Raw genomic sequence first — 144,179 nt, 5'->3', positions numbered from 1 at the left:
TACCTATGCACTCCTATATTAAGATACATAGCATATAAAGTTACAAATAGGATCTTTCTGAAATAATACGAATTATACATCGTCCAAAGTGGGCTTTATTATGTATATATCATATTTTAGATATATATCAGATTTTCACCGCCATTGCGGCTTCGCTTATGTAATCGAAAGCGTTATTACTTACGAAATAGCAACGGCGATTCAGAAGTGTAGGCAGAACAAATAAATGGACAGATTGCGTGTATATAGGTCTAGCTCAATGAGCGAGTGAGGTGTTCTAAGCTTCGGCGAACATATTGGGTCACGTATTGGGACCAGCGCGATCGCTATCACGCGAATAGACTAGCAGAAATTGAATTGCACTTGCGGAGGCTATACGTGCTATTGAATAGTGTGTATCACCATTATCGCATTAGAAGGTATATGCTAAAGGAACAATTTAAGTAATTCAGAAGCTCTCTAACTGTTAGCTGTGATTTTATGTCTGAGGAGACGTCTCATTGTTTTAAGTTATTGAATATTTAAGGAGAGAACTTTGTGAATAGAAACAATTAAAATTACATTTTAATCTATACGTTTGATAAATCTTTGATACAAGATTATTTGCTAATCCTTGGTTAGCGAATTCCTTTGTGAACTGTAATTATCTTTAACATCTTTTGCTCAGCTAATTAATAGATTTAGTTGATGGGATCAGTGCATTAATATTTACGGAAGAAGAAAAGCTAATTGTAAGTATTGACATAATTTTTCAAAAATAATTTGAAGATCAGTCTTATAATGAGTCCTTAAGTGATTAATGGAATAAATATTTATGCACAGTGTAGGCATATCTGAGATGCAATTTTAGTCACTAGAGCTTCGCTTAAAAGGATGAAATTAAGATGCTGCTCTTTGAGTCAGAAGAGATACTGCGCCGAGAAAGAGAGCGCCGTTTCTCGAAGAACGAGCGAAACTTAAATGTCGAGAAAGAGCTAGCTCGGGGGGAGCGTAGCTGTTTGGCGTCAGACAAGGTATTAATTTTTCAGGGCGCATCAGAGATGCGATTGAAAATTAACCTGCCGCATGCACCATCGACTCTCAAAGGCAAGTATTTCGTATCGAGCGCATAAATGTGTAAAATGACTTTGAAACGCGGGGCTGAGTCAACGCCTGTTTACAAATTCTTTTGAAAGCGCGGTTAGACTGATTATTCTGCGCGAAGCAGAGCTCGAAAGAATAAATCACGGACGCGCGCGAATGCACGGCGTGCTCGGGCCCCGTATATTACGCGAATAATCACGATTGATCATCGCGGGGCGGAAGAAAACTGCGGGAGATGATATATGAACGGCGAAACGTACAGCGCGCACGTGGTTTCAATGATTCCATTTACGTGAACGATAATACGCCCAGTCTTTCCCCGTATCGAAACTCTCTTGCTTTTCCTTCTTTCTCTTTTATTTCTTCCTTCCTCCCCATCCCTTCTTTTTTTACACAATTCACTGCCATGCTCTTAGGACCGCAGTTACGAAAAGGCTGCGTGTTTTCTGGTTCTCCCTTGCTCGTGGAAGTGACAAATGAAATTTTGCGCGTCTCCATTTTTGCCGCAGAAAAAAAAGACAATCCCAAAATTACTTCTCCAACTCCATGAGAAGGATAATTTCATCGACGTGTGTTATTCCGGTCACTGCCGTTCTTCCTTCCCTTCCGATTTGCTCGGAACGCCTTGACGCCGTCTTGCGAACACTAGGCAATCTACAGGGCTGGATTGTATTATCTAGATAGAGTTCTACAAATTCGACAGGAATAGGGTATTAGCGAAACGAAGGTATTATTCAGGACGAAGAACCGTTTAAATCTAACGATTTTAGAAACACGGCACTTAAAATCTCTGTTGACTATATACATATATTGTTTTGTAGTTTATATTATCTATCTCTTTTATTTTATAATAGTAAGTGTTGTTGTAAAAATAAAAAAATAGATCGGAAAAGGTGGAAGAAGATCTTTGAAGGAGATCTGGAAGAAGATCTTTGAAGAAGATAAATAATCTGAGTTAAAACGCGCGGAAAAAAAAAAGTTTACATTTCTCCGCGCGCAAGAAACCTTAAGATAGCGATCTAACATTTTTAAACACCATTTCTCGTTAAATTTTATTTGAAATACTGCTATAAATATAATATCGTTCAATTTGAAGCAATTAAATTAATTCATTTATAACATAATACACGAAAAACAAAGACAATGATGCAAAAGCTTAATGTGGAAAGTATAAAGTATTATATTAATTACTTAAAATTATCGCATTACACGTAAAAATACGTTTAGAAAATCCCAGAATTTTGGAGTCTAATGCGTTAAAAAAGTGGCTTTTGTTTATAAAATCTTTAATTCGGCCCTGAGCACAGGACCATAGCACCCCCCGTCAAGCGTAGCCACATTCAGACGTCGTCACGTAAGGGGGATGGAGGCGGGTTGTCGGAAACAGCCGGTGGCAATAATGCGAGATGGACGTGATAGGGTGCGATCGATTTTCTCGATCTCGAGGGAACGGACTCCTTATTATTCCGACTGAGGCCGAGGCACTCTCAAGGAAGCGTTGTTATTCGATTCCGGCCGGCGTCGCTCATTCCCTCGAATCCGCAGCCGCCGCAGCCATCCCCCTTTCGCTCCTTATTTCCTTAGCCTACTTCTCGTGGCCGTAAAAATCCAATTCATCCCGAGACGCTGGACAGGAATAAGAGTATTCCGAGAATGTCGTCGACGTTGTCATCACGTTCGTACGGCATAACAAACCGCCGCGCCGCGCGTCGAATCGAATTACCCCCCGAAGAAATTCAGCGATCGAAAATCGTTGACGTTAAAAGGTATCCGGCGAGTTCACCACACGGCTATAAATCTATACAGGGTGTACGGTAAATCGTGGCACAATCGGCGAGGAAGCGCTTTCTCGTGAAAGCTTAAAATCACAAGATAAATTTTCTTTATTGACCAGAATAGAGAAAATTTGTAGAGAATATTTTGGAGAAAAATGATAATCGTGAACGTGAAAATTTTGACGTCTATTTAAATATTTTTGTTTGTGGAAGAATTTTGTGTAATAGAAGAATAGTAGATAGTATTTTTAAAAATTGTATATCACAAAGTTATAAAGAATCGCATATTATTCGTTTGTATGCACAGATTTCCCCTTTAACAAGTTCCAATCTGTCTGGGTCTGAACTTATTATTTATGTAGGAAATAGGCGTTATCGCGTTTCAAAATCATCGTCATTCAGAAACGATCCCTATAGGTCTGCCGCTCGGGAGGAGAGTTTCACGGTTCGTCGGCTTAAAGTGCCTTCACAAAAAGACCATTATAAATTCCATTAATACTTGCCGGGCATTCGGGCCGAGCCGGGAGTTTAATTATCTCGTGGGCAGCCTCCTCCGTCCGCGCGGCACTTGTAAGTAAAGGGGGACGATACGCTGAATTAAGTAAGACTCGATAAAACGATCGTCAAGAATTAACAGGTCAGCTCGCATTCCCTCGGTAGAGGTTACTTTTCAATTTACGACATATATTACCGCGGCTTTTTCGACACCGCCATACGTTAACTTAACTGTCGGTTATAAATCAGACACAGTTCTTTAGCTTTTACGGCGAAGATTTACGATTGTCAGCATTTAATCTTGGTAGTGTTAGAACCGACGCTTAATGGTACCGATCAATTAAATTAACAGTTGACTGTCAATTAATATTTAACATACCACGTTTCAATCAACCAATTTTTATATTTTTCTTTCTTTTTTTTCACGTTTTTCAACTTTTATATCTTTTCGTGGTATGTTATTTTGTTAATATGTTCGTTCATAGGCAGATGATACTCTTTAGATTTAAAATAATATAATTTAAAATATTAGGTACATATCACATATTTATTGCAATAATAATTATCAAGTATGCTAGTAGATGGACGAACCAACAACGTGATATAAATAATCAATTGTGAGGAAATCCTCGACTCTCGTTGGAAGTTCTTAAAAGCACTTCCTATTTATTAATCTAAAGAGTCTACTTTTCAAACGGTACACAAAGTCTGAAAGAGAGAAAGAGAGAGAGCTTCGTAAATATGTTTATAAAGTGAGGACTCTTTTTGCTTTACGGCATGTAGTAGCGGCTGGCGAGGTAACGATTTTCTTCCGTCGTGGATATACTTTGTTTTCTTAGGATGCAGCCTGATCAGAACAGAAGTTACGAACTACTTCATTGTAAAGTTCCCGACAAGGATAACGATCAGTTAGTAACGCCAGGACTCTCTTTTATTATAGGATTTATAAAGTAAGATGCTGTGTCAGCGAAAATGCAAAGACAAGAAAATCACTTCGTGATGTATTTTCTATCAAACTATATTTTGCGCATTTTTGTCTAAACGTGATCTTATTTTAATAAAATAGATCTTTTTCGAAAAACTTTGTCGCAGAATATAAATCCAGCGCTCTCTCAAATAGAGCGAAAAATTTAATTATTTTAATTAAAGATTGGAGTTAATTTTTCTTCCATGCAATTTGCGTTAAGCATGAGGGATTACTTCAAAACCAATAAATAATCTTGTCATAAATAATCAAAATTAAGGAATTTTTCATTATTTAAGAAAGATCTTAAATAAATGAAATTTTTTTTCTTTAATGCAAAATAAGTATCACATAGGAACTGAAACTTGAGAATTTGTTACATAATGCAACGATACATGACCAAGATGAACGTACAAAACACTTGACTTTTAGTGTGTTCAGAACAAGAGAGCACGAAGTTCTCTTGAAAGAACGTTTTATGAGACTAGTTCTTTGGGAGGTTCGATCACAATGGCATGCCATTATCAACATGCTTCAAAGGCCAATTGAGACTTTGGCTTATCGGCTATTATCAGCTTAACTCGTTTCCATTTAACTTTTGTAACATCAGTCGTCCAGTTTTCCAAGCGATCTACACGATTCATAAATTCTAATCCAATTATAAACGTAAAAAATTTCAAAAGTTCTATTCTTTAATTAACATCCAATTAACTGATTCTTTTGAAAGATAATGTCATTATATATCATTATATTACAATTTTTATAATAACTTTTAATCTACTGATTTTTATGCATAAATTGCCCAAATGTGCAACATTAAAAATGTGTATTTATTATTAATAATAGTTAAATATAGTTAAATAATATGCTAATTAGATTAAATTGTCACACGTAATTAGGAAACTAGCAATGTTGAGCTTATCTTATATTTTTAATTTTTTTGTTCTTTGCGATTCGCAGATTGTATGATACGTTATATGCTCTTCTGATTTCAGCCGAAGATTCGATTCTTATCATAATTACTTGTTCTCATTTACGTCATTTCTTTGTTTAACTGGAATTACTCCTGGATTCGAATGACGTTTCAATTATCGCAGTCGCGGATCTGTCGACGTTTTCAATGGAATGAAAAGTAAAATCGCGGGAACGGGAGCAGGTTTATAAATCCCGGCGATGCCATCTCATTGCGAGGCGTACACATTCACTCTCGCGAATACATTTCCACCGTTCTCGCAACTTCCAGCGCGAGAGGAGCGGATTAAATCCGCCGAATGTTTGGCAACGCAACACGTCCCCGCTCATCTCATAAAACACTTTTATCCAATACGTATCCAAGATTTCCATAAATTTGTGCAGTTCTCCGGCGCGTCCGTGATAAAGCATCGTACCCGGGGCGGAAATGCGCCATGAAAATATTCCGCGGTAACATCTCGGGGCTGCATCACGCATGGCCGACTCGCGGAGTTTCTGACGGATTTTGTTTTTTGCGACAAAGAAGCTGCTGCTTCCTTTGCCTTTCGATGCGACACGGTTCGTTTATCCGAAAGCGGAGGATCGCTCATGTTACTTTATGAACCCCTTTCTCTCCTCCTGAGAAAAGAATGGCCGGTCCTCTCGATTACGTGCTGTCGGCCGTATTATAGTGAAACTTTTGGAGACTCAATACAAAAAATCAGCGGAAGGATTGTAACGGACAAAGAATCGAGGATGAATTATTGCGGAAACGTTAAACGTAAAACAGCCAGTTAGTTTGAGCAAAAATTATATTTGTTCCTCGCACACATGAGATACGTCGTGTTTAATGAGCTTTCTGTTAAAGACTGTTAATGATTCATTTTAATCTCAAAAAAGAATTTATTAGCTCTCCGAAATACCTCTAAGCAATTAATATAATAACGTAAAAATGGCTTCTGTCTGTAGGAACGTTTTAATCACTTTATATCTTTTGAAAGGCACGCTTTTGCGTTTATTCTTAAAAATCTGAAAGCAATATATTAAGTGTCTCGCTCTTATTTATTGCATTATCTTACTAAACTTTTGTATTATAAGAATGAGATTATAAATAGGATTATGCACAATTAAGAATTAAGATTCTTACATAAATAAATAAGAACGGTCAGAATATATCAAAGGCATTGTTACCCTTTATGTCGACATGAATTGATTACGCTGACTCTGGGGGGGGGGGCAAAGCTTTTTCGTTCCAAATTAAAGATGACCTTTCGACTTGACAAGTTGCAAGCTGTCTTTGAAACAGCATTGAGACTCTACTAGATATATTTGCGGAAGCCAGTCTCTGGAAAGAAGCGACTTTATTTCTTGGATTTTCGCGTGCGCCAGTCGCGATTCGAGGCAAAGCGGAGTACGCAATGGAATCGGAAAAACGGGCTACCGTATAAAGGGATGGGGCGGACAACGCTAAAGGAACAAGCGAAAAGAAGTAAAGTGAGGAAGAGTTCTCTCTCGCGCGATATCACCGAGGTGTTTGGCGCTTTCGTAGCAAACAGTAAATTCTTGAGTGACGATAATTTTGCAATGCCTTATCCACCGCTTCTCGTTGTTGCCGGATAACATTAGAGCCTTGGTTCTTTGCCAAAATACATCTGCCAGCACTCACCATTTCAGAGATATGTTCATACATATACAGGATGATCCAGAAAACGTGAAAGTGTACAATAGTAATGAAATCTATAATAAATTTTAATCAATTTTGTCTCGACGCACGCTTAATAATTAATTAATAATTACTTTTTATTAAAAACTTTTATAAGTTATTCTTAAAAATGTGGATGGCTTTTTGTAGATAAAGATTACAAGATAATAAAAATAGTTATCGGACACGTATATATTTTAAAAAATAACTATATAGAGAAAACTTTCATAATTTTCTTTCTCTCTCTCTCTCTCTCTCTCTCTCTCTCTCTCTCTCTCTCTCTCTCTCTCTCTCTCTCTCTCTCTCTCTCTCTCTCTCTCATTCTCTCACTTTCCTTCCTTCTTTCCTTCCTTCCCTTTTCCTTTGTTACTCTTCTTCTTTCTCTCACTCACTCTTCGTCTTCATTGTTTTTTTACCTTTCTCTTTTACTTGTTTTCTCAACGTCTTCTTTTTTTCATTTCTCTCACTTTCTTTCTCTCGCTTAGTCTCTTGCATTTATTATTTCTATCTCCTTTTGTCTCTCTTCTTCCTTCAATCACTCTTTCCCTCTCCCTCTCGTTGTTATTCTACTACCCCCTCCCCCCCCTCTCTCTCTCTCTCTCTTCTCCTCGTACACTGTTTCTTTCTTCCATGCCCGTTTCTTTTCTTTCTCTTTGTATGCAATGTGCGACTTTGCACGGCAGAGAATCGATTGTCGGTCTATTCGGGTTCCGTTTCCGCCGTGTTGCGCGCTTCTCCTTTACGGCCACGTATATCGCGAAAGACGACGCGATTTTATTCACGGGGACCACCGTTGCGCTCGTTTTGCGGATACACATCGTCGAAATTAAATTTCCCCTCCTCCTTCCTTCATGCTGACGCTTTGCGGCCCTTGTGATACCGATTCCCTCGGATTTTTCAAAGGATGGCTTAGGTATGATACCTAGACGTCGTTTCTTGATCGCAATGTGGAGAACAAGTATGAACACGCAGCGAGTCATCCGTTTAATTTCCGTTCTTTTTCTTTTCGTCTTTCTTCCACTTTGTTTCCCTCTTTTCCTCTTTTCCTTATACCTTATTCCTCTCGGTACAAAAAAGCAATTACCCAATGAGACCATAATACTTGTGGTATGGAGCGTTTTCTCTGATATTGTTCGAGAATAAAATTTAAATTCTCATAATACCCCCTTGTTCTACCACTATAAAACACGATGAACGATTTACTCAATTTTCAGAGAAAAGTTTAACTTCTTAATAAAGAAGATATTGTCTCGCGCAAAATTAGTCCATTATTCCTTTTGCATTTCTTGGCAATTTATGAAGTTTCTTATACTTTTTGTATTTCTTAGCAGCTTATATAAAGTCTTTTAGGATTTCTAAAATAAAAAAAATACACATACATATATATATATATATATATATATATATATATATATATACATGTATCAACATTTTACGAATAAAAAATTCCTGTAATATTAATAATAATAGTTTACTAAATTTCAATTTTATGTTAGCGAAAGTCGTATGTTACATTGCATCCTGTATATTTGTTACGTGTTTATCGTATTTCCGTAATGCTGAATTTTTATTAAGAAAATAACTTTTCATATTGAATGCATCTGGAAATTCTTTAAGAACAATTCATTCAATTCCGATATGGTTGGTGTAATCGATACTGTTATCCGTATATCAGATGGATTTTCTTGTACCGAAGGCGAGGGCACGTAGATTTATAGTACGTTTTTATCGTATTTCAACTTAACTGCTACACATACATTTCGACGTCAACGCAAGTACGTTAAAGTCACGAACACGAGATTCTTCTTACCACCATTTTGCCTTGGTAGCTATTCCACAGTTTCCCGTTATTGTGCGCAGTCACTTATTTTCCCGAACGCGAAGGAACGGCCGTTGGGCAACTCGTGATTTCGTAGATTCACATTTATCACACGTCCTACAAGATGGTACATAAATCTACATCCTACGGAATTGTTTTCCGATATTACTGTTCAATGATCTCCGAAGATGATAGGGAATCACCAGCTGTTGTCATAGACGTGAAAAGACTACGGACCATAAACGGGTTTGTACATCCCTTGCCTTTTGGAAAAATAGATTATCGATTACGTTGTACCGGTTCGGCTGGCGTTGACAGCAGCGTCGCTTGAAGCGAGGGAGCCTAGCGATTTTAATGAAAAGTTTCTTTATTGGTATTTGGATCGAAAAACGTCGTGACGATGCAATCAAAACGCACCGCGGGCATTTTTATTTCGTATCGGGCACAAGATCAGAATGCCAAGCAGCCTGCCGTTTGCGGTATGGAGAAAGCGAGAGCGGAGAGAAAAATAGAATTTCATTATTGTGTAAAGCTGCACTCGGGTAAAGTCGTGCTTCCATAAAATTTCATCTCTGTTTATGCCGGCACGCTGCATTCTATTAAATTGAACCGTCATTCACGCAGCGAGTATGCGGTATACTTACATATGTGAATTGAAATTTTATCCGCCTTTAAATTTGTCTTTCTTTTGCACATCAAAAAATATGTACCCTCGGTTACTGGCCAAATGATATTCCTTCTCGGACATTATATTATTTTAATCGGCTCACATCTTACAATTAGATTTTGATGTATCTTTTTGAAATCATTCTTTATTTTCAATTCACAATTGATGATAATACGCATATAATACGCGTATAATCTAAAATTATCCAAAATTTTTGTGAAAACAACATTTTAATAATTGCTTTGAACATTTGCTTTAATAAACTGCTAAATAATTTTCATTGTTAACTGCTTTTTGCCATGTATGTATGTGTGCTCGATGTTTTAATGTGTTACGTCTTTTGTTATCATCTGTAATTTTATGCAATATAATTTGTACTACCTTTAATATATAAATGATATATAATATCGCATTACAGAGTTTCAAAATGTAACGGCGTTAATGAAATTTTAATGTTCTAAAAGGATCCACCGCAATATTCGAAATTTATCATTAAATGTGAAATTGTTCTATCACTCCTTTAATTATTCACGATGCATAAATGCATTTAATATTTGTTTTGATAAATAGCATTTTTAATCCATAATTAACGCGTGCCGAAATCGTCGTCGTAAAAAGCGTAGCGGAAAGTTCTTCCATTTGCAGATGTTGCGTCGGATTTCACCTCTTCTCTATCTACTTCACGTCCACCCTTTTCGTCACCTCGGTTGCGGCAGGAGGAAAGAGTCATATAGAGAAGCGAAGAGTGAATATCGGAATATGTGATTCGATGAAGCTCAAGCGTGGCGGCGGCAGTGGCGGCAGCGGTGGCTGCTGGCGCGAGGGTTGCATTACCATTTTGGCCGTTGGCCAAACCCAGTCTCCGAACTCCGGGAATCTCCGATAAAAGATAAGCCCTCACCTCCTGCTCGCGGTTAAATTCAGACGGCACACCCGGTAGATAAACATACCCGGGGGAAGCCAGTCCCACACCAATCCCCTACCTCCCGTCGACTTCTCCCCGGCTCGCGCCTGCTAGGGCCGCATCGGGGATTTCCGTAGATTTACAAGCCCAAATTTCCTTATCGCAATCAACCGGCTATATGTTTCTTCTGGCGGTCCTAAGAAACGAAATCGAAAGGAAGGGAGTTATTAATCTTGCAGTAATATCGCCCGTAGAACTCCGCCGAGAGCATTTTCTCTCTTCCTCGAACGTACATCAGTATAATTCGTGCGCGTTGAAAGTACTGTTCAGTGAAATCAGAACCCCGTGAAGAAACTTAAATTAAAACTTTCTCGTGAAATAATATATTGAGGTACTTCCGAAACGTATATATATTAAGGTTCATATAATAGATTTAATTCACTTTAAAATGGTATATAAAACAATTATTTCATCTATTTGCAAAAATCTTTAAATATATCACCTTTTGTGCAATTTTATTCAGCAATTATCCACTTGTGTAAGTTTTATCATTAATATTCCTCCAATAATTATTTTTCTTTGAAGACTTAAATTATTAACATTTGCTAACGTATCCTGTAAATGTTTTATCTGGTTCTTATATCACATAGAGATTAAAACAAATAATTTAGTTGTCACATTGAAGCAAATCTTTTTTTCATTGGCAGAATTCGTATTGCTTCTTCTATTAATGAGACGATGACGTGAGCAGAGTTTTTCGTACATTCAATCGATATTATCTGTCGAATATATCCACCGGTTGTCCACAAGACTATGATTAACGATGATGATGAAATTCGCACACGAAGAAGCGTAAATAAGGGCGACGTGAATTGCGGGGTTTGTAAACGAACGATTGACTTTGCTGATATCAAAGATGATGACAAGCACCCTCGAAATGTTGTAATATGATGATTCAGTAGATAATCGCAAATTGTATAAAGAAGATATAAAAAATTAGATCTATATAGATCTATATAGATTGATAGTCTATATTTACGCGTCTCGAAAATATCGAATATCTCTTCTTAGCTTGTTTGGTTAATTTATATTAAGTAAATAAAGTTTTAATTTAAGACAATTAAAAATTGGAAAACTTCATTAGATAATGATATGTTAAAAATTTTAATAAAAACACGTTTTTAGAAATGCTATTATATTTGTATATATAAATATATACATATACACTTTTTATGTACTCTGACATAAAAGTGAAATATCTAAAGTATTTGCTTCATTTCTTATTTTATATAGAAGATAGATAGAATCGGTGGACAATACTATTCTTTGCATTACCATTCATTAATATGCCTGTAATATACAACTACGGTTCCTTTGAATCGTATATGTATTCTCTATATATGTCAATGCAAAATTGAACACGAAGTAGTTAAATGCAGGTAAATGCAGGTAATGGAGGGTAAAGGTCTGACAGAGTGAAGGTAACATAGAAGACTAACTATTCATGAATACTATAACTGCGTTGAACGGTAACTACTGACACAGGCAACAACTAAACTAAACCTGAACTACTGACGAATGTTATGATCTAAGTGAAATATTTAGACGGTTTCTGGGAAATAATTGTCCGAATATATTGTAAATAATTGTGCAGTTGTGCAGAGACTATTATCCCAATTTTTGAATACTTTTTAACAATTATTTTAATATTTTTTATGTGACTCTGTTTTTGGAAAGTTTTCCAAAAAATGTTATGTATCTGAAATAATGTCAGAGAAGAATTTAGTTATTAAAAGATGTACTTGATTATATATCAAGCATCCAAAAGAAAATACGATAAAATAAAATAAATCATCTCTCAAAGCAGTTAGAAATTTCATATAATTAAACGACTTAAGTTAATTAAGTAACTCAATTAAATCACTCATATAAATATACATAATTGCTATTTCAATTACGAGCTATTATCTATATTGCATTTGAAAATGTTAACAGTTTTTTCTTGAATCTCCAGTTAATGTTTTTTTCCTGTGTTTTAAATTTCTTTTATACTTCTTAAACGTGAGCTTTTATAATATCTTATATTATTGTATGAGCACGTAAATACATACATATGTTGCATCGTGTTGTATTGTGAATCACTTCAGTGAGTTGTAACAGATAGATAGTATTGCTTTTTCGAGAAGACACAAAAAGACGAATGTTGTTACATCGTCAGTTACATAGATCTGTAAGCTGATATCAAACGGTGGATCCGAATAGTATTGCAATAGACACGAAATGAATGTCACGTGATCCTTTTATCAGCATTCCAATTGTTATGAGTTTTGCTCGTTGGACTTAAAAATAGTAATAGAATTCTTATTACATCTCTGGTTGATATATCTTTCCTTCTTCTTGAATTTCTTTTAAACGTTATTTTTGCAAACTCTTATATTATAAAGGGCTATACATATTACTACAAAAATGCTAAACATTTTAAAATATTTAAAAAGTAATTATTTTCAATGGTATATTATGTTAAAACGTGCTATGTAAAAGATCCTTAAAATCTTAAAATATGACAGAAAATATATAAAGCAGAAATTAATAAAAATTAGATTAGTAGAGCATACAAGTTAAGCATTAAATTATATATTTCTTCATTATACTATAGTGAAGGAGATATTGCGTACAATTATTTGGAGCGCACATAGTCATTTGTAAAATCCTAACATAAATATTGAATAATTTAAAACTAATAAATAAAATTCGGATTTAATTCCGACCATGCAATAGACCCCTCTCCGCCTTCTCAATTTTCAACGAGACATTATCATAAACGCATTCTATGAGAACTAACGAGAAATAACTTTTCATAATGAGGATTATTACTTGTTTCTTTCCCATCTTATTTTTATTTTTTCTTATTCCTATACCCATATCTTATTTTTTCTTGTATCTTCTTATATTAATTTTATTTTTTTAATATTTAAATGATAATTTTCCTACGGACTTTTGATGGTATTCCTACCTACCCGTGCAAATTTTTTAATAATATTTCTGCCTACTCATGTTTTTATTTCTACATCGACTGTGCTTGCAATCGCTCGAGTACAATTGACCTATGATGGACTCTATATTAGGAATCTTAAACCGCGTATAGATTGGAATTTAATCAGCTTTAATTTATAGAGGCACTGACGATGTTTTTCTATTTCAGTTTGTAATTATGTGCGATCGTATGTATATGAAAAAATATTTTATACCTATGTACTATCTTATTTATATACCTTTTGTCAAGCTTGGTCAACATTATTGACCTACCTTACATAATACCGTTAACTTTTCAGATCAAATTGGACCTACCTTTCGTCGATCTTGGCCGTTTATATTCTGGCCGTATTCAGGCCAGTAGATTGTTAGGAAAAAAAAAACTTTAATTGCCGGCTAATTATCAATACCCGATTGTTATACACGCGCATAGATTATACCACGAAATATGACTAAGAAATTAAACAAAATATTAACTCGAAAAAATTAATTTAATTGTACGAAATTAAATCAAATTAGTCAAACAATTATTTCATGTTTGTTTGCGATATGTTCGAATCTGTATCTAAACTTGAGAGGAAACTTTACCTATATACCAAAAGTTTCAAGCAAAAATAAACTCGACTATTTCTCTCAAATATCAGATGTATTTTCGATATAAACGTGCAAATAAAACTACAAACGTATAGAACTCAATAAAAATTGCGACACGCAAACCGAAAAAAAATATATAACCCGTCTTTGACATGATTACTCGAATACGAGTTCGTACACAACGCCCGCATAGGTATATCGTTATTACACGAATTTTTTTCAAAAACATATCAGATGACAAATTCAGAATAGATGATGTGAGATCCACAAAGAATGATAATAAATTTCCCTCACAGTAAATTATTATCAATCATATATTACTATCAATATAATTTTTTTGTACGATGTCTTTAAAAATTTGAACATGTTGGCATTATAATATTGTGAACATATACACATGTTTCTTCACTTCATCATTTTTTGTACTATTAAAAATTTAATTTATATAACAAAAAGAAGTCTCTGATGTAAAAATTAGTGAGACCTAAGAGCATTCAAAAAAATCAACTTTTCCGCGAAAAAGCATTTGTGGGATCTCACACCATATTTATTATGCTGTTACATATTTACAACATAAAATTAATTTGTCATACAAGATGGATGAATAAGCTAAAAAAGACTTAAATTAAAATTGGCGCTTTATTGGAATAAGTTTTGTCACTCACCGACCGATGCGCAGCAGCGGAATTATCAGCCACGTAGCTACGTTGATTCTGTAACATATAAGATTTAAAATAAAGTTAAAAAGCGTTAAAAGTGATTAATTTTTTAAAAAATAATTCTTATAAACAGTGAATTTTTTATTCATCTTTCAATTAAATATTTTTAAAATAATGATATACTTTCCAAAAGAGATCTACACAAGAATAAAATTTTATAAAATTTTAAATTATTTCTTTATCTCTAATTATTATTTTTAAATAAATAAAATCAAACTATCCAAATAAACACAAAGAAATGATTAATTTTACACAAGAGTAAAAAATATTCACCGCAAGGTTGGTCCGCTGGCGCCCGATGCCTACCCAAGGTCTTCTCCTCCTCTCAGGCCATCCAGATAGTCTGCTGCGTAGGATTCCCTCGATGCGACCCTCTCCAAGTCGTTATTTTCTGAAACATTTGAATAAATGATTAAATTAAATAAGAAATACTTTTATATATGATATAATATAAAAAAGCCAATCACAAGTCAATTACAGATCAACGTTCTATAACCCTACACATCGCCACGCGGGTACAACCTGAGGCGACTGACTCATCACGTGACAATGCGTAGGGTTGTAGAATGTCGATCTGTAACATGCAATTTTATCCAAATAACAACGTTTGAAATAACTATGTAGAACAATAATTATTGTTCACAAAAGAAATATTCTGTTCATACTTTAACAGAAACAAATCTATTTAATAGAAGAATTATATCTCTCTGAAGATAATTCCTATATGTATGAAATCTTTCAATTAGATATCTATTAAAATAATTATCCATTTTTCAAAATATTTTATCTTGGACGAATAATTGGGGCAGGAATTAAGGAAAATATATATCTTATTTAATAACTTTTTCCCTATTAAAAGATAGCCCTTTAATTTTATTTCTCATATATGCAATATATGAATTTATTGTACTAACTTTTTTTAAAGAATAAATCTGCAAAAATGCTTCATATTTTTAAAATGTCAGTATTATATTTACAAAATAACTTTATTATTATTTTTTTAAATTTATTTTAGTGAATTTTAATCTAACAAAAATCTGTTTCAAAAATCTTTACTAATATGTATAAAACTATTTATTTTTATCACGATCTAACACTTCAGATATAAATATTTTCTTTCAATTTCTATTGCGTGAATAAGAAGAAAAAAAAATTATTATATAAAATATATACTTTTATATTTTTATATTCTTTTATTCTTTATTTGAAGATTAAACCATTTTTAAAATGTTTGATACAAATAATAGTTTTATATTACCAAAACGTATTCAGGTCATTTAAATTTTATTAGTATTTTTAAAGTTAAATGACTATTGAGCTTTGTTTTCTCTCTCTGTATATGTACCTGTGCGAGTGTAGCATCAAGCACATTAGCACACTAAGCTAACAAATAATGAAAGATGAGTCCAAGATTAAATATCTATTACAATTGTTTATAGGTCATCTATTTTAAGGCAAGGAATTTATAAAAAGAGATTTATATTCATTTTTTAAGACAATTACAATAATATCAATACATGAGTATATATTTTATATAATTTTCATAGATTTGTTACGTAATTAATAAAGTTTTTTGTTACTCACCAACTGATACACAACAGTGGAGTCACCAACCACGTAGCTATGATGATTCTATAACATATAAAAACATAATATCCTAATTAAATTAGCGTTCAAAATAATCAATGATTCAAAAGATAATTTTTACATATATGGAATTCGTTAATCTTCTTTCAATTAAATATATTATTTATTAAAATAATTATGTTTGTTTAAAATTCTTTATAACAATAACTTTTATAAAATTTTGTAATAGTTTCATGTTTTAAAATATTATTTTTAAATCAAAATAAAATGATCCAAATAAACGTGAAGAAATAATTAATTTTACAAATTAGCAATAATGCTTACAGCAAAGTTGCTTCATCGACGCCCGATGCCTCTCCTAGGCCTCCTCCTTCGAGGATTGTCAAACCTCCTCCTTCATCTCTTCACAAGTTTTGTTACAATTCTTCAGGTTGCATTATAATGCACAGCAGTGAAATTGTAACGGAGTATGATGTTCATAAAACACTGATCTGTAACACATACAAATATATCCAAATAAAAATATCTAAAATAAATACATTAAAGAATAATTTTTGCATACAAGTATCATCTTATTTGTAAACTCGACAAATATTTAATAAAAGAATAATGTTTTATTAATACTACTTTCTCAAATATTAAATTGTATAAAATGTAATATAAAAAAATCTAATCCTGATATAATTTAAACTACAATATTATAAATCTGAGTCATATTGCGATAGCAGAAACATTACGAGCGTACGACATTATGGCACATTTGATATTCGCGATATGTTACAAATAAATCATGAAATGCAATGGAATGAATCTAATTGTAAGATGGCCAAATGGCTTTCCGATCATCCGCGGTAGATCTTTGGTCGAACAAATCTTCCGAAATACGCATTCGAAATATCAGTATACGAGTGCCGAATCTATATTACGCGATAATTAAATATTGCAGCAACTGATAAACGCAAGGTTAATATAGGTTTTGCTTACCAAATAAAAGAGTCGAAGCCTCGTTCTAAAAGCCGACCTGTTTCGTGTCCGCTACCATGAGTTCTGCAATTAAGAGTGAACGTAATTTAAGATGGCGAAGGGGCTTCGTCTCCCGCGCGGTCGCACTTCACGCACCGAGGCTGACGCGCGCGGCGCGCGGCGGTGCTGCGCATCTTGCCCCTGGCTTTGCGTTCATGCATTTTCGCGTTCTGCCTTTCAAATAATAAATAGCATAGGCTTGTCACTCAGAGCAATCTTTATTTTGCATTGCAATACAAATTAAATGTGCTAGATAAAATTATATTGTTATCCAAAAATACGTAAAATCGCCCTGACGATTATTCACGCGATAGATTTTTGGTCGAATAAGACTTGCGAAATGCACGTTTGTATTTTCGGTGTTCGAGAATTCGGTGTCGAATCTATACTTCACGATAGTTAAATACTGCGACAAATGATAAAATACAAGTGTAATATAGGTTTCGATTACCACATATCATCGAATCGCGACGCCACTCGCTCCAGAACCGATCCATCCCATTGATGTCCGCCGCCTTCTGCAACGTACGCGAACGTAATCAAGATATATGGCTTCGTCTCCCGCGCGGTCAACTTCGCCAGTCTTCGCCGAAAGCCGAAAGCGACGCGGCGGCGGCGGCGGCGGCGGTGCTGCGGCGCTGCGCGCCTTGCCCTTAGTTTCGCGTTCATGCATTTTCTGCCTTTCGAACGATAAACAGTATAGGTTTGCCTTTCATGACGATCTTTATTTTCCATTACAGTACAAATTAAATATGCTCAATGAAATGATAAACGAATGTCCAAAATCGTTCAGACGATTATTCGCGCGATAGATTTTCGGCCGAATAAAACTTGACAAATACGCGTTCAAATAGATTTTCAATGCTGACAATGCTCGAATATCGAATCTATACTGTACGATAGTTAAATACTGCGACAAATGATAACATACAGGTGTAACATAGGTTTCGATTACCATATGATGGAATCGCGACGCCACTCGTTCGGCGGAGCCGATCCGTCCCATGTCCGTCGCGTTCTAGAAATAAAAGGGGAATGATAATTAAGATGGCGATGCGGCTTCGTCTCCAGTGCGATCAACTTCACCCGCCGAGAGCGACGCGGCGCGGCGGCCGCGGCGGTGCTGCGGCGTTGCACGTCTTGCGCCTAAATTCGCGTTCATGCATTTTATGGGTCTGTTTCTTTAGCTGCGTTGATTGGTTGAACTTGGTGCACACTAGTGCAGTAAGTTAGAGTAAAACATAATATACATGTCTCACTCTAGCTTATTGCACCAATTTAGCTCAGTTCAGCCAGTGCAGTTAAAAGAAACATATGTACATATAGGTTTCGGTAATATTGAGTTATTTGAGGAAAACAATGATTTATTTGTAGAGAAATATTACTTTATCAATTTATCATTATATACTGCAAGTATTCTTTGAAAATTGTAGAAACTATTAACATTTTGAAAGCGTTTAAAGCCATTGCACGTATAACAAAGTTTTAGTCATAATCGTAAAGTCGTAAGAAAATAGACCAATCACAGTCGATTATTCTCCTTGAGCTTGAAGAATAATCGAGTGTGATTGGTCTATTTTCTTACGGCCTTACGACTATGACTAAAACCTTGTTACGTGCAATGGCCTTAAGAAACAAAAAAATTGAATTATTTTGTACTATATGTTATTTAAAGTTCTATAAGAAAGAAAAGGAAATTACGAATAAAATAAAAATTCGGGAACTGATCTTATTGAAAATATATAAATCTATTATACCTCTTTCTTCTAAACTCTACCATTGTCATTTGCCATTTTTATCTATTAGCGGCGATTCGACTTCACATCGCACTCGCGAAATCGTCGAGGAGAGGAAAGAAGAATAAATTGAAAGTAATAATACGGTGTGGGCCACCTTAATGCGCTGAAACGCCTTCTATATAGCTTTGATAAAGAGACTTTTCCCGTACGATTTCGCCTTTGCATTGTGATCGCGGCAATTCTGCTGCCAAGGCTCGTTACGAACCTCAAATGGTGCCAGTTCCCTCTATAAAGAACACGAAAAGTTTCCGTACGTTTAAGCGGGATTTCCATTATTGAAGCATAACACTTATTTAAATTCGCGAATATAATGCTTTATCCTTTTTCCTGTAATAGAAAGTCCTTCTTCAGGGCATGAGCGAGCCAAGAAGTAATAATCAAGGAGTATACCCCGCGAATCTGCTGATTTCTTCCATCGATAAATTATTAATTTATAGCAAATTGTCTAATTTAAGAAAATATTTAAGTTAAAAATTTTCTTAATTTTTGATATTTAAAAATTTTTAATGTAATATGATAAAATAAATAACGTTAATACGCGAAATTAACAAGCTCAATCCATCTTTTAGGCCGGTTCTACAATCAGTCGTATGTTGTAGTCGGATGTCGGAACGCAACCGATGGTCCAATGAGAGAATTTCTTGTTCGAAAACGAATTTTCCTCATTGGACCATCGGCTGCGTTCCGACATCCGACTGATTGTAGAACCGGCTTTAGAACACGTATTTCGCAAGATTCAATCGGTTAAAATATTGCGCGAACAATCGATAAAACAACAACTATATTTTCGGATATTAAAAGTATTACGAATATCTGTTTACAATTTCTACTTGCATATTTAATTTGCATTATTAAAGTATTGCGAAACAACAACGGCTATATAAAGCAAGCGTATAGCATTTATTGTAAAAATGGAAAAAATATATGTGTAATCGTGGAATTAATTAAGGGTCGCATTTCACGTAACGCGTAACCGCGTAATTAATAAGAAGCGTTTATTTTTGGTTACGCATATTCGCGCTTCTGATTGGTTACGCGGTACGCGGAAAATACGTGCCATAGAACGCCACCCTAAAGGTGCCTATAAGAGTCGTAGCGCTGCTCGTTGACGCGCGAAGTTTGCCGTGCAGGAACGCGTTCACGTTCATTTGCTGAACGCGACGGACACGGGTCACACGGGACAGATCGACTCCAGAGCGAGTGGCGTCGCGATTCGATCAAATGGTAACCGAAAACCTATAATGAACCTATATTTATCGCTTATTGTAACATTTAACCATCGCGTAAAATAGATTTGGCGTTCGTATACTGACGATTTGTTGAAACGCGCATTTCGCAATACTTTTGTTCAACCGAAGATCTATCGCACGAATAATCGATCATTATATTTTCGGATATTTATTTCATCTTGCGTATTAAACTTATATTATAATGCGAAATAACTACCACCATAAAAGGCGATCGTATATTATATGTTTCTCGGGATGAGGTAAATCTAACAATAAGTGCGTGAACGCGATAACGCGAACCGGCGAAACCAAGAACGGCCGGGGCGCGCGCACTGCCGCTAGTTCAGGACGCATGTGTAAGTGGAGGGGGTAACCGTCGTAGTCCCGCGCACAGGTACGCGTTCGAATCTGGCGACGTCAGACGTGGCGACACTCGCCGCGGTACTCTTGGCGCGTGAAGTTGCCCGCGCGGGAGACGAAGCCCCAATAGCCCCATCGCCATCTTAATTACCTTTCCCTTTCATTTCTAGAACGCGGCGGACATCGGCAGCATCGGCTCCGGATCGAGTGGCGTCGCGATTCGATCATATGGTAATCGAAACCTATATTACACCTGTATGTTATGATTTGTCGCAGTATTTAACTATCGTGCAGTATAGATTCGACATTCGAGCATTAAAAATCTATTCGAACGCGAGTCTTATTCGGCCGAAAATCTATCGCGCGAATATATAATCATCTGAACGATTTCGGACATTCGTTTATAATTTCGTTGAGCATATTTAATTTGTACTGCAATGCGAAATAAACATCGTTATGAAAGGCAAACCTATACTATTTATTGTTCGAAAGGTAGAAAATGCATGAACGCGAAACTAAGGGCAAGACGCGCATTGCCGCCGCCGCCGCCGCCGCAGCGTCGCTTTCGGCTTTCGGCGATCGGCGAAGACTGACGAAGTTGATCGCGCGGGAGACGAAGCCCCTTCCGCCATCTTAATTACGTTCGCGTTCAATTGCAGAACGCACGGTAGCGCGGTAGCGGACACGGAACGGGTCAGTTTTTGAACGAGTGTCGATTCCTTTATTCGGTAAGCAAAACATTAAGCTTGCGTTTATCAGTTGCTACAATATTTAATTATCGCGTAATATATATAGATTCGGCACTCGTACATGCTCCGGCAGGGATAGTGTCCCGCGGCATATACGTGTGTATGTCGACACACGCATACATAATCGTCCGATTTGCGCTAAAGATGCAAAATCGGAGTGTCCCCTATTAATTTTCCTCTCGCTGCTCCCTCGACTCCGCGCTTCAAGTCACACGTACGATACGCGCTTCGTGCGTGTGCGTGTGTCGACATACATATGTGCCGCGGGATACCATTCCTGCTGGTGCGTGTACACAGATAATTCATTCAAACGTATTTCAGGAGATTTGTTCGGCCGGAAGATCTACCGCGCGAATGATCGAAAAGTCATTTCACCATCTTGCAATTAGATGCATTTCATTGCATTTCTCGATTTATTTGTAATATATCGGGTATATGAAATGTGTCATAATTTCGTACGCTCGCAATGTTTCTGCTGTCGCAATATGATTAAGATTTATAATATTGTAGTTTAAATCATATCAGGATTAGATTTTTTTATATTAAATTTTATACAATTTAATATTTGAGAAAGTACTATTATTAAAACATTATTCTTTTATTAAATATTTGTCGAGTTTACAAATAAGATGATACTTGTATGCAAAAATTATTCTTTAATGTATTTATTTTAGATATTATTTTTATTTGGATATATTTGTATGTGTTACAGATCAGTGTTGTATGAACATCATACTCCGTTACAATTTCACTGCTGTGCATCGTAATGTCAATGCAGTCTGAGAAATTGTACGTAGGTTTAATAACCCGCGAGGAGAAGGAGGAGGAGGCCTAGGAGAGGCATCAGGCGTCGGTGAAACAACTTTGTTGTAAGCATTATTGCTAATTTGTGTAAAGTTAATTATTTCTTCACGTTTACTTGGATTATTTTATTTTGATTTGAAAATAATAATTTACAAAATAAAATAATTATAAAACTTTATAAAGGTTATTGTTATAAAGATTTTTAAACAAACATAATTATTTTAATAAATATTTAATTGAAAGAAGATTAAAGAATTACATATGTATAAAAATTATCTTTATCGTCACGCAAATCAGTCGTCTCCTGAGGTCGTACTCGCCTGACGATGCGTAGGGTTGTAGAACGTTGATCTGTAATTGACTTGTGATTGACTTTTTTATATTATATCATATATGAAAGTATTTCTTATTTAATTTAATCATTTATTCAAATGTTTCAGAAAATAACGACTTGGAGAGGGTCGCATCGAGGGAATCCTACGCAGCAGACTATCTGGATGGCCTGAGAGGAGGAGGAGACCTTGGGTAGGCATCGGGCGCCAGCGGACCAACCTTGCGGTAAATATTTTTCACTCTTGTGTAAAATTAATCATTTCTTTGTGTTTATTTGGATAGTTTGATTTTATTTATTTAAAAATAATAATTAGAGATAAAGAAATAATTTAAAATTTTAAAAAATTTTATTCTTGTGAAGATCTCTTTCGGAAAGTATATCATTATTTCAAAAATATTTAATTGAAAGATGAATAAAAAATTCACTGTTTATAAGAATTATTTTTTGAAAAATTAATCACTTTTAACGCTTTTTAACTTTATTTTAAATCTTATATGTTACAGATCAACGTAGCTACGTGGCTGATAATTCCGCTGCTGCACATCGGTCGGTGAGTGAAAAAACTTATTCTAATATAACGTAATATAATTCTGATTCGAGTTGAAATTGAATATATCGCAAAGAAATAATTGTTTCATTAATTGATTAATTTAATTTAATTTCGAACAATTAAATTAATTTGTTCGAGTTAACATTTTCGTTTAACTTCTTACAATTAGTCATGCATATTTCGTGGTATATAATTTGCACGCGTATACATATAACAATCGGGTATTGACAATCAGCCGGCAATTGAATTTTTCTTTCTTACAATCTGCTGGCCTGAATATGGTCAGAATATAAATGGCCAAGATTGACGAAAGATAGGTCCAATTTGGCCTGAAACGTCAATGGTTATGTAAGGTAGGTCAATAATGTTGACCAAGATTGACGAAAGGTATGTAAGATAATATATGGGTATAAAATATTCTTTCATATACATATCGATCGTACATAATTACAAACTGAAATAGAAAGACAATACCTCTATAAATAAATCCGTTTCAATCTACGCGGTTTAAGATTCCCAGGTAGCAAGCACTCGTCATTTTGACGTCAATTGACGTCAAAAGTCTCTCATTTTGACGTCTTTTGACGTCAATTGACGTCAAAATGACGAGTGCTTGCTACCTGGGTTCCCATTATTATAGAGTTTATAATATGTGGATTGTACTCGAGCGATCTAAGGATAATCGATCTAGAGATAATAATATGAGTATAGGCAGGAATACTATTAAAACTTGTGCGGGTAGGAATACTATCGGAAGTACCGGGTAGAGAAATTATAATTCAAATATTAAAAAGATAAAATCAATATGTTAGGCGCTTTTCTTCTTCACATTTTTTTTCAACGGATATATATTTTTGTATATTTCATCTCATGTCGAGAGATTATTTCCGTTATTCAAGGAAAATTCACTATATCTGTGGGATTTAAATGCGATTTGGACCCCAATGTTGAACTGTTTCCCTTCGAGTAGACTTGATCCGCAAATACAGACGCCTGACAGGCTCGCAAGTCTTCAAATTACAGTGGGAGGAATATTCTCCAATTCGATGGGATGCTCGCACCTGGTTGATGATTGATCCCTACCAAGCCATTCATTTAATAAATTAAATTACGTAGAGCTGACAGCAAAATCAATCATAAGCTTTTGGTTAGTGATCAATTTTATAACGACGTGAAAATTAAAATATATTAGGCCGTCAGAATGCCGGTTATATACATTAAATAATAAAAATAAAGTCTGCATTATAAATAAACGCGTATTGATACAAAATTAACTGCATAATTAATATTTCAAGATAATTAACGCGTAAAAATTTGCTAATCTACAATCTTATAAAATATGCATTCCATTTATTTAAAACGCATCACAATATCAGGAAAACACAAAAAACTCGGCCATTGCGTATAACATTCGTTCGCACGTATATTATCACGCTATTGACAAGCAAGATAAAAGTGTTTTCGCGTACTCGGTAAATTGAAGAATGACCGAGTCCGGCAAAATCCCATCAAAATCACGACGGCAACGTAAAATAGCAAAGCGAAATGACGTGACAGACATTTAGAGTACAAAGGTTTACATGCACCCGGCGTAAAGTGGCTGCTACACTTTATTATACACACGCCTACGTCGTAATACGGGTCGTGCGTTTCTCTCCTCTTTCGCGGTGAGAAGTCTTTCATTCCCCTCACGACATCGGGATGCCTGCACGGCTTTGTTACCCCGTCGCAAGATTAACGAGGTCTCACGCAAGGGAAGTCTGTTTGTTCGCTGTACACGGAGCTGATGGTAGTGTAACGAGACGTGTTCACCACCGTGCACATAAGATTGAGCCTTCCAAGGCGAGACGGGAAAGTAGTCGCGTGGTAAGCGCGGATGAGGCGCGTGTCGGGTCAGTCCGTGCGAGAGTTAAAGAAGTCGCGGTATAATAGCTAAGCGTCTCTTCATTCATTTTTAACATTGCGAGTGCACGACGACACTTACTTTCGGAGATGTGCTTCTATGCACGCTATGAATAATCACTCCTCGTTTCGCAACTGTCTCCATATATAAATCGAGGCAGATTAATCTTACACGCAAAATGTAAGACACAGCGACATGTGGAAAAGAATGTTACAAGACTGATACAAGTAGTACAATAATCAAGTGACTCGAAGCATGGTTACATGCTTTACGTTATGTCGTACATTTAGTACATTTCGGAAATATCCAAATTGTCGCTGTGTATTATGAAATACTGTGCGTGCTAAAGTTTCCACTTTACAATGCGGCAGTGTGCTATTTATCTCAACCGTGATATTTGTTCTCTCTTTACTTTAATGAAGAATATTTCGCAGTATTGACTAGCACGGATTATGTTAATGTAACATCGACACTCTAGATCAATAAAATTTGGGGACTTTTATATGTAACGTCAATTACGATGTTGCGAAAAAGCAGATATTTGTTGTATAAAATCATAAATGTAGGACGTACATTATAGATGTTTTGTGCATAACAACATATTTTGCAATCTACTTCAGAAAAATATTTTGTGAAAACAAATAGAATCATAATTAAATAATTAACAAACATTTTAAATTTGTGACAAAAGTTTTGTTATGAATTAAATTGAATTTAATAATAAATAAATTTACTTTAAAATTTTCAGATATCGCGTTTTCAATAAATTATGTTACTATATTGCCAAGTTAATATATGTACAAGTAATCAAGCAAGATTATTGTTCAATAAATGTTACATTTTTCAAAGAATTAGAAAAAATAAACGAATCTTATATATTCTATCTTTCTTATTATTAATAACTTTTAAAATGCTAATATCTGAAAAATAAAATATGACTTCAGATATGAAATCAATAAAAATTATTTTGTACTAAACTAATATCTTCAAAACAATTAAGAACAATTGGTGGTTTAATTAAAATTGTTTACATTACAATTATATTTCTTATCGAATTGATGAATCTAATATTAAACTATATTACACTCTGTATCTCATTAATATAGTGAATATCACCGTTCGAAATTCGCGTATAAATAACAGTTTACATTTTATTTCAATTCGCAATAACATCGCGAGAGAAACCAATATATGAGCGATATAACGCAATTGCCAACATTTACACATCATTTCTTGCTTCCTTTTACAAGTGGAACTTCAGAACGATTGACGATTGCATGTTAACGTGTCAAAAGAGAAACTATATACGTCGCAAATTGCGATGCAAAACACATCAGCGATACAAATCGCAGCGTACTTTTCCTTCATCTGAATTTCGCCTCGTGCGGGATTATTCGCGGCTCGCACACGAAGATCTATCTCTCGATCTAAAATTCGTCGCGTCTAGATGCGCCTCCGGGGTCCAGGGTGATACAGTAGTACCGCGTATGTGCCATACGTTGCATGGACCGGGGAAAAGAGAGAGAGAGAGAGAGAGAAAGGGAGAGAGAGGAGTCATGTGGACGCTCGTGTGACACTGCTGTCTCGTATCGAGAAAAATTACCATATCATGCAAATCCGGGCACGAGCCCAAAACACCTCCGGTTCGGCGCAACGGTCCCCACGGCTACGGGTACGGGCGGTGGCGGGTGGCACGTCGGATAAAAGTTGATAGAGCGTAACGCATTTGTGCTGCCAACACGCAATTCCGGCCGACCGAAACAACAGTGACGAGACGACCCTCTCTGCTTTGTGCTCTCGCGCAGTAGATCGCTCGAAAAACGGCATGCCTGACGGGATACGAGGGGACGATCGGCTCTAATGGAAGCCGTCCCGCGCGCTACATCAACGATTTTTGCGCCAATATTGATATGTCCGCTAAACGCACAGTTTATAGTCTGTATAGAGGCGGACTCGCGCACGGATTGTGTAATATGAGCCGCTGTAAACGATATGCATTTTCCTATAAGGGCGCGATATTTCCGAAACAATATGTCTCGTTTGTATTGTTCACATAATTTTCGTTTTTTATCTTTTTCTTAACTTTAAAAGCTAATAATTAGATCTTATAGACGTAGTACAAAGACGAGCATGATACTGATAAATGTCTTCTTTAGAGATCACATTTCGCATTTAACGTTTTGATTTTTACAAATTATTATTAGTCTGTATAAATTAAATAAATAATTTTTATTTATTTGAATAAATTACTGAACCAAAATTACGTTTTATTATTCTATAATTTTCAGCAGATATTATTTAAAAAAATTTGTAAGAATTATATTACAAAAAGAACAATTTTGTGTTTCTTCACGCAGAAAATGTTATTTTTTTAAATATTTTATTATTAACCAAGCAACATGCCGCATTTTCTATAAAACTTTATAGTATTTTCTAACGGTTAAATGCTTGATCGATTGTACGTCATATTGATCCGCAAATAAAACGAGAAATATTTTAATGCACATTTTGTAGAATCTGAAGATATGGGACATATAAGATACAGGCGAGATATGCGATATGGCGGGGAATAAAAATGTGTCCGGAATGCGTGTCGATTTATATAGCGTGCATCCTGCAGCGTAAACATTATCTCTACGTGGTCTCACGTGTGCCATTCCGCGACACGTACATCGATAGCATTTTCCTCGGAGCCATTATTGTTGGATCTTCGCCTCATCTCGAAGTGGCTCGTCCATTATTGAAAGAACAATAGCCTGCAGCTGCGAGAGAAGTCGGGGAAAACGTAGACGCATCGCAGAAAGACGAGCCACTCCCGGGTTGGAGCACCCTTGGTGATCGTTTCCTCGATCGCTCGTTACTTGTTCTCGACAAACGCAGCACTTATATACGTAAGATATACATCGGTTCCATAACTGATGCTTTGCCATTTACCAAGGAGTAAACATTATCTTATTGTTAGGCAATTACAAACCTGCAATCATAATACAGATCAGTGTACAATGTCAATATAATGATGTGATTATTAGTAGAAAAAAAAATATACATGCATATATAAACCCATTGATAAAAAATGAAAATAATTTAAAAAGATATGTTCTATTAGAAATAAGTATAACTCTTTACGTGATAATTATGTCCTACATAAGAAGTTATTGGAAAATTATTAACTATCCAGTAATATAAAAAGAATTATTTTTATTTGTATAAAAAAAATACAATTAGAAGAATTATAATCTCTGTCACTTATAGTAACGCGAATAGTATTTATTTTAATAATTTTCTTAAATGAATACGTGTTGTCGCAATCTAATGCGCATGATAATGGTAACTAATTACCTAGTCAATTGCACAGTCGTGTTCGCATTTACTTGGCACTTCCTCCACTCAGAGATGCTCAATGCCGTGACAGTTAATACCGCTATCGATCCCTCTGCAGCCGCGTTCGTAATCGGCCATTATCAACGTTAGTACTTCGTCCGTGAGCTTCCGGTTTCTAGTAAACTCTAGTGGATTTACAGGACGGTGGATTGCACCGACGTGTTTCCCCTGAAAATAAAAATCCAGTTTAAACCACAAGTTGTCGTGAGTGGCCACAGCCGGGGTACTTGTCGTTCAGAAAGTGGAGATCAAGTAACGATGCATTCCACCTCGTTGACGGAAATTACACCGGTCAATACACGTCGGTCCAATTACAGCGACTGGGGTACGGTAATTGGGGGAGGGATGTGGGTTGGAGGCTGAGTCGTAATCGGATTACACTTTGAGAGTACCGTAATCCACAGTTTCTCTCTGTTTCTCTCTCTCTCTCTCTCTCTCTCTCTCTCTCTCTCTCTCTCTCTCTCTCTCTCTCTCTCTCTCTCTCGCAAACAATTAAATTTCGCGGTATTGGCTATATCTCTGGCAATTCTCCAGGACACGAGCCACCTCCTTTACGCGGCCATTTGACTTTTATGACGCAGCACTCGGGAGGTAGAATCGTGGGGTTGAATTCAACGAGGTAGGATAAGCAAACCAATATTTCGCGCGACTCTATGCAGGTTACAGAAGGTCCCGAGATTACAAAGCACTGACCCAGCAATCTTTCGCTTCTACCTGTTTCTGGTGCATCGGAGTATCCAGATTACTGAGTAACAGAGAACATCTTTGAGAATAAAAGATGCAAGTAAAACTAAAAGAAGCAGGGAAAAAAAGAGAAAAAAGAAAGAGAGGAAGTAGGTTACACGGTAAAGGGTCTGAGATAACGACTGCAAAAACAATTGGATATTGTAATATTATGTATCAAATGAAGATTGAAATTACCTGCCTTTGTGAACTTTCAGTTAAATTATAAAAATCCAGTAAATTAAAGCGATATTACTTTCTACCATCATCTTTAAAAAAGTTACGAGTCTGCTATAAAAATACGCGTATGGAAAAGAATTTAACTATTCCTATAATGCACCTTTTATATGAAACATAACGTAATGAAGCGATATATTTTAAATAGATTCATTATACCCATATACTTGCAGTTGTACATAATGTTCTACAATTGATTGTATTACGAATAAATGCGCGGCGTGATACCTCGAATAAATATAGAAGTAAATGCAATCTGAATTACAAATACCGTAGAAAGAAAATTCGTTCGAGCGAGATGCTTCGTCGAATACAAAAGAACGAACACGACGAGCGCGGAATAAAATCTAAGCATCCCTCTCTCACGAGGAATTCTGTTGAGTCCTTCGGGAGCGAAAAAGAGTTGGATGTCGCTTGGCTATGACACACTAGTAAAGCGTTACTGTCGAAAGGACTAGCATGAAACCCGGGCATGTCGGGCGTATATTTCCGCATCAAAACCGGGACAGCGTCGTATCGAAAGATCGAGAGCATCGTGAAGAGAAAGAACTCTGTGTTATGTACATAGGTACGAACATCTGGTACGACTCGCGAGTTAACAACGGTCGAATAAATTCCCGGCGATATTTTCAATCCCGCACCAGGAGCTCGTCCGGGGGATCCCAAACGGAATTCTCGCAACATGAAAAGTCGCACAAATGCAACAGAAACGCTTGACGTTACATACAATGGCGGAAGGATTTACATAAGAACAGGAGCTTAAAGTATAAAACGATCTCGATCCCGATGCACGCGAGATGCAATGCTGTAACATGTGTATTATGTCTTTATTTGTGCCACTGCAGCATTGGCAGGAAAAAAAAATAAATACATGAGTATTTTTAAAAACTTTGACATATTCAGTAAAAAATTATTTAAAATTTTAAAAATAATCATCAAAAATACAGTTATTTTAATATAACTTCGAAAGTTAATATTCAAAAATAGTTTTAAAATTATTAATGATACCTTCAAAACTGATACCATCATAATTTTATTCCTCTTTAATATTTTTCATAAAACAATATATAATATTTCACTTCTCGTGTACCTTCCTAGATCTCATATTTAAAAAACGATTGCATATAGATTTACTTGAATTTAATATGGATCGAACTCAACGATTAATGAAGCATTCTGTGTAATTCTATTGCTTATGCATGGTGCTCGTGCTACGCACTATCGCTATCAAAACTCTATTATGCTCTAATTATAAGCTTATGTTTTTATGTAAATCTTCGCGTGTGATTTCTGTTACATTAAGACCATCTTCGATCGACAAGTCGACAGCTGCCGGCTCAAAGCTAGTTCTAGTAACCCGATTCATGCAGATTGCCCGAATTGAATATCGGGATTAAATCCGGCTCGACTATCTCCGTATAACGGAAGTTCCCAGGCGGTAACTTGGCTCAGAGATCTCGGCGATTCCCTCCGCGAGATAGTCCCTCGCTCGCGGATCGAATCCCGACGATCTTATCCGCGACCGACGTAGCTACGCACACTTCTCGAACCATCTCCGTAATGAGCGTTAAATCCAATTTGCTAACGCAAGTAAACTGATAATAAACTAATGGAAATGAAATAAATCTCGAGGCTTAGGTCGGCGACCGTAAACCTAATTTACGTAGTTCTTTTATTTCACGGCGCGGCTTTGATATCCTGAAAACGACTACACTCATGCAAATCCCCACTGCACTGCCCCAAAGTCTGATTGCGATTTTAATTGTCATTTCGCGCACGCACGAATCTCTCGTTTGAAAATCGATCTCGCATTTTATCTCACGTGATTTGATATATCTGAAACGAAAACTTAAATTCTTCCACTTCTGCTACCAAATGAATTTTTAGAATGTTATTACGTTAAAAAATGTAATATTTTATTTAAACACTTTTATTACTCTCTCTCTCTCTCTCTCTCTCTCTCTCTCTCTCTCTCTCTCTCTCTCTCTCTCTCTCTCTCTCTCTCTCTCTCTCTCTCTCTCTCTCTCTCTCTCTCTCTTACTTATTTAAATATTTTATTCACTACCTAAAATAAAAATATGTTATTCACTTGAAGGTATTTACCGATCAGAAGCATTTCGAATAACTGTAGCAGAATCATTTTATTCTGCAGCAGAGGGATGTACTGTTAACACTGGTTCAATGATTTCGAAAGCCGACGTCATAATGGTAAAAAGCAACGCTTTCCTTACGTATATATATCCAATGTCGCTCGACCCACTTTCCTTCGCATAACAGGCGATGCAAATTTTTGTCGCGCCGCGCGATCGCGAATGTTATTGCTTCGCGGTCTACTTCCGAAGCAAATACCGCGACATTCTTTACGAACAGGAACGAGTGCGAAAACTTCGCAAACAAGATATAAATATCGGCCATGCATAGATACCGCAACAGTATTACGGGATTTCACGGCCCTCCATCGCGATTTACTCGCCCGTCAATTTTTTACGGCTGAACAGATGTATTGAAAGCTCAAACGGTGTTTTCATTATTATTGAACCTTTCGTCTGCTACGGCACAATGGGCAATATAGATTAGAAACGGGCGATTTCTCGTTCTATATATAGAATCCAAATAAGAATCTTATTCATCTATTTTATTCATCTAAAATATGTATATTTTATGGATTCTCAATTACATCAGACTCAGAAGAGAACCAAATAAAATGCTTGATAGATTCTTATTGATTTAAGATATTTAAAATTGGAAAAATGTTGTAAATACATACATGCAGATAATTACAATTTCTGTTATTACTAATTTCATAATTAAATGATCAGATAAAGCTTATCCATATGGGTTTTAAAACAGGATGGTTCTATAAATTTCTTTTTAGAAAATTCATTTTCCCACGCGCGACAAAGAAATCACAGATCTGTGAGAAGGTATAGGGTAAAAGGGAAGAGTACGCTTTACACTCAATTAAAAATTTTTTCGGGAGCATATCGTCGTTGTTTAAATGTCCGATTATTTCGCGAAGGTGGATTATTTACTTTTATCCGAGGATGAAAGAAGGAGGATTTATCCCATCCTCTTGTCCCACCTCGTCATACTTCCTGACGTAGCGAAGTTGCGAGACGTAGTGAAGTTGGAGAAAAAGGAGGACAGATTTTAGCAGATTAGAAACTCTGCTTGCTCTTTTTCGTAATGACGTAGGGGGTTCTTCCTCGACGAGGAAACGCGATCGCGCGAGTTGGCGAACACGATGCGGGACGCGTCACCGAGTCAAGCCGAAGAGAGGATGGAGGGTTAGCGATGCATACCTCCCTTCCCCCTCCCCACATGTAACGGATGCATACGAACTCCGCGAGGTACTCGGATACGTCCCAAGTACATGCGCAATTCGCGAAACTTTCAAGTTTGGAAACTTACCAACGGGTAAATGGTGATGGTAGCTGCGACGACGTACCTTACGAAGGGGAGGACAACGCGTTTCCTAGCCCAGCTTTATATTTTAAAACTTGGCAACTATGGCTTTTAAGAATTTTCAAGAGCGCCCAGTGCAATTCCGCGCAGGACTGCCAAAAGTCTCTTGGGGGGTGCAAGTGACGTCCTCATCTGTATAAACGAACACGTAAAACGTATCAGGAATTGAAATTAATCGCCCCGAGAACGGGAATGAGGATAATATGTGTAATAAAAGAGAAAGTAAATCTAAATTGAGTATTAAAAAAGATAAAATTCTCTGCGAAGACACGTTAGAAGTCGTATATTGTTTTGCTATAAAAAAAGAGCGACATTCTTCTAAGTCAGATTGGCAAAACACAGATCTCATAAATAATTTCTAGAAGAAGTAACGTAACATTTTATAATCAGAGAATAAATTATGGCGTGATAATGGAAAGTTTAAGTTACTCAAAGAATAAACCATTGTTTGCCAAAATTTCGTTATTAATTATTAATCATGTTAAACTTCAAATTTTTTATCGATGTCCTCGCGATAGACACTGAAATCGATAGAACTATCTGGCGAGCACCAGGATGCAATAAATATATGGGCTCGCACTCAGGGGAACAAAGTTGGAAACGAAGACAATTGCATAATAAATTATTCATGCGCCTATTGTCACGAGAGCCAATCCGGCTGCGTTGACGGCCGACGCTTCACTAATGCATGGTCCATCGCGATCAACGCGCATTCAACGACATTCAAAATCGTGTACGTTTCCGGTGGCCGTTTTGGAAGTACAAGCTTTCACGAAGCGCGACAATTTGCATAAATTATGCAACCATTAACTTCGTACGTGGCCGTTCATTCAGTCTCGCTTCGTCATACTCGTCGTAAAATTTGAGAACTGGCGCAAGCTCTAACTTTATTCATTTATACACTTGCGGTTGTCATCATGTCATCAGCATTTTACGCTTCGTATTTCATTATCTTGCTTACGGATATTGTATTCTGAAGAACTACGAATTTTAACAAACGCTATAGAAACAAGCCCGAATTTAAAAAATTTATATCCTAGCTGTAAATGTATAAAATGATAAAAATAAAAAATAAAACTTCTCCAGCAAATTACAAAGAAATATATAAAAAACGTTGTGTATTAAAACTTTTTAAAAGAAATGATATATTTGTTCGATTGTTCGATATAGGGTAAAATAGTATTGACGGCATTTAGTAGAGAGGCCCTATAAATAACTCGCAATGCCAAGCCATAATTTTCCAGCGCGAGGCGAACCATAGCCGTTAATATCGACCGATAAAGCTCCCAATATGTATGCAATCAAGAGGAAGTCGATCGTTTCCAAACTATCGAAGAAGAATGTGACGGGGTGTGACAAGAAAATTGCTTTTAAACCACAGTCGCATCCGCAGCTACCTGTTGGAACTAACTGCACTTTTCTCGCCCTTGTCCCTCGGTTTCTTCGTTCATTTCTTACGGGATGTACTTGGACAAGATCGATTCCATATACTTCATGAAGGAACTCCTTCCGATTACTGTCTATGTTTTCTCATTGAGTTCTCATAACTCTTTCCGTTAAAGCGGGATTTACTACTCTACTCTGAAATAAAACGTTCGATTTAAAAGAGGAAAATAGTATCAAAGATCAAGGAATTTAAAATGATTAAACTGTACATTACAAACGTATGACCTAAAAGTCTAAAGTATTTAATAATTTAATTTAATTTTTTTTAGATAATTTTGTGGACTTGTTGACTTTTAACTTTTAATCGTTTTACGTTCATTGGTAAACCAGTTCATAAACTATAGTATAATATAAAATTGTAATCGCGTAATAGTATCAAAAATAAATCTGTTAAATGAAGCGCACTTGTGTATAAAAGATTCTTAGCTTAATATTCACCATTACACGAATACATTTCTCATCGAATATGGAACTGGGACAATGGTGATTTATCGAACTTTGGAACTAATAATTTTTCGGAACTTACGCGCGGCAAGACATACATTCATGCAAGAAAACGTGTTCCCCTTTCTTTCACGTGTAACTATAAAAGATTATCAAAATGTCGCGAACAAAATCACATTTTTCGAAGTTGATTAACATTTAATTATGTAATGCAAAGTTTCGGTTTCCGTCTGCGTAATGCAACTCCGTAATGCAGCGCGCATTAGGAGGGACATGAATTTCTTGGCTAAAGTGCAACCACATAGAGATGCAGCTAGTTTACGTTCGACGTAGCATTGCGGCCTCATTTGCCTCTAATGTGGCAAGATATTAGAGAAATGAAGCGCTTGCGGATCGTAATCCGGCCGAGCTAACCGCTGGATTGAAACGCGTATCCGTTTTCATGTCAATACTCCATGAAATGGACCTTCCACCTTCCCTTTCCTCTGCATCGTTATATCAACTTTTTAGTAACGAGTTGCCGTCTTTTCGTGTTCCTTTTACATACTCTACTTAATTTCCACTCATGAATAGAGGAATACAGATCTCTCGTCGACGAGTTTCCCGTCTTGATGATGTTATATCAGTCAAAGCGGAAACGCGAAAGGGAAAAGTAGAAAAAGAAAATGAAAAAGAAAAAAAAAGAAGGGAAGGATGATATGGACTAAAGAAAGGCGCCGCGAGAAATCGCGAATTCAATGAGACGACACGCCCTTCCTTGATCCTCCGCGAAAAGTCGTCGACTTTGAAGCAGTTAAGAGCGTCGTACTTTCCAATAAGCACTTCGACACTCTCTCTCTTTCTCTTTTTCAAAAGTCTCTCCGGAAGCTGGATATTACGATCTTCGTGCGAGAACTCTAAGAGCTTCGACTTTTGCTCGCGTCGGCGCCTTGAAAAATCGACATCGTCGAAGTGTGAGCTCCATTGTCATTATTGGTATATCGAACATACGTATATACATTGAGAAGAAAATGTCTTTGTACCGAACCGTATTTGCAAATCTCCAATAAGTTCCGATCCGACGATCTGTATTATTCTTCAAGAGTTATTTCCATTTTATGTCAAGCTCGACGATTTTTCTCTTCTTCCAAATGAAACTTTCAGAACCGCAAGAACAACAAATTAAAGAAACGAGTTATTTTATTACTCATTTTCTTAAATAGAGTCGCGAAACGATCACGAACAGATTTAAGAACACTCGATTTCACTCGAATTGATGGGAAAATAAAGAATGAAAATGAAGGAGCAGAGTGAAATTCTAAAAAATGGTTGAAAATTCAGAAGATAGATAGGATATGAGAGATGGAGGAAAATTTAAGTAATTACGATTCGATAAAGCTGAGTCTCACAAGATGAAATAACGATGGGAAAAAATCCGTGCTAAGAATGGAACGTCTTCTTTTATTTTGAATCAATACTAAATTCTTATAATGCAAAGAGCTTCTTCACAATTAATGTGACTGTTCTGAAAAGTTTCAAAATTAATTGTTGCTTTTTCGAGTCGTATATCATCCCAGGGGATTACGTGTACTTCGCATAAACTTCGCGTCACAAATCCGACATGGCACGCTACGCTAAGCAACAGAAACAAACGCCGTCGTATAAAGCGAGTACAAAAGGCATGAATAAATCACCGGGGCAGGGTTGGAAGTTTGCGGGTCGAAAGGAAACTTTTCATAGGGCGGTCGTCGATTCTAACGTGGAGGTAACTCACCGGGACAAATTCAAGGTACGCCGCGCTGGCGTTACACAATTTTTACACAAACACGACCGTAATTCCTATCCGATCGCGCGCTTGTTCGTTCCAGTAAATATATAGTGGCATTCGTGGAGGTGACTTCGTTCGCGAGTTCCTTCCGATTCCACTCGCGCTGAATGTAATTGGAAAACGTTTCATCACACGAGGAGCCGGCAACCGCACAAAAATCGTGGGAACCGGAACTTATCGAGCCCCCGTAAGATCGCTTAATGCGTACCCAGAGATGAGATATATCGGCGGCGTATCCGGTTAACTTGTGGTTTTCTTTAAAACAGTCACCGAGCAATTACCGATGGTTTCTTGACTCTGAACTAGATAAACACTAAATCGGATATAGCGTTTGCGACAATTTTTGATTCCGCGATGCAATTGGGCGAGAAGAAATTAACTACCAATGCAATATAAAACGTTATATATTTAATTAAGGTAAATTTGACAATTGACAACTAAATTAAATTATAAGTTGATTAAGTTATAAGTATATTATAGAATTGTCTATTTTTCATATTTATTTTTATCATAGATAGTTACAAGCGATCGGAAACAGAAAACCGAATTTCAAGTTCCAAAGATAACCCATGTAGAGGAAAAGCCTGTGATTTACGTTTCAATATAACTAATAGAGAAGAAAATCCTGTCACAAACGACTAGCATAATGCACATAACCCAATTTCGTGAACAAATAGACAAATCAAATCTTGATCTAACCGCATCCACTGTTATTTTGCAAATAAAATAGACAACAAGCGGAGAGGAGAAAAGTTTTGAATACAAGGCAGTTCTGCGTACCAGTTTTGCCACGGATCGGGCTTCGAGCGAGGAGAACTACCATTTTTCACACGTAAACTGTAGGTACTATGAGTGAGAGAAATGTAGATACTCTGCAGATAGTACAGCTTTTGTCCGAAAAAAATGGTGTTTCTTCGCGAGAAGCTGACCCAAAAAAAAGTTATATTTAAAACTGCCCCCGAAAAAAATGGTGTTTCGAAACTATCCTCCTCGCTTCTATAATACCCATATATTTCGCTCTGTCGGAGACAGCGTCTCTTTTAGTATGCTCGCATACAGGATCCTTATTCGATTTCCACGGGTACGGCTAATTCTTTCCCCGAAGTTTGCGGCAAATTACGCAAATGGACGGTCACAATCGAGCACACGAGTCGACTAACTCGTGCGGAGATATCCAATCGCGTCGTAGGCGGATTGCTGAAGGCTTAGACCGTTCCCGGAAATGAATGCGGAGACCCTTCGGTTCGCTATAAATCATACGCTCGGTTACCCATCATAGGCGGTAGATCCACTTTGACAAGGATTTCTCTATGATTCGCGCCAACGGAGAAGCCGTTCGAGTTTGCGCTCGTCTGGAAACTAGGCCTCGCTCTGCATTTTCCACGACAGAACCGTCGTCGCCGCTGCGGTGCGCTTGCTATTCTGATCGCGGGTTGGAAAGGACTCGAAGCCCGGTGCTCCCACTAAACGAATCTTTAGGCATAATTACCGCTAGACAAAAAATCCTAGAGAAATGCCGAGCACGTTGTCCGGCGGACCGACTGACGGACGGCAAACGTGATTTTCATTCCGGAACACGCTGACGAAAAGCGCCTTTTTTCGCGCCACCCAACCGTCGAGAAACTTTTCATGCATGAGGCGTGCCGGGTCATTAATGTGTCATACGCAATCACGACGTCTGTAAAAAATGAACTATCCAGTCGCTGTATCCATAAGCTTATGCGACGCGGTTCAAGAACGGGAAGATGCAAATTGTTAATGAGAAAATTATATCCACAAATAATCCATTAGCATATGTAATATTTTCTGTCACTATCAAAAGATATCTCAAATAAGAAATTTTTAGATAATCATGATCTATCTCCTATTTTTAGTAATCATTTAATTAGATAAAACGCATTATCTTCAGAACTTAAACTTTTTGCCCTAAACGTATCTGTTCGGCAAGCACGTATATTCTACCGTAATGCAATTGTAAGAAGCGATCGCTGTCAATGGCAAATAGTTTTTATGGACAATATATACTGCGCGCGCGTATACATGCGAGCAAAAGCACGATGGAAGCTCATCCTTTTCCAGAAAGAAAGAGAATGGATCAATTCTACTCTGTTTGTTTTTGAGCATGATGGGAATTTATGGCGGGGAGTATGCCCGACGCCAGTCCTCTCGCGCAGCAGATGGTTACAGCACGACGCCGAGATAAGACCAAGACAAATTCTCCGCGGTGCGGTGGTGGCAAGAAGAAGAAAAAAAAGAAGGATGGAGAGACGAGGTGAAACGACACGAAAATTCGTCACGAGAAAGATCGATGTGGCGTAAATGCCACCGCGCAGCGACGCTCTTGTTAGGAATCCACTTTCTTCATCCTCAGCGAAGAAAGTCTCTCGATTTTATCCGGTTAAGAAAATCTACTCCGTAATAACAGCCTGACGACGGCATTTAATAACATTGGACGAGCATAACGGTCTCAATCTTTCGACAAAAATAGATAACTAAACTGAAACAAAAGATCGTTGAGAAAATCGAACGCGATCCGCGAGAACTTGTCCTTCTACATTTTTATTATTTGCATGCGTTTATTTGTTTGCGTTAAATAATCTCGATTAAATTTTTCATGATCGATTATATTTATATTGATAATTCTTAAAATCACAATAAGTAACACTTCTTTTTGCAGAAAATTTTTACATATTTGTATTGCTACCATAGTATAAGATTACTGCATGCTTCTTCAAATACAAAAAAATTTTAATAACATATTTATAAATTGGTTGCAATTTCTGCGATTTAAATAATTTTACTATTTAGAATATTATTAATAGCATAATTTTACAAACGTTACATGATATTTTTAAAAACACACTATTTTTCAAAACCTTTTGCGCAAGTTTCTGTTATCATTTTTCTTTCATGCATAAGAAAATGTGGCGGTATACAAGTGTTTCCTTTTACAGCGTCGTTTGCGCAACTACACTTGAATAAATGAGCAAGCTTCCCGGCAATCTTTTCAACAAACAAAAGAACACATAGATATATTTATGTTTATATTAGGATTTACGTGAATTTTCTACGCACGTCCCTCTTTCCGAATATATACGCGTGCCTCGTCGCCCATACGTACCACGGGTAAAATTTTCCGAATTCGCGAGATTCCGCTCGCGACTGCACAGCGAAAGGCGCGCATAAAGTACCGCAAGCGCAACATTCTTGTGCCCTTATCGTTGCCCTAACTAATTATTCCAGCCCTCAAGCGCCCACTCTCAGCTATGCGGTGACAGTATTAAATCTAGCGATCGAAAGTCGTGGCGAGGATCGCGCGTCGGAAGGGAGAGATAATTTTTTGGGGGTGATTTCTCCCCGCGTCGGCATCGACGAGATAACTCGGTGGCGCACGTTTCCATTAGCATCGGTTAAAAGTGCTTTCCATTAGCAGCGCCGTCGGGCCACGTCGAACAAAAGGGTTTGGGTACGAAAGGCGGGCGTGCGCGATAGCGGACCGCTGAAACGAGGACGACGACGAGAGAGGGACGGGGGATGTTGGTGGCGGCCGTCGAGGTCGAAGGGCGAAAGGACCGACAGATAATGGGTCTTGCTGCGGGCACCCAGTCTAGGCCAGGCGCGCACCTACTCAAAATAATATCGCAGGACGATGGACCGTCATCAATCACGCTGCGTAATGAAAAGCCCAGTCGGCGTTAAGGGTGTGTACACGCGCGCGGACGCGCGCACACGGTTCGGGGTTGTAAATGACGCGAAGGGCGGGGGAGGTGTTAAAGCAATGCGCAACCACGACGTTTGTACGTAAGAGCGGGCGTAGCTATTAGTCCGCATCGGATTATCCTGCTATTGTCCGAAGCAATCTTGTCCCAACGTTCGCGCTGCTCCTTTCTCGCTTTCGTCCTATGCGGAAATCTAGTTTCCCTTTTCTTAAAAAAGTGTACCAACTCTTAGCTTATTAACGTGCTATTTCATGAGTTATTATTGTTATTACCGGCGCACCTGCTGCAAATCCAATACTAATTTCAAATATCTATTGTAGCTTCTCAGTCACGATTTACTCAGTAACGCGATCACTTTGCATAGCAATGTGTAGCCTGCTCGTAGTTGATTGCAGCGATTACGCAATAATTTGTGATCCATATACTCCATTATTGTTCGTATACAGAGTCATCTTTTAAAGAAGGAAACGTTGCTGAGGATTAATCCTTTGTCCTTCCTGGTTGAAACGGTTTAATTAGAAGGAGAACAGTGAACTGTTCTCCACCTGAAATAGATAGACAGAAAAGATATAGAGAGATAGAGAGATAGAGAGAGAAGGGGAAAGGTCGATGAAACAGGAGCTGGATGAACGTTTCCGGTTTTCCACTTCCCAGACAGGTTGCGTACTATATGTGACCCTACCCTGCATAGCGAACAGCTTAGTCTGCAGTGACCCGTAAAATGATCCGCCAGAATCTTAGCTGTGTTACGAGAGATAGTTCCTGCTGACGGTGTAGATCTCGCCGCAATAGAACTTGTGATTAGCTAGTTGCACAGAGAAGCTCGTCTGATAGGCATTTTACTGCGTTGCGAAGGCCTGCTTACCAGGAATGCACTTGTGATCTGTCGATCAATCGCTTCTGAGGCTTCCCTGTGAACCTGACAGGACGAACAGCTGAAGGGCCCGGATCTTATCAAACTTGCAACATAAACACTATTCCGATACCGAGACTAACGTCTTTTTGGAATGAATCCAAAGGCAATTCTCGATAGTTGACATTAATACATAGCATATCTAATTATTATCATAGACTGTTATTCATGTTTTACACGCTTTTGTTATTTTATATATTATTTCGTTATTAATTTGTATTTATTATTATAAATTAACGTACATTACTTGTTCATATTTGAACTCCTTTACTCGTATAGATATTTATATTCTTGACGCTCTTATTCGAAAAAATTCAACGCGTTATCAGCTACCGCATTTTAGATTTGGGGAATAACTCTCCCAAATTGCGCGTAGTTTGAACATTCAGAGGGGGACAAAGTTTCAACAGCCAGCAGAGATATGTTGTTTCTCAGTCATGAACGCGTTTCTGCGTGCACGTAATCGCCGATTTATATCAGAGAAATGGCCAAGGGGGACGAGTTTCACGCAACGCGCGTTTTAAACATCACCTCGTAAAATGGAACTTTCGTACTTTTTTACATGACAGTAAAGATACGCGAACGAAGTTATTAAAGTCACCGAGCTTACCTTTTCCTCGTAAAACGCGGCGGATCCTCAAGCTCCAAATGCGTCCATTTAATATTATATAAGAAAATATGTGATGGGGTAACTCCGGCGGTTTTAAGACGATTCATCATGGACGTATTTCGTGTCGGATTTTTATTTATTTCGGTATTCCAACTGCACCAAGTTTAATCGACTATAATTATATAATATTTAATGGATATTAAAATTGAGGCAGTAAAAGATCGCGAATTTGTGTTTAACTAGGTAATCTGGCAACTTGTCCAACTACTTGACAGCTCTTCATTATGGCGACGTAAAACACGCCGAAAACAATACAGATTTATGCCGCTACTTTTCCAATTATACGATCTCAAATGTCGTGCAGAATAATTAAAAATGCTAAAAAAATGATCAAAGTATGTTACTCGCACGAAATAATGTTCTAATCAAAGTCAGAGTTGTTGAATGTATAGCTGTGTTAATATTAAAGATTATAGAAGACTTTCGGATTGACGTACCCACACAAAATTAGAATTAATAAAATAATCTTGGTATCAATTTTTCCTTGAAATATCTAATTTAGGGCGACTCTTACAGTGCTACCAGGAAATCTGACGAATAATTTAATTATAATTCAAATCTACGAACAATCGGTTTTGCTAATACGTCGCTATTAAGGTGAATAAACACGCGCACGCATCGTAGTTAGATAGATAGAAATGATCTCGTGAAATCGGAGCTGCAACACACAGATCCATACATTTTAGCATTAGTAGATATAACACCATAGTGGTAGTATGTGTAAAGCGACCGCGCATTCGCATGATTAGAGTGCTTTTGTTTCAATCTCATAGTTCTCGCGAGGTAATAGCGACATGAATTCGGATCTACATAGGACGTGTTTGCGTATACCTTTAATTAGCGGTCGCGCTCGTGCAGCAGTGCGCGAGAACGAAGAATAGGCGCTGTTAGAGCTGCTTCGAAATTAGAGACGACCAGAAACGACAATTGCAGAGCGATAACGTGGCCGTGTCGATTTGTTCAAGGGCGACGAGAGAACGCCTCTTACGTTCGATGACTGTGCTCGGCAGACAATGGCTAATTGGAAACAAGTAGCACTCGAAACGTGTCGATTCGTCGGCGTGAACGCCGCGCGAATCGATGAAACGGTGTCTCGCCGTTAGCATGCCGAAAACGCAGTGTTTACGCGAGCTTGCATTGTTCGTAAACGGAACGATCGCGCGAAAAATAACGGCGGTAATCCAGCCACCGCCGATTACGTGCCCCGGTAATTAGCGGTGATTCCCGGGATAACAAAGCTTTATTTTCATCGTTGTTTATTCAGCGAGTTAAAAAGCTTCTCGAAGAGTGGGTGATACTTGGAAAAACAAACGCGTTTTCATTGCAAATATTTGTACAAGCGAAAAGACGATATCGATATCAGAAAATTAATAAAATGCTCACAGCTTGTGATTACGTTTCGCTGGGATTTTTGATTCTTGGGTAGCTGGTTCCATTTTAAGTATCGCTATGTAAAAAAGATGATAAGTTTTTTGCATGTTTAATAAAATATGGAAGATAAATAAAATACAAAACAAAATCTCTGCAGCAAAGTAAAATGATATGTAAAGAACGCATCGCGTTTAAGAGATTAATCACAGAAATTTCGAAGAAGTTGAAACACTTTTGCAAGTTATACGTTACTTTACATAATATCAAATAATTTCGGGAGCTTTCTTCTGCCTTCCACTGCGACGCAAAGTTTTTCTCACTCGTGCAATATCACTTCATTCCGCGACTATCTAAACTAAACGATAACTGGGAAGTTCAACAAATTTTGAACGAATACGCACAGTCCATGCAATCAGGCAATGATGTCACTTGGAACTCAATTACCGGAGTGCTGTGTTGCCGCAGATTGCTAAACAAATCGGCAACGAGCGACTATGGTTTTCGAAAAAGTCGTCAAATGGCGAGCGCACGGTAGAAACGGCATGAGTCGCAAAATTTGATTAAACTAACACGACTCCGCTAATGAGTTTAAGTTCCGCGCACGAACTCGACGATCGCGATATTTTCTCGTGGGTCGTCGAATGTCGTAATTAGTGATAATTACCATCGGAGTGGACACAGCAGTTCAGTATTTCATTATCGATAATAGTCGTCCCGTTTTACGACGTCGAAACGCTGCTGCCTGGCGCGAGGCTGAAAATGGGGTCGGCGAGCGAGCCGGTCAGCGCGCACGAGGGCGAAAAGTCAATCAGAAATCGGGTGTTGAGGGCCAACTCGGGATGGGAGTCGGAGGGAGAAGTTGGTCGGTGGAAATGGCGGATTAACCCGAATAATCTGTGGAATAGGCGAGAAGAGGAAAACTGGGAGAGTGCATGTCGTGCGCGTGTATACGTGCGAACGTGTGCGCTCGAGAGAGTGGGAAAGAAAGGACGGGGAATGTATGAAACGGGAGAGAAATGACGGAAAAAGGGATGGCGGGAATACATGGAGCGATAGCCTTGGACCAGGCCAGCCTGAGAGCGAGTTCGGAACGCCTTGCACGTGACGCCTGTACAATCCGCTAATTGAAGGAAAGCAATTAAAAATGTTTAATCGAACGTTCGTTTATGGCGCAGGGTACGGGAGGGATGGAGATATCCAATCGCGCTGCCGTCAATTTCTATCAGCGCCGCGTGTTGTCCGACTTATGGATTATAGTCTTCTCGTTTTACTTCTAATAGCATGAAGCTTATCGATCAAATATATTGATATCGATGCACCGATGTGTATTGTTATGCCATATTGCATAGCGTTGTTGCGTGAGATTATTATCCCCTTTTTCCCCTTTTCACTCACACGCAGTTATGTATACATTCCATAATTCCGTGTAATTCCACGTGGTATGGACAAATTGAAAGAGATTTTACGGAGAAATGTGTACCCATGATTTCTATTAACGAAATAAAAGCGGAAATCCAGCAAGATATCCCTGCCGCATGCAGTACTATTCGACTGCCTCCAGTTGGAATAATCGAATGATTCGAATGAATTCATCGCGCCGCGGCCGGTCCTGATTACCCAAACATTAATTATGTAGAATTTAATCAGTCCTCTTTGATCAAGATATAATAGACCTGTTTAGCTTTCGTCTGTATATTATACATATAAAAATATAAACAAAAGAATAATAGGTTCTTTTTTTATTAGGCAAGAGACAAGACTCTACTGATAATATATAAATCCTTTTTTTCATACTACATTTAAATTTAATACAATTTAACATTCATTATAAAACTAAGTATCTTTTCTGATAAATATGAATAATTAATAAACTATATTGTTACATTTACTCCGGCAATTTTAAACTTTTGTAAATAAATATTAATAAAAGAAAACACTGTTGTACATTATGTCAAGTATTTCATTATACTTCTTTGAACTGTGTGAAGCTCAGGTTGTAAACATCCATTAACAAAAAGTTCTCTTTATACAAACTGTGTAACGATACTGATCTTTTGTCATAGTTAAACATGACGATGCGTTTAATATGAACCTCTTATTTACCGCTTATTTTTACTTTTCATATTAGGGACATTTTTTAAGATGTGTGCTCTCTTTTTATTTATCCTAATTATCCAAGTAAATTAAACTTATTTCACACATAATAGAGAATAAAAATATTTTTTAAAATAATTTACAAAAATGTGTCCCCTTTAGTTTCGTTAAATTAGCGGGTATCATAATCTGTATATATTTTCTATGCAAAAATTATAACTATTATATGCAATAATATTTAAATTTTTGCATATACACATTAGCTGTCATTTCTATAAATATGTACTATAATTTCATGTAGGATATCACATTGCCAGTAAATTATTTTTATCGCGAATGAAATTATTGCAAAGATTTCTCTTGAAACGAAATTTTCATGAAACCTCTCGTTTTTATCTGCATTCTCACTATACTACGTTATAACCAATTAAGTTTATAACGCAGAATTAACGTATCGTTATGTGTATTAAGCGTGATGTAAGAAGCTCATAGGATATTAAAAACGAAATGAGATCTTAGAATATCATTCTCTTTCCCCTGTCTTGTCAACACGTGCATGGGGCGATGCATTTTCCATTTCCTACGAGTTTGCGTGCTCTCGTGCCATTTCCGCGAGTTTCATCTTTTTCTTGAAGGAAAACATCATGACTTCATAACGAGCTGGCAAGATGCCGCTCTTTACGCAGTCGGAGCACACCGGCAACGTAACTTAATTATGTGCCATATTGCGAGACTTCTGATGGAATAGCTAGGCAGAGTTCTTCTTCTGGAAAATTATAAATATTTTCATTGGACCATTTCCCGGTTTATCGTGAAAGAAGCCGGAGCCAAGATCGCGATTCGTCGTCATTAACGACGAGGGTGGAAAATGCGGGACTGATTATGATAGAGCGATTACATTGGGATAAGAGGCTCCTCTTCGTGTATTCGCGAAGCGTTACGCCGCATTTTATGTCCCCCGTTTTAATGACCATCGTGCTACGCTGCATAATGCAAACATCTTTTTTTTTAAGCATGCACGTGCGTCGTACATGATATTAAAATATAAATACCGCCATAAAAATTTAAACACTGGCCGTTTTAAGCAGCTCAAAACGGTAATAAATGCAATAAGTTATTTTAATGCATCTCTTAATGTTCTCGGTTTTAAAATTAAATTTTTATGCAATTTTTATACAATAAACATGTATTATGAATTTTATGTTATGTATTAGCGTCTTTATATTAATCTTATAATATGTATTTATTAATATATAAAATTTATATTATATTATATATATATATATATATATATATATATATATAATAAAACAGTGCAATATAAATTAATAAATACATCTTGCTATTAATAATATAATTAGGATTTTGTAGATTATGTTATATTACGTTTATTTTTCGGAGTTACGTAAGTGTAACTTTCCGCAACGTAACTCAATTTTTTTATACTATACCGTTAATTATGTAATGAATTAGTAAAAAGGGATTCTTCCTCATTTTCGGAAGCAGTTCATCGCGCTTTTATATAACTCAGCTTAACTGAGTATTATATAACTGAGTTATATAAAAGCGCAATGAGAGAGAAAGAGAACTGAGACTGTTTCCCAGAAACGAGGACGAATCTTCTCTTGTCGTACCGTCGTTAATAACTTTTGACCCGGTGCGTAATTAACAGCGTGTTATACCTTAACATTAAGGAGAATTTGAGCTGCGCTGCGAGAGAACGCTTGTCGTACGAACCTCAGGCAGTTGTTCGCATTGTCCGTATTGTTCGGGAAAACAATGCTAGTAGAGACGAATGGACCACGGGCGTTGTACGACGACCTGTGTGTAGAAACTGTCGGTACGATGTGGAATCCGGTGACCACTCTTGTTTTCCGGGTTTTGGATCTTGCTCCATGAGTTCGAGATGATAATCGCCTAGTTCGGACAGCTCAGCGCGCCTGCAAAGAAAGCTCAATAACACGACAAATTCTATGTAGGTAATCTAATTCATCAGAGTACGTCTGAGCGTCAAGTGAACTCGAAACGCAGTAATGCATTCAGTTTTTATTCAAGAAAACGTAGATGCAACTTACAGGCAAACAAAAGTATCTCGTTGTGGATTGCTGTTGTTTTAGGAAAGCGTGTTGTGAAAGATTATTCATCAGAATGTTTTTAAGACAAAAGATATTTTCCAAAAAATATCCTATCTTTCACAATGTTAATTTTTATCACAGCGTAGAAAAAAACAAATATTGATCATAGAATTATCAATTGTGACTGCGTTTGCATCGGAATATAATTTTAGAATATGTTGTGTGAAGAAATACACACAGAAAAGTGTTTAAAAATCTCAAAACTTTATTAGATTTCTATATACGATAAACACAATTAATTTTACACTTTAAATCCATATAACTTTAACAATCCAGATATTTACATATTACTTCAATACATATCTTACATCGCCCTATATTTGCGCTGTGCAAAAATGCAAATTAATTATGCGTATCATTCTTTATTAAAGTACCTATATGTCATTCTTTGTATACGATTACGGTAGAAACGTCCGTTTCTTTATTACTATAAATATTATTAATTTATAGTAATTTGCTTTTAATGTATGACTTTTTATTATGTTAAAATAATCTCGGACTGCAAATGGGAAGAGTATAATTCAAAATATTTCAGTGAGTGCAGTATTATTCCCGACATTCCATTACCGTTTACTGCGTTAGAATCAACATAATATAACACAAGGGCCGTGTGTAATCTTTTTCATGGACGTTAGCCGGAGTACACAAGAGGCGGATTGTACATCATGGCATTACATCAGAATAAGCTAACAGCGTTCTGACCTAAATGAGAGTCGAAAACATTAATCTACTTCGTGATAAACCGTGTTTTTGCGACTACCGGCGTACAGCCGGTCGCGGAACCTTTTTAAAAGCGAACTGTGAATTGAAAGGCGACGAAGCGTATTATTATAATGGAATACCTGAACATCAGATATACCGTCTGCGACAAGAGCACTTTACTGACGCAAAAAGATGGCAAAGCAGAGAGGACTTAAAGAGCCATTTAATTCGAGATGTTTCAACGTGAATTGCATATCGAATGCATCTTCAAGTATGTCAACGTACGTCAAATGATATTTGTTGCAAAATGTAAAAAGTTTGATAGATTACTTTAACACGTTTAATTTATAATTAATTAATATTTTGCTGAGAAAGGCACGATATCTAGGCTGCGAAATACTATTAATTTATATTCGTTTAAATAACTTTATCGATTTCGATGTAATCGTAAATTTCTGCTATATATAGATCGCAAAATGTATTAGATTAAAGCGATATTACGAAACAATTATGAAACGCATTCATTACGTTACACATCACTTAATACACTACTTGATACAGATTTTATGAGAAAATTTATGCACGTTTTGATTAGTTAGCTTAATGTTCCACGACTAACTCTTTCAACTCGTTTCTTCTATCAATTGTTCTAACCAGACTTCTTCATGTGTTAATAATAGCCATGCATACATAAATTGCAAGTTTCCGATATATAAATCGTTTATCCCGATAATTTCTCAGAATCCTTTTTCTTCGTTCTTCATTCATTTCACGAATTTTACCATTGTGCATCGATTAAATTAAAATTATTTGTTATTACTCTTAGCATTTCACTTTTGCGCTATCGAATTTTTACTTAAAAAATCTATACATTTCGCAAACTGTTTCTGCATAATTAATTACAAAGAGTTCTTACGAACGGATTCATTAATTGTTGAGGAAAACAGACTTTTACGAACAGACTTTTATCGTACCTTCATGATATAAACTATGATATCTGACAAAGAGCACTTGGGACTCTTGCAATATGCAATTCTCTTGATTTTTTTGTATATCTAACTCGCGTATAGCGCGTGCTCAAAACTCGGGTTACATCATCGGCGATTTATTCGCGAAAAATTTTTTAAAAAGCGGCGCTGAAATAAACACTAAAATAAACTGAGTTTTCCTCTTTCCGCCTCGTGCGTTATCGCGTTTGCCAGAGTTTGGACTCTTTTCAAATATACTCCAGGCACTCCGGTCACGTGTGCGTCCTATAAAAAGATTTTTTCTCCATATTTTTTACGTCATATACGCAACGTATGCACTTCTCCTCTCTCCTCTCTCTCTCTCTCTCTCTCTCTCTCTCTCTCTCTCTCTCTCTCTCTCTCTCTCTCTCTCTCTCTCTCTCTCTCCCCCTCTCCCTGGCACTAAAATCTCTAACATTCACGTATAGTCGAACGTGCCACGTATCTACTTTGCCTTATATACGATACTCGATACTGCTAGAACGCTGCAGTTTCAGACGATGCAATTTGAGAGTCAATATCGCTCCAAGTTTCTCAAGCTTAAATTAAGAATTCAATCCGATAAAATACTTATTTTTCAATCGGAATATTCGTCTAAACAACCATTTTATTTACAAAAGCGAAAATGCCATGGAAAAATATTTGCAAACGGCCTGCGAGAATATTGGAAAATCGAAGTTGGAAAGCACCGCGGAATATTGCGTATAATTATGTTGTATTTTTATCAATTTTTAACCATTCCTCGCGTAATCACCTTTTCTCGCAACTCTTTTATTTTGAATATCTCAGTACCATGTGCGTAAATTAAAACTCCGTTCAGGTAACATTCTTTTGGAATTCAAAGAACAAGTTGTTGTTTTCAATTTGCATAGTTAAAGTTTGTAGAGAAAGTTTGTAGAGAAACGCGAGAGAAACGCTTCATTTTCAATAGCTTATTACTCGAAAACCATCCATGAGTCGCCATTAAAACTGACGGCATTCTTCTACGTTTGGCCTTTAGCATCGATCACTAAACAGAAAAAGCGTTCAATGCCCGCGATGACATTCTATATAACCGACGTAAAATGAGGAACAGAGAGAACAGAGGCGAAGAGGCAAATCCATCGTGGGTACTTTAATTCGAAATTGATTTCTCCTGCCAGGACCTCCCCCTCCTTCCCAGTACCACTCTCCCTTCGACCCGGGTTCTTTCTGCCGTGTCTCGTCATCTCTAATCTTTCCGATCGATTTAAACTCAATCGTTCTCTTGCCCTTCCTCTCACCGTAAGTTTCCTTCCTTTCGGCGTTCTTCTTTGGAGAACACCTCTCTCCGTTCACCCGATTGCTCAGGTTTTTCCTTCCACCTTACTGTTTCGCAACTGCCTTTCGTGCGACTTCGATGCATCTCCCCGACCCCGACGTCCGTGCCATTTCACTCTTAAGTAATTCGCCGAACCAAAACGATCTTATTCTCGTCCATTTCCTTCAATTTCATTTCCGCTCGACAAGCGGCGACGGCGGCACAGCGATATATGACGATATCGAGTCAACGACAGAAAAGGTAAATGCAGCAACGAATAAATTCACGAGAGATGTTGTTGAATAAAATGCAACTTTCTTTCTAAATATTACTTTTATTGTATTCATTTATCGTTTCGATTTTAAACTTCTAAATGATGACAGCATAAAGAACGTGTTATCCAAAAAATAGCAAAATAAAATTATATTAAGGTAAATGCACCAATGCTTGGACACGTATAATACCTATGTCTGGACATTTTTATCATTTTAGTCCTTGAGTAAATAAGTTATAACGCGAATTAAAATCAAAGAATCAAAGATAAAAATATTTCTTTTGTATTATATTTTCATCTTTGATTTTAATTCACGTTATTCTTATTTAAAAACTAAAATGATAAAAGTGTCTAGACATAGGACTTAAGTGTCCCGGCATTGGTACATTTGTCTTATAAATGTATATTCTATACTTAAAGTGGCAACTTGAAAATACATTGCAGTAAGATATTTTAAAGCTGCATTAAATTATTTGCAACGCGACACGACTTCAATCCTCTTCATCTGTACTTTATTCGTATTATAAATTATATTCCATTTGGACAATAATAGAAGCGATAACAGACAGAAGAAGCATATACATTTATATGTAACATTAGAAAATCTGTTATATCGAGAACAAAACAGAAAATATCGTAACGAGATGAAAATACCGAACACGACAAATGGGATCCACTTCACTTTCAATTATACGAATGTTCCTGCTCATTAGTGTCGCAATGGACCTAATTAAACGTGTAAATTGGACACTAAATTGGTCGTTTTCAATTGCTTCGATGCTGCATCCCATGTGTCATTATCCACGGCAAATATAGTTTGTGAATTAGAAACGCGCAGGGGTTTAAAGGGCCTTTACTAGAATTCAACGCAAAATAGCTTAAATGTTACTGTTTAAACTCATTATGGACAACGAATTTACTAATCGCAGAGCTAGTCCATTTGATCCCAAATTAATGTGTTTATTGAAATCTAATATTGAAACGTCTGATACCATATAAATTATATGTTGATAGTGTGCGGAATAACGTAACGCGCTATTCGCGAAGAACCATTTTTCGACAGCAAAATCGACAGCTTGTCTTTAAGACAAGAAAATTGATTGAATCCGCTTTCTTAATGTACGTAACGTAATTTCTAACGTTTAATTTTCTGTGTAAGAACCGACGTTTCTCTCTCTCCTTCGACAAAATTATTGTAATAATTTATTATACGTAAAATATACAAAACCAAGTTTTCATTGCCATTCTGCATATTAATTACGCCGAATACGCGATACAAATTGAAATTTTGCACACGCTCGATAGTTCGCACCAACATTGAATATTTCGTTCATACGTATATATATATATATATACGTATTATTGTTCATTGTGACAATCACACAATTATAAGCTTAATGGATGTGAAGCTTTAAACTCATGCGGGAAACGGTCATTTGATTAAACGTTTGTTGAAAGAGAAAACAGACTGAGTATAATAAATTGAGTATACAGATATCTGTACCACCTATATTCATACGCTAATAGAGAAAGTTAAATGTTTAAATTAATAACCCTCAGAATTATGTCGCGTATATACTTTCAAAAGACCATTATTATCGAAAGATCGTTAATTAATATCCAACCAACCATTAGCATTAAATTAATAAATAACATTAAATAAGAATACTGTACGTGCGTCTATATATAAATGCGTGTTTCTTGAAATTATCATTATTCATTCAAACGTTCTGTAGCCTTGAAAAAGTTGGATTAATCTAAACTTAATCAGCAAATAAATCTGCCGCAAAAGGACGCAGCTTTCCTGGCGGAAATCCCGGCTCGCTGTCTGCTCTCATTAGAGAAATTTAACGCGACGACACGTAAAAGTCATAAATACATAGGCAAATACCGTCCGACGCGCTTTGAGATGCACGCGGTGTCGCATGAGCCGGTGCAACGGGATCGAGAAGCAATTTCCCAACCCATCATCAAGGCCTTCAGCGTGAACGAATCCTCCGACATAGTATAGCGACGCAAACATAAAGAAGGCCAATTTCCACGCGGACAGCGGGAACCTTTGGCGCGAACCGAACGGTGTAATTATCAATTAGCCGCGTGAGCGCCTATAAAGTACCGCGAACGCGTTCGCGGAATGTGAAATAATTGCTCATAAACTCGCAACACGATCGACGGGCTGAATTTAACAGTGGAGTCAGGAAGATATGAAAGAAAAACGGGGGATTTTTAGAAGGAGGCGTAATTTCTATCGCAAAAAGAGAGAGTAGTCCTTTTTCTCGCAGCTGAGAAGAAAGTTCAATGTTCGTTTGATTTCATTGCCAATGAGAGATCCTAATTCGCTAATTGATAAAAGGTGGACAGCAAAAAATATGTATGAAAGAATCAGCAGCGAAAGCGGATAAATACTTCTTTAGCGATACTGATATTGTTATCGATTCTTAAATTTGCTTTCACAATAAATGCAAAGATATTAGAAATAAAATTGATACACAAAGAGAGAGGGGGGAGGGAGGGACAGAGATATATATATACACAGTTAACCGTATTATCATTAATATTGTATAATTTAAATATTTTGTAAATTAGTGCAATCAAGCTACACGTATATCTATAAATATATTTTATATACATATAGATATACATGTAGCTTGATTGCACTAATTTACATTTTTAGAAATAATAATTAAAAATAAGTAATTTGAAATTTTATAAAAATTCAGCCTTGTAAAGATCTTTTTCGGAAAATGTACCTATAATTATTTAAATAAATATTTAATTGAATAATGAATAAGAAGTTTGATGCGTGTAAGAATTATTTAATATTAAATCATTTATTTATATGCTTCAGAAGAAAACGACGCCGAAAGTGTCGCATCGAGAGAGCTGACAACCCGAGAGGATAGCTTGAGAGGAGGAGGAGGCCTGAGAGAGGCATCGGGCGCCAGCGGAATAACTTTGCGGTAAATATTAATTTTTATTTTGTGCAAGAGTAATTTTTTGGTTTATTTTTGAGCCTTTTTATTTTATCATGACTTAGAAATAATAGTTGGAAGAAAAGGAGTAATTTAGTATTTTATAAAAATTGATTCTTGTAAATATTATTTTCGGAAAATGTGTAATTATTTAAATAAATATCCAATTAAATAATGAATAAAACGTTTGATGCTATATGAATTATCTATGTTTTAAAACATTGAGTTTTTTTAACACTGTTTTAATATGAATTCTATATTTGTTTGTTACAGAATCAACGTAGCTACGTGGCAGATATAATTCCGCTGTTGCGCATTGGGATTGGTGAGTGATTAATTAACATATCAATTGAGATAACTGGGGTAACTGGATTTTATCCAGTTAAAGTAGTAATATGACGTAAGATCTAATACATCCATATATTTATTGTTATGAAATAGAAGATTTTTTCTTAGTTAGTAATCTAGATAATTATTTTACATCCAATTAGTTTTATATCACTTAAAAATAGTTTTGAATTAATATATTATATTAAAAATAGTTTTAATAATTTGCAAAATATAAAAAGATGATATCAATTCTAATTGTGTGGGAAATTTATTATCCCTTTCGGATCTTACGTCATTCATCTGAATGAGAATCTCTGCATGCTTTTGAGATGAGATTCAGCAACGAACCGTTCGAATCGTTGAAAATACGCATATGGGCCTTAGATTCTATCGAATAGCGCGTCTAGCAATTTTCATTCATTTATTTTCAAATTAAAGTTTTATTGTTTATTTTATAAAGTTTATATTTGAAAGTTTAATATAAATTTCATAATCGTGATCAAATTTCTCCGAATCAAAACGCTGTCGACATAGAGATCTTTTGCAAATTCAGATTTGTTTTCTATTCCAATATGTATTTTAATTCTTGGATATTTTAATTACTACGAATAAACGCGTGTATTATAAAGAATACATGCGAAATTAATTCATATGCTAACAAAATTGTTATTGTTATTATTAATTGTTAACTTCGTACTTAATTGATTTAGTTAATGTGATGGCCTCTTCGCGACGCGTTCGTGTCTCGCGCATCATAAAAAAGCGTAAATTCTTACGCTTATTACCGGCAGCAGCAGGAGTATTTCTCCTTGCTGCCGATCTCTGGCTACATGAAGCCAGAATACGGCCAGGCGTTACAAAAGGTGAGTCTACTCTGGCCAGAAGAATGAAGACGAAGAGAATCAAGGTAGGTTGGTGTACCACATCAATCAAAGTAATAAAAAATACAGGTAAAGGTAAGCCTGTAAGGTTATCTGTATACGTGCGATACGTAATCAGACTAATCAGAGACGGAAAGTCGTCTCGTGTTAAATTCCCATTTCGCGTAAATAAAACTCCTAATAAAATTCCTAATAAAAGTTGCGAAATAAAACTTTTAAATGGTCCCGATTTAAAACCGATTTAAATCCCGATTTAAAATTTACGCGCGCTTGTCTAATTTTGGGTAATCGCGGTCATAAGTTTAGGTATACTAGATAGATAGAGATACGGGTAGGTAGGAATACGGTTAAAAATTAAAATAAAAATCGGGTAGGTATAAGGAAAACGAGTAAGTAAGGGTACGGGTAGGTAGGGTTATGGGGGTGTAATTTTCGACAATAAAAAGAAACTTTATTAATATTATAATTGTAAGAAACTTAAGTAATAAGTAAGCATACGAATAGGTAGGAGTAAAGCGGGAGTGTATAATATGATTCAATAATAAACAAAAATTAATTTTTTTAATAATTTTAAGTAATTTAAATTGATTTGTGTAAAACTGTAATAACATAACGTTCAGAATTATGTACAAAACGATTCTGTCGCGAAAATTGTCAATTGTACAAAATTGTATATGTGTAATATAGTTAAATCGTATATATCTAATTTTTATCTAGCAATTTTTATTCATTTATTTTTAAATTAAAGTTTTTTTCTTGAATAAACTATGTATATAAAACTTCATTTAATTATATAAATGACTTTATCCAAGCAAGTTTTCTTCATTTAATTGATTAAAATAAAGATTCGCGAGTTATGGTACGTTCTGTATATCTGTCATCCCTCATCTCTCCGTCGCTTACTTGATGAAACGAACAACAACATTTGCCATGTAATAACAAAAGAGTTAGGTAGAAGAGCTCTTGACGTAAGCGGAATGAGAAAAGAGGAGAAACCACGCAGCAGGAGTTCCTGAGTCTTTAGTTATATCTATAGTCTAGACTAATTGATATTATAATAGTGTATTCGCGAATATATGTGAAAATTCATTATTTTCTCATGTATTAAATTGTTAACGTATATATATAACAGTTTATATATATACAGTATATATATAACAGTTTTAATTAAAAAGCTTATAAACTATCATTATTATAATATTAATATTATTCAAAAACTATTTCCTTGATATAAATAGTATATTTTTTCGTGTTAATATATAATTATTAACTTTGATATAAATCAAAAATATTTCAGGTTTAAACTTATTATCCATTTAATTGATCGATAATGCTGCAAATATAAATCAGGAAATGTATCTTATTTTATTATTTTCTTCGATGACTGAATATGACATTCGCGTTTGTAGAAAATACAAAAAAAATCTTTCGTTTTTAATATTCTCTGGTTAAATAACTGATAAAAGATTTTTTTGACCCTCGCGGCATCGAGGAGAATCCCAGGATCTCCGTCCATGGTGAAGCTTTCGCTTACGCGGCGGAATTTCCGAGAGAATCGAGCGAAAGAGTATTCGCAAGAGCGCCGGAATGAAAAATTCTGATACGTTGCTCGCGATTTCCAGCGTACCAGTTTGATAACAATGCATAAAATGGAGATTGTGCTAGTATATGGTATAAAGAGGTTTATACAAGACAGATTGTTCTGATTATGTCTAAGAATGTAAAAAAAATGTATTTTCGCAAGATAAATAAGAAATGAATTTTCTGCATAAAGCTCTTTCTGATAGTTATAATCTCAAATTAATTTAAAACGTTATATGTTAAAAAATTAACATACAATTTCTCATTCAATTCATGTAATTAGTGTTAATGCTATAAAAGTAAAAAATAATATAAATTAAATTATATAGAGATAATAAATAATTATAACAAATTATAATATAATTTTTAAACATTTTAGATTAAAAGAAACCTATTGCCGTTTTCTTTCTTTTTTTTTAAATAATATTTTTTTATTTACTGTAGCATGTACATTCTGAATTACTTATTATTGAGAGATAATTCTCGATATTATCCACATCTTGATAAAGAGTTTTCCTATAATCTAGAATTTTACTGGGAACGTACAATATTTATGGATCGATCTGTATAACAGGCCATTTAATATTCTAATCTCTTTGTTATTAAAGCAACTAAGTTTCCATTTTATGAGTAGACGGCCCCCGTTTCTTCGGACTTTAATTGCACCATTATCGGATAAATAATCGCCATTTCCGTCAGGGTATCGCGGCAAAATGAGTGATTGCGGTCAACCATGCGAAATTCGGCTTGAATAAAGAAATCCGGGGAAATTATGCCTGGCTGGAATAATTAATCCCACGATCACGTATCTTTAAAGATCGCCGATAATGAAAAAAATGGATAAAAAAACTCTAACAGTTGAAAATTTATGCCTGGGACGACATAAAGTATGAGTAGTTTTTAATAACAGCTCGTCCTAAATTCTCTAACTTTGAACAATGTCGTAAATAAACTAAACTTAAAATTTATCCTGCAAAGAATGCAACTCCAGGTTTTCCAAAAAGTCTACGGCTGCAAGGAGATTCGACGGATACGTCGGTAATTGACGTTATTTCTGTCTTATTACGAATATTACGCGCGCCACCGTTCTATGACGGCATTTCTGGCATTACGGTCGTATCTTAACGCCGTCTGATAGAAAATCGATCATCGCGGAAATAAAGGCTGTCACTACGACTGTATGAATAAGAAAGATCTTTCGATTTGTGACCTTACCGCTCTTCCTAAAATACAAGGAAACCGAAATCACTTATGCATACATCATGACTCGTCTTTTCCAACAAGTGACATTCTAGGTTTGTATTCGCAAGAGATGATTCCGGGATTACATATAAGATTATTTATAAATTTCGAAAAGCTCAAGAATGCGAGAAAGAAAGACAGAAAGCATTGTGAAAGCTTAAACGTCACATAATTCTGACAGGCTCTCAACATACACTTTATATATTATAAAGAAAAATAAAAAGTGACATGTTAAAATTTCTAACAAACGGGAGAAAAAATAAGAAAATCATAAAGATCAAGCAAATAAAAAATTAAAACTTTAAATGTAGATGTTTTTTTTTTACTACAAAAGAATGTAAATAGAGTTAAAAATCATTGCCACACGCTAATACATTGTAACATCATCTACATAATAAATGACCTAATTATAAATTAAAGTGGAAGAGAGGCAGAGAGAAAGAGAGATTAGCTGCGGTGAACGAGGTGAGAGCGTGGTGTTAACTGCAGCTAATGCATCAAGTTAAACTCGGTAGAAGAGCACTAGCGAAACTTTCATCCATAAATACCGTGATTTTTTTTCAGAACCACCGGACCTCGTATTACATTATCGTTAACGTCGAACGCAGTACAATGCCGCCGCCAATGCACAACGCCCGCCGCACCACCCCTGCGGTGTATCTATGCGGCTGTTCGATCGGCGTTGCTTCCATTATTACAGCTCCCGTCTCCCAAGTCACGGGGAAAATAAAAAAAGACAGGTTGCGAAAGAAAAAAAGAGCGAATGCTTGCAAGCCCCTCACAATAACTGTCGCCGCGTTAGCAATCGCGTTTGCTCAAACGAACTTTAAAGCGCGTGGTGTGTCAAAAGATTCTCTTTCGATTTAATTCCTTCTTTATTGGTGCTTTGCGGTAGTAAAGTTTTTGCCCCGTTATTTGAACAGATACAATCGATGGCCTGAAAGTATTTTTAATCTCTTTGTTAAAAGGTTGCAGCAATCGACATTATTATATATACATTGCTCTTCTGATGTTGCTACATTTTCAATATTTATGCGTCCTCGCTAATAAATGTTTAAGCTTTAATAATTTAAATAAAAAGAACCGAAATACATACATGTATACATCGTCAAAGAATAACTCTTATGGTCAGTTAAACCTCGTTCCATTTTGAACTTTTTCTTGATAGTTGAAGATAATTTCTCTCAATATATAATAATATATCTTTCTTAGTCTATTTTGCGACAATCTCATCTTTTTATTGCATAAGCGTAGAATGAGAAAGATATGTGGAGAGAAACTATATCTCTTTCAATCTTAAACTGCCAATTATCAGGTTTACCCTGCAGATAGAATGCTCGGTGCATGTACAAGTATATGTTGTCGGATTCACGAAGTATGTCATGTACCATGCAGGGAGTTAGCTCGTCGCATCACCATCGTCAATGTTGAAGTTGCCAGTCGTTGTAAATGGGCTTTGAACTTACACTGAAACGGATACATTAGGAACGAATATGTTAATCGAATTTCGCGGTCTCGGGATGGTTAACGAGGTCGCGGTGATACGTGTTCCGTAGGATTATGCGATAATATGGAATTTGCGAGTTTCTAACTCTTTACCGTAACAAGTTGCGCGAAACAATCCATTTCTCGTAGAACGCGCGCGCGTACTTCGTTATCACATTACATATTAATTAAATAAAATCGCTAATCCCTCCACCAAGACATGGAAATAATCTTTCATCGCTGCCTTATCGCCCGTTCATTTTAATCGGTCGTTGACCTTGATGGACCGCAGCAAGATCGGCTTAATCGAATTTCCTCGATGCAAACATTTGGGTTGGCATAATAGCGGCACGGCGTTATTTACCGAGAGTACCCGATAACATAACCGAGTCATCCGCTACAACAGACTACAAAACTGGAAGATGCTCCGATAATAATTTCATTCCGCTTTGCGCGCGTCGTGCGGCCGCACGTGCGCCAAGATAATGCATGATAATCGGGCATTAAGGAGCGAATTATACGGCGCTTAACGCCCCGTTCCCGCGCCTCGGGGTTTCGCAAACAGCGGGTTTTTACTCGCTCGCGTTGTGTACGCTCGCCAATTAAGGACACGGTCGCGATTAAAGTGAACGGAGCAACCCCCTTTAAGGCTTCGGGCTTTAAGATGCGCTCCCTTGAAATGAAATTTGCACAGCTCCGCTCGAAAACGTCGAGCTTTCTTAGCTTGCTGCCTCTCTTCTCGATACTTTCCCTCGCCGGGGGGTTTACCGCGACGAAAACGGAGACTCGACCGTCCAAGTTTGGCCATTTATTTCCGGGACGGTCGCTACAAAGAATTAATGAAGATTAGGGATAAGAGCGTAGGAGCTGTGAAAAATTACGAAAAGATTACGACTATTGTGGATTATTCTGTCGAGAGTTCTTAGTTTATTTCACTACTTTGCGTTATTTTTAGTATGCAGTACTATATCAATCGCAATCAGATGATTAAAATTGTACTATGTAGGTCAAACAGATATGCACGATTCTATGTTAAGAAATTTTATTTCAAACATTGATTGGAAATCTAAATTCTTTCTAGTTTTATATATAATTTTCTTAATCACATTATTTTAGATTTTAATAATTATGAGGAATGATATCGGATAGTAAGTTTTAAAAGATCGAATTTCGATTATCCATGTGCCACGTTTATTAAAATATTGAGATCTTATCAATTCTTAATGTAATCAAACATTCTTTCATTGTCTATAACATTAATATCGTGTGGACTGCCAAAGATTAATTTTTACAATTTTTCTTTCGAAAAGTGATTAACAGATTAAAATTTTAATTTTAAATATGTAATAAATAAAGACACGGAAAATTTTCAAGAAGTATATAAAATCTATTATGTGTTAAAATAATTTAAATGTAAAATATAGATATTTTTAATTGACCAATACTTACCGGAATAAAAAGTAAAGATCTGTTTTTCTAATTTTTTAAAATATTATATTTCATCATCTTGAAAAAGCTGAACACATGTTTTATTGGAAGTATCGAGACATATAAAACAAAACATGATATTCCGTCAAATAATAGAAATTTTCGGATTATACAAGGCATCAGTTATGGGCGGCACGATATTGATGAGAATAGCATCAGAATGCACATCCGGTAACCATGCATGTCGGGTAACCAGGCACGCATATGGTACATCACGTGATAATCTTCGACTTAAGCCATGGCTCAGCTCGATTGGCAATTGCGTCAGGTGGTAAAACAAGAGAGGTAGTTCCCACCCCCTATGTCCGTAATCCGAGCGGTCGGATCGGTCGGAATTCGATGGTGGATGAAATATTATTAAAGAGCATGAGATATGGCTTCTCTTAAGAGAAAAAGAGAGAATGTAAACGACCGCGGGATAAGCTAACAACGACTCGGAGAGAAGAATTGAGCTTTTAATACCGTATAAATCTGCATGATAGGGGAAAGCGAAAGCGCGCCCGGCGCGGGCGATCGTATTACTCGCAACAATTTCGAAGAGATACGTCAATTACCTGTCGATAGAGGAACGCTTAGATCGCGAGAGGTCGATCACTCCCGCCATTCGTCCACGAGCTGCAAAGCTTAAAGCACGGTCGACAGCTTAATTGATGTTGACCGACAACAAACAACTCGATATTACTCTCAACGTCCCCGCGCGCCATTGATCGATCTCGACGTCTTTGAGTTCACAGAGTTGACGTGAAGCTCCTTGTTTGCGCGGGGATGACTTATCAAACGGCGGTATAATCGATTGGCCCGCGCTCGTCACGTATCGTGTCAGATTTAACAGATACAACGTTGCCGGGATACTCGGGCGATTCGGCCACCAGCTTCGCATATATTAACAGAGAAACGAAAAACGGTAATCAAGAGAGATACGTCTTTCGCCAAGTATATTTTTTGTAAAATGTATCTTTTCACGGACGAGACGCTAGAGTATTTCCTTTACTGGAAGGAAAACAATTCCCTTCCAGTAAAGAAACCACTCTTTTTATCGAAATTACTGTTCGTTAATCGACAATTAATTCCGATCGCGCGAATCAGCTTTTTTCCGACCAATATTCGTGGAAGCGGATTTTCGTTCCTGGTTTCATGTTTTTCGAAAGCAGCTTCGAAAGCAGAGTTAGTACGCGCGCGTGTAAGTTCTATACCGGTCCACAGATTGAACGAAATTCGCAAAAAAACTTTCATTCGCAAACGATTTCTAGGCGCGCCGGTCGCGGTCATAGCACTCGTAAAACCGCGCGACAACGACACGAACACAGCCCGCGCTTCCTCCTGTTATCCCCTTTATCTCTCCCGTCCTTCCCGTTCCCCGCTGTCCACCGCGCCGCAAGCTCTCGATGCTGGAAACAGTTGTAAAACCTGCCGTTTGCCACGCGGGGATGCAAAACATTCTACCGGATCCACTTTAAAATACTCAACGAGCGCGTCACGAAAAATCCCCCCGTCCGGCCTTTCGAATAACATCGGCGAGATGACCCGTCGCGAAAGTGCGCGAGCGTGAAAACGTCATGCTGGAAAATCGAGAACCTTTTTTTTCCCCCCGCCGTCGCCGCCATTCTGGCACTTGTACGCGTTATCAGCTAATCGCGTTGACAGGACGGACCGTAAAAAAGTTTGTCGCGAATTGTCTGGCGATGACGCGACGGGCGTACAGTCTCGCATTTTGACGCATCGATCCTAGGAAAGGCAGCGGGCAACGTCATTTAAGTGTTTAACTATGTAAAGCGACGTCAGTTCCATGCCGTTCAATTTTTTCCCCAGAAATAAGTTCCTCGTGCCGAAGCTAAAAGTAATGTAACACCAAGGGTAAATAAGTGGCAAATTTCGATCGAAAAACGCGTCTTTTCTGACAAGCATCTGGTTTTTGACGGAAACACGGAAAAAAATTTAGCTAAATTTAGTCGTAAAATAGGGATAACTAATTAGCAATAGTAGCAAAACCTTTTGTTCTCGCTGCAAAAAATGTTAGTTATCCCTATTTTACGACTTATTTTAGCTATAGTAGCTAATCTTTTTTTTCCGTGAAAGAAATAACTGAAATACTTATAATAATATAATCGATTGATTATTCGGATTCCTAAAGACAAACGACGAATATATATATCTCTCGCTGTGAGTTAAAATATTTTAAACGTTTGCATCTTTCACAAGTAAGGGTGGTATTTTTAATATTTTCTTCCTGTGTTCCCATTCTCTCTTGATACACGCTTTTCCCGGTTTAAAAAGAAATATTATGCTGTGAAAAGTTTAAGCGTACTTACAGGTCGCTGAGGAACTTTCAGACGCTTGAACTTTCGAATACGCCTCTCGAATTACTTCGCAGAATATAGGGAAACTGTGTATACGGATTTAATCTATTTCTGCGGCTCACCCCACCGCGCAAGCGGAAACTGGAAAAATTTCCTACGCGCGTCTGCGATCCGAATCCGATTCCCTAAACATCGAGTTACTTCAGGAGATACTTTTATTCGCCGCTGTCGGATTCCGCGAGTTCATACGAAATGACTCAGGCACATCTTGTCAAACATTTTGTGTGCACACATATATATTCCACATATTTAGAATATCTATATATACTTCATACTATACCAAAACTTCTGACATAATATGGGAAAAGTCGGTTTAAGAGATTCAGATTTTTAACAGATAAATATGAAACTAGAAAAGCGATAAGAATAAATGCAGCTAGTTATAAAAAACCAATTACAGAAATTATAATTTGAAAAGACGGATTATTCCCCATTTAATATTGCTCCCATAAAACTGCATAAAGAAAAGAGCAGGTAGAATTTTTCTATACAATTATATTTAGTCGACAGTTTTGGAATAAAAAGAAGGTATGGAAAAAGAATTACAATATCTGCAGAGAATTTCTCATCGTATTCTTGGTATAGCTAGGCATGGGAACTGTAATTTTTAAGTTCGTATATACAACTTGCTGCATGTATCCAATTTTGGAGCTATGTGCTTTATATCGTGAAAATAAAATATCGTGTTAGTTTGCAACAGTCGATCCGTTATGCCAGACTTTTATTTTATTTCGTACCCGGCAAATCGAATAAATTGTTGAATGAAAAATTGGTAAACTGTATCCGACATTGCGTTTAATCTCAACTTGTTCTACACGTAACCCATAGTAATCCGCAGAACGAATTTTTTAGACGATTGAAAACATGTGCAGCGTTTACTTCTAACAATGCGGTAAAACAATGTTATATTTTCCAGTTATAATATAAATGTATCACATGTGTGCACCGTGCGCGCGCGCACAAGGCGTTTTTTATCTCTCACTTTTCCGTGCAACCAAATAATAAAAAATTCTGTACGTTCGTTAAATGAGTTTGCAGAAAAAAGATCTGTGACGTTTGTAAAAAGAATATCATCGAGCTCTGACAATTAATATAACAACTCGTTTTTCTCGCGGGCTATAACGTTTTGATTCTATTGAAGTATAATCCTTTGTAGAGAGAAGAACAGTCTTCTTATATGATGAAAGCGGAATATGCAAATAAATTGATCCATTCCATTTATCTGGACCGAATAGGATTTGACACCAGACTGATGAAAGTTACAATTCTCTTTCCGTGTAACACGGACAAAACCAACGTTACAATTGTCTACCAGCTCGGCGAGATCAAAGTTCTAAATCAGGGTACGTTTTGAAACGTTTGCCTCTTCGGGTTACGCCTGTGTCCTATCGCTATATCCTTCATACAAACGGGCCGCCACCGCCGTGTCATACCTTCGCAGGATGTACCGGCTTTTGCCATTTTGCATGCTTTCTTTATGCGCTTAAACACACGTACACATATAAGGTACGCGCGGCCGCGGTTGTGTGCAACAAAAGCGGGACGGGGCCAATGTTATCGGAATGGTGTGAAAGAAACGCAAAGCTGAAACTAACGAGCTTAACTTTGCCCTGTAACCGCGGCAAAGCCGGCGGGATCAGACGGAAAGTCTGTTTTCCCGTCTCCTGTCACGAGCACGGTGCAGATACGCGCTGCCGAATCTCGTTTCGTCAACTTGGCTGCACGTTGACCCGATGCATTAGACGTCCTTTCAGATTTGACAGCACGACGATTAAATCAGCGCCGATTAATGAACGACGCGACGATCGAGCTATTTTAAACGTGCGCCTCAAATAAGTTATTGGATCGAAGTTATAGTACGTGATGATATTGTTATGTCTGTATATTTTTACAATTTAAACCTAATAAGAGACAAAATTTAGCTAATAAGAGACAAAAGGTTTTAAACTTTAGACAGTATAATTAATATTATTAATTGGAGGGGTAAAAACCAGAGTGGTGTAAGTTAAAATTTTTTAAATATTTTCTCGTGTGCATTGTGCATAGATGCTATCTGTACAATATATAAATTGCATCTATGCACACGAGAAAATATTTTAAAAAATTTGACTTACACCACTCTGGTTTTTACCCCTCCAATTATAAAATTTATAAAATTTTATCTTCATGTTTTCGACACTCGATAATATAATCTGGAATACGAATGGATATATTAGTTATACATATATTATATTTCTTCTCAACAACAGAGCTCATTTTGATATCGATTAATATTATTAATTATTTATTAAATTTCGCAAATAAGAATCTTATCCTTTCGCCTTATTATTCTTTTTAAATAGTAATAATTTAAAAATCGATTGAATTTTTTTGTAACCATTACATACATGAACAATAATAAATGAAATTAAACCAACATAAATTTTACAATTTATTACAGAAGATGCTATTTTTGGTCGGGCTAGATCTTGGTAGGCTAATAATAATATTTTTCTAATAAATTCTTTACAGTGATTTTAATAAAAATGCTTATTATATAGAATCAAAAAGTTAAATCGATTTAAGTATGTGGATTTACTGTTCCAATAAAGAGCTTTAAAGATTGACAAGAAATCGGCGCGCAATTTATTAATTGGGAAAAGTATACAAAATTCACACAATACATTATTAAACTACCAAAATCAAGCTCGACAGAATTACATACGTAAATTGACGAATAAATAATCAGCTTTTTCCGGTTAAATCCGGTTAATCTCAAGAAGCAACAAAAATTTAAATTTTGAAATGAGATAAAAATGGCACGCTGATAGCGTTCTACTGCTGTTAGCAGTATATCAGCAAATTATTTTTAAATTGCTAGAAAGAGAAAAAATTGTAAGTTAAAATATTATACCCTTTTTCATAATCTTTCTACTACATTAGTAATAAATGACAAGTATTAACAATAAATGACAAGTATCTACGCAAAAAAATGAAAAGGACTAATAAATAATTTTAGGATATAAATAATATTTCATACATATTATATTAAATTTTCACACATTAATCTTTTACTAACGAATTGAACAAAATGAGATTTTAATAATTTCGATAATACGATAGGATTATATAAAATTATTAAATACGCAAAATGTCATACTTTAATTACAGTATGATCAATATCATATATGGAATCGAATTCGTTGCTGAATGCACGTTTTATTTTCTCGGAATTAATAATTATAACGCAGAAAAAATACGTTAATCCTGCCGCTTTAGCATATGCATTATTCTGTAGTTTGTTATTAAAATCCCTATACGTACAAGGCTCACTCTCTAAATATTTCGATAAAGGATTTAATTAATTAATTAGTTGATATTAATAATATTAGTCAAATTAAAACAATTATGTAAATAAATACGATAAATACAATTACGAAAATAAAATTGGCTGATGAATGAAAGAACATTGTATATATAAAAACCGCGGTACATAGAATACTCTATAACTTCTATATTCTTCTTTTTTATATTAACAAAGAAACCGCAACTTATCAGATAATATTTTTTTCCCCAAATGTAAATGGTTATCATAACGATACTATCAAAAGCTTTTGACAAGCTGTTTCCAAATCACCTCCGTATATCGCTACCCGATTGAACGCTAAAGGTTAGGTTAATTTCGTTTCTCGGGCAAGTGCCCGCCCCGAATTCAGGCACGCAACACAAAAGCGTGATAAATGATTTATTCGCCACGGTAATTATTCTCGCGGAATAATTCACTCGGGCCCGTCGTTCCTCTTTCGTTCGCGGCCCATTATTTGCGCTTCGGCTCATGCGAGCCGCGAGGTCCACGCGCGGTTTCTCATTCTGCCGGTACGGTTAAGCGCGGGACCGTTACCGGAAACGCGTCCAGTATTCCGGTGGTTGAATTTCCACGTGAAAATGCATACAGGTGTACGTAAGACGTATGTAAACGAGACTTGCATCAACAATTTACCGTTGCGCCCGTGCGTCAGCGCCATTCGTACCTGTCGCGTAATAACGTACACGGAACACTCCTCTCTTCGCATCGCATCGTTCATTCAAGAAAATTGTTTGTGACGCAGACCAAAAAAAAGGAGGAAAGAGAAACGGAGAGAAATGTCCACTCGGGAGAGAGAAAGCTCTGCGCGTGTATTCAGAGTGTCCCGGGCATCGCGCATTTTCTCTCCAACTACGAATAATGAAAAACAAACTAATAGGATGCCGCTTGTTTTAATTTCAAAAAGGTTGATTCTTGCGTCTATAATTGAAGGAAATCAAATAGCAAAGAATAAAGTTTTAAATATAATAGTTTTAAATCGAAGAAATTTTTGGAATTTTTGGAAAATTTTATAGCTTAAAAATTTGTGTATTCAAGTTTAACTTAATATAATTACTTTTTAAACGCTTATACAAAAATAAATATACATTATTTATACACCAGCTGTTCATTTATTAAAAGTTTAATAGTTGGCAATTAATTGATAGTTCTATTATTACATTCATATCTGATTTTAATTAACAACAAATCATATATAAACTTATATATGTATTGTCGTGAATTTTATATTTATTGAATAGAATGTACGTTAATTCTTCTTCCTAAAGAATCTTAGAAATATATTTTTCAGTTTTATCATAAATGTGATTTTTTTGTACATACTCTGTTGGATTAAATTTCAGAAGGTTTCGAGGGGAAAATGTTACTTTGTATTCGATTTCATTGGAATGTTGCTCTCATAGATTTTTATCTTGCGATTTTAAATAAGAGTTTTTTGATAAAATGCCGGAGATATCCCGTACATGTACGAATAGAAAGGTTGTGTGTCATTGTCGACCGCATTCAAAAACATGTCGCGTTAGTATACACGCCTAAAATATTTACGTATACCCACAAGTATGCATGAAAGAATATGAATATCCCTGGTTGTCTGATCCTTTGTATCCATTGAATTTAAAATAATGGCCATATTTTTAATGCGTCACCGGGAAGTATAGCGCGTCACGATGATCTACTACATCCAAGGATCTTTGTATTATAATACCACGGACGAATAGAAATCCCTCCACGGATTGAGATAAATAACGGCCATTTGTCGAAGTATTCTGCTCATAGAACTTAATCGATTTTTTAGCTAAGAAGGATGTATCACCGTAAATGGAATATATTACAAAATTTGTCTTCGCGTCAAGCCCGTGAGTCTTAATGAAACTATCATTCCTTAAGAAGTAAAGATTTATAGAACAAATTATTTGCGACGCAATATAACGATATTTTTCTTTTTATGGCGCGTATAATCAATGAAACTGAATGTAATCAGGTATGCGGAATGATTGAACGAATTCGATTTTGTAAGAAAATAAAGGACACGGGAAAAGTCAGGTACACATTTTTATACCGTATAAAAATCAATATTTGCCCTCAAAATGACACACGTACGGTAATTTGCTTTGCCATTTTATCTTGCCAACAATTCAACATTCAGTAAAGACAAATAAAAGTCGTGCATTTACAGTGAATACCAGGTCGAGCATCCGGCAACAGATTCGCGGAACAAGCGAATGTAGCCGAATACTGATATTCTCGTAACTATGAAATATGGAAAACAAACGTGCCTGGCTGGAGGTGGACAATGGATACAGTTTGTTTCAGTCGCTACGAATATTTCGTTACTTGTCTGGGCGCGATGAATCAATGTACTGACAACGCTTTATTTCTTTATCTCTTCACTTTCGGGATAACTTGATTAGTTGTTAATTTCACACAAATTATAGTAAACATTTTATTTATTTTTATTTGATTTGAGAATGAGAATTTTTATTATTAGAGATAGATTCAAAACTCAACAAAAATCACAAACCATTATTTATAACACTTTATAATTTAATTTCAACATAAAATTACAATTATCAATATCAAATAAATTAGACACTAATTTTCTCGCAAATCACAAATATATCAAATTGTATTAGACATACTAATACTTGAAATAATTTTTTTTCTGTACTGGATCCGATATTCTTTTATCTTTTTTCTTCTTTTTCTAAAAAATACATGTGTGATATTAACGACAAGCTATATAAGCATTAACATTTTCGCCAATAGGACAGAGCGTTTCTCTTCTTTCTTGAAATTGCAAGAAATTGCCGATGCAGCCGATTACGTCACATACCGCATTCCGAACAGCAGAGTCATGCTCGTTCACCCACCGCTCGATCGCTCGATCGAATTGCTAGTCTCCTTCGTGAATGCCCTCTAATTGAGAACTATGCGAGTTGTGGGATCCTCCAAGATCCAAATGCACGCGAGCGGAAGTCGAATAGTCATGGTCGCTTCCGTCGTTAGTGGGCTACTGGGCTCGTGTGCCCACCACCTAATTGCGAGGCGCGATTCAATGGTGGGAAAATCGAGAGGCCGAACTTGTTTGCGGTCATCAGAAACGAGTGACGAATTAACAGCGGCCGCAAACGACATGCCGATGGCCGACTGCTGCGGTTTAGCGCGACTGCGGCGTTTGGAACGACGCGTAGGGGCCGACGTTCGCCCCGTGGGTTTTCATTGAAATTCATCGGGGAGAACGGAACAACTGTGTAACTACAACGCGCCGGTATATTTTGTACAAAGCGCACGAATACGCGCGCGAAAACGGGATACAGCACGAGAACAGCGCGACGGATAGTTGAATATTGGCCGACATGACGAATGTAACCCTGCCTTTCCCGTGTCCGCGTAACGTTGTTATTACGTATCGAAAAGCTTTTAACTCTTATAAGTACTCGCGCAAGGTCAATTTGGCCCGAGCGAGTTTTCTATCGTTTCAATTTTTTATTACAAAAATGAATGAAAGAAATAGACAACACCGTCTCGCTTAAAATCTGCTATTGTTAAACTCCGCCTGAAAGTGGAACAGCAATTTTATCTTACTAAATAAATTGTACTTGTGTTTCTTTCTTTCGTTTCATTAATAGAATGTTTGAGAAATATTCAGATTTTATAATAAACAGTTTTTAGCAGAGATAAAAAAATTTAGTTCAAGTAAAAGCAATAAAAAATATCGTTTGCGATCATCGCGATATGCAGAGAGAGAATTAATTTTCATATAATTTATTCCAGATTATATAACAGAGAAATACTTATTTAAATTTCGAAAAAGACTTGTCTATTTGCAGAAACCTTTATTACGCGAGTAATGGTTAAAGCTTCTAAAAAAAAGAGAATCTTAAATAAGTATGGAAACGTGAGACAGGAATTTTATAAAGCTTTTGTGACGAAACTAATTCATAATGGTTGAGAATGGTTCGAGAATGAAATTAGATGTTACTGGAATTTTTCAAGTACCGTTCGCGAGAGGTAATGAATTGAAGCAGTGACTGGAAGATAAACGTTACGGGCTTCCTTTAAAGACTTTTAAAAGGGCTTTTCTAAGAACGTAATGCATGAAGAACACGAAGTATTTCATAGTTAAATAAGCGGTACAATTGATTTTACGTAATTCTTTGTAAAACCTCGCGATAAAAAATGTCGAGTGCAAATTCAACCCCGTGAAATACCTTAGTTGGAAAATTCGCTATTGCAAGTGCTGCGAATATCTCCGTTCCTTCCGACTACGAACGCAAGATAAAGTATCTCGTACTTTTACTTCTTCTCGCTTTTTATTACGGAATTGTAGACTCGGAGAAACGAAGGAGGAAAATTAATGGTAAAGAAATTAAAAAATCAAGAGTAGTAAATACTGTCTTCTTCCATATACATGTACATCCTTTCACGTAGATAATATGTACATCATGATTCTGTTTTTTCTTATAATAATGTTAAAAAATAATTTAATTAATTAGATTTAATAATTCATCGATATAATTTGTTGCGTCATAATAAATTTAATATCATTATAACACATTTGCAAGATATGCAGAGATAATTTGAATTTCCACACTCTGTGTGCGACGAGTGTAAAAAAATTAAAACATCAGTTTTTAAATCATTCTTTAATCTTCTTTGTTTGCTAAATTTTAAAGTTTACAAAGGTTACATGTAACAACGTTAAGCATTTTGGACGATGTATGTGCATAAGCTTTATTTACACGTTATTACATAAATACAGATTTTAATTATTTTCCTGCATTATTCAATTTATTTTCGTAACTTCACTTTCTTTATTATAATTTCTATTTTAATAAAATTATTTATGATTACGCATTTTAGAGTAAATTAATATTATAAGTGATTAAAAAATGCTTTATATTTATATGCGCCATTTAATTTTTTATTTGAAATCTATGATTTAAAAATGGATTTACTAATTAATTTTTTAATCCAACTTAATATTCATTATTCACAATACCTGTTGTTGTATAATCTGGGTTTTACTAATTTCAATACAGGATGTTTTAACGTCGTGTATGTAAGATATCAATAAAATTACGCGTAATAAAATTTCCAATTTAATTATAAATTTACTCTTTTAGTTCAAGAATTTACAAAATTTTAGAGATTACGTATATAGATGCAGCAATTATAATTATAGCTGAACAACAAAATAATATATTTGTCATTGCGTGTCCTGTTGATTATGCAGATGAAGTTAATATGTCATTTATTTGTTTATTGATAAAATCGCGCGTTGCGGTCCGCTTTTACTTCCAGTCACTGATATACTACTGACTTAATGCAATAATCGCGGCTAATGATATAATCGGACGTTTTATGCAAATTACACAGGCAGCCATTTAATTCCTTAATGTACCGTGCATGTAAAGTGTAACATTTAATGTGCCGGCTTTTTCCCCTGCTATCGTTAAGGTCGTATGTGTACGCGTTTATGCGGTGCGAGATTAGATATTATGGTAAACCATTAAAGAGAGCTAACCCCTTGAAAGTAGTACGCATCGCAGTTATCCAACCTCGCGAGCATGTCAGGCTCGCTTTAACGCTAATTAATTTAACGAAGAGCACTCGTGCATCGGGGATCTTGACAACGTGGAAACCGCAACTTAGGAACAAATGCGCGTGTATGTACAAAGAGCGTCGTTGAAGATGCTTTTTCCGTAATAATAATCTATCGTATAATTAAAAAATAAAAATTAAACGCCGCTCTACATTGTTTGACATTCTATTTATTATACCGGACCGGTATATTTAATGAAATCCTCTATATGCAGAGCGCAGTAGACAAATTTATTACTGCTAGAGAAAAGAGGAGAGCAAATTTTAACAATTATTCATCAAAGAAACTTGACTGCAAATTTCTCTTTGTACACCTTATACAATTCACCAGCAACGTGAAAAAGAAGCTTCATATAACAGTATCATATAATAACGGATTAATTTGCGCAAATCCTCTGCGGTGTTTTGATCGCGAGAGGATGAATATATGTGTCGCTTTATCAATGCACCATTAACGCACATCGCGACACATGTCGACGGAAAGGAAGAGCTTCATCCAGTTACTGTAATTCGTTCACTTCGCCCCTGCACGTAAACACGTCGGTGAAATTAATCGATTGACTGTGTGTGAGATGCTTCGCCGAAGTGCTTAAAGAATTTCTAAAGGTTTCCACGGAAAAATCGGGTTTCCAGCTCTATCCACTCCGTCGCTCTCTTCCCCCGATCGTCGTTATTCCGCAAGCGGGTAATCCACGGGTGGGGAACCGATAGAGCCAGCCATTTTCCTATCAGACATTGGAAAAACGTGTCTATCGAATTGGAATATATAACGGCAGCCGGAGGTAGAGAAGATCCGGGCAGGATACGCTCGGTACGTGGTGGTTTCCACGTATCATCTTCCTCGTACACATAGCCGCGCGTGGCGCCGCGCCGGCATCCCGGATTTCACGACCGCCCCCCGCGCCAGAGAGGGCTGAGGGAGAGCGCCATTCTTCTCACTTGTTCGTGCACGAGCCGCGCGCACGGCTCTCGTGCGAGAGAATATTTCTTCTTATCGACAAGTCGCAATAGCGGCGCGCGGCGTCTGGGAAGATACTCGCTCGCTCGGCACGATGGGCTCTTTATGAGCGAGGCAGATTTACAGGCGTGGAAAAGCTCCGGCCCGCGCGCGCCCGGTAGAAAGAGCTCCTTCTCCCGTTCTCCGTAGACAAGAACGTGTGCCTTTATCGCGCGCGCGATACGAGAACAGCTTGTATTAAGGGGGTTATCGTCTCGAGCAGCGTTTTTATCTGGCGAACAGTGCAGTCGTGAAGAATGATCAAAGGGGGACGCGATAAATTGATGCTCGCTGAGGTTAAACAGAGAAAATTGGAGACGCCACCATGTGCAACTCTCAAAATTTACAATATATATATAACAATGAAGATTTTAAGTAACTTATTATAAGCGTGGAAAGCAATTAATAGATATATTTAATAGATAGCTGAACATTTTATTTTATTCTTTAATGTTTTTTACAAAAATTTTATTAACTTTTTGAAGTGACTTTTACTAGAAAGTGATCTTATAACACAATCTGTTAAGTTTACGTTTGTCTAAATTGAACGTCTTTAATTTTCCAAGGTGTCTAAAAATATATTTCTAATTTTAAAGATTATAATATTGAATTCTTTTCTGCTGATTGTACAACTTTTTTTTGTACAAACTGCAAACACAGCCCATATTAATTGCCTCCATGAACAGGGCGCAATCAATACTCCATGATTTCCGGGTCACTTGGCGTCGCTTGACGGGATCAGTACGTTTGCGGATGCAAAGAAATCCGCGTACGACGTATTCTCGATGGTCGCAAACAAGAGCGGACATTCTCTACACCGACTGATATAACGAGGTGCATTAATTAGACCGATCGATAGCCTGTGATTAACAGGTCAGCCATCGCTACCTCGTGTCCCATTTATTTGTGTTCGCTCCAACTACACACACACACACACACACACACACACACACACACACACACACACACACACACACACACACACACACACACGCACACACTCTCTCTCTCTCTCTCTCTCTCTCTCTCTCTCTCTCTTTCTCTCTCTCATTTTATTTTTATTATACCAATAAAGCTCACCGCTCTGGGAGACCTCGAATACAAGGACTTTGATATACTGTCGGTGAATGTATGCAAATGTAAGGGTGCAGCTGTGCGGTTGATGAATGCATCAGAATATGTTAATTAACGTGGATAAGAAAAGATAGCGTCGCGGCTAGCCTGCGAGTAATGCCATGCTCATCAATTTCTTCATGTCAATTGTGAGCACGCTTATACCCTATTATTTTTATTGGATATCTAATTCATTCGTAAAGTTGTTTCATATTTCTTTAAGATTAAGAAAGAGGAAGAACTACACATTGCTTTGTGTATAGTATAACAGAAAACTATAACAGAAAAGCATTGACAGCTGACATAAAAATCTTTATCGAACTCGGCATGTATTCGGATATCTCGCTATAACAAGAACGACGCAAGACTCATCCGCATTCACCGTGAGATAATTGAATAAGATTTTGCTTTCCTCAATAAAGCGTTTTAGCGAAGCACAGGGTAAACAGGGTAAACAGGGTGTATTGATTATATAAAGGTTTATCTGCAGAAGACAGCTTATTCTTTTGATGCGCACCCTCACTCTTTGCTCAATAGCTCGTTATTGCGCATATATGCTGGAAAAGAAACGTAGTTGATGCATAATTATCTGGTATCGGCGGTTATGGAAAATTAATATCGTTTTTACAGTTATAAAATATAATCAGAGGAGAATCCGTTCGTATCTACAAATTATTAGTTATTAACAACATCAACTGAAGAATAAGATAATTATTTAGTGTAATAATTTATTTTTCCTTTCCGATTTTATCATGATTATTAAAGTTAGAATTATTTAACAAACATTAGTTTTAGAAGCACCGTGCGATTATCAAGCAATAAATTTCTTTCTCTTTTTATTTTTAAACTAGATAAACCATTTGTAAAATTTTCCGTAAATTAAAGACTTTATTGAGTTGCCACCAGATATTACGTTCTCACAGATACGCACACGTCGAGCCGAGATTCTCACAGGGGAATATTCTCTTCTTATCGTGACAGAGAAATAACATATTCTACAACGATGAGATACGCTGAGCCTTTCGAGAAAATAGAATCTCCGTGCTACGAAGAGATTGATATATGTTCAGAACAGGTTTAGGGTTTATCTATCAGACCGACGATGTGCTGCCTGCAGGCAGTTGAATCGGATGACTGCTGTAGAGTTTTGCTTTCCTATTGTTAGCGGTTTTCTGTTATCATACATATATATCATTGTGCGATGTGTTATCTTTTATTGCAGTATATCACATCTAAAATTGTATTTATGTGTGTGCATGAATCCCAATTCTATAAAATATAATAATACGAATCCATTTCGTCATTTTGGATTATATAAACATTTCCAGATTAACTCCATATTTGATACAATTAGCGAGAACATGCGCAAAGTGAGAAATATAAAATTCGCAATTTACGAGCTATCTGCAGTAATGTTTAATACCACTGTTTAAGTCTCTTTATAACTACCATCGTTTCGTCTGGAATAATTTTTTTTGCAAACGTGACAATTTTATTCGTAGTGAGAGAATTAAGTTTGGCTTCTCATCGTGACAATTTATCGTATGTAGAAATTAAACGGAACGTGTCCAGATTTCCGCAAGGAATGCAAGTCTCATTGTTCGGAACGAATACGACGCGGAATAACGTCGCGTCCAGTTATCTTAACGTTGAATTAAACGGAATAATGTAATCCCTTGTGACTAACAGATCGCCCGACAATTTAATTCCTCCTGTGTCAATTCAAATCGGTTACTGAGGACATCAGCCGGTATCTCAGGCAGCGCGGACAACGTCGAAGTGCCGCCACGAGCGCCTCGTGTCACCATGATTGGCCGCCGTTCAGTTGAAACGTAAAGCGACGCAGTCGCGCGTCGACAGATGTTTGACTTTGGATTAAACGATCCGTCAGACCTAAACGATCGCCGTTAATCGCTGGAAAGCGGCGGAATCGCGTTACACGATTATTCACGCGCAGGCTCGTAATGCGCGCAATTCAAAGGGAATTACGCGAGAGGTGAAAGCCGATTTACTTCGACGTATTCGACGGATCGGCGTGGCGGACGTATAACATCGCGGAAGCAAAAACGCGGTTATTACCGTCGACGTTGAGCGTTTCGATTGGCATCGCGAGCGTGGACATTGCTCGATTTCGAATTTTTCGCCCCTGGAAGCACAGTGTGAAAGCGCTACGTGGAAAGGTTCCACATTAATTAAATTTTCGTTCTCTGTTCCTCTGTATTGCGCGTATAATATATTATTATCTAGAAAGAGATAAGCTTTTTCAAAAATAGCTCTTTGACTTCTAAATTAAAATTCATAAAAAATTTTTCTCTAAATTTCGTAATACCCAAATATAAAGCTGGAACTAATGTGAAACTATATAATCTCTATATAAACGGACTGGTACCGGCTTTTCCCATCATGTGTGGTTTTAAAAGGTAAACAACAGTAGTGCGTAATCGTGCTTCCTCTTTCCCCCTGCAAACGCGGCGGGTCATAATTCTTATTCTTTTTATAAGTATAAACGGGGCGGCGAAACGGCGCTTTTGCAGACGTTAAGAAGTTTCTTAAGCTTTTAGGAGCACGAAACGTTGCGAGCACTTGGAAGCTAAACTCGCCGACAAGAAGGAAAGCGGAAAAATGGCGTGGAAAAAGAAGAAAAATGTAAAACGTTATTTCGCGACGATGAACCAGGTCAAATAACCGTTTGCATCACGGGCACTGTCGAACAATTAATCGGTGACGATAATTTATCGACCATTTAAATAATGAATGGAATGGCGAGCATTTGCCACATGAGAATCGTGATTATTATGCATCTAATTAAAAATAATGTGTAACCTAAATCAACCGTCCTATATTTTATAAAGTTTTAAAGACCTTTCTAGGCGTTTTATATTAAAAAAGACAGAGCTCTTTGACAGGCAGATGTCGACCTCATCGCGCGCTTTTTCACCAAGTCCTCGCCGAACTGTCAGCGTGTTATTTACATTTAACCCATATACATACCGCACTGTAACGCGGGAAATTGTCCTCGCACCTTCAACCGGAAATAAATGTCAATACGATAGCGCGCAAGCTGCCGGTGTCCGGAGCGCAAAATGAACGTAAGAGATCGCCTATGCTAATTTATGGACGAGGCTTTCCGTGGCCGCAAAATGAAAATGATAAGCGTTATTTAAATCGCGTACGCGCGCGTACGTACACGCGGCTGGGATGCGGCGGCGTCGTCGCCATGAAAACGCGGCCAACGTCGAGCGGTGTTTGTAAAATACACAAGTATTATATAGCGGGACGCGGTAGAGAGAGAGAGAGAGAGAGAGAGAGAGAGAGAGAGAGAGAGAGAGAGGGGGGGGGGAGGAGAGAGAGAGAGAGAGAGAGAGAGCGCGCACCGCGCACTTTTGTTCGCGCTGCTGCATTATTCATGAGTGTACTTATAAGCCACTATTGCATCGCGTTGCACCGCGCCGCGTTCTCCTCTCGTTCTCCTCTCTCGCTCGCGCGCCACCGCCGGCGCGCCCCGCGTTGCCGGAAGAGCCGTTCTCCGCGCGGCGAAAAATCGACTACGGGCTCTCGAACGTATACGCGCGCCCGGGCGATGTATCTCGTAACGAAAACTTTATCGGAATCGCGAGGCTGCGCGCTTTAAGCCGGGGATCCGGCTTTCGACAGGACGATGTGGCGCCGACGCGACACAGCAGGCTTTCAGGATCGCCGAAGCCGCCTGTGGCGGTTGCTTGCCCCACATAACGTGGGGCTTACGATACTTCGATAGTATCGGTGTATTAATGTTATTCTCTTTCTATTTTTTCTCCCCGAGACTTCTACCACCGTGATACCAGAGGCGCGATCAATATATCAAAGGCTAAAAAGCCAAAGTTTGGCTCACAAAGGCCAAACTGATCAATTCCACTCTTTAAATGTAAATTTCTAAATTTCATACACATGATTAATTTATACCTTCATCAATTTTCTCTACTTATTATATTATACAAAGTTAATTAGTCCGGCTTTCCATTTTTCTAATACATACTAATTATCTGTTTGTATATTATTAATTTATCACAGGAAATTTTTCATTACGTTCCAAAAGCGATACCGCAAGGTACTGACCGTTTTGGGAAAGCTAAAACACACAATATCTAAAGTGTATAATCTGTCTAATAAATAATAATTACACATGTATCGGGTCGCTTTGACGTAAATTCAATTTTAATTTAAATAAAGTAATTTGTATTAATCACCTGCTATTCGTACAAAAACTGTTCAAGAATAAACCGCAGGGTACATGGAGCATTAGCTAATAAAAACATTGAAGAGATTAACTCACGTTTCGTTTCGATCTGAAATTAAATTTTAATGGAAGGGAAATAAATCAGTTTAATCATCTACGCGATTACGTACCCCGACGAATATTACGTTTAGGTGTACTACTGACTATAGTAAACTTATAAAATTATACAGTCGCTCGTTCAAGAGGCGGGAACTTCGGCGCGTTTTTTATAAGGCTAAGACCGAGGAGAGGCACATGAGGTTAAAAAAAAAACCCGTTAATAATATAGGAACTTTCTTTCGCGTCGGTGGTAATCCATAGCTATTTTCCGGCTAAAATTTTTCGCGAGCCTCCCTTCCTTACTAAATTAATTAGCGGGTCGGTCCACGATAACGTTGCTCGCAATCAACGTGTTCTTAATAAACTCGATATTTAATACACATCACGTGCCGTTCTCGCATTGAAAGCAACGGTGAGTACGGTGAGAGTAAGTTTTCTTTCCTAGTAAACATCACGAAAGAGTGAGTTTACGACGGAAGAAGCACATACTACATCGGACGGCGCAAATGTCTCGTTAAAACTCTCGGAAGATCATTCTTCGGTAAACGTCACACTAGAATGTGAAAACGTGTACTTAACCACACGTAACTTGTCGAAAGTATTTATCGGAGAAGATGGCATGCTGGGCGTTCCTAAGAAGCTTTTTCCCATTTCGCGCAAAGAAGCTTTATTCCTTAAGCTTCTTTCAAGTGAAATATTGATCATTCATCGAAAGTTAATGTATCAAAGACATAATATACCATGACATTATGATACGAAAAGTATCTCATTAATTTCCTCGAGGTGATTATCGTTCTAGGCGCGCGGACGTGATTATGTGACGAATAAAGATTTCTTACATTTTGTTGAACGTCTTAAATTTTTTAATGCACGTATACGTTCCTCGAAATTCATGAAAATTTACGCTAAAAATCATACATCTCACATATCACGTATGATGCTTCTGTGCTTCTTTCACATCGGTAATGCCTCTCACCTAAGATGTCTGCAATATTTACGAGATACACCGAAATGTCGCAAAATCAAGTTTTTCTGGTATTCGTTATTCGCTTTGATGTTCGTGTCTCTTTTATTTAGTTTCTACGATTTACTTCCGTCGCATATATGCCAGCTGACACTATTTTTGTTAGCTGGAAGTATATCACTGCAGGAATATTTCTAGCTCTATCAAAACTTGTATGATCCCCTCCTTCTCCTTCGTAGATATATTCTATTTTTCGATCCTCGATTTTCTATTTATGATTGAACGTGAAAAATATTTAAATATTATTGTAATTTTGTGATATTAATATCGTTTGTAAAAATTTAAATATATTTAGCTATTCTCTTTTTCCATCTTTTTAAATACATTTTCCCTGTCTTCTCCTTTTTAAAACCAATATATAATATTATTTGGCAAAATATGTGCGTATTTTATCAGTCGAGCTAAATTATGTTACTTTTTTTTGCACTTGTTAGATAATTTCGTGCTCATATAGCTGCTTTTAATAGGAATTTAGAATAGCGCAGGTAATCGAATTCGCTACAAGCATTTTACGTAAACTTTCGATTGCAGTCGAAATCTATTTGTGTCAATCATGATCGGTGCTTTCAACATCTCTCACGCGATACAATTTTTCATTCTATATCTTACAAAGGATTCATGATTAAGATAGCACTTGTCAATGACTAGGACATCCCCTTCACATGCACTTATCGATCATCGGCACGCGAGGCAAACACTTCCTGTGAAGCATAGGCGTGAAGCGCACACGTTATTGTTATACAGCCGATACGTACACAGACGCACGAAATTTCGTCTTGATTCGGCGAGAGTCGACGCTCGTTTTGCAGGGTACACAATATGTGTCCCGTGAGAGCGCCCGCCGCTGGAAATCAGCAGTTTTCACCGTGAATGCCGACGGCGGGGACCGCAAAAAGCGGTAGAAAGTTACGGTTGATATGCGTCGCGGGCACGTAACACCCGACGAACACGAGAACCAACTTCTTGCTGGTTGGTGCGCGATACCGTCCATCGTTCACCGCACACGAGAGAGGCAGAGAAAGAGAGAAAAAGAGAGGGAGAAAGAGAAAGAGAGAGGTGGGGGAGGGAGAGGGAGAGAGATGCAAGACACAGCATGCAACCTTTGTGCAGAGCGTCTGCGTGTATGCGCTCTCGTTTACGCGTGACACGTCGCGAGAGAGCGTGGTTCGCAACACTCTGCACTCGGCAAAATCTCTCCAACGCGAACTGCGACGGTGAAACGGCCCGCCAAGGGCTGAATTGGCCATACGACGGACAATGCCCGTGCTTTCGATGCTGAAACTCGAGCTGGGGGGCTCGCTGTCAAAAGGGTTGAATAGGTGTAATGCCACTCGCAACAAAAACTGAGGGTTTCGATTGTGATGTCGTTTATTAGGCCGGTAACAAGGGCTTGCCATGTATTTCTATCAAATAAACTTGAAAGCGAAAATGTAAAATTTCGAAGTAATATTTATTAATCGAGATTGCTATTGATTCACTTCAATAGATTCTCTGGAAAAGAGTATAGAACAGCAATTCTCTTTTTAAAAAATTTAAAGCAATTCTAATTAAAACTGAGCTTAATAAAGAAACAATGAACTCGCAGTACCATCTTTTTATAATAATTGATTAAAATAATATTTAGAGATCAGTTTTACAGAGATATTGAAACGATATAAAAAAATACATTTATCTAAAATTTTTTTTCGGCTAACAAATATCATCCGTGGACATTAGAATTAAGTTTCTTACAATGTCTTATACTACTAATTAAGAAAAACATTTTATTTGCCGGATACGTCAACCTCTTTTCTTCGGAATTCGCATTCTCCCTTGTTTTTACTAAGGCTACTTAAAGTTTGCTGAAAGCATTCTTCGTAAATTCTTGTGTTTTTCAACGTCCCGACGCTCCGGCAGGACGCCCCGAGCGGCGTCAACGAAGTAACTCCGAAGGGTTAACGATTCTTCAAAGTAAGGAACGGCAACTATTCTCCCATCTATCCAAGCTTCCATTTTCAGGCCGTCGGCAGTTTGCTAAACTATCTTGCGTTAGTCGCGAAAGGCAAAAGTGTCAGCATCGTTTCCGTCCAGCCGATATGCGATTTTGTTCCATTTGGAATTACACTCTCACGTAGGAAAATTGATCAATTAAAAAATTTTATTTTAAAATAAATATGAAGACCAAATTATAATTTTGACTACAGTATGCAAAATAAAATAAAGGAAACAGGAGACAAAAAATTACCGATATACATATTTTGCTAACTAAAAGAAAAAAACTTCATGTTCATGCTTTGTGAATTTCAATTAATATTCATGTTTTCTCTTTCGGCTGTAACAACGTTCTATTTTTAATAAATTGTTAAATTTATGTCATGTTTTTTATATTCTGAAATATTTTTTGCATATTTTTATATTCTCATATTTTTTATATTATTATACATATAATTTTTAATATGGTAAACAATAACGAAAAGGTATTCAGAATACAGTAAGCGTCGCTTAAGAGGGAATCGTCACAAAATTGACGAGTGAGAATTGCATTGAACGACCGATTCGCTATTTTGATGGTGAAACATCGGAACCCGATAAGCGGCCGCGATTATTTGATTATCACCGGGGACGCGTCGCAGAGCCATCGTAGGACATTTCCGCGCGAAAAAAACGATAACTATTTACATACATTCGCATCTCTAGCCGGCTAACAGAGGAAGCGAATTATTCCGTTTGAATCGAACTTCGATGAGAATGAGCCACTCAGCGAACCGGGACACACGCGAGATATTTACACTGTCAGGAGGACTGGTGAGAGTGGATTAGTGCGTGGTCGAATACGTGGGTGCGTTACACGGGACTCAACGCGATTTTCCAATTTACGCCGATCGATCCGCTACGCCTGGCCCCGAGGCGAAAGCGCATATCGCGCATAAAGTAGCCACTTTTCATTATTGAGGCAAATTCGACGTGGCGTACAGCTGAATATTTGCAATTCGAATTAAGGGAAGCGTTAATTCAATGAAATGGCAAAAATAAATGCGCGATTGCGAGCATCTTCAATTGAAGGAAAAATTCGCTCGGACACACTCGGTTATGACTGAGCTTAAGTCCGTGGAATAGTTTTGGAAAGCGACTGATTTTTTATTTAAGGATCGAAAAAGAGAAGCAGAAAGAAAGGAAGAGAGAAAGAAAGAAAATAAACGTTAATTGAAGTTCGCTAAGCACGACGCTTCTACTCTTAGTTATCAAAACCATAGTATATCTCGGGGTTAATCATTTAATTTTCTATCTGCTATTTTCTTTATTTTATTCTTGCATACTGTATTTAAAATTATAATCTTACTCTTATTATTTCTTATAGAATGAATTTTAATTTACCAATTTTTTTACGCGGAAATATAATCTAGAGAAATATCGGATTGTACAAATTTTTGTAGTATTATCCCAATTATTCATGACGTACAAATTAACGCCACGTAATAACCGATAAGAGTTTACTTGAATCTAATACACGAGCAAATTTATTTTACGTAAAATATGTATCACGTGTGTTGCACGATCAATAATTATGCAGTTTTGTAAATATTGAATTTAGAGCGTAATAATAACGAAATCGGGCGATCTGTCACCAAGGCGTTAGCTTTGCAATTGTCTTCTGTGAAATTCTCCGCAAACGGAAAAGCGATTTACGCATATTCGCGTGTATGAACTATGAACGGACCGTGTTCCAACCTAGCGGCGATCACATCACATCAGTTCTATCACATCGTTCGCGTTTGTACGGCGTTTGTGTCGCACGAACTGTCATTTCCACACTGTACACTGCACCAGCAGTTAGCGATTAATTTACCCGTCTCTCGGTTGGGTTTTAAGGCCCGTGCAAACAAACGATGATGTTTGATGGGATACCGGCGGCGAAATGTCCCCCGTGCTCATTCCGGGATACACCGGCTTAAAGAAAAATTATTTCCTCCGCAACGAACACCACCGCCGCGGCGCGGCGCCGCGCCGATTCGTAGACGGGTGAGAAAATTCGAGCTCGCTCCGCGGCATTTTAAAGCCTGTAATCCGCAGAAGAGGATATAATGGGATTTACGGCTCGAATTGAATTTTCGTGCATAGGGATCAGCACCGTGCGCCGGCTGAATTCGAGCATAATAAACGGATATACGCGATTTTTTAACTACGTTATTTATTTAGGCGGGTATTTACGGGCAGTGCAAGTTTTGATTTTTCAAGAAAGAATCGCGATTATGCACGAATAAAATGGAAATGGTTTGTACGTGAATTAAATTTTTTGCGGAAATTTTCATCGCAATATACTATAGCAATTATAAAGCTTTCGATATGATATGATATGAAAATATGTATAAAGATATATATATATATATCTCCATATAAAATCATAAATATAAATTAATAAGAAAATATGTTTTACACGCAATTAAAATAATCTTATAGCTTCGCGCGAATAGAATCTCAATTTCACAATTTTCTTTTTTAATATCATGACAAAGAGAATTATAGAATTTCCTCTCAGATTCTGTCACGAGTTACAAATGGTCCGAAGCAGGCTTTATCGGTCTCCTTTACAAAGGCCATTCCTTTCGCGCATTGTATCACGAAAGGCGAGAACGCGGGAAATCCAAGAAAGTAACGATAATGACCCCGCAACAGTTTGTCGGAGAACTAATGGTTTCGCCGCAAGTTTGGATGGCACCTCGCGTGGCGCGACACAACATCTCCGTGTTGTGTCTTGTGCGGAAAATAGAAGCTCTCTCCCTGCGGTCTGGATTGAGCTCCATGCGAATGAACGGTGTTTCGAGGCTCGCCGCTATGGCTCGCGGTCCGACCACGATGGCTGTTGATAACGTCGGTACGCTGGGGAGGCGAGCTTTACTTTGAAAAGCTCGTAGCATTATCGTCGAAACTCGGCAATTTTTATGTGGCCCGGTCGCGCTTTGGAGGATTTATTATTCCGGCGAGCGACTGAATTTTACGACGCCTTTGCGTCAATATAGAGTGAGCGAGGAATGCACGGTAGTAATGTAGGAGCGAGGAACGCGAGGGGGAAATGAAAATATGAAGTAGAGCAGAGAGATAAGGGAGTACAAAGAGACAGATAGGAATACGAAGAGACGAGGCGGGCGGAGAGTTAGAGAAAGAAACGCATCTTCAAGCGCGTGGGAATAAAAGCGTTAAGAATTGTCCACAAGTTGCGGAAGAGAGGAGAAAGAAAGACCGAGTTTTGTTATAGAATGCAAACATAGCGATAAAATGGCATTAAGGGAAGTAATATCGCGGCCTTAAGATGCGACAGATTTTATTTCTGTAGAAGTTTATTTTAGGTACCGACAATATTCTTTTGTATTGTGCACAAATCGCAATGTTCTAGAAGCACATTTACGTGTATTATCAAAGTTACAGTACATACTCATTCTTTATGATAAATAAATATTAATTTGTAATAATTTAATCAATATATACAATATTAAATTTTCTAGATAAAAAGTTTTGTATAAGATATATAAAATTTAAAGCGGTTAAACATATTGCAATTTCCAGGATAAGAAAAGCTAAATTTAATGTTATCTCTGAGAGAAAGATTTAAATAATATACAAATTTCTATTTTCTTTTGAACTCCGTGACACCAGACAGACTAGACGTCGAAGTGCTATGCGCCGTCAAAGTATTAATAATGGACAGGACGTCTGACGGGCATATATTGCAATCTTTTCGCATGACAAGAGCGCATGCCGGTAATTGACTGGCGAAACGACGTGGCGCGTTTACGACACTGCGACACCTTGATTCGTCCATAATGGCCCATCAAGCCTTTACGATCGATGATACCCGCCATTGAGTTTCTCAAGGTCCGTCGCGCAAATGGCTACGGAGAAACGTAACTTATTCAGGAGTCCGAAACCACATTTATTTCCGGCAGCTCGAGTTATCCGCGCGTTTTACGTCATACTAATCATTAACATTAACCGACGTGGAAATTAAATCAATTAAAACTACACGGCTGCACAGCAGCGAGCTAATGTGATTCTATATTTATTTTTAACAGTCGGAGAATATTGCGTCAACTTTCGTTACTACATCCAGCATCGATATCTCCCCGCATGAGGAGACGATAATAGCAAGTTGATCCCTCTTTTAATAGGTTCATCTCCTTTTTAAGACACCTACAAATATCGCACCGCTACCGGGGGGGATGAAAAGAGCGCCTCGTGTATTCACCATCGCGCACTCTCGTACACCCTATAAATCACGATTGTATCGCGCTGGTCCTCTGCAACACGAAGAGAGCTTGCTCGGTGTCAACGCTCGGGCACCGCGTAATCATATTCGTCACGAACAGGCGGCTTCGCCGCGTGAATTTACGAGCGCGGGTTTACGATTTCGTCGCAGCGAACGGCGACGAACGGCACGGCGCGAGTCGACGAGGTGTCCGTCTTGATCTACAGCTCGGACGACCGCGTTAGAGATCAGGAAATTATCGTGGAAACCCGACGCTAATTATCATCTCATCCCCATCGTTGTACCTGACGAACTCATGACGCGAGAACTTCAATCGATTGGTCGCTTCGGCGGAAGTCATCACACACCGGCTGTCAGAACGCCGCCGCCCTTTCATTATCTCGCATTTAATCGCCCTGATGCTCGTCGATTCTCTCTCCTCCCCCTTCTCTCTCTCTCTTTCTTCCTCGATTGTGATGTTGTGAGACTTTAATAGTTGACTGCTTGATTTCACGTAGATAAGCCTCTATTATACTCGTAACTTTTGGGATCTTTATGTTCACGTTTATATATATTGTATATTACGTGACTTCTGTGTAATATTTGCGCGTCATAAAAAAATGTACGTAAAATTACATGCATAACAGATACAAAATTTATGCTATTTTTAATAAAATACATGAAATATAGGTATATTTTTCACACTTTATTCATTTTTTAACATACATATTTTTTAAATGTGTGAACAAATAATTAAAAATTGAAATACATTGTCTTTTATTGTTACATGTTTTTCAACTGTTACATTACTTTTTCTTTCTGACATTCCGTTCGTATAATTCGTGAATATTATAAAAGAGAGTGATATTACAATTGTGAATAGAAATGTAGAGAATTTTCATAAAAAATTGCTTTTACCCTCGATAATTGTGTCAGAGGAAAATATGTAACAATTTGCAATTAATAACAATAATTGTCAGTTCGTAGGATGCGCGCTGTCAAACCTCCAATCGTCACGTCGCAATACGTGTCACTTCATATATCGAAAGCATTATTTCAGCAATTTTTGCAACGAGAAAGCTTGTCGCGATACTCGTTTGATTTACGACTGCGTGCACCGGAATACGCCAGAAAATGACTGAATCATCGAGTTTTGAATTCGCTTGCGATAGTATCGCCATTGTCGGCAAATCCCCAGCATGCTGCAGCTCGTTTGCCTTCAATGACTCGGCAGTTCTACGAGAACAACAGGACAACCGTACGAAATCTTATCGTAACTGCAAGTGGAGGACCGTAACGGCAGCCGTGAGTCAGCGCGTCGTCGACGATCGCTTGATCTCTTTTTTAGTCCACGGTTATGGCAAACGCGTATTCGAGCGAAAAATCATTCCGAAGTACGAAAATGCCCGAGAACATTAAACCGCTATGCAGTAAATGCACGTTTTTACAGTGTAAACATATTAAAAGCGGTAAAATTGACTAAACTTCATACAATGAACATCACTTACATTTCAATTACATATCTCGATAAAATATCGTTTACTTCTAAGTTACAACATATTGAAAGATATTATTTTATAGTAGAGAAAATCTCAAATAATTATATCATTTTCTCATATATAAATTTTTATATATGTCAGTAAAGTAAAATTAATATTGTTAAAATTAATTACTTATAGAAAATAATTTTGGAGTCACGTTCTAAAATATTTCTTCTCAAAAATCAGTATTGTCAAATATAATCAAGTGACTTTGTCGAGATAATGTATCTATATGCATCTGTCATAACAATATTAACTTCATATTGATGTTCGAAAAATGCAGTTCATGATATTTCTTCGAGCTTGCAAGATTCGATCCCCGTTTTAGTTTCAATCGTTTCGTCAGTTTCGGGTCTACGTGATGCGAGTAGTGAATAGGAGCACCGAGGAGCGGAGTAGTAGTTACGTATAGTAAAGCGCATTAATTCGATGGATCATAGTAGCCTGACTTATTGGCCGCTGGGTCTTTATTAATCAATACGTGCGCGGTTCATTGAAATATTAAAATAACGAGAAGAATAAGAAGTAACTAATTCTCTCTTTTTATTTCACCTTGCATTCTTTTGCGTAGATAAGTCAAGCTACTATGACCCAGCGAATTAATACACCTCACTGTACTTCGATGGTCATACAGCCGCGCACGAGACGCTCTTTTTCTACTTCCGCCGTTTTACGGTCATTCAGACGATGATTCGTTGAATAAACGTTGTTACGCGTAGTTGCCGAGTCGATTATCTATCCTGTATAACTGTTGTGGAAGAGAAATGATAAAAAAACGCTTGTCTTTTTCCACATTTGAGATTCGATCGCGCATTTGATATGACAAAAAGTAGAAATATTTATTCAACCAAAATTTTAAGATTATTGATTGAAGCCTTATTACCTTATGCTAATTACTTTAGATTTGTAATGTACCGATTAACTTTTTAATTTTAATATCTCAAAGATTAATCGCAAAATAGTTCTTTTATATTTTATCTTCAAATATACTATACTCAGGAAATAATTTATAACATAATACATAAGAGAAATAATATACAATGGAATTATATCGATGATAATATAATTCCTGAAAAAAATAAGCAAAAAATATCTGAGTTTAAAAAAAGTGTAAAAATATTATTAATTTTCGAGTCTATTCTGTCGAAAGACAAAGTCTCATATGAAAAGCTTTATTCTATATTTCCAAACTATTCTGTCGAAAATCTCGTATAGAAAATTTTATTCTATATTTTCAATTTACTTTTGCACAAAGAATTGCATTTGCCTCGGTTGCAGTATCAATTTTAACTGTCCATAAAAATTTATTGCTTTACATATTAGCATGTAAATATCTATTCGATCGAATACTTCAGTCATCATTAAAAATTTTTGCAGATCAATATCAATTAACTTTCTACGAGAAATATCTCGCTATTCCTTTTGTAATGTATCCACTTTTGTTTAAAAAATCGATACATCTCGTCTAACAGTTCCCACGGAATCTTCTGTGTGCACCAGATGTACGTATCCCATACATTTCCACAATCCCAAGAATAATCCGCTGCGCTGCGTATCGTATCGCGTATGCGCCGGTAAATATTGTTTACCGATGGAAAAGTGTCCGAATCGCGTAAACGCTTCGGTGACGGCGAAACGAAAAGAGTGGAGATGTCGAGGAGCCGGCTTATTTCTGAGCCAGGATAGTATCAGAAATCGATGGCGGCTTAACCTACCGTGTATCTGCGCAATAACACGTTGAGGCTACACCAAGGATAAAGTGCAGGATAAAATGAAGTCGATTGATGATACGATCTCGTGAATTATTTTTATATTAGGCCCAACTGGGATGATAATGCATGCGTATCGACGCATTTTCACAAAATCGAATAGGTCCCTCATTCTTTTTGCAAAACTTATTTTCTTATTTTCTTTTCTTGACTGAATTGAGGACATTACAAAAATTTAAAAGAGATTTTCTATATGAATTTCCCGGACGAATAAACACAACGATCAGCGTGAGTATTACTTTTTATGGACGCGAATCGAATTCGTACAGCGAGAGATCGTAAAACGAGGTTGAGTAGATCGCAATCGAATCGCTTGGACCCGAAATAAGATGGTCTATAGAGAAGGAATATAAAGATTCTGCTTGATTTTATTTCTTCTACGCTCTAGTAGTGTTTTAGTAGAGTTTTACAACAGGTTGAATTCTGTGATTTTAATTTCGTATAGTCGTATACATAATTTTCTGTATGCTACTTGTGTTGTTTCATTGTCATATGAATAATTTCTTTGTATATAAATTATTTCTCTCTCACAATATACATATATATAATATAATAAAATACACTTCAAATAAAGTATTACTATGGAAAATCCAATTGGAAATAAATTGAAAGATAAAATGCAACTGTCCACTTAAGAGCTTGAGAGATAATCAATATAGGTGATTATCAGAGAATGAAAATAACAGAAAGTATAATTTGTACAGAATCTATGCTGGTGTGAAAATTTTCCAACAGAAATACACAAACAAACTTTACTTACGACAATGAACGTTAACGACTTAATCAGTTAAAACGCGTAATATTATACATTGCTGTGTGTGATGGATTAGTTCCAATGATTAATAACGAGCTCACGCCGATGTGTACGTATAATGCCGACACGTTACAGCTCATTAAGATTTTCTCCGCGTCATTTACTAGATCGGTATTGCGGTATTGATTTTCTAGCGCTGGAGCGGGGGATGGGCTACAGCCATATATTTTTCAGTGAATTTCTACAACTCCCGGATGTCATCCCGATGTCCATCTCATAGCTCCTTTCTTTCTTGTGTGGCATCTTGAAAAATTTATATTCATCCGATCTAGCTCCTATAATAAATCGGCTCAATACGCTTCACAACCAACTTCGCTGAGCGAAACATCGATCATCGATCTATGCGAACGGATGGATATTGCAAAGATCCATTCTAATATTTACCGTGATATATCGCTCGGCGCATCCCTTTCAATTAAATCCGTTTAAAGGATAAATTAACTTCTTTTCGTCTGAATATTTTTACATAGCAGAATAAATCGTTAACAAATCAATTTTATAATAATTTATAATAACAGATTGTTCAACACTTCAATCAAATGTCGCAAATTTTACAATGAACAGTATTTCTTGCATCCTAAAATTAAAATATTTTTCGTCGAAAATCATAATTTTGTACCACAGAAAAATTCAAATATTATTCTGATTCAATGTTACTTCCCAAGAGAATAATTAATTGTTGGTTGATGAGAATGATTTGCTTTGCATTACATTTTTATTTTTACAAACCTCATACCGCGTGCCGTTCACCATTTAATCAAACATTTATTTGATATTTAATATTTTACCTCGCGTATAACCGAATAATTCCCAAAACCTTTCTCTGCTCTAGTGCACAATTATGCAGTTTAACTCCCTCTTGCGCGATATATCACTTTTTGCTATTTTCAACGCGGTCCTCAAATAGGGATCACGGCAGTAAACGAGTGAACGATCGCGGCATTCGCGGGCGAATGCAGCGGGCCAAAAATAAAGCTCGCTGCCCACCTATTTATCTCTTCCGGACGGCACCATTGAAATGCGCACGTGCGACTCCTGGGTGTTTCCAACAATAACGGTGCGCGATGCATCCCGCAGAGGTATCGTCGCGCTGAATGCACCGGCAATCGATTATCCCCGGGCAGGCGACGACGTCACGGAGAGCGTCGGGGGCTCGTGAGCCTTCTACGCGAAATACGACAGCGCTATCAGAAACGAGCCGCGTGCTCGCGCTCCTCTGTTATTCATTCCGTCGTTAGGTCGTGCCGTCGCGCGGATTCGCCCGCCGCGCGGCAAATCGTACGGCTTATCCGGATTTCGCGTGCATCGAGTTCCGGCGAATACATATAGCGGAGGTAACCGGTACCCCGGCACTAATGGTGACGCGCATCAAGGACGCGCGTCCCGTCGTCTCGGTACCGTCGACTACTCTCCCTTTTCTCTCCCTACCCTCCGCTCGTGAATTCGCCCCATAAGCCGGGAACGTCGCCAAAATTCCTCGACAAAGTTACAAGGCCGCGCATGATATTAACCGAGATTAACGATACATTACTTTTGTACGACGTCGTTTCGCAAGATTTCCGTAATTAATGACAGAATACGCTTAATAAATTTGAGGGGACTTGATTTGATCCCCTCTCTCGCAGCTTTTGAATCGTCAATATTGCGCGGAAATCTAATCCCGAATTGGACTTCTCTGAACTACCTTAGTAACAAATTTTCTGATATTAATCCTCAAGAGAGAAAGGGAGACGGAGTAATCCATGAGAGATTGCCAAAAAATATATGTTCTTTACCCCTCCTTTACTTTAATAAATAATTTTCTGGTATATTGGAACCCTTCTCCGGTTTCCCGTTTGGTTTCGTAAGTTGAACTTCTCAGATATATTGCCCAACGCTTGCGAGCATCACGCGTATTTGGAAAAGGGATCCCTTCGTTCAGGATACCCACACATTCGACTGATTTCGTAAGACCATTCCAGAGTTCGTTTCCGCGAATGTCTCGTTCGCCGCGATGTTGCGGATTAAAATGGTGAAACGGTTCGGTTGACGGAGATTGGTTTCGGGCGGTAGACGGTGGCAAATTCCCTATGCAGGAGGTGGTGTACCACAAGATCGAGTGAAGCTACCTCATTGCGCGGGAGCGCTCATCGAACCGAATCGATTCTCATCGAATTGTCCGTGTTACACCGACGTTCGTAATGATATCGAAGAAACTCATTCACGTCGCGCTACTCAGTAGCCAGTTACACACTGGATAATCCAAGCTGTCGATAACGCGCGGATTACCCCGGAGAACGATGTTTTATTTTGCGTTCGGGTTTTTAAATTAAAATATGTTGCCAGGGAAGCTCGAGTGAGCAACGCGAGCAATCCCAAAGTGTAAAACGGAGCGAAATCGTCGGGATAAATTCTTATTAATCTACTTATTTTTGTAACGTTTACTAATTATGTAGTTGAAGTTTGGAGCGTTCTTGGAGCGAAAATTAAAATGCGTTTTGTTCCAAAAAATACAAGTACGAGGGCAATATTTAAGATCCCTGAAAGTAAAAAAAAAGTTTATTGAGATTCGAGGTCCGGTTGTGCCTCGTTCAGCCGGAAATAGCAGCGCGTACTTGTATAATGAGATTAAAAATTCTTAGTGGTCCTTCCTGTGGTTCAACAAACTGTTTTTTTTTTGCTTTCAGGGATTTTAAATATTGTCCCCTCACTTGTACCTTTTGGCACAAAACGCAAAAAGGACCACTAAGAATTTTTCATATATACAAGTACGCGTTGCTACTTCCAGCTGAACGAGGCACTTATTCCGGATCTTGAATCTGAATAAACTTTTTTTTTTTGCTTTCAGGGATCTTAAATATTGTCCTCGTACTTGTATTTTTTGGCACAAAGCGCATTTTAATTTTCGCTCCAAATTTTAACCACTAATTGCACGATTAATTACACTAACGATTAATTACACGTTATTTATTACAAATTATATACTTTAGAATATTAGAAGAATATTAGAAACTAACCCGAGTATCTTTAATCCTAACATTTCACACATACAATTTAATTGTGTTACAAAAATGTAAAAATATAAAATCAGTTACAATACAAAATTAAAATACTATTCAAAATACATTACTAATTGCTAATTGATGAAGAATGAATTGTGAGCTATGAAATGTAAATGTATTGTCATTAGACAATATTGTAGAGCAATTAGGCAGAAAACAACGCTAGCAAGATGGCATAATGCTCGAGAAAGAAAACATCTGTAGTGCCCTGACGTTTAATCGCGGTTTTGTCGTCTCTTATTTCCTAATATTGAAATCCCTGGGAGAACCACATCTTACCGCATCGCGCGATTGCCCGGCGACCACGACAAAATAAACTGCACTTAGCACGTAATCCTGTGGGAGGACCGATGGAGACTCTCCTTTCACCTATCGCGCGAGATTAATTTACAGCGGCAAATGGCCGGAGAATTCTGTCCGCAATGAAAATCATAAACTTCGTTAATTTGTTAGCCCTCTAAGTGGCTTCGGATGTTCAGTCGTATATGTAGAATGTCTTAGGATCTAAAGAACAATGTTATTGTTCCGTTAAATCCATACAAGTGACGTAAGAACCGTTCAATACGCGTTCAAGATTTAGAGATAGAAGGGAATATAAAAGATACGGAGGGGTTGATTGAATGGCATTGGCAATCATCCTAAAACGTACGTATATTTATCGACGAAAATATCACGCAATATAAATTTGCGAGTTTGTATGCGCGAAAACCGATGGTATATATATATATATATACCATAACGGGAATTATTATTTATAATATAACCGTAATCGACCACGTGCACATCCGTATGTAAATATTATGATTTAAAACAGCAAATTGATGAAGCCATCGAAGCTACAGTCTTCATTGTGATTCCACCGTTGCAGCATTTATAAATAATCCGAAGCAACAATATTATCAATTTTTCACTTTTTATTGTATAACTGAATTCAATTTCGGCCTTGCATATAGATACATAAATTAATAAGAGAAACAAGTTGTAGTCTCTTAAACCCTTTATGCAATTATTATTACTTTTAAATTTTCCATCTCTATTTCTCTTAGCGTAACGTCTGAATTATTTGAAGATAGACGCTACATTTATTTATTAAACATACTCAAACTTATTTTGCAAAGTAATATATTATAATTTCCTAAGGGTACATGTTTCAAAAATGTCTCTGGTTTCTTCGCTGCGTGCACACGACGCTCGCTCGCTCGCGTGCAATCTTTTTAAGTAAAAGCCATGACTGAAACGGCACAACTTAATTCTGAATAAAATTGCTGGGTTCACGCCAGTTGCTTGTAACGACGACTGACGTCGCAGCGTCACGGAATAACTTCCCGAGAGATTACCTGTGTTGCTCCTCACGGGTAAGCCAATCCAGAAGGAGGTATATTAAGCTATCTAAGCCAAATTATCAGAACACAAAAAATTTTATATGGAATTAATTTGCTAACTATTTGCTATTTTTTGCTTATGTATAGCAAATAATTAGCAAATTAATTCCATATAAAAATTTTTGTGTTCTGATAATTTGGCTTAGACAGCTTAATATACCTTCCAGAAGGGCCTATACATTCGTCTGATTTTAAAATAAAGTAGTCGAAGCGAAAATAATATTAAGATAATATTATTATTAAAATACAATTATTAAGAGAGTATAGTAAGAACTGACTGAGTGTGGCATCGGCAAAATTCAATTTTTTCGCATTTAATATAAAACTCCACGTTATTTTTTTACATTCTTGGTAAGTGGTCTCTTGCGGCTAAGATATCGTCTCTTATTTCTCTCAGGTGTAACTATGGCATTAAAAATAAATACCGACTTTTTGTAAGAGGGTTAGTAAGAAGAGTTCAGTAGTTGCAGCTCTGCTAGCAATTGAGATTACTTCCAGTAAATCCTTAACCTGAAACGTACTGTAAAATCGAGCGACATTTGAAAAGATTGTAATAAAATTTTAACGGAAATATTTTGAGTATCAATAAGCAAATCTTTTACGTACAAATCATATTACCTGGATAATATTCATAATTTGCTTGGAATATTCGCCAAAGAAGAAACAGAGAATAATTGTCCTACTTTAATCTTTTATGAACAGGGTGACAAAAACATCAGACCTGTTAGAAAATTTTGCCGCTTTATATATTTAGAATAAAAAGGTAAATCTCTGTTATTAAAAAATTCAGGTTCTTAGTTTATCGTAACATATGACAGATTTCGTTAAATATATCCTCTGTTTCCTCAAAGTGCCTTTAATAGCTGTTGCTTTAGTATGGGGTTCAAAATTTAATTTTAAAATATTACAGAATAGAGCTCTACCGCCAGCACACGCGATACCAATACACCTGGTGTACTATGAAAAATACGAAATTAATTACGCTCATACTGCTTCACGTGTCCGTTAAATGCATCGCAAATTCGCTCCCATGGCCATTGATTTGCGGCCGGGTATAAAATATCGCGGGAACGTTAGAGGGCCTGGAATTAATCGCGAAGCGCGTTCGAAAATTGCGCGAGCCACTCGGAAATGGAAATTAATCGATTTAATTACCGGGCATCGGGTTAATTCCGCGGATATTAATGTCGATTCGTCCGGCATTACGCGCTCAATTTAACATCCGGTCGCGACCTACCGTGGAGGAAGGATCAAGGCATGACAAAACGACCCTTCTAATTTCTATTATAATTTTCGGTCGTCGCACAAGGCGATGGAAAAGAGGTCATTCATTTTGATAATTTATTTTCCTTTAATCCTATTTCTGGGTCGTTCATATATCTTTTTAAAAACTTCTTGCAGAGATACTTCTTTATAATTCTTAGAAAAATGAAACGACAAGACAAATTGGAATAGATAAAATTTATGACCAAAATATAAAAAATATCTAGATAGAATGTATACCTATTGCAATTTAAATACAGGAGACCGGAGTTTATAAACTTATGAGAATAACGAATGAGAGCTATTTAGAAAACTGCATATTTGCCATTTTAACATTAGAACTTACATACTTATTTTAGATTACCGTTTTCTTCGTCTGTCAGTCAAAAGCTTTGCACGTCCCCATATATTACGCGTGAATTGCACGACAAAGGCTTTTGTATTTACGTATAACATTTTATCATCTTTCTTAATATATCTTATTTTTTCTAATCAATGCCGAAGAAAAAAGTGCAGAATAAAGAAACTGGAAAATATTGCTAAAAACTGAAGCCTATGTCAAAAGTATTATTTGTCACTGTCACAAAGGAGATTTCTTCACTGAGTCTAAAGTGAGGACTTGTCAATTTGTAATTAAGAAAAGTCTTAAATTAAAGCCTGGCGATGTCAGGCGTTCTCCTCGCGTCGGAAGATTAACGCCGGCGTGAGAGTCCGCAATCTCGACGCATCGCAGCGAGATTTATCGTTCGTGGGCCGTGGCGAAGGTGACGATAAATTACAAAAACATCACACATAAATCGCACCTCCGGCTGGCGTTTATAAAGCGTAACGAATAAAGAGCGCAACTATTCGCAGTAACGACAATGCATTAACGTCGCAGGACACTATTGTTCCCGACTGCGAAAACGCAATGTGAAATTAAGCCGAATACAATTACGCCGTAATAAATGGCCGTAATAGCCCAATTGTGTCACATTCTCAGGAATGCGCAAGAGTGTTGTGGATTGCGCGGTAAGCCAAGAATTGCTGCAGGCCGTTGTAACTCATGGGGCGACAACTCCTAATTACGCCATCATAATACATCATCGTGACAAATTAGTAACCCGGTGAGACTTATCTGACGAGCTGGCATGCGTTAGGAGTTCTATTTTGCCATTTATTTACAACATTACCGATTCTCTCACACCATTTCTTTGATGGTTTTAACACGATGAATAAGAGTACGATTGTTTGATAGAGTAACATAAAAATTTAGGCACTTCTTAATTCTATAAGGTTCTTGCATTATTTTTCTAAATACAAGAGGCTTAAACAATTAAGAAATATTTAAATTTTTTGATTATATTCAAGGTTGTCCTCCTTTACATAGAACGTGTGAAAAACACTCGTGGGTACAATCACGCGCGGACTAATAAAAGCACGACACTATGGCACTCCATTTGATAAAGCCCATGATAAGAATAGGCCTTAAGTAAAGTCCTTTGATCCGATTACTTGAATGACACTCCCGGAACTAATAACGCGCGACGCGACAAGTCGGTTGCGGTTTGTTTATTCAAATTAATCGACGATGGTTAACTTTCCCGTTTTATCACACCCTCGGGGTACTTCCACCTCGTCAAAGTCATACCTATGAGAGGGTGCAATCAAATTCTTTTATTATTTGTCACAATCGCGCCTTGAAGGATATTACGACGATACACGAAGCAGCATCTTACCTGCTCGAATGTCAGTACGTGAATGGTAGCGCGACGATTTGTGACATCGCGCAACGGCGCGCTGTACACCGCAAAAACATCGTGTGTCAACCAATTTATTGTTAATATAAGTGAAACGTAACGTGTCATCTCAAAACGCGACACGTTACGTTTCACTTAACGTTATTTATTGAAATGCTTTACCGATATCATGCTGAACAATGTGATTTATAAAACTAATAGTAAAGTTAACGGCTGACTCGATAGACAATTTGAAGATATATCTATAATTAAAATTATAAATTTTGCAAATTATATTTATTATACCTATTATTAATAAACATATCATAACACATACATATTATTAAATTTACTTTCTTTTGATCAAGAAAGTATTGAAATAAAGCCCGTAAGTATTTATAATCGCAATTTCGCTAAGTGCTAATGTTAGAGATTGCAAAGCCTGTAAATTCAACTTTTCTATTTTTATTCGCCGCATGTTAGCCAATCTTTTGTTTCGCGAGTACGTGCTTCAACGACAACGTCGCTATTTACGGCGCTGCTACAATCTACGCACACGTAGTTACGAACTTTAGCTGTAACAGGGGATCGCGAGAACATCAAGGAAGTCGTCCGGCGAGTTTTGTCTAAGTTAACGAACCCAGGGAGCCTGGTATCGGTTGAAGTTTGTTAATCGATCGTCGGAAATTCTTAGAGATACCTTACGTGGTTAGTTGTCAGCGGTAATTTGGAATATGTGACAAATTTTCGATACATTTAGAATCAACTAAAATTTCAAAGCTGCCGCCTTCCTTGTGTGTGAATCTGTTATACCGAAGAAAAATGTCCCGTTATAAAACAGATATGTACATAAAGGGATAAAAAGACTACTACATCTTTAATATAATTGTAATAAAGAATAAAATTTTGTTTATAATTGAGAATAATTATTATAATTTTGTTTATAATTGAGAATAATAATTATAATTGGGAATAATTAAAATGTGTAAATTTTTAATCATCAATAATTGGCAACAAAATTACTTTCCTCGAGCAGAGTTGTTCGTAACAGTGTTGTGAAAACAATTTTACTCATTTTGATTTATGAAATCACGCTTTGAATGAGAAACATTGGCGCGTATCTTTTTAGCATTTTAATTTAATTATCAACGTTATTTTGTTTTGATGTTTTGAAATTGACGCAACGTAGAGATTGAAACAGTAATAATCGAGATTTTAAAAGCGTGGGGATTCTGGATTGTAATCTGATTATATGAAAACTGCGGAAATAGTAGCAGTATTCCGCCATTGTATTCTCTTCAGCGATTTAATCGTGCTTCAAACTTGTCTGCAGTTCAATAAGACCATTTGAAAAATACTTTGAATTAAACAGTAACTTACAATTAGTGTTGACTTAACAACATCGAGGATTGGCCCATATCATAATGTTACACGAATATTTCATAAAGTATACTAGCGTGCCCTCAATCCAATAAGTACATAAGTATGTACAAAGTACAGGCGGACAGGTATTCCATCAATGGTTAACTTTTTATTTAATTTCTATCGCGCGGAAATCTTCGCCGTCTCCTTACGTTGGCCGGAATAAAGCGCGGAAGATAGGAAGGATTCGCCGATATTACAAGAACGATAGATTCACGTCGGCGGGGAGAAGAAGCGGGAAGAACTTTTTGATACGCTTCCTCCATTCGCAGATGAGAACAGCATAATGTGGCGTATTTTGATGGGCATCGTGAGTTTGACGCGCCATGTAAAATTTTGCCGGTGAGGAAGCGGATCACCGTGAAAGCGGCTTTATCGCGATGTGCGCGGCGCGGCGTCTGACGTTAGGGAAAAGGCCTCGCTAAAATTTCATGTCACGACGAAGTGGAAGCAATTTGACACGCGTCCCGCTACCGCGGTGTATATCAAATTCAAAAAAGCAACGCTCGGGTTCCACTGAAATACGATAACGCGCAGCTTTTTTTCCATATATACAAGCTCGAGTTTCTTTATGCATCAGTGTGAGTGAATAATGTTACGCGGCTCTTCAAATGATACTTGTAATAACAATAGTTGTACATTGAAGTTTTCATTTGCGCGACATATGAGCCGTAGCCACTGATACTATTGGGATGATAGGGATTTCACCCGAAAGGGTGAAATGGTAATTAAAATATTTGGGAGAAATAAATATATAATGTAAATTTTGCAAAGCCAAAAATATCGATAAAATTTACACACCGATTATTTATTTAACGACAATACTTAACAGTTTGAAAATTTATATTATTTTTAAACATAAACGAGTCAGATTCTAATAATCCAATTAATTTTTTTAATTTAAATGCAATGTAGTTTAACAAACACGCTTTAGACTCGTTAGGAATACCTTAAAAAATTTGTTCTGGAAATCGAATTATCAGAAACGTTTATGTAGCGATTGCAAATTACTGGAAAATAACGGTTGTTACGAAAGAAAATATCGCTTGATTTGCACATGCAGGTTACTCACCATTTAATTTTTAATTACAGAGTTCAACACATTTTATGATTACGATTATTATTATTACAATTATTTAATTTTACTTAAATTTACCATCTATTATTGATTGTAACATCTATTAAAATAACTTTGCTTTCGATCAAAAATGGATATAAAGACGGTAGACGGAAGTTATAAAACACAAGTTTGATTATATTCTTACTGTAATTTAAAAAAAAGGAATTATTATGTAAAATATAATTCCAAAAATATATAATGGCCGCATTATTCATTTTGCAATCGTTATTTCACTGGAAAATATATGAAATTAGTATCGAAGGTATACTTTAACTCTCATTATGCAAATTCCTCGGAGTCAGGAATAAGTGTCGCTTTCGTACATAAGCAGGCATGACACGTTTCATTTAATATCGCGATGTAATATGTAAATCGTTGTTCCCGTTATCTTAATGTCACAGCTTATGAAATATTTTCGAGTTCAAGCGTGACTCAGGCAACTGCATTAATGTTTGCTGCAGCCGATAAGGCTCTTCTGTTCCAACATCACCATGGATACGAGGCAGTGAAACCCATTTGGAAGGATAAGGATGGTAACGAAAACGAGGATTACCATCAGGTTAATTCCGAATATGTATTCGCTTATAATAACAAGGATCGTCATAAAGACGTTTAATCCGTAAAGATTGCAATAAAGATCGCATGCTAATGATTATTTTTTATATCCAAAATATGTCACATTGTTTTAGCCTTATTTCTGCTAGATGAAACGTCGCCGTAAATAGTATTGCGCTTTGTTCATCAAAAATCTCTCGTCATAATGCTTACTAGAGGACTTAGACATTCTAGTAATTATGTTCTTTGTTGTACATGTTTACAATTACTACAACGATAATTAAAACTGAGGTAACATAATAAGTTTGGCCATTTATAGAAAATGTAATTGTTTAAAGTTTGCAATTTGCAAAATTAAACTTCTATAAAGTTATAAAAAATATGCATATTAAGCTGTTCTTGCATTTTTTTTATGTATATCTGTCTGATCACAGTCGTTTGTGGCTCTAAACGCGATGTCGTAAAGTTCCTGCACCTAAAGCTTACTTGGAAGAATTCTATATATTGAGACTCAAATGCCTTACAAGAGGTAAATATAGGGTGTTTTTCATTTAGCGACTCAAGTCGACACAAGCGTCATTCTGTCTTTTTTCAATATCTAGTGAGCAACAAAGATAGAGTGACGTTTGTGTCGACTTGTATCGTTAACTGGAAAGCACCTATAATATAATAGCAAATTCATAAATCGTCCTCGCCTCGCGGTTGCGCCTAAAAACAACGGAGAGATCGAGCGAGAGATCGAGTGAGAGATCGAGCGAGAGGCGTTGTAGGATGGATAATCAAAGATTGATGCTGGTGCCTGCCGCGGTTCGTCCAATATCAGTCGGATGAGGTGATTGATCGAGACATCAAAACCTTTTATGGCTACGCCGTCTAAAAATCCGCTGGGATATTACCGAGAACAGAGGCTCCGCCGCGAATACTTTCGTCCGCCACTACCTCGTTCGTCTATCGTGTTCAACTTTAAATCGAATTTCGTACTTTGCGCAGAGTCACGCTCTATAAACCGCGAAAAGAGACGGTTAGCATATGATGAGATTCGGAGAACCGCAATTAAACTTCCACGCGCTTCCGGAAGCTAAAAAAATGATCGTCGGAACGGGAAGAGTGAATACAAACGAATAATGAATAAACTATTCTTCTTTAATCTTAACTTGTTCTAGACCTCATAGAGATAATGAAAAACAAAGAAAATATTCTGTTCATTATGGATATTAATGCATAATATATAAAAGATTGTCGCGCAGTTTTCTTTCATACTTTTCATTAAATAATTTATAATTTTTATCTTGTTTATTTTATAATCACTCATTTGCCAAGATGCGTCGAATCAACGAAATGTTGTATTTTTTTAACAAAACAGTATAAAGTCGAAAAATATATAAATAAAATTGATTGACAGTGCGGCAATAAGTCGTACGCGTATGAAATAGCAATACATTAATGGTTGCTTACCAACACATCTATCTTCCACTTTGCATCGTATCAAGTTTCGGTAAATCTTATCTCAAATTTAATTAAATACTCCAGATCGCGTATCGGGGGTTGGATTACGTTTACGTTCTGTGCTACGATCGCAAATTAAGTGAATTTTCGCTCCCGTGTTACGACACTTCAACGACCGGCACAATTAAATACATAACGATACAATTGCATAATCCGTTTTTCATTTCGCGAAATATTACGCGTTTTTGATATCGGATCAACGGGTCGCCTTCGCCTGCCGCCGACCAGTAATTAAGCAATTAACAATGTTGATTGTGCAACTTGATATTTATTTTTTAAACTGTGGTGTGCAAAATTTGATTTCGCAAATATGAATTGACATAGATTTTATTCAAAACGCTTATTAAGAAACAGTGGAAAAAATGTTATAAATAAGGGCTACACAGACGAAAGATATCCCGATTAGAAGAGAAAAAAAACCGAAATATAGATATGAGATAAAAAGTTGACAATATTAGAATATAATTTTTATTATTTTCGAAAAAGTTATAAAAGTTTTAAACTTTTGTAAAATATATGTTGGCTTCGCGTGTCAATTAAAGAGAGACACATAAAATTATAAATATAGACAAGTAATGGAGGCATGTAATTTGTAAGTTAAACGCGTGCGTTTAATTAAATTTTATATTAAATCACACAATGGGTTATCTATCACACATTTCTATTTTCACCGTTGTAATATAAGCACACACAGAGTATGGTGTGCGGATTTCATGCGACATGCTGACGATTTTAGTGTGGCTACGCTGTCAATATTGATTTATTTTAGGAGAACATGCGCCCGCGGATATGTTGGACATATTGGCTTTTCGACTTTTTGATACGTATTATTCATGTATTTTTTTATTGAATATAATACAACATATACAATTGTGTATAACTTTTATATATTTAAAGTTAATTATTCGTACTAAAAGCGTTTAACTAATTAAATTACATGCTATTGTATTTATCAGAAATCAAATGTTTTACCCAAAACTTGTATAGAGAAACTGCGCATTATAGCCCGATTGCTTTTTATTTAATCTGGGTCACTTAAATATTTGAGTTGCTGTCGAACGAATCTGTTTGAAATATAGTTCGCAATGCTGTATTACATCAAATTCAAACGTTATATATCTGTTATGTGCAGCGTAATAGTACAGTGTTATTTAAGTTGTAAATTTGCAAAAATGTTTTTCAAATGGTTTCGTACGTATAATTTTTTACATTAAAATTTGCACCTTACCAAATACCATATTTTATAATGTTTTATATGTAACTACGCAAAGTCACAAACGTGTAAATATCGTAAAATTTTGTGAGCGTCCAATCTTGATATTTGCGTTTAAAATATAAACATTTTTATTTATTACGTATATATATCTTGCTATCATATTTCATCTTTATATTTCGACTTTAAGCACCGCGCCGAGGCGTAACATAATTTCGCACGTGCATTGTTTATGCAACAAATGCATTTTGTGTGCCGTTTTGCACGGCGTACTGCTGTATTTCGGAGTTTAGTGCCTGTTTACCTTAAAAGCCATAACGCGGCTTGACGCGTAATTTTCCGCAATGCGCGATCACGTAACTCAGTTTGCCAGACGGGATGCGAGATTCGCCGCGGGTTCGGATTCTAGGATTCGGGTGCGCGGATTTTGTTCCCTTCGAGGGCTTGGCACGTGTCGAGAAAGCCGCTCTCATCGGCCTGAAAGCGGGGTCCTTACCCGCTGTGAATTTAATCAAGACGCCTCGAATAGGCCGGATAGCGAAAGTTTAATCAGGCACCTAGCCGGCCGCCATTCGATGGGCGCGCTTCGCCTGCCGTCGCGTCGGCGTTATTTTCACAAATTACTTAACTCCTCCTCTACTTGGGACTGATTACCCGCTCGTCATTACGTAGCTTTAACCGGATCGCCAGCAATCGGAGATTTAATCAGAAGGGAAAACCACGAGTGGATCCCACACAATATATCATGACTAAGCGTAAGGGAATAGAGATCTCCATCTGCTTTAGATAGTGCTTACACTTGTTCACATTAAACGCCGAGTTGCATTATGACACAATAGCGAGGATCTTAACTGCGTGCGATAACATTTAGTGCACATCGTCGCAGACATAACTCACCCGCTCCAATTTACGACTTGACTACGTTTTGATAACGAACAAACATTCTGTTAATTGTTGCAGAATTGCTATTATTTTTATTTTCATTACGTGTTTAATTTAGCTCTATATTTATATCTTTATTGTGTAGATTTTAGCTTGAATATTATCTTATTTCAAATAAGATAATTATATACTATGATAATAAATTAATCTCTAATCATATTTAATCTCCTTAAAAAATAAAGACAGATATAAATTACCCATATAATAGATAAGAAGTTGTAGAGTAAGAAGAGAGAAAGGAAATATTAGTAGAATAAGGAAGATTATCTAAAGGAAAATGTAAGAATAATAGACTGAAGAAAATGTGAGAGAAAGAGCAATCTGAGAATTGGTAACAGTGGAATCAGTGGAATGGGTAACAAGCATTGAAATTTACAAACTGCAAATTGGATGAAAATACATGTGAGTTTATCAAAGGAAATAATATTCGTAAAGAAGAGCTAAAGAGAGTAGCAATTGAATGTGTGTTTGTTCGTAAAGAACAAATGGATAATCCTGAGAGGTATAAAATGTAATATAATATTCTATATTTAAATCAAATATTTATAATCTATAGTCAATTCTCAATGTTGTATTGTTAACGTTTTTGTAAGCAAGACCATCCCTTTGCCGTAAAAATATTTGTGATTAAAATTTTTGTGAAATTAAAAATGAGAGTAAATCGAGCGAAGTGATCAAACAGTTATGAAAATACTGTTTGAATATTTCTACTATCTTTTGTTAAGCATGCACTATATAAACGCATCAGAAGCGGATTCATGTAGGCAACCATAGTAGCACCACCATATCACAGAGCGATGCTGCGAATGCAATTCCATATTATCTTACCTGCGTGTTCATGGATTTTGCAAAGCCGCGCTCATCCTTGAATCCATTATGATGATCTGAATTACGTGTAATTAACTACACGAACAAAGGGAATACCCTTTTCAATTAATGCGGCTTCTTCTGTTGGACAAAGGAACGCATAATTTTTCGAAGTCGCGACGCTGAGAGGAACGAACCGGTGACAGTTATAGCTTTATTGGAGCTCACTTAAGCCACGTCGGAGTAATGCACCACGTAGAATATAATATTGCTGTTGCGATCTATTACGATAAATACAATATTAACTTGTGAGACAGCCAGAAATCGTATGCCTTATTGTATGTGAGAGAATTCTGTCGCGTACAATAAAAGGGAAAATACAATTTGCATAACGCACAAGTTAAATATGCGCGTCGTTACATTTAATTGCGGCGACTACTTCCCATAATTTTTACGAGATCCCTACTTGCTTCTTCGCGACGCGATACCACCTCTCACACGACGAAGGAAATGCAACGACGTAACGTGATAAAGAATTCCCAACGGTGGCAGAAACAGCTTTAATTAAAGGCGGATGAGATGTAAGCACGAGATGTAGGTCCGCTCGTTCAAATGTTTTGTCGTCTTCCATTTTCTCAGCGAAATTCGCACATTATTTGCTTTAATGACTACGTCTTATCTTCAACATTGAGAATTAAATGCAAAGTGAATTGGACCGCGATTTCCGCACTTCGACTTATGTATCGCTGTTATCTTCCGCCTTTTTATTACCGAGTCAGTTGCGATGGATGTGGAAGTTGCGTTCATTAAAAGTGACAAAATTTTTACTGAAAAATATATATCATGAAAATTGAGAGAGAGAGAGAGAGAGAGAGAGAGAGAGAGAGAGAGAGAGAGAGAGAGAGAGAGAGAGAGAGAGAGAGAGAGAGAGAGAGAGATATTAATTTCGCACCATACATATATGCTTCCCGATAAAACTATTTTGGCATATAAAGCTTTAAAAATATACTGGAAAATAAAAATAAATCGCGTGTAGCCTTATCCAGATTAAGATTTAATAACAAAATCTATTTTGAAGTCTAATGCAAGTTATTTACAATAATTTTACTATCCCCAATATACAGCTCACCCATTTCTTTTTTCTCTCTTTTCATGACGATATCCTCAACAAGAAAACGTATAATCAATTTGCAAAATGTTTTATTATTGATTTCGAATTGCACCATAGTGTTATGTATATTGTACGATATTTTACATTATACTCTTTGAGCTATTTATACGTATGCGAAGATGTTATCGTTCACACTGTTCGCGAAATCATCGCTACTAAAGCTCGACAATTTACTAACTCCGATACGAATCCATCTATGCGGGCGGTTAATCACAAATTCCTTTTGCATTATATTAATACATGCTAGATAGACGAATTCTCCACTGGGGTTTTCGAATTGACCGCTTGCGGGTATTACGTGGCGCACGCGGGGTCTCTCAAGGAATCGCTCGAGCGAGGCCGCTTTCATGTAGCGTCGTATAGAATTACAAAGGCTTTGATCCCTTACTTCGACAAAGTGCTGCGGGGTGAGGAGCGCTACCATTGCCTTAAGTGCCAAAGTCAGAGATATGTACGGTTATCTCATTGAGAAAAACTGGTCGCTCTAAATGAACGACGTTGGCACTATATGCTAATGTCACGTATCGACATATAATGTCGATCAATTTTAAAACAAACTTACATTATACATAAATAATAACAGAAAGTATTCTAATAAATCGCAATCTAGAATATTAAAAAAATATAATAAAGAGCTGACGAAACCATTTTTTATCATTCTTATTTTAAATTTAAAATATCATTATTGGATATCAGTACCTATATATATATCTCATTCTAAGGATAATTTCATCAAATTATATATATAATGAGAATTACATGCTACATTGTCGATAAAATAATTTTGTCAATTCTGTGAAATTAAATTTACATATTTAAAAAATATATACGGCTCGTTCCTGATTGCTAACTCATAAAATATTTTAATTTTAATTTGTGACATTTTTAACTCTATTTCGACAATGGCACCAAATGGTGATTATGCAAATTTGTATTAATCGATATAATTTATATGTATAATACCCACATGCAATATTTGTGTCATAATATGTAGTTTAATTATTTATATTACTTTTGCATACTGCATGAATATTTAAGCTCGACGGATGCCTGCGTTAATGTAACGAGTGACTTAGCCGTTTATTACGAGTAACGCGATTAAAAGTGTAATTGATCACACGCTCATTGACCGAATAAATTTCCGTTGATAATCTCACGAGACAACGTTGCGCGAAATAAATCACGGTGTGACAGTTCGCACCACCCGTAATACAATTTTTCGCCGTGCTGCGCGAAGCGATAAGGACGATAAATGCGCTGATATATTAGAAACATGCGTATTACCGCGTTGGAACGCGTGAAAGGGAAACTACGCGTGATACATCAAGTCATATAAAATTCTAATCTCGATCATTAATAATCACCGGTGGAGCATTGCGAGCACCGGCTGTCGCGATGTGTTTACGAAGCTATTTATCTTTCTCGCGCAGTACTAATCATGGCTGGAGTAATTGTGGCTGGATTTTGCCATTAATGAGAAACTGGTTATTGACGCAAGTACTGGTCATTCCGATAGTTTCCCGCTATTTCGCACGAAATAGTAATTTATTGACAAATCCATAGATTACTTTAAGATACATCTTTATACGGATAATTAAACACGACAGCATTTATATATTAATAACTTACAAAACCAGCAATGCGCTTTTTAATAAGAATATTATTTAAGACTAAAGGCTTGTAAGAAAAAGGCAATATAATAAATAACCAAATAAGTACTATATTTCTATTGATGCTTTTCATAATTAAATACATTTTTTTCGTTTTTTTTTACATTTTCTTTTTGTACATGAATTATAATACATAAATAATTAATTAATTAATTGATGTACATCAAGGAAATAAATAATTTTTTATTATGTTATAGAATGCATATACGATAGCTACATTTTTGGAATATTGTATGAATTTTAACATTTCGATATAATAGCGCACAAAAATATCAAAATCATTAGATAATCGACATAAATATCGACCAATCCTCGCATGTATATGTACGAAGAGAGAGAATCATCGAAGGAAGAAAGAACATAAACGTTTTCGAGTTAAGTCATCGTCCGTAATCGAAATAATCGACAAGTCACTAGTAACGACAATTATTCATTAAATGATTTTATTAAAATAACAATACGGACATCATACAATTACGACGGCTAGTATTTATTCAGTCACAACAAATATTTATATGTAAAGCTTGTTGTGCACGTACGCAATTAGTTATTTTCGGACATGTAGAATGTATATATGCTACTTTGTTGTAATCGATAAGTGACTGTGAAACTGAACAACGATTAATAGTGTGAAATGGATAAAACGTGGTCAACTGTATTTCTATTGTTAATCAATATAACGTTGCATGAATGTTCAGTACTTTTGGAAGCATTAATGACTTGTTGCACGTACAACAAGTCATTAATTCTGTAATTCTGTACAAAATATAATACATAAGTAATAAATAAGATACTTTTTGCATACTTTCATCAATGCAAAACATTAACAGATGCAAGTTATAAAGATTATGGCAACACTCACATAATAAAAATTAGAAATAAAACAATAAGAAATTGCCGTAACACTCGTATTCTTATAGAAACGGTTAATCAAGGGCTATCGAGGGACCAGTGTTTCAAAGAGGCTAGTTGCACGGCCAAGATCATTGAAGTATGTTTGTTTGCGTATCGTCTAAGCACATGTAGAACATTGTTCGGTGACAAGGAACTTGATTCCGCTCGATCAACAGGTCTTAAGATCGCGACAAGTGCCGCTTTACACACAGAGCAAAGGTGTTGCGCTTGAGCAAGCAACCGTGACAAGTGTAAGTGTATTGGAATCTCGAACTTTGATTTACGTAGCAGCACTACCGACCCATGAAGGATCGTTGACAGTTCGTCTACGTGTTAATTCGCGGGAACAGGTGGCTAACCATTTTATCGCACGCATTTTGTCGTTAATAAAGTTACATATGAAATCTATATATCATCCTATTATTTATTTAGAGGGAATTTATCGTATTCGCACATTTGCGTTCTTTAATACAAAAAATAAGTTATTAGAACGTGAAATTATACGCGTTTAATATTTTCGAATAAAAAATCTTCCTCGTTGATTCGTGCTTTAATCAAAAGAAATATTTGCTTCAAATTGATGAAAAATCCATGAACGGGAAAAAGTGCGATAAATGTGGGACAGATTGTAGATATTAAAGATTTACACAAAGCAATTGGTTAATATATTAAAAAGAAAATTTATATCACAATAATGAATAATAAATTATTAAAAATAAAATATATTCTTTTATATGGGTTTTATCATTTGCTCGTTTTTACAAGCGCGCAATAAAAACCGATAAAAAGCCATAAATCAGAGAGATGGCTGATGTTCCGCTCAAATTGCGTATTTATCAACGAGTGGGAAGATCGTCAGTGTCGATACGAGTGTTATCTTAATTGTCGTTTATTTGCCGGCTTTGTTCCCGTAATGGAAACAACACTCGATACGCCTTTTCACGCGCCGTGTGAGTAAGTTTGTGAGTAATTAAGTACCGGAATGAAGATTGATTAACTACGCGGGGATGCTCGTTAAGATCTCATCGCTTTTGTATCGCGAACTTGTCGAAAGCTCTTCTCACCGTCCCGTGTTTTTACGGTCATTTAGGACTTAAGGAAGATGTTAACATTTGATCGAGGGGAGCATAAAAATGACCAGCAAATTTAATCGCGAAAAAATTAACCACATGTACAATAGTTCCGCTTTCTCTAGATGTAATAAAATAAAATCAAATTTGTGTTACTTTATAAAAAATATGAAGAAAATCTCTTTACATTTGTCTAAATATTTTTATGTAATTTGCATTTTTATTGGAGCAATTACCAATTTATTTAGGCAAGTATCTATTTGACAAATTCGCAGAAAAAAATAACAGTACCGTCAAATGTTGCGTATATATCTTTATTTCTGCAGCAATAAGATAAAAGAAGAATTGTTCAGGGAAGTGATTGTGTACATCTTATGTTAGTTAGTTTGTAACACAGTACTCGCAATCGGAAAATTAATTCAGGCGCGCTCTCAACGGGCGGTACGTGACAAAACGTAAAAATTAAAAGCTTCATAATCGCCGGTTACGTCGCCGGGCATTCTGTAACCGAGATTAATCGCCGAACACTCGACACGGGGCTTCTAGAGGAGGCATGGCTCTAAACTGCCCCGGCCGCGACCGCGATATCTCGCGCGAAGGGCGGACAGAATTACGTTAGCCTTATCGTTAGCCGTTAACCCACGTGCCCGTTTCCAAGTGATACGTACAGTAGGTACGCCGCCGTTGAAATTGCACCGGGAGAAAAATAGCCCGGGGAAATTCCGCGACGTTAGCATGTCGTACAACGCCGGGCTACGCCGGTCGCCCGTCGGGATAAGTATCCCGAGCGAATGAGAAATTTCCGTGGGAATTTTAATTGAGCTTCTGACGACTGGGGCGCAATAAGCGCGGGAGAGTGCTGAAAAGCGAGCTGCTTCCGGCTCGTGATCTCGTCCGGCGCTACCCCGCCGTCTGTGCTTTCGCTGAGTAAAAACTCCGTTTCTTGGTTGGAATTCGCGTAATCCACGTAAATACGTTTTTACGAGCTCGTCACCGACGTTTACTATTGCTTTTTATTCGCGAGCTTTCGCTCGCCTCGCCTTGTGCTTGCTTGATTTCGACGAATCTAAAGAACATTCTAAATTTTTATTTTCTATCGATCATTACTGTTACTATAAATTTGGTATAATTATTCAACCTATATTCTTCGACTGTTAACTTTTCTCTTTCTTCGAAATAAATCTCTGTTGAAATAACTCGAGTCTTTCAATTATATGAAAATTAAAGTTTTTCACTACTTCTTGGTGAATTGATGGTTAAGATTAGTTTTATCTGTTCTGCAACTAGTTTTGCAATTTGTTATCTTTACGCTAATGGTGTGCTATTGTAACGTAACATATCGTATCATATTTACTTATTATTCACTAACTTATTTTTTTTTATATATGTGGCAGTATAAATCTCTAATTTACATATCTCGGTGCATCTGTGTGGATCGTGTTGCAAAGCAGGCGCTCCTCGATACAAGATATTTATACATCGTTGTTCGTATTTGAGAAATAAATCCGCGAGAACCGGCAGGGCGGGATAGCACGAGAAGAGTCGTCGACTGACCACTTTCCTCCCCGTTGTCGGCAAACGCGTCAAGTGCAAATTGCAGTAGATTTAGACGATCTGGGTCAGACCCTCCGCCGTGCATAGGTCATCGGAATTGCGACCGAGCGCTCCGCGATTAAAACGAATCCGCGAATGTGAAAGACTCAGGTTTCTCTGAACGGGTTTCCCTGTACGACAGGAGGGTCTTCCTTCTCTCAGCCCTGGAAGCCCCTTATCGCCCCTGGAATCGTACCTGCGTCGGGATCGAGCTTCTTGATTTACGATCTGGGATACGAGACTGCGCGTATCGCGGCTTTTATAGCTCGGACCACATATACGACTGATCTTTTCATATCATTTCATATACGCGCGAGACCGCTCGTGAAACCGTTTCGATTCGCGGAATTTTTACGAGGTGGTTTCGTGCGGTACATTGCCGATTTAATGGGTGGGCTGAAGCAACACGCGAAATTCAAAGAAAGTTATCACGAGTAAATTGCATGGCTGCAATTAGATTATAATTAATCTTTAACTGATAAGGAGAGAGAGAGAGAAAGAGAGAGAGAGAGATAGACAGAGAAAGTCACGCACATGCTATGAGAACGAGATTATTGATACTTCTAGATTTGAAAGTGAGAATGTAGCGATAAAAACATTTTAAACATACGTCAGATATCATCCATTATGCGCCTAACGAATTTTTTTATTCATCTGAAGCGCTAAAGATATTGACTGGGAAATGTCTATTTGATTAATGTAATTATCACAAATACCTCAGTACAGTCGGAGTTAAGGGTTGCATTACAATAATTAGATACCCCATTAAATTGATTGCTCATAAATAGCGAAGTACATCTCTCAATATGCACGATGGAAACACCAATTAGTTTAATCGAGTCTCATTCATTTTCTGACACATATCACGCGCGGAACGAAAGCATAATACAGCCGCGGCGACGCGACGTTTACAAATGTTATACCTAAAATCGCGCATTGTAGTACGCGCCAAATTATTTATGCTGACTTGTCGACTAGGTTCAACGCATGCAAACCGTCAATCGCTTAATTCGCACATTAATGAATTTGGACTTGAATTTATTTATTACTTTTATCGTGTCATTTTCGTTTATGGAAAACCTGGTTGCACAAAGACATAACGAATGGCGCGCGGTCAGTTTATTATTTGCGGGTAATAAATTATTTAGGGGTGACATTTAATATACTGGCGATATAATCTTCTCCAATTCTCAAGATGAAGATAAAAAACAATTTAACGCTTCCCGGTACGGGATGCGCGCAGCAGCGGCGTTTTCTCCACGGCGACTATATCATACCATTGTTTCGCGATTCTGGACTCGGTTGATTATCGTTATGCATATATGTATGTATAACATCGCGTTCGACTTGCCATGCCTCGGAGTGCCTTCGCTTCCGCGTGAGCAACAATGGTATGGAGAAACATGCAGAGAGCTAGCGCAAATGCGATACATTTAATCGTTTGATGTGGAGATACGGGGCTATTTGCCTATGTATGCGCGCTCGTAATTGAACACATTTATATTCACCGAAGAAACGGTGACTCGCGACACACTCGTCGTCATTCTCGTAATCGAAACAGCCGTTATTTGCGTCGTTTCAAAGGATTGTCAGGCCGGCTAATAGCGGGGCTCTTTAATACGTATATCCGCAGAATTTCTTCACAAAGAAAATCCAATTAGCGGTGCGTATGGCGAGTGCCAGCGGCTGTATTTCCCTTCGCGTTCATTATCATAGCCGTAGTCCATTAATCAGGTTATCAAATGTGGCGAGGTCGATCGTTAATGTCGATTGTGCCTTATTGAACACCGCCATAAATCCCGTCGATCAAATTATATGTCGCGGGTAATGAGCATTTACGATAATAATATATTATAATAATACTTATATTATTAATCCGCGCGTTATAATGTATAAACGGTAGCTTGTTAATCGCATGATCGCATTTATGTGCAGTTATGCTGCGCCAGATTTACTATATTATAGGTACATAGCGCCGCTTGTTATTCCCAAATAGACAAATCGCACGGATATTTTCCATGTATATAGGTACGTGATACCGTATAATCCACTGCACTCCAGCGAATATGCTAATCATCGGCGCTAATCGGCAAGCTCCGCTACAGAATTAAAGCAAAAACCAGTTACGCATGAATTTGATTTAATGCCGTGTTTCGTGCATCGCGCGCAACGCTGAGAGAAGATAAAGAGAATTTTCGCGAATATATCAACTCGACATTTCTTATTGTCACGACAAAGAAGACGGAGAAGACATTTCCATCGAGCGCCAGCCAACTTCCGGTTGGCTCTCTTTTGCGAAAGCCGTATCTTCCCGAGCGCGTTTTAAACTGCAGTAAAAAAAAATTATGTGTCAGTTGCTCGAGATTAGCGTCGCTCCTTAAATATAAAATGAGAATTGTTACAAAGCACGCAACTTTTTGTCTTCGATCTTTTCCCTTGATTCACGGACTATACAGAAAAATTAATTAGAAAACTCATTGTTGAAAATTATTACATTATTATTATAGTAAAGAATTAACATTTTTCGACAAATTATTATTGTGAACATTTTATTTCTTTCACTATTTGATTTTGTCACTATTATTCTATTTCAGAAGCAATAGAATCTTATGTGAATTGAGAGCTGCGCTTAAGGATTGCTTTCTATTTGAACGAACGCGTCTTTTAGAACTCCTGTTTTCAATCGAGTCGGATAATCTCGAAAAGAAACGCGTTATTTCGCCAGTATTGATTTAAGAATCGTTCAGAAACGGGAGAAAAAGACGGTCCTCGTTTATAAGTAATTAATTAATAAGTTAACATAAGAATTAAAAAATATTGCACGGAAAGTATGGCAATGCAACTGCAATAGATCTTTGAAAATTACTCGAAAAATATTCGAGGCAGAAAACTAACGTAATGCTCTTATGCGCAATCAATATTTACTCTTTCAAAAAATATTGCAGCACCAAGAGCGGTACGCAAATACAATAAATGTACAGTTGTATTTAGCTAACGAAATAAATTTAAATTAATATCAGTACCATACAACTTTCTCGCAAATTATTAGCAAAGTTATTAGTATTGGTATTTATACAATATTACAGCACTCATGATCATTTGCAGGTAGGCATACTCAGTTACGTATAATTTATTAATTACATAATTTATATCACAATTTCTATTATATAGACTTTCCATACACATATATGTATATTATTATCGCGCTTTGTGTCTTCTGAATAATTATTTGCAATACTTTGAGATTTAAGAGATTTAAAATAATAGTTAAAATATTCCCAAAAATCGACCCTCTCAAGCAAGTTAAACATCTTGTCTCGACATTGAGAAAAGCTCGCGGTTGTAATACGTATTTCACAGGAAGAAGGAAGTCATTCGCGATGCCAGCTGAGAGGAAGGAAGCGATTTAATGCGATCTCCTGGATCATTTTTCAATGCACGCTACGTGAAGATGCGATGTCTATTAATACGTAATCGGTTTTATGACATCGCGAGTCATCGTGAAACGCCATTTGGAACTCGCGCCGATTCTTGCGAAGTGGCATACATGCACATAATTATCAGTATAATTTTACATCCTACAAACAACATACACAGGATACGCAAAAAACTAAAATAAATTCTTTAAAAAAAATTTTTTAAATTTTATTTAAATAATTTCGTTTTATCGTATTATATTTAAAAACTTTATTGTTTATAACATTAATATATACGATATTAATTTTCGTTCTGTAATATTTTTATTACAGCATTTTTATACCATAATGTTAATGTTTAAGGATTCTGAGATGATTCTTGTAAAATTCTAATCCTACAAGTGTGGATTTATAATTATTTGAAGATTGCATTTTTTTATACTCATTAAAAATAGATATTTATTTTCAGTCAGATTTTGTGTATACATAATTATAAGTTTCTATATGCTTAAAAATTTGTCTTTTATATAAATATCTATTTTTATTTCGTTTCTGTACCTACATTGATTTGCGAACCACTATGTTCGAATTAACGAGATACTTCTTGTCTTTCTTTTTGAGTACATTATTTCTGTTTACTTCTGTATAAGTAAGTATCCTATGCTTTGACGTCTTAAATGAAGTAAGTGAAATTCTAGTGTGTTTACTTTTATTAACAGTTTCTCTAGTTCATTGTCAGTTACTTCCTCGTTTATTAATAATTGCATGTTTTGATGTCTGTCTCCATGCGACGTTTATCTAAATGTCTCGGAAGTGCATCTTCACACATGGACATCTGCATAAGCAATCGGAACCGGAACCGGGCGCGGATGCACGCGCGTATATGCGCAACGGCGTGTATGCAGAGTGTGCCGGTATAAAAGCCTAGAAAATACGTTGGTAAGTTGCAGTTCTCACCTAGCCGCCTGAAATATCGTAATGGTGAAGATGACTTTCAAGGTAGAGTGTCGAAACTCGTCGCGAAGAAAAGAAAAGTTACGCGGAGAAAGTGTTCATTAAATAATAGCTCCGCGACATATAAAAAGATGGAGAAAGAAATAGAAAAGGAAAGAGAAAGAAGCGAAGGGAGAGAGTGAAATATGTAGGGCTAAGAAAGGAAAATAAGGGTGAAGAGGGACTCTAAATTGCCAGTAATTACGCACACATAATTGGTCCGGTGGTATACGCGCGGAAGGGTCGACGAAATAAATAATTCGGGATAGGGCGGGAAGGTAGTTCAACGCGGTTTTGTCGGAGACCTAAGCAATGTCGTGAATGTAAAATGGGATTAAAGTGTTGCTTGACATTTAAGTCTACTCGATGTAATTAGTTCGTTCAGCCGGATTGTCGCGAACGTAAGTTTTTGCTAAAGATAGTGTCCATTTCACAGCACAGCAGGACGTGCTCGAGAGGTGGGTAAAGATTCTGGGGTTCAACTTCATGAAAATTAAAAAGTGCTCACTGACTTGTAACGTTTCTCTTTAATTGTATTAAACGCTCGCGTTCTTTTATACTTGGCTAATCTTGAGATTTTCTCAACCTCAGAAGTCTTATTGTTAGTTGTTTTAAATATATCATTAGACTCGTGAAAATGTCAACAAATTTCTACTATTGTCACTGACAAATGTCAACTATTAATTTCTTTACTTGCGCACCACGTACCGCGCCTGACTCGTATCGCCGTCTATTAATTTGTTGGCTTAGTTGTTTTATTATAGCTATAATAGTTCTATTATTTTCTCACGTATATATGTGTAGAAGAGTGAATAAACTCTTTCTTATATAATTTTAGAGCAAACTCGCGTTTTGCCTCTATTGTAGGGAAATATAGAGCCACCAAAGCTTTTAAATTAGCCACAAAAGAGTTTTTAAATTAAGTTATTATTCTGATGATAATTGTCTCGATGCCATTAAAATTACTTATTTATTACATGGTTCAAATTTTGCTTAGATTATAATGTAATATCTATATGACTCTTGATAATGATACATTAAGTATACATGATATCTCAAAGTTTCATAACTCGACGAGTGCATATAAAATCTTACACAGTACATGTTAACATGCACATATTCTATCTCTTTTTGCATATATTCTACTATATTCCAAACTTAAGCGTGTACTTATATATGCAATAATGCAAACTGTACTTTCATGTACATTTTACATGTACAATTACTATAAAACAGTGTCTGCATGTGGCATTAGTTTTGACAAAATTTGCATAAAATAAAATTATAATTTGTATTTATATCTTATTGTGTAGAGTAACGATTTGCTTATTACGTCAATTTATAATTACATATAATTGAAAGGTTTGTAATATCGAGTAAAAAACTTTTATTTCAAGACGCGGAGACTGATGAAGCGTACAAGCAAAGACGAAGAAACATTCCTCGATAAATCGCGCGTCTATATCTTTCTTCAAACGAGTTACTTCCGTCGGACTGATTCATGTTGGTTTGAACATTGACGACCGGACTTTGGGATCCCCGTAATTAAAAACGAGAGGTCAACGATCCGCTGCTCGATGCCGATAAATATCGCAAATTTCTAGAGTTTCATCATGGCATCGAGTTTGTATACACAAGTGACATCGATCATACAGATCACATTTCCGTGCAATTTCGATTCATCGGACTACTAGTTTGAAATATTCCAATTTGTTTGACTGTTTATACGTGCGCACGGGAAAAGTATGACACTAAAACACGTAAAAATATTTAAATTACGCCTCCCTTCGCTCGGCAATTCCTTTCCGTCAATCAATATTATTTTACAATAGAATTTTTTTTCTAAAAGAAGTATTTTCCCCATAAATAAGAAAATTACAATAGAGACTGGGAGATTACGAAGACTTGGGTCTCGGTAAAAATATGTCCAGCGCTTATGTAAACGAACTCTTCGGTTCATAACGCATGCTATTTACAACCATGATCGATACCTATCAGAGCATCGAAAGCCCCTTCTGCCGTGCCGGAGGTTGAGTCCCCGGACAACACGACACCGTCGACATAAACTTCTTGTGTCGCAGATCACCGTCGCACTAACCATCGGCCTCGCCCTGGTCGATCGATCAATCGCTGGCGTGATACCGCTGGACACCCATGATCATCATGTCTCGGTGGCCAGCTCGTACATGCATTTCCAAGGGCCGGTACAGGGGCCTGAATACGAAGTGAAAGTGCCGCACGTACCTGTGGACCATCTCGGCGAGCACAACTATCTGACCCACCACGAGCACCGCCATCACGACGGCTATACGGTCGACTACGTAGGGAAGCCGAAGTACGAGTTCTCGTACGGCGTCGAGGACCATCATACCGGCGACTTTCACGGCCAGAAGGAGTCCAGCGACGGTGAGTGAAAAGGACGAGTCACTTTTATGCCTTCGTGACTTTCACGCGGGATGACAACGACAAGCCGAGTCTTTGAATGACCGGCTACCTGTGGCTACCGCCGTTTATCCGATTTCCAACGTGGCGACGTCGACGGCTCGGCGTTCTGACGCTGACGTCGGCAAAAATTGCCACGGGTGAAAAGAAAATTGCATTTCTACGGAGACTGCCCGCGAGCGCGCCCTTCCGACACGTCGAGAATACCGCGGGCCGGTATGTGCGAATGCTTGTGCGTGTGCGGGTATGGGAATGTGTGCGTTTTCGTGTCAACTCTTCAGTTGGAACTACGTTTTCTTACTTGAGTCGTGAAGTTGACTCGTGGAATTGTAAACTGGCTTCAACGGCGCATCGTAGTTGTACAAGCGTCTTATGTAGAGATATAAACTTACCCCAAAAGTGAGCAAACTTCGCAGATGCATTCCTTGACCAAGTTAGAATCAATTCTTCCTTAGCGAAAGTATCGAAGTATTTGGTTTACAAGCGATTTGAGCTACAAACGATTGAAAGTGAAAGACACCTCGGAAATTACGATTCAGGAGTTCAAATAAAGAAAGCTTCGTCTGCATTTCGTTTTAAGTAGGTTTTGCTTGAACGAAATTTTGATTCAAGTTTTAAATATGTCACAATATTTAATATTGAAGATATAAAAAAAATTATGAGAGACAACCATTTCCGATCAAACTCCTCCAAAAAATTAGTTTTGAATTATTCAAGGGATATGTCTACGAAGTTAATTCAAATATTTTATTTACATTCTGTATAACTGTAGGTCTGAATTTATTTAGAATTACATACTATCGAGATAACTAAACATTGTGATCCTATATCAAAACATTTTTCTAAATAAATTTAAATTTTCATTATCGCGAACAACAATTAAAAAGAGAGGAAAATAATAAAAATCAAGAGGTAATATTTAGACATTGTTCTAATTCTGGAATTAAAGCAATCTATAATTCTGGAATATTTTAGTCATCAGAAAAATTCTTCGCAAGATAGGATTTTTTTACAAAATAATTATTGATAGCGAACACATTTAGACTGACGTTTCATCATTTCCAGTTACGACTATCTACAATCTCGAACTGCGTCAAGAAGAATCCTTTTTGCCTTTTATCAAATATTCTTTTCCGCAGGACACAGCGTGTCCGGGGAATATACCGTGAAGGATCCAGGTGGCAGCCTTCGGATCGTTAGCTACCACGCGGACAAGGAGGGATTTCACGCGATGGTACACACTTCCGGGAAGAATGATCACTCGGGTGGGGTCTACGGCGGTCAAGGCCACGACGAGATCCAAGGCCACCTTCACGAGTACGCCGCGTTATCCGCACACGCGGCAGCGTACTGAAAGAAAACTCGCGGTCACCATGACAACCGTGACTGATCGCTTTTGTATGTACCTGGCACGATTATAGACTTTTCCTTTCCCGAATCGTCAACGTTGATGTTTCCGTTTTGTATACCAAAGGCAACAACGGTGCTATCCGTTCGACATTACATTACGCAGGGATAACGTATCGTATATATTGTAAATATAGTTCATCCCTTTATACACGATAAACGAAATAAACATGACGGGAGAATGCATGTTTATTCCTTTTTATATTATACGAGCAGCAGTATTGCCATTCTTTCCCGATACAGAATATGAAACTTTTTTGACAAACCGTGATAGACACGAAAACTATATGAATAAGGATTTACAAAATTAATAAAGGTTTCCGATAAATAATTGACGTTCGCTTAATAGAAGTAACCCGATCGAAAATATATTTTACTATGTATTCTTTTATGCATATAACTCTTTTTACGTTTATCGAAAACCTTTTAATTGATTAACATTTTAATCGAGCGTCCGCGTTTATTCAAAAATTCCCATTGAAATGGGTAAAAAGTTAAATATACAATATGAGCCACCCGCAAGTTATAATTACTCAATTTGCGAGAATTTCTGCGCTTTGCTAAAATTCCTCGATGGCCCGAATTTTGTCCGGATTCGTTAAAAAAAGTAATATAAAATATTTGAGAAATATAACATTTCTGACAAATATAATAAAATGATCTTTTTGTAATCCCGACTACAATTTACTCGAAGAGATATTAACAACATTACTATTTATATAAATTTTCATGCCCTCATGAATTTGTCGGATATTTACAGGTAATACATTTCATTACAAAATTATAGTAGTTTACGGCAAAAACACAGTGACGTACGCTCAAGCCGATTAACTGATATACGGCTGAGCTGATTATGGAAGGTATACGAGAACTATGTCGCAACATATTACATCGCAACTCAGAAAGATAAAGTGACAATGATGATACACATGTGGTGCAATTGTTTTAAAGTTGTGCCGTAAATTATCTGCCGCATTTCAACCAGGACGCGACGTAATACACATACAATACCGTAATAGCATGAAAGTCACATTGTTACGACGTGGAACACCTTATTACGCGGCTATCGATCATTAATACCGGGAAGCGATGCGTGGCAGAAGATTCGCTCGCGATACACGTAAACGACAGGAACGCGGCGTTGCGGCGGATATCGCGCTCTAATGAAAATAAACTGCTCGTAACAGGGGCACACGAGTAATAACTTCTGATGCTCTAAAGTGCGAAGAGATTCCAATTGCCACTAATCATCGGGGATTATCGAGTAACGAGTGGCGCAGGGTCGATTCGCCGGCAAAATGAAAATCCGGGTCACGCGGGATTGAATTAGCCATTGAATATTATGGGCGTGCAGGCTACAAGTTAAAACTCATCGTCAGCGGTGCCGTTATAAAATGAGCATGAGAAAAATGTGCTTCTTTTTATATGTTTTAACGCGGCGTTAAAAAGCTCATTTAGAACTTCCCATCTCTCTCTCTCTCTCTGTCTCTCTCTCTTTCTTTTGTAGCGCACGGTTAATTTTTGCGTGGTTAATATACTCTAACGCAATTTCTTGTAATTACTATTTCAAAAAGAGTACTGTTTTCAAAGTATGCAAAAAGAGTGCGCACGTTTTATTTATGAAAAAGCCATTTATCGAACAGTCGCAAAACAAACGTCACATACAGATGGACATTAAAAAATTATGTTTTACGAATGTTATAGATGCAACAAATTCCAGGAAAATAGGTCAATGAAAGGCAAGTCGAGAATACTATAAAATAAACTGAAAAGCATAAAGACATGTTTTGTGCAGATTGTAGAACAGAATAAGTGATATTTTACATGCATGATAACTGTCGAAGATTTTGAGGTGATTCTTCCGCGATGTATCGACGAACGAAAATAAAAAAGGAAGAGCCATTTAATTCGATCTTATCATGTTGGAACAGGCAAAGACGGGCACGTCGTTAAACTACATCTCGTGCAATCTCTCCGGTAATGACGAAACGTCGTTATCGAGAGTGTTTCGAGGAAAAACGCGTAATCCCGTCGAGGGATATATCCAAAGCAATACTGTACGCGATTCAGGAGAGATAAAAGAAACACATTCTCGAGCTAACAATGGCGCGAATACATGAAGAGATGTTGGAGGAGAGGCAGATTGTAAAAAATCAATGTCAATACTCTAAATATTACGTATATTACGTCATTAAATCGACAACGATGCTTCCGATAAATATTCTCGACACACGTGTTGGAGCAATGAATCAGCAATGTGCATTTTAATAAGCGACGAATCTCATATCGATAAGACTAAATGCCGGGAGAGGAAAGTGTCTAATAATTTTATCACACGTCGCTTAAAACTTGCGCTCGCGTGACATATCGAAATCGCGCCCGCTGCGACTTACCTACGTACCGTCGTCGTCGTTTCGAACGGTCGCGATAACGACTGTACATGTAGATATTTCGGGGTGTTTCCAACCCCGGGAGTCGACCGCCTGCGGCAATTTCCGCAGCGTCGCGCGAGCTACTAATTACTGCTGGCATCGCGCTGATTATTCCTCCCGCTGCTCGCACCCTCAACAAATCGCTCGTGATCGAGCGCCCCGCCGCCGCGCCGCGGCGTAAATGTCGCATGCTGTCTGACAAAGGAGAGTTTATATGGTTTACCTCCGACGTGATTCTCAGCTGTGTTTGAGAGAATTCTCTGGAGAATGCTTTAGAGCGAATTTCATCACACCAGCATTACCGAGAATTGTGTATGTTCGAAAATATGAGTTTCGTCGTAGGAAATTTAGAAAAATTTGGAAAATTTCACATTATCGTTAACGAGCTAATTTTCTATAGTTAATAATGAACGATTAATTATGGCCAAATTACGAGAGAGGTATTAAATCAATGCAATTACAATTTTAATTACGGTATATCGTGTAACCATGTTCGAGTATGGATTTTGCCTAAAATATCCTCACATCCTTTTATCAACCGGTTGATAACCATCGCTTACGCCTGCAAAGTGAACAAATTAATAATTCATATTGCTGATTGGAATGTACGATTGTCGCAATCAAGGTTGTCTCGTCAACATAACGAGGACGTCGTGTATCGTAGTTTTATTTGCGTGCTCGAAGCATTATAATAATTAGAATGCGGAAATGCATTATACCGCATCATATCAACGCATATGTACATAGTTACGCATATTGTAATTTCCCTGAAAGCACGCACCTATTACAAAAGCGCTTTGAGAATAAAAAATTTCTGGAAAATATCTGAAAAATTTGTAATCAGTTAATGGATTTCTAAAAGAATTCGTTTATTTTCTAATAATATTTTTGTTAACGGTTTTTTATTAAATATTTTATTAAATAAAAATCGTTTAAAATAACAAATAAATTTTTAAATCTCAATTTAATACATTATAGTGTCTATAATTCCAAAGTATGACTCAATATGCGCGCATGTCTAAAAATTGTTAACTTAAAATTAAACGTAATAAGCTCTATGCAGCACAATTATAGTACAACTAGAATCAAGTTAATTATTTATTTATAGTTACAATTTCTAATAAAACATGCTGAAATTGTAAATCCAGATTAGCAACAATATTGTCCAAGTTTGAAATTATGCCCGTTAACTCATTGAGACGATTATAATTTTATGTCCGATATTCAAGCTTTTTCCACAGATTCGCGGAAGAACGTATGTGGTGTCTTGAATATTTCAGAAAAAAGAAAAACTACATGCACACTTGCCATGCAAGACTCGACTCGACCATAAATCCACGCACGACTAGCGAGCTTGGTATAAAAAAGCACAAGGTGTAATTCGACTCGCGAAACAGCAGAGAAAAGTAGATAGCCGATTGGCGAATCGTATATAACTTTCGCGAGCAATTTTCTGTGCGCGTTCGCAGCAATAAATCATTTTGCGTAACATTTTCGGATCTTGCGCGGTCAAGAAAGAGGGTCGCTAGATATTATATAATAATCGCACCTAAATAATGGTTACAGTTGCCTACCGCCAATATTATAAATTATTTTGTGAATACATTGGATATTTTAGAACATACTCTTTCTTTCACAATATCTATGTAATATGAGCAATTAATAAATTTTAAAATATGTCAACCTGTTTGCGACACGTAAATTTATCTTTAAATATTTAAGGAAGTTTGATTATAATTCCCCGTATGGGACCGGGGTAGAATAGTCCCATGGTATGTTCTGCCTGTCGTAAAAGGCGACTAAAAGAACAAGTGACATATTATAGGGCAGCAGCTAAGTCACTGTCAGGTCGAGGCTGGAGAGGTCTGATACTAAACACTTGATTATAATGGCATTAATAACGTTTCGATAATTTAGTTTCGACAAATAAATATTTAAAAATGCAGAAAAATTTATTATAAGTAAAAGTTAGTCAAAAAATTAGTTTTAAGCATTCATTTATATACAGTGACTACGTGATATAATATAAAAAATGCAGATATAACAATTAGATTTATAGAATAAACGATAATGTTTACGAACTCGTGATTATCCAAATATTCAGTTTTACAAATTAAGTTTTGCAGGAGAACAAATCTTCACACTTTTATTTTTTATTTAAAACCGGACTATTAAGAACAATTTGCTCTTGGAATGACCGGCTTTTATTTTGCGACATTTATTGCGATTGGAAAATAATAGAAAGGTATTGCTAAAACGACAAATTTGCCGATAGTCATGCGAGCAAATATTTTCGGCTCGTACATGCCGCGCATGTAGTAATTGAAGCTAATAGTCTTGCTAATAGTGCCAAATTGCTGCATAACTGCATGAAACGATTGCAAGAATCATAAAAATTCAGTCATTTTGGAGATTTTTATTAATTATGAGAAATTTATTACAGATTTTTCGTTCAAACTCAATTTTTGAATAATCTTTAAAACAAGAATTAGAGACATTTAAATATAAATCTGCAATATAATATTAATTAAAGTTTTGAACACAAGTACATACAAATATATACACACACTGATGGTTTTTATTTTTAAAACTTTACTTAATATGATATACAAAGTATACATTATTATATTATATACATTATTGTAATTATAGCCACTCCCAGTAATTTTTTTTAAGAATTTAATATTTAATATATTACTTAATAATTTTATTTCGTATTATTTAGTGACTCACAAATAAAAATTTTCTCAAGAGAGACGTAGTGAAGCTTTTAAGTATCTCAGATCAGAGCGCTGTCATCAATCAATAATGAAATCGTCAATTAAATAGTCGATTGACAGTCAAGATATATTATCTTTAAGTAATTTTTCCGTAGCAAACTCGTAGTAACGAAGTATCTACCATCGCAACAGTTTGTTCAGATTACAATTAACAAATGTATAGGCGCACACACGCGTGCGCCGGCGTGTATACGTGTGCGGAATTGGCAATCGGTACGCAGCCTATAGGCCACACCGGTATTGCCCGACCGATTGAAATACGGGCCCCCGGTTTCGACATGTATAGCAGTGTCGGGCATTCGGCCGCTTCCAACGGCAAACCTATCGATTATCCGGTCGCGCGTTTCTATCACACTCCGTCCATTTGCAAACTGATTCATTATAATTGTAGCGTCAAAGTGGCCCACGTCCGCTGATGTATACGCGATTTCACGCGCGGCGTGCCGCGCGGGGGCTTGTCGTCGCGCAGTACGTTTACGAGTTTATTTTACGAAATAATCCGGCCAAACCATCGCGCGATAAATCGTTCCTCGAGTTTTATCTCGTAATTGAATTCCCCGGCGTGGCGGGAGTTAACGTTAACGCTCGCGCGTTACGCGGAACGACAGGTTGCGAAGGGCCGATGCTGTAACGGTGCTGTAACCGAGCCCTCACTGACACCCGCGCGGAAATTGACCGTGCCCGTTATCTATACACGTTGTCCAAAGGCCGCATCACTTTGATATTCTTTATCATATTTGACGGGCAGTTTATAGTGTAAACAGCACATTATACATTCATAAATGTACTTTATCGGCGGATCTTGTTTAATAATCGTTTATTTTAGATCTCACTATTGATCACATTATTCTAACATAAACATCACCTTTATTATTGCTATCTACGATTGAAGTACTTAGCGTTTACAAAGTATTATTCAGGAATGCTTCGTGCAAACAAGCGTACTAAATAAATGTAGGATTTAAATCGCTATTTACCTTGGTACTGTTGCGAGAGAACTTCCCGTTAAATCTACTTATAACTTTTATGAATGACTACACTGGATGCCCCGCAACCAGACAGTTCTGATAGCACATTCTGGAGATTGGAGTCAAAAATCCTGAAACAAAAATGTCGAGTCCCGCGTTATAAACGATCGAAGTTGGCCTAAAGTTTGCAGTAACATTATTAAACGCGTAATCTAGAAGTAATTTTAAGGATGGGTCGAAGAAACTTCGCGTTGTCGACTGTTTTTCTAACCGCTCCCGGAGGTAGCGAAGAACTAAATCTCGCGCGTTAATAAGCTTTATTTTTACGGAGCGGCTCGGGGCCGCGAGTTGAACTTTCCGCGGAGTTTTTCTCTATTTAATTTGGAACGCGTCAGGTGGTTAGCAGTACAACGTTCGCAAAGTAGCTAAGTGGTTCAATTGCGGAGCGGCACGAAGCGCGCGGGTCCGGCCACGGTCTACTGCCGAGCTCGTGGAAAGACTTTCGCGTGGACCGAGTGTGCCAAAGTGCCAAGCGGAAGTGACAAATTTTCGGTGTAGAGAGAATTACAAGAGAGAGAGAGAGGGGGGGGGGAAAGAGAGAGAAAGAAAAAAATACCCCTATATTTCCCCGTCGTTGGCGAGTAATGTCGCCGAAATGAATAACGTGAAAATCGAACGCTCGCGCAAGAATATCGCGAACCTGCATCGGATCGAACGGATTCGACTGAGCGCATACTGCTTTAATCTTCCGATTCGCCTGGAGTACTGTCTGCTTGGAAGGAAAAGCCGGAGATTGACGAACGTGACTTTTTACCTCTTACCATGCTCATGTGAATCGGGTTTCGCGAGCGCGTGCGTGCACACGCATACATAAGATGGGGATGGAGTTACATAAAGTTACATTTTCTCGTGATAACAGAATTCTTCGACATATTTCCATCAGTATAATAAAATACATACTGCGAAAGATGTTTAATGAATATTTCAATCTTCGTAAAAATATCAGATACCGCTGTATCGATTTGTTCTATCAGCTGAGACATTTTGTGCTTTTAAAAAAAGTTGAACTATTTTTAGCGAGCATTTTCTATAAGGTTTTGCATGACGTTATTAATTAGCACAGTAAAGTACATGCTACGGAAAAGTTAATCGAACAACGTTAAAATTCAAAGAATAACAAGTAGATATTTTACTTTTCAAACATTGTTTTTCTGTAAATATGTCTCGACGACATTTATTTGTTTTGGCGCTTGTTGCTGTCCATAGATATGGAAAACATAAAGAATGTTGCGGAATAAACAATTTTCAGTTGTAAAGTCTGCATTAAAAGGATTCGTCGATACGTCACAAACGGAACATAACTGTCCACCATAATTCGAATGGACAGTTAGACTTTGTGGATAATCCGTGAATATCAGCGAGACGACCGCGATTATCGAGGCTCGAGAGGGAAAGAGAGAAAGGTGAAACGCGAAATGAAACGGAGGCTGTGTTTAAGAGCGAACTAAATCAATAGCCCAGTCTACTGTGACCCGTAGGACCAAATGTGGGTCATACCGTTATCCAGTTCTCACTCTTTCGTCCTGCCGTCCCGACCGCGCGTTCGACTGTCACCCTCCTTCTTTCTCTCTTCACACTATTTACTCCCTTCGTGCTTCTTATTTCCGCTCTCGTTCACCTCTCGCTCTGACACAATACGCACACGTGCACACGCGCGTCTTCTCGCTTTATCTTTCGCGCTCGCTTCGCACATTCCGCGTATGTCACTGCAATCTCACTCTCGTGCGCGCTGACACACACACACAGTTTATACATTCCTCATAAATAAATTTCGAGAACATTTTGCAGCAAGCCTTATCGTTCGCGGCTGATACATAGTACATGCTTGCAGAATTACGTATTTGGCTTTTTGACAGCACGTTACGGTACGGCCTCATCGATATATTGTCTCTCTTTTTTTTTCTCCGGGATTATAATATTAACCCAAGAAGATATTTAATTCGAAGAATGTATGGTCAATTTCAAGCAGGTCAACTTTTGTATGAAAATTTTTCTTGTAAAACGTATACAGCTGAGAAAACTCCTTTGTGTAATGGCCTTCCGAGGAGATGACTTCCCAGTCGCGTCTCGCGTGTAAACGCTTTGTTACACAACGTGCATTCTTTGGAGAACGTACGTTGTATGCGCGCGCTCATCGTTATGACATTTTGGATGCTTTAAAATTATAAATGGCTTCTCTTAGATTATGGAATAAAATTCAAGAGAATAGAAATAATTTGTAAACAAAACTAACTTATAAATATTCTGAAGATGAAATTCACTCCCGCCAAGAACGACAGCACTGGCGCTATGTGTCTATCATTATAAAATAATAAAGGTGTATCTTTAACAAGATCGTTGCTAGGTAGATAGCAAAGTAATGCCCATCGTTAACATTAATGAATGTTTTTTTTCCTTAACGTTCCTCAATTTTTATCCTAATATCAGCGGCGATGGAGAAGCGGCATTTTCCACGTCGTCGTGACGATCATGACGCTACCTCCGAAAAAGAGATAAAGCGACGTGCCCGAAGATAAATCGCCTCTTCGTAATCTTTCCGAGAAGATAAAAAGCGCATGGTAAGAATTTATGAGAAAAATTATCATAGACAATGAAAGAAATACCAGGGAAATGACGCACACCAGCATCCACCGTTTCAAACGTAATGATCTATGCGTAGATGTTACGTTATCCGGCTTAGTGATATGAGGATATGTTTTTTAAATATTTCTCTTTCCATCCAATCATATCAATTGCAATTACAAATCTGTACAAAAGCCCGTATAAAAGACACAATCGCTCTCATTATAACTGCGACAAGATAATCTCGGATAACTCGATTAGTCTCGAATTTGCATACATGATGGAATCTTAATATGAACCTGCGGGCTGATTACAAATAATATCTGCATTATAAAATTATACAATAGAACTATGATTATCAATGGTGCTTGTGTGTTAAATTACACTCTGTAAAAATAGCGACTTTATATAAATATATAATATTTCTACAATTTTTCTTTCGGAGTTACAGAAAAAATAACTGTAGACAAAAGAGAATAAAAGAGAATAATGTAATAAAAATATAACAGAAAAATAAGGAAACGAGTAATATAAATTTAACTTTTCAGTGGAACTGGAGAGAGAGGATATAAATTATCTTCCAATATTTAATGTCAGCAATGTAATTATTTAATGTCAGCAAATATTACTTAAGCGTTTTTCGCTATTTTTAAAGTTCACAATATTAATCGCGAATATGACAAGACGTTTATTATCAGCCTATAATAAACAAGAAATTATTATGTACGTACATCCAAATTTAACAGATCACATATTAATTGTTGTTTAATTACGAGCAAGCGAGAAAATACGCGGTTATACATCTGTTTTTCTATATTTTCCGGACGCTATCCTATCAAGCGAAGAAAAAGTGTTCCGTGTATTCAAACGTGCATTAGATTGCGCAACACCCGGGCGATTTTTGTCAATGGAGAAACTTTTGCGCGCTATTATGCATATCGCAGCGTAGGAATCGGCACTTGACGATCTACTCGATACTTTTCGATGATGCTCCACGATGTTGCATGATACTCGACGTGACTATCTCGTAGGATTATGTACTGTAGGGGTTCGTGATGAGTATGTAGACTCATTTATGCTCATGACAATGAAACATAGCGTTTACGATCCTTAAGAAGGCAGGCAAGGATTAAGTAAAGTAAAAGATAAAGATCACAAATATAATTTTCTCTAAGACATATTAATCGTTTGTTTATTCTAAACTATCTCTCTCAACTATCTTTTCTTTATTTCTTTACTATATAATGATAAATATTTAGACATCTCAAAACTTCTTTTTGGGCTAGAATATCATTCATTTACTGTTTTTGCTATTAAAAGCGAAATATCTGAAATGTAAAAATCTAAAAGTGTCACTCTGCAAATTAGATAAGATTTTCTTTTGCATCTAGTTTTAAAAAACTTCCCCAGGTATTTTGTATTTTTAGAAATAGATTTGCGGCATATGATTTGATTATCGCCGATATACTTTACATTATAAATGTCTTGTATTGTGTTCGTCATTCGTTTTAGATAGAACAACGACGTGATACAATTTAATAGTAAAGTATTTTGCTATTACACAGTTTTCTATTTACTTAAAATCTACGCGCGCGTGTGAACTCTTATATCTGTTTATAAAGTACTCGCCTCCCTTAGATAGTATCTTCAAATTTTCAATTACAAGCGATTTCTCTGGGTAATTTCGTATTCAATCACCTCTAAGCTGGAATAAGCAAACTTCCGATGTTAAGACTTCTTTCTCCCCTCGTGGATCTATACTACGCACACGGAGGTAAGGGATCAGTCCTATGTGAGCTGAACGAACCACATCAACCTGAACCACTTCGATGATACACGAGGGTCTCATCGAGCTCCACCACTTCGTCGCGCAAATCCGATAGATAGGCGCGTAAGCGGCCCTCGATAAAAGGGAAAGGGAGAAGAAGGGCCGGAAAGACACCTCGAGGATAACAAAAGGGGTCTACGTAGACAGAGGACAACCCGAGGATGTGAAAGGGACGTGATACTGCACGGTGCTGAATATGCGACGTCACGTTTTGTGTTTGGAGTGACGCGCACGGCGCCAAATCCTCCAAGGAGGACCGTCAGACGCTCATCGTGCCTGACTGCCGAAGCATTCGTTGGCTGCTTGGTATCATCCTGGCACCTACTTAACTCTCAGCCGACTCCCGCGGGATTGCACGTTGCACGTTGCATCGTGTACATAAAACGAGAGTAAACGAGTTCGAGCGCGACGCGTATGTGCGTGATGGGCAAACTCGGGACATTCTTCGTATAATGCACTTTATTTATCAAACATAAACATTCATCTACTTTGTTGAAGTACAGTTTAAAATTAATAAAACAAAGTAAATAATTGCCGGATATGGCACGGATAACATCTTGTTAGTTCCGGGATATGAAGCTGCGCATGTACGACACACATAGAACGAGAAATATTTCTGTTAAAGAGGAACGAAACAAATATTATTAATAATATTTTTGAATACTATTTTGATATTATTTGTAAATAATAGATACTATTGTTTGTTCTGTTTCCTTTCAGAGATAAATCGTTATTAAAAATAAAATTAATTAAAAAATTTGGAAATATGTATTTTTACATATTTTCCTCAATTTTTCAAAAATTTTTAATTAAACGTTTTAATTAAAAGATTAATGAAATCAATTATTCAATTATTTATTCAAAGTTTTACGCATTGTACAATTTTACATATCTACTTCTACTTCGTAAAAGATTCTGCATTACTGTGTTCTGTTTAATCGGAAAATATTATATCAGATTTTGTTTTTTATAACCATGCAATTATTGTTTTATAGAATTATCGTCTTTAGAATAATTGATCCAAGTTTTTTCCACGCTTTCCATATTCGTTATTTACGTGCTCGTTAATTGCATACAAATTATGCATACAAATGGATTGTTAAAAAGATAGTTGTTACAAATATTCATTTTATTTGACTGGCAATACGTTTTGTGGGAAACGCTGTTCAATTTGCTCCTCGCCCATCGTAAGTATTTCTTTTGGGATATCCTTGCATGTGGGAGCACAGTCGGCCACAGCAGTAATCCTTTTGAGATTTCTAGGATTTGTTGGAGTTATGCCAGACCAGAGGTGAAAATGTGGAAAAGTATGGTTCGAGACCGTGTTACAAAATATTACGCCATTGTAGCTCCTTGTATAGCACTAAATCATTTATTATTAAAAATAGATAGCAATAAATATGGATATATAGAACCCTACAATTCTTTGAAAATTTGTAGAAACCGTTATTTTGATTTACTTTCAGGGATAATAATTATATATTTTCAATACAATTCAAATTTATCGTATTTATATGAGATATATAACATCCGGTATTTATTCACAGCTACAGTAACAAATTTGACGGTTTCTTTTATAACAATCCGTAAAATATCAATCATCCGTTTATCTGGGTATAAGACTGCATGTATTACATTATCGAGACAGCTCAGCCAAATAATTTACGTTAAACGCAGTAGTGACCGAATGTAAGCTCATAACGTTATTAGTCGTTAGACCATTTGCAATAAAGGTAAATACAGTCGGTCATTCCTAGAAGACCATATTCTCGAATACGCCAGCCAGTATTTCCTCTCTTCTATCGAACTAAGTTCGACTTTGAGCATCATCCAATTGCTTGTGTGTGCGGAACGCGTTTGTGACATGATGAAGTCTCTGTCGTACTTTGCGCTTGAACTGTTTCGATCACCGCCAAGAAGCCACGGGATGGCAATTAGCAACTTGTTGAAATTAAAGTATCATCGATGAAAGCGTCTCGAGGATGTCGAGGCACTCGCAAAATGCGTCTTGAGCTAATTACCTGATTTTCTGATCTTGAATCGAGCACAAGCATTTGATAAGTTGCACATATGTACACTTTTAAAACAACATATATTGCTTCAAATTTTGGTTTAAAATAATATATCGTATAATTAGTAAAGAAAAGCTTTCTCTTGATTTCTTTCTCTAAAAATATTTGTTTTAGTTTATGGATCTTATAAGTAACAGTCTTTGAGTTGCTTTGTGGGTTTACAATATCTTATTTTAATTCTGAAAGCAATCAATTTATAAAAGAAAAGTTTGTTTTATTGTGAATTCTATTTTTACGATGTTATATCTTTTTTAGATGATGGAATAATTGAGTCTCTCAGCAGCTGAACCAATCAATTCTATGAAATAAAAAGTAGAAAACATTGATAAAGTTATAAACTAATTATTTACTTCGGTATTAAAATTAAGAAATGTATACCTAACAAAGGAATTGATTAGAGTTTAGCTTCTAAGACACTCAATTGCAAAATTGTTTAACTATTAATTCAATAATTGCTTATTTCCATTGTATAAAAATAAATTATTTTGTAATAGGAAAATTTTACTAAAACCAAAGCATGCATTAATAATAAAAATAAACGTGCAGAGTAAAGGATAGATAAAGAAAATCTCTTCTTAGTCGCGAAAATATTTTATTTCGCGATTCGTGCTCTTTGTCCAATAAATAATTCAATTTTTAAAACCAATTTTTACGAAAAAGCGGAAGAGAGTAAAAGGGAGAGAAGAACAGTGGAAGAGAGAGAAAGGAGAGGGGAAAGCTGTTTTGAAAAGATGCGCAGCCAGTGCAACTGATAATTGACTACCCGCCAATATTCCTGCAGAACGTCGCGTTTCACGCTTTACGTTCGCGCGACATATCGAACGTGCGCGCTTCGGCGTTTTTATAAAAATTCGTTACAGATAGACGACCGGTACGTCGATACGCAAACATGCCGCGAAAATCGCTCTGTTGCACCTCGATGACGCACCTCCGCTCGCGAATTACGCGCGCGCGAGCAAAAAAAAAAGTCAAAAGGCAGACGGGCGAAATGCGGAATGGGGACCGAGACCGAGAGATATTCGTTCCGCCGAGGCTTGGAAATTGGCCAACTTGCAGCGCAGACTAGATAGCGGAGCCACTCCTCACCTGAGTGGCAATTGAATTTTTATATCTGTCGAACGAGAAGCGAACGGCGCGGTGAAGGAAGAAAAAAATGTCGAACGGCAAGTCAAGTTTACGCGGGGCGGAAGACGCCGCGCCGGCGAGGAACATCATTCGTCTGGCGCGTCTGTATCTATACTGCCAGCAATCTTCGTTCGTCATGACGTTGCACATTCCCGCATACCGTCGCACGTTTTACCTACTTTTGCGCACGCTTTATATTGTATATTATTATCCAATTTTAATAACGTAATATTACTGTGGTTTGTGTATAAAATCAAAATTCATTCAAGTCTCTAAATTTTGTCGGAAATTTTGTTGCTATAAATCGTCATAGAGCAGGTATTTGGTTAGAAGTGCAAATTAATTTCAACGAGCGCAATAACGCAGATATTAATCATACGTTACATATTTCTATTTCCTGCAAATTATCTGTTTTCATCGTGAATTACACACCATTTTAATACGTTCCTCCTGTGGGCAGTACACATACAGAATTTCTCTCTCTCTCTCTCTCTCTCTCTCTCTCTCTCTCTCTCTCATACACACACATGGAAATTGGTTACAAAATTTTCGTAATATTCCAGCGCACTGTATCGAGAAACTATTGAATTCCGGTGAAGGCCCATTGAATGCCGACGGAATTTTTCGGTAGTGGCCCTGCCAGCCCGATCCTCACAACTCATCGATATCCGTCCTCTATCTTGCTTAGAATATTTTTCCTTGGTGTTTGCATCCCAGTCGCGCGTTATTGCTTCCACGGTATTCATTGTTGTAGAAATATTTGATGTGATGAAAAATATCGAGCGGATTCTTGCGGTATGCAAAATGCAAAATCCATCCATCGATTTGGTATTAAATTTGGAAAGTGTAAATGTTCGAGAAACGTGCTATCGATTTTAAGTCATGACGTTGTTAATCCGCTTATATCATTAATCATTAAATTTTAATAGCACTTATACAAATTTAATGTTAAATGTTAACGTTAAATTTTAAAAATTAAATATAGATAAATTAAATACGATACAATATTAAAAACGTACATGTTCAAAAAAATGTTCGGGACCTGAAAACGACACAATAATTAAAATAGGTCATAGAATAAAAGTCCTTGTTAGAATCATTATATACGTATGATATTCTCGTTTATGGTTTATATGAAAAGTCGTTTCGTAATGTTTGATTGTTGTATGATGTACACTTGCTTTCATTTCGAATCTCCTCGTTAGCACGAATGACATCATTCGCGATTTCTCCTCGCACGCGATTTCAAACTTCTTGCGCGCGAAGCTTACGCTACGTTTACGTATACGCGTGTTTACGGAGGGCCTTGCCGAGACGACTAGGGGAGGTGTGACGGCGTATAACTCTTGTTTAGCGCGCAAACTAAATAAATTAGAAACTTGCTGTCGCGCGCGCCCGTTTGCCAGATGCCGCGGGACGCGAACACGTCCCGACGATCCGCGCGTACCATGTGACTGCTCATCCCCGAGTCAATTACTTCCTAGCGTAGCCGATGGCACCGCCGGCACTCTCTGGCACCGTCGATTTTATCTGCTCGTAAATAAACCTTGTCACGTATCCTACTAGAAACCGCCGAACTGGTTAGGAGGCATGCCTGGCGTGTTTATCGCCACCATATGCGTGTCCGTCATTTTCATCAAGAATACGTCGCGAATTTAGCACTTGCTGTAGATTTATAGCACGTTTAACACACATTAGTCTGAAACATAATTTTCTTTTGTCACGTCATTCATAAACAACTTTAAATAATTTTCCCCTAAAGTAAAGAAAATGTAAAATATTAAGTAATATAATACGAAATATTAATCTTTTCGTATAAAGTATCGTCTTATAAAGAATTTTATTTATTCTACTTTTTATTTGTTTTTATTCTAGTTTTAATCTTTCAGAGATGCTGTGTTTATTACACATTTGGCATTTTAATTAGTGAAACATTCTCTGTGAAGACGTCTGTAAGAAATTATTATTACGACTTCCTCGATCTTATTAACAGAATAACTTGATCTTTATCATGATAAAAAGAAGATTGCATAATCCGTTAAGTCCACGGAAGTAACGCATACCCATTAACTTATAGATAATGAGAAAAGTTAACACGCTGATGCATCTTCTAAAATGTCGTTACGTAATGACTTTCTATCACGCATCTATTCATAATCTTTCAGACTTTCGTTATAAGCTTATCGATGGGATTCGATTTCTTTCGGCTTCCATATTGAAAGAAGAATACGTTCCACGAAGGGGAGTCGATAATATCACACAAATTGTCTGCCGAACGTGCAATTGGGTCCATGCTTTCAGACATTCTTACGACTCGCTCTCGCGCGGCGCGCCCTCAAGAAGGAAACAATTCGGACACGTGTCTCGTGTCTCGGCATCCGAAAGTCACAATTTCATTTGCGCTCGCGGCCATAACGCTGGCTGTAAGACCAGTTTCTCAATCCCTGTAAGTGAAACGAAAATCCATGGGAGTCGTGAAACTGCGGGCTACACCGCAAGGTAGGTCGACGCGCACGACGATATCTCGTCGACAAGCTTGATCGGATATCGCGAATCCCTTTGCGAATATCGACCCGGTCGCGTACATGGAGCGCAACGGCGCGGCGATGCAACAAGGAAATACACCGAGTTGCACGCTACACCGCACTCATCTGCATCTCGCAACTTCGAAGAGAAAACTCCGATAAAAAAAAAGCGTTATTATAGGCATTCACCCTATTTTTCATAAGAAGACCGCTTATGCAAATGCAATAATCGATATCGGAGTGTAAAACGTGAAAAGTTTACGGGCATCGGAAAATGTAAAGGGGGGTGATTCCAATGCGAAAATCTGGAATTACAATTTTTCAAGAAATATGCAGTAGGGTGAGTTTAAAAAGATTATCATGGTAATGATGAGAGAGAGAGAAAGAAGAGTAGAATTGCAAATGGATTTTCTGGGATGTGTAGTGGATTTCCTGTAATTTCTTTGAAATTTCTGGAAATTTTTGAAGAAATCTAAAACTTTCGGAGATTGTCCGGCCAAAACTGAAATATATATAATGTATACATATAATGTATGTATACTTAATAACTTTAGAAAGCTAATCTAATTAGTGTCAAAAAGAGAAAAATGCAAGATTATATAATTTATTTACGAACTGTTTTATTTCATATAAGAATAATTATATTACTACAGTAGTACAGTGTACCTAATATATGTTCTCGTGACTATTTAATAATTAAAAACAAATGTTTAATTTCCGAATCAGTTCCTCTCATCCTCCAGATATCGTTTTACATTACTTTCGCGCGCGCAAAATACTTGAAAACAGAAAATAGAAAACAGCGTGACGGAGCATGACGGTGTATCTCGCGTGTTAAATGAAGTAATTTAAATTTTCATTTACGCACGGTGGCTGCTCGCAGAGAGGCTCCAGCTAATACAACGTGTCCCTTTGCGAATATAAATCGATACAATCGACGGGTCGGCGATGCATGGCAAGGAATTCTATCGGAACGGCCCTCGCGTATATGAAGTCGGCGCCTCGAAGTACGTGCTCGAATGCATCTACGTGTGTTTGTATGCGTAGGGAGGATGCGTCGAAGTTTATAATCCGTCAGCGCACCCCGTATCTGATACATAGGATTCGATCATTAGACGACATCCACATCGTCAGTGCGGCCTACGGTAGACGCGGCGGGTCACCGGAGGATACAAATTGGCTCGTATCGCATTGGGAATTGAGGTCCCGTCGACATAACGAAGCCAATTCAACGAACCGGAAACGCGTGTGCGTGGTGGAGGGGTCTGATAGACGAAGAGAGGCGCATTGTTAGGGCGAATGGTATAAGACTAATGACATAAACGACGAACAAAACAAGGCATATCTGTAGCTAACAAGCAAGTGTGATTCGTGATTTACTGGGCAACTAAAATTGCGCGATAATTTGCAATTTATATACTATGACGATGGAAAAAGTTTTGACCGCGTAACAAAGCTGGTCTTATAGTAAACGGCTCGTTGTAGCTTCAATTTCCTCGTCCTTATTTATTAATCCGGGAAAAAATGCCATTTGTCATCGACAAGACAATCTTAATTATCCTCGTAATGAATATCTGTCTCTAATACTTTGCGAATTTATGTATAATTACGATATATGCGCTTCTAGCTTTCGATTGCAGGATTAATAATATATCGGTAAATTTTAAATCGTGGAACATATTGCATTAATTTCTGTTGTAACGTAATATGAAAAGCTTTTGCAATTTAATCTCTTGTGGGTCAACGGATAACGTTCGACATCGAGTTTCATGGTATTGGAAGAGTAATATCGAAACAAATTTTACTCACGCACACAAAATTGAATGCCACGTGTAGCAAAGCAATAGTATTGTACATTTATTTGTAAAATAGTACGAGTGTGACATGACGTTATTGTGCGAGTAACTCTCGCCTGGATCGTATAACCGATATTGTTATATAGAGAAGAAATTTGGGGATTGAAAATTACAGGTAAAATTAATCTACGTTGTAACATCAATAACGAATTCTAAAAGTGTTCAAGTCTAATTAAAACAGCATAAACGTTTATTTATGTATAATCGTTATTCTAATATGCATGATGTTATTCCCCCGTATGGGACCGGGGTAGAATAGTCCCATGGTATGTTCTGCCTGTCGTAAGAGGCGACTAAAAGAACAAGACAGCATGCTATGACATAAGGCAGCAGCTATCAGGTTGATGTTATTATTACAAGAAAAATTACAATAAAATTATCACAACAAAAATAATGTTAAACTTCACATACTTATACATTTATAATAATTACTATTGTCACGTAACGTGAAGAACAATTAAATTATTAGTATAACCAACTCGGATTTAATTACAAAGTTATCAAAGTTCTTAAGTTGACATATCTGCAGATAGAAAAAGATACGTGATAAAAAAAAAGATCAAATTAAATCCTTTACTTGATAATGTAAAAATAAATTCTGTCTAAAATACGTCGAGAGCTTAAAACGGTTTTAAGCCGTTCGACCCATTGTTTAAATTGCCACACACGATCCCAAGTAGGTAGGTATGTAATTAATATTACAACAAACGTGGAAAATCTCCGTAGTTTTTTCTCCTGAATCTGGGGAAGTAATCGTAGAATCTAAGCCGCTCTGTGCAATCGCGCTAGCAGATTGCGAATAAAAGCGTCAGGAAAAGAGGGACGACGGAGCTTGCAGCGCTGTCCGCTTTCCATCTCAGCGAGCAGCGTGCAGTCGTAACAGTTTCGCAAAATTTCGCCTCGCGGACCACCCGTGGAACTGGGCTAATCTCATTCACGATTCGTCCGGCATTTATGGAGCCTCCCCCGCTTTTCGTAAACTGCGCTAGCCGCGACCGTTTATTAGCATCGCTCTATGCCCGGTGCTCGGCGACGAATTTACCTTTAGTCCGGGGACGCTCGCATTGGGAAACGTATCTGCGCTTTGTCGCGCAGTTCCCCGGAACTGCTGATTAATTGTCAATGGGAACTTTCGAAAGTGGAACAAACCGGAGATACGATGGAAGACGCCGCAGACCTGGAAATCTCTCGGGCGAGGTAATTAGTATCGTCGGATTAGTGAATTTAAATTGCAGGTCGCGCTGATACCGGATTTGGAGCATGTATCGAGTCCGGGATATACATACGTATAATACGCCGCGGAATATACAGGGTTTACACATATATAGGATAGTTCACAACTGCCGTATGATATTTTAATAACGTATTTTAGATATTAATTGGAATCGAAAATTATATTATATAAACACGTATAATCACAGTAATTTTCAAATTACATGCGAGTGATTGTTCAGTTGACCGCGAGGTTGTTGAGCAAGTTTCAAAATATTCGGCGTACGTTTATTTTATGAACAAAATATTGGCATTTATTTTGAAATACAATATTTCGTAGCGACAATGAATTGGCTGGCGCTTCGTTCTTCGGCGCTTATATACACAACGTCACTGGCTAGTCAGTTTTTCGTCGAGACTTGAACAGACAAGTATATAGCATGCTCTGTGTATCGTAGTGTTATTACTTTTCGGAACACGATCATTTTCGGTGAATTATCGAATGTCAGCTCACACGATTAATTCATTCTTACGATCGTAAGCGTATTGAGGTGACAGCTATCTGTGTCGAAACGATATTTCACACGATTTATTCATCTGAGGCAGAGATCGAAATATCGCGAGATGAGAGTTATAAATTATTGCCTCGTGTTATTTAAAAGCAATAATTATTCCTTTAATGAAACGTGCATTTAGATATAACCCTTATCGCTCTTTGAATTCTTTGCCGATATGAATGTAATTTGCTCACTATTCTCGAATTGATGTCGCAAAATAATGTATAACTTGCTAGAATGAGTGATTTAAGCACTGGAAAATTATGATATCAATCGTTCTATTAATAATACCTCGTGTACTTTGCGGAATTTATTCATTTGAAAGTTGAAACGTATTACACGTGCAATATTGAATACTGATTCCACATTTTTGGACAGTTTATTTTAATTAATCTTAGCTTGATTTTATTAATCGCCTCGGCACGAGGCGGATAGATTTTATATCAAGTGGCATAGCTGCTCGTGTTTAATCAGTATAGTAGCGACTAATTTAGATATTTTAATATTTCAATCGCGGCGTAACATAAATTCGGTATTTGCATATCGATGATTTAAAACTCTTCGCCGTTCACTCTTAAATTTTTTTGCATTTTTTAAGAGATTGAAAAAAATTTAAATAAATTTTTCTTATATTAAATTGTATAGACAATTATTAGTTATTTTTTATTTTTGTTGTAATATTTATTTATATTTTCATGTATGTTTCACATACCTTTTAATATCCTCTTTTTATTTCTTAACACTGAGAAGCCATTTATATTTCTTTTTACTCAATAATCTTTCTGTGAGATTGAACGGAATATAGATTGAGTTTATTATATATGTACGCGCGGACATTTCAACACGCAATAAAATCGCGATCAAAAATGTAATTTGACGTCCTCACGAAAAATTACGCAAGAAAGACAACCCGACTCGAGCTCTCAGAAACGAAGTGATAATTTAATCCGATCCTTTTTATGTCGAAAGTTTTACTAACTTCTGGCGCAGACGACTGAACGAAAACCAGGTTACACTTACCGGTCGCGGCCCGCGTCGCCGATCGGCACAATGTAGCACAGTGGATCATAATCTGGCGTTCTACCAAACTTCGGGATTCTGTTAGCCGGCTCGCACCACTGTCGTGGTGCAAAAAAAAAATACTGTCCTCAAACATACAAGAGAGAATCCCTGCTCGTCGTGTCTGCTGCTATTCAGCGAAACTTCGTGGACGCGCTAAAGCTCGACACTTTTTTTCCCTCGCCCTCGATTTCTTTCCCTATGCGAATCTGTGGAATCCTTTCGAACAAACAAGCAGCGAGCAAGTTTGAGTTTCCAATAGATAGACTAAAGTGAGATTGACTTCCGTAATAGACATTTATTTTCTGTGATACAATTACGACGTTTTTCACTCGACTTTAGAATTTCCGCAGGGAGGATTGATCCGCACAATCCTTTGGGCCTAACGAACCCACGGACTCGAGTTCAACACTGCGGACACACACACACACACACAGTGACACACACTCATTATCACACACTACCTGTTGTTGGTTATATGGATGGACTTTGCTTTCTTATACTCGGTGCCAGATAAATTTAAAGAAAAAGAAGAAGAAGACTTTAGAATTCCGGAACGACATGTAATGCAAATTTTGATGATACTCTACTATTGCAGAATCTAATCTGGAGCTATTATTAATTTGTAAAATGGATACTTTTGTTCTATTGAGATAGTTCGGTAAAAGATCTAATATATTATCGGTAATCTATAGAGATTCTTAAGACATCCGCAATCTCGGGAGAGCAAACTCCATGCCAAAGTACGGATTCGAATTCGTGGCGAGAGGCATGCGCTCCACGGTATGTTCAGAATTATACGGAACAGCTAGTGGGCCGCTGACTACCACAGGGCCTAAACTCTCCATGCAGTCTCATATCCATATTCAAGGATTCACACTGCCAAGAATCCCGGGATTCATGCGCTCAAGAATCCTGGCTGGAGCTCCTCGTATACGTCACGTAAGGTTGCTACGTGTGCTCACGCTAGTCATCTACGCAATATTTTTAGGAACTTCGTCGTTATTCAGGATAAACGCGTGGGTCGCTCGCACGTTAACTTAAATATTTAAGAAATTATTACAGCAAGAAATCTTGGTACAGTCGCGCATACTCTGCGTATTTCCCTGGAGCTTCCAAGAAGCACTGCCGTTCAAGAGTCACGATAGTTTTTCATTATGAAATCTCTGTCGTTATCTATACGTATCTGTATCTTACGAGAACTCGCAAATTCCGCCCATTATTGTGATTGCACTCGAACGCGTAAATTTGATATCACTTGAATCCAGGTATAAGCCAGGACGAAAGCGAATTTAATTCTCTGTACGAATAACTCGACCGTCTATACGTATATATATTATATATATGTGTGTGTCTAGTACGGGGACAGTTTCGTCTTCGCAAGAAGAACACGGTAAAATCCGCGTAATCCCAGTAAGGGCTGAAATAGATTACGTACCTACTCCCAAAGGGTCTGGGGGGAACATTGGTTTACGGAAACGGGTTTCCGTTATCGGCATAACGCTGGAGGGTTCGAGCCACAGGGTTATCTTTCTCACGAGCTTACTGGTCCCTCGGCCCATGCTCCACGGCCTCATATCGTACCAAATATATTATATATAACGCGCGCATAAGAAAAGTCATGTAGTCCACGTCAACAAGGATCACGGAGATAAAAAGATTCGGGACCTTCCGATCGATTTTCTCTGACCGCTTTCGATCACCCTCCTCGAGAAAGTCGTCGTGAAGCAATGCGAATATTATTCATTGTTGTAATACGTTGAATTCGAAAAGACAAGAAATGGGAGATATTTTTGCGTTGGAATTAACTTTTACATTGGACATTTGAATCTCAATTTTTTGCAAAATCGAATTATCAACGTTTATCTTCTATTATAATTCAGTGCAAGAGAAAAGTATCACTTCACGATGATAATAAAAGAATTAATACCCCTTTGTCAAATATAAGTTAAAATCAATATACATGTTTTTAATTAAATATTATAAATAAATTAGTTCATTTTAATATAATTTCAATTATATAGCAATTGAATGATATAAAGCGCTGACGTTTAACAATTGTTGCATAAGTCGCAAAAAAAGAACAAATAAAAATTAGATTTGTGAGATTATATTTTCGAATTCTTAATAAGAAAATTATATTAAATTTATTTTTCTTCTAAATATGTAATACATACGCTTTGATGCTTTCATATATCAACATTTGAAGAATATTTTGCGAAGCAATATATTATACATCGAACGGTATAGAAATTTGTGCAATTACGAACATATTAGATGGCCGCAAAAGCATAAACGGGTTTTAAACAGGTAACACGCAAGACCTAAAAGACCGTCCTTTCACGTGAAGCCCTATAATCTGCAGCCTCATACGTCGCAAAGGGCAAAGCTTCATGCAGATATGAGCGCAAGTATGTGATAATTAAATTTTGTGCATGGAAACCACGGGCGCTTTTTACAACTACGTCGCTTTGCGGTCTTATTATTCGTTAATAAAAAATGAAGTTAAAATAACAGCGGAAAGCTCTCGTCTTCACTCGCGCGGCAAAATGTGATATATTAAATACGCTGCTTTTTCAGTATCTGGATCTAAAATTGCACTCGCGTATCAATAATTTTTCTCTTTTAGTTGCAAAAAAAAGATATAATAAGCGTGCTAGCAAAAAAAGTTAACATATGAACGTAAATTCCTGAATTTTTTTCTCTCCTGGATTTTATAATAATACTAGTTCGTTACATCGTGACGAATAAAAAAAAAACCGCGAGAGACGAGCACGCGCGACGCGATCAATACGCGAAAAATCATCTGAATAATTCGAAACATTTTCGATAAACCGAAAATTGTCACGCTGATCGATGGCTAGTATTTAACGACCGCATGTCCTACCAAATGCAAAACTTGAAAATATGAGGGCTGCCCAAAGCGCTTCGGTTCGTCAGAATTTCCGGATGGGCCGATAATATTCTGGCAGCGTGCGCAACCAGTATCGCTGCACAAAATTGATAACGTTGGAAGCAGCTCGATACAATTTATGGAATATAGAAATTATGCAGCGATTTAACGCGATATAGCACGCGGGGAATAAGCTCGTGACTGATACGATCGAAATAAAAGCATTCTGAAGTTATATGATTATTAGATTCTTCTACTTGTCGCACGTTGTAGTATATCTATCGCGTACACTTGCTTATATAAAAACAAAATTATCTTTTAATCTCGTGCAAATCCGATTACCATATAGGACTCAGAGACATCCTCCAATTTTAATCGAGCCCTGCTTTTATCAAATCCAAAGTTGCAAGTTCTTTCAAAGAAAATCGAACAATATATATGTAGATGAGTAATACTCTCGCGCACACGCGAGAGAGAGAGAGCGATTCCGTAAAGACGTATCAGAACATACGAAATAAGCGTTTCGGCATTCGAGATATTCCACGCCACAGCGAAACTCATTTCCCGCGGCGCGATGCGTTTAATTCCGGACGTGGGTATACGTTCTTGCCGTCGGCGACGTTCCGCAGCGAGACCGGTAACGCGCGGGCACCCGGGGGCTTGATTTAAAGTCTTGAGTAATATCGGACGGCCTCCAAGGCGGAATTGGACTCCCCGGGTATGCCGGAGTAGATTCCTACGAACCGTCGCGGCACGACGGCACGCCGGCAATGTCTAATCAGTGCCAACTCAATTTCCCGACGCGTCTATTGTCACCCGATTCCAGGCGCGTCTCAAC

General features: G+C 37.1%; 1 protein-coding gene and 1 long non-coding RNA gene across 2 annotated transcripts; one reads left to right on the top strand and one right to left on the bottom strand.

The window, feature by feature from the left end:
- Positions 1–27,358: 27,358 nt before the first annotated feature.
- LOC139780583 (uncharacterized) lies at positions 27,359–125,724 on the bottom strand. Its single transcript, XR_011720278.1, has 4 exons — positions 125,602–125,724; positions 47,052–47,254; positions 28,384–28,593; positions 27,359–28,018 (listed from the first exon to the last, which is right to left on the bottom strand). It is a non-coding gene; the product is annotated as an uncharacterized lncRNA (long non-coding RNA).
- On the top strand, positions 115,521–123,527 carry LOC139780577 (uncharacterized). Its single transcript, XM_071719269.1, has 3 exons — positions 115,521–115,569; positions 117,645–117,969; positions 119,145–123,527. The coding sequence occupies exons 1-3, from the start codon at positions 115,549–115,551 to the stop codon at positions 119,357–119,359; spliced, it is 561 nt and encodes a 186-aa protein (XP_071575370.1). The 5' UTR covers positions 115,521–115,548; the 3' UTR covers positions 119,360–123,527.
- Positions 125,725–144,179: the final 18,455 nt, after the last annotated feature.

Source organism: Temnothorax nylanderi, unplaced genomic scaffold (genome assembly GCF_030848795.1).
Source record: "Temnothorax nylanderi isolate EJ_2023f unplaced genomic scaffold, tnyl_v1.0 TNYL_tig0285_pilon, whole genome shotgun sequence".
NCBI classification, from domain to species: Eukaryota; Metazoa; Arthropoda; class Insecta; order Hymenoptera; family Formicidae; genus Temnothorax; species Temnothorax nylanderi.
This window is presented reverse-complemented; position numbering and strand designations above follow the sequence as displayed.

What these genes read in the sequence shown, in the direction of transcription:
- LOC139780577 (XM_071719269.1), top strand. Translation starts at nt 115,549, where the DNA reads ATGGTGAAGATGACTTTCAAG. An exon ending in TGGTGAAGATGACTTTCAAG is followed by an intron (nt 115,570 to 117,644) that starts GTAGAGTGTCGA and finishes CTTGTGTCGCAG; the next exon opens with ATCACCGTCGCACTAACCAT. An exon ending in CCAGAAGGAGTCCAGCGACG is followed by an intron (nt 117,970 to 119,144) that starts GTGAGTGAAAAG and finishes TCTTTTCCGCAG; the next exon opens with GACACAGCGTGTCCGGGGAA.